Genomic DNA, 144179 nt, shown 5'->3' with positions numbered 1-144179 from the left:
CAAGGCATCCATCCTAAAGCACAGCGGGGAGCCATTTTGCACAGTGGATGGCCATTTTGAAACCTGATGATCAGCTGTTTTTGATTGTCATTAAGTGAAAAATCGGTTCCCGAAGCAAGGAGCTGATCGTCACAAAATGGAAAAACCCCATTGAATCATCGTTTAGCGATCACAATAGCGATTGCAAAAAACTAATTGTCAAGTGATTTCCTCGTCTAACGAGGTAATCATCAAGCGAGGCACCACTGTAATTTCTCCTAGTTTTTTCATGGCCCAAATAGGAGATCTCCCCCTTGACTTTTGATTAAATACAAAGACCACAGAGCTCCATGTGTTTTGTTGGTCTTGGTGAGAGTTTTTGCATTTGCAGGAATGATTTTTGTGTAAACAGCATAAAAGCATGATAGCACACATTTCACTGAAGTCCCCTATGAGTTGCTTTATTTCATGAACAGTTAAGGATTAGAAACATTGGATGGATTATCTGTCTTTTTAGCACCTCATTCTATTCCCTCCCCCGTGCTTGGTATGTATGCAGTTTGGTCTTAAATAGAAATCATATTAATTTGATGCTGAACTGTGTTACACAAATTTGGGGGGGGGAAGAAAGTTTCTTGTTGCTCTCATACAGGAAATCCCACAAGATTTACACATCTTGAGCTGTCTCATCATGTCAAAACAGCATAAATAGTGAAACCGAAGAAAGAGAATAATCCCAACTTTTTATCACACAGAGAAAGCTTGTGGATTTGTTCCAAATAATCTTCTTTTAATATTAATATTTAATATTATTTTATAAATATTATTGAAGAGAGACTGAAGCCAACGAGTTTTTCCCCCAGTTGTTAGAAATCATGTTTTAATGATCTGAGTACAAGAGGAATTGGTTGCTAATGATCTCAGTAGCTGCAGCTACCTTAGATAAGGCAGGTTCTCAGCCAGTTTCCAGCTAGGCCTGTACTTCAGTCAAAGCTTATTGCAATGTTACACTAAAGAAGTATAACAGAGAGTGGCCAATTGCTTTTCATAGAGCAGAGGCTCTCAATCCTGCAGGTTTTGACATTCTTGGACTGTGACTCACAGAATCCCTGAGAAACTCAATCCTTTAAAAAAACTTCTGCTTTACGAACATGGCATTGCCTTACAATATTGGGCCTGCATTGCAAGAAGGAAAAAAAGATGCCTGACTTTACATAGCAAAGGCTAATCCAAATGTTGATGACACCAATGTCAGCAGCCAAGAAGGTCTACAAAATCCCCTCTTGTGTTTCCTGCCATTCATAAAGAGACTTCAAGCAACAGAAAATGCAAAAAACTGATTGCCTTTTCTATCAGTTAATCACTACTCACCCAAACAGAAAGCAATTGTCATGGAACTGCAATCAGTATAAGCTATTGATTCTTTGTGGCAAATATTATGTGTCTATATGTAGCACGTGTCATTTAAATATAGATTAATTTGAAGCAGTTAGTCAAAACTTTATTGGTTATGACCACAGGCCTTTACAATATGCAATGTCTGATATAAAAAGAAAATCCAGGTTTTAAAAGCATACATTTTAGAACTACATGTTTTCAAATGTGCCGTTATTTGAGCATCTCCAACTAAACTAAGGACCATTAAATTAAATGGCATTATGGTCCTTGAGAAAACCAGACCTCAGCTTCTTAGCTGCCAATGCAAATAGTGCTACAGCATATGTAACGAACGGCTGATTGTCAATAAGCAGTCTTAATACTAATTCCTTGGGTGTGCAGTTAGGGAATGACTGGATAATAAGTTACTTATTATCCAGTCATTCCCTAACTGCACACTTTGGGGTCCTTATAGAGGGGGCAGAGCAATAAACAGTGGATTGTGTCTTCTATCTGGTTGCAGCCGAATACACATTTGCATTCCGTAACTGGAATTCTTTTGTATCTCCCTTCGGGATATGCAAAGGGCATCTGCTGAAATCGAAGTTCAGTGAAGGCTCCGAGAAGTTGTGGGAGAGACAGTGCCTCAAAATAATGTGCCCCTTTCTGATTGATCTAAAGTTAGTGATACCAGTTAAAAAAACTGGGACCCAGAAATTGTGGCTCTGTGCTGAGAAACATCAAAGTCAAAGATCCAGTTCCTCAACACATCAGCACTAAGGCACAGGAGCTTATCCATAGTAAAACAATAGACCTTTCGCTTATTGTGGCACTGATTCACCCATCTTTCATTCTGCAATTGCTCCAGCCAGCAGCACTTGGTCAATGATTGGTCCTCCAGACTATTCAATCTGAGCCAATAGCTAAGGTAGACCAAGTAAATTCTGGCAGTGATAAGACCCAGCTCTGCTCTAATTTGAAGCAACTTATGAAAACTACGGAGAAGCTTCATCTCATCACTTTTATTTGGGATTATATAGAGTTTAGTTTTATCTCTAGATAAATTTCTTTTCTGACATTCTTTGTTTTGTAAGCAGTTTCTCAAGTGAACTCATTTCATTTTGGGAGAGTTTATGCCTAGCAATTTCAGGCATGCATGTGAAAAAGAAAGCCGCATTCCCCTACTATTTACCAACATAAAACTAGAAATGAAAAAGAAGTGTATTATTTACCTATCCTTGCCGCCCTCCCCACAAAATACACACACAAGTCGTTTAAAAATATATGCTCTGACAGACAGACTTCCAAAGTTGGACCATTGCCTTCCAGGTGGAAGTGGGCCATCAGGCTGGAGGGGACACAATTGGGTTGGTTGTGGGTTGATCAGGATGGGGACAGAGTGAGGGGAAGAGCAAGAGTGTGACTAGGTGGGTGGGGGCAATCAGGTGGGCAGGTGGGTGATCGGGTTGGTGAGAAAGCAAGTTCAAGTTTTCCTGCTCCTGTGATAGGAGCAGGAATCAATTCCGCATCAGCCTCAAAATAAGCATATCTCTGGCAGAAGGGCAGAAACATCTGCTCCCCTGGCACATTACTCCACACATACATATCCTACATATACCTCATGCACATGTCTTAATGTGAGTTCATATGTGTGTTTGTGTGTGTTTTAAAGCAGAACCAGATACAAGAGAGGTTTTTATTGTCAGTGGGCTCAGGTTCTAAGATAAACATATTCTTTTAATGTGCTATTAATTTTACTGTAAATCCTGGCTATTTGGAGTGTGTGTCTAATCACCAGATCTAAAATAATGCATCCAAAATCAAGATACTTGCCATTAGGTAATATTTAAATTTCTTTTCTTTCTATGTGAATCTTATGCTTAAACATACCTTGCTTTAAATTTTGTTCAGTCACCAATATATTTCATCTAATCTTTGCTGATGTATACAATTGGCAGGAATAATTAGTTGCACTATCCAGTATGACTAACTAGGTATCTTTCCTCGGAACCCATTGTCTGAAGTATATGCTATCTTTTCCTGTGCTTAAATTAGCTAAAGTCAAATCTTGCTTGTCCTTAAGGTTAATCATAGTTAGAAAAATAAGAGTTGAAAATTACACTGAAAAGTTACAATTTGATTCATACAGAATGGCTCTATCTACTAAAATATTCATAATTAAGGGATATTATGAGTGGTACATATGTTCTAATTAATTTTTTTCAAATTTTCTTCATTTCTTTTATGAGATGTAAGGAACAATAATAGGGTAAAGATCACACAGTGAAGTTTCAGAGTGCAAGAACATCACAGTGTTAGAGAGGATACATGGTACTAGACTAGGAATTTTTAAAAAAGTACAAAGTTTCTGACAAAAATCTATGTAATAAGGAATAATAGCGGTGATCCTGCCAGTGGAATCTTACACATGTCTCCTCAGAAGTCTTATAATGTTCAACAGAATTTACTGTCAGGTAATTATGAAAAAAGTTGCAATGTGATACTGTGTTTTCTCTAAAGTTACAAGTTCAAAATCAGCATCCTCAAATTAGTGTGATTTGCAAGACAATGCTCATGAAATAATTCCAACAAAAAACTGATAAGCCCCATAAATGGAAGAATCTTGTCTAATACACAAATGCTGTGTATTTCAGGAAAGCCTTTGACGAATGAACAGATGGATGGACGGACGGACGGACGGATGAACAAAGAAACAAAGCCAAACTCTAAAAAGGCTCATGTACCCAAGGAAACCACTGCCACATATGTATGATGGCTGCCAATTCTCAGTCCCAAGGCAGAGGAACTTTCACTGCGTATCCATAATAGCAATAATGAACGTAGATGGCCCACTGCACTGGCTGTATTGGTTTACTTTTTGAAAGATATTATTGATAAATCCCTTGTGAACAGTAGATTTATCTTTCATGTGCCAACGAGATGTTATTATTATTCAAAATAACTGCAGCCTCTGAATTATATATGCAAATGTGTCATATATAAGGGCTGAATAACTTTTACTTTCTGTTTTATTTCTTGTTTTACACTTGTCAAAGCTGTTCTTAACTAGACATGGGAGTTTCATATTCATCTCCCAGGAAGGACAAATATGAAGCCCACCAACACAGGTGTTTTGGCAGTCCTTCACCACCCACACCCAGAACCAGAGACTCATCATCCTGCCTCCTCACTGGAGTGGTTAGCTGTGGGGAGAGGTGGGGCAGTGCCAATGGGACTACATCCACAATTGGTGCAATGTTTCTGCCTCTGGGTACACACGCACTGAGGAGCCCAGTAAGTGGGTTAGGCTTGCTCTGGGAGACAGGGAAGGTCCACCAGGACACCTGTATTGGTGGGCTTTATATTTGTCTCCACTGAAGCTGAATACAAAGCTCTCATGTCTAGAGATTACCATGCCAGCTGAAGACATTTTTGCTGCTTGAGACAGCATAACAAGACAGCACCCCCTCCTGGCTTGGCACTCTTCAGCATTCACTGTGGAGTAGCATCATCACCACAACTGGAAGCGTAAGCTCAATTTAGAAGATGCAAAACTTTCTTTTCCGCCACCTTACTGCTTTCACTCTGCTTAATGGCAGAATTGCTCCTGGAAATGACAGAAACACATTGACGCTGCTTGAGATTTTCAAAAATCACAGCATAATTTAGCCTGACATATATGCAGTAAGTTTCAACATTTTTTGTTTGACATGAAAAGACATGAAGCCCAATATTATTCTTGCACAACTAGCAATATTTGGTATGGACACTCAACTTCCTTTGGAAAATTGAAAGGATAATGAGAAAATAAATATCCATGTACAAAGAACATGATGTTTTGAATCTTGAGATCCATTTTAAAAGAGGATCTTCACCTTATAGCCCCTTCACAGTGATACTTTGAGTAATAGCACATCCCATTTGTATGTGAAGGATATATCTGCTATTCACAGGGGATTTATCAATTATATCTTTCAAAAAACCAAGTAGATGAGAAGTCCGATTCATAAAACAGTTCTGAAACCCTGCAAGTCTATGTAGAAATTGATTCTGCACTGCGGAGATATTCTGTCATGCAAAATGCTGGGTAATGTCACCTGATAGGAAATTCTCAGACAAGTAATTTTGAAACAATGTGCTTGATTGTTTGACTAGGCTAAAGGAAAATTCTCAGTTTAATCCATGTATTCTTCTTCTGTTTGGTAATGTTCTAACACACCAGTTTTCTCCACTAGAATGTAAGTAAACAGTATGTAACAACTTTCAATTCCTCTTCTGACCAAATCAGACATTTCTTCTTTTTAGCCACAAGCCGGTAATTTGCTACATATTTCAATAGTGCGTGATTTTTCACAAATTTCATTAGCACACCATTGATTGCTCATTTTTCAGCACTCAAAACAATTTAACATAGTCGCTTTCATGCAGAGAATAACATATTCATATTATTTGATTTTTGATGAAACCAAATGACCCTTTAAATTTGCAATAGGGTTCTTTAATTTTGCATGAGTTTCTTCACTGCTGTTCATTTAATTTTCTGTTTCCATTAACCATCTGCAAGCATTTGACTCTACGACAATTATTCAGCTGTGCTACATCATGACTGACATATTTTATAAACGTTTAAGAGAAAGAGAGAGCCAGGAAAGGGGGAGTGATGGGGAGGAATTATCAAAACAAAAAAAAAAAAATTCACAGTTCAGAATCATGTATTTTCCATACAGCTGAGATGTCTGAATAGCAATTTTGGGTTCCATTGAAATCTAGCTTAATTGCATTTTGTCTTCTTTCCTGACAAAGATTTCATGATGCTGATAATCACAAAAGCTAAAAGGTGTTCATTGGGGGGGGGGGGGAATGTTTTCCTCACATTGGTGACCAGGGCAGCATTCTTTAGGGAAAAAACAAGATTACCTTTAATTTTTGTTTTGTTAAGTCAAAGGGGATCCCATTGCAGTGCTCTGTTGCCTTTTCCTATCTTCTGTAAAAGCAAAGCACGGAGAGAGCACAGAAACTAATTTGATGGTTTACATTACAATGTGATTACTTGGCCTATCTTTTATTGGAAATTTCTGGAAACTTGCTTAATTCCCAGTAAAAATGCACAGCAGAAGGCCAGCTAGTTAGGCAGAATTAGCTAAAGAAGTCCCTTTTTTCTTTTCTTCTCTATCCACCCTTCACCAAAGCCTAGCACTTTAGGAAATAACACTGAGGAGGCAGTTTTTGTATTAAAGAAAGATTTCTATATTCTACTCGCATGGATAGGTATTCAGCAGGTCTCAGGTTGATACAGAAAGAGAAAAAAACAATAGAAAACATGGTTCCTTTCCTTAGCCCATGTGGCTAGGAGGATCTCCAGGCCTCAGAGCTTCTCCTAGATGTGTTACATCCTTGCAGGTCAAGAAGTAAGTGTGCAAACAACAATGGAGTCTCTCAAACCACATGGTGAGAAAAGGGGAGTGGACAGGGGTGGAGCTTATGTAGCCCAGGAACAACAAACCCCTCTGATTAGTTAGCATGCAAACAAACAAGTAAACAAGTTAGTGTGTGCTGAGGCCCTTCCCCTTTGAAATGTACATCTAGATTTCTTGACCATTCAACATCTTTAAATGGTTTCACCTTACCCACTGAAGCAAGTGACTGATGTGGTCTCTTTTGTGAATCACTTTGACCAAAAGACACAAATCTTTGCTTGTCTCCTTCATCACATACATGGGTGAGGAACTGAAGAATCCTCCCCCTCATTAACAAGGACAGCTATGTATTTTCCTAGTAATACTGAGTACCCTTAAAAAAATCTTCAGAATTGTACATTTGAGAAAAACTGTGATGGCTGCCTTGTTTAATGGATTTCCAAGGATTAAAAGTATTAGACTCATGTACTGTTTGAATATTTTTGAACAACTGCCCAGTCCTCCCATCTTTCATGTGTGTGTTGCTTCTAAATTGGAAGGGGCACTGTTTTCCTATAAAGTAAGCAGCTGGAATTAACTCTGGACCTGGATTGCATTTGGCAGAGTAGAATGGTGCAGGCAAATGGTGACATACAGTGTTAGGATCTGGTGATTTAAGGATATGTCTTTATGTGAATGATATCCATCTATTCAGATGAAAGATCCTCTGCACATAGTCATAGCAGATTCCGTTTAAACAAAAAGCTGGCCTCTAATTAAGGTCAAAGAACTGACCAAAATCAAGTATATCTGAGGTGAAATGCAAATTGCTCAAATGTTTTAGACTCAGAAAGTGTTGCAGCTATTCAAAGGGGTCTTCAAATTCTGTCCTATGACAGGAGTTCCAAGTCACTGCCAAAACTCACTCAGTACACAATTTGCAATGGAGAGAGTCTTGAGTTTCAAAGGATTCAGGTTGTGGATGAACATAAGTGGGGACAGAATTCCAGAATTATGACATCCAGTGCTCTGGCATCATGATCCCTTGCTAATATGGCTTAAGATCAGACAAGTACGTCTTTAGAGTACCTTGTTTTGAAAAAGCTGAGATGTATCTCAAATGCTATAGTAGTACTCTCACTACCAGTCCACCAGTTATGAAATTATTTCATGTTATTTAAGCCATTTTTCAAATGACTGTGTTATAGAGCCAGAAAATGCATATCATGTTTCAGAAGTTATTTGTGGCATATTTCATGTTCTGTCTTGCTTTTTAAAATTTCTGATATTTTAAATATTTAAAGATATATATGTTTGAAAACCAATATAGCCAAAAAGTATATATTCCAAAGCAAAGACATAAATAAAACTGAAATGTTGTAATTTATGCTACTAATTAGTGTGCACTCTATTTTAAGAAGCAAAACAGAAATGAAAAGATGAAAAAAAGAAAAATACAGTGGCACATGAAAGACTAACTTTTTTAAAAAGTGAGCTTTCATGGACAAGGCCACTTCATCAGACACAAAAGTTCACATTAAAAAAATATTAAAGGTAGTCTCTAAGGTGCCACCACATTTTGTCTTTTTTTTAACCTTCCCCCCTGTTTTCCTTTTATCTATAACATTTGCACAAACATGGCTACCCCTTCAACAACTCTATTTGAATAGACTTGTAATTATTGCAGTCTATTTTCAAAAGGACTTCGGAAAGTTTAAAGAAGATCAAAAGAATGTAAAAACAGGAAACAAGGCAGAACTAAATGTTGTTGGAAAATTTGGTCTTGGGAACAGAAACAAAGTGCAAGAATGACTCATACTGTTCTGCAAAGCCAACAATATGTTTCTTGCAGAAGGTGAATCTGTCAAAATCCTAACAAGAATATGCCAACAAATATAGAAAACAATGGCCCACAGATTGGCAATATTCAATATACATTTCAGTCCTCAAAAATGAGGTGCCAAGGAGTGCAGTAATTATAGGGCCATTGTTCTAATCTTCCATGCAAGCAAAACCATCATCATTATCATCTTCATCTCACAACTGCAGTGATGGAAGGGACCTATAGATAACTGAGTTCAGCCGCTGTCAAGAAGGCACCATAGGGAATTGAACTTCCATCCTCTGATTCCACTGCTGAGGGTGTTGCAACAAAAGTTTGTTTTGATGTTCATGCTGAATTATGAAAAGGAAGAGGCACTCAAATCATATGACAAATATACATTGGCTGCTGAAACACACAAAAGAATTTCAGAAGATGATCACTAGAGAGTACAGCAAAATCTTTGATTATGTGGATCATGAGGACACTATGGTTCTTCTGAAAGAAATGGATGTGCCATTGATTCTCCTGATGAATAAATTGTGGATAGGAAGCTACTTTTAGGATAGAATATGTAAAGATAGAATGGTTTCTTATAGGCAGAGGTGTCAAACAAGGGTGCATTTTATCATCTTTGCAATGTATGCCTATATATGGAAAACTCAACTTCAGATGGAGGAGGAGTGAAAATGGGTGGAAGAAACATCAATAATTTAACATTTGGAGATGAAACTGTCTTACTTGTGATCGCTGTGGCTCTCCTTCCCCAATGAGAGACCAGACTGGTGAAGATGGTTCACCCTTGGAGGCTTCTTCAACCTGAGGTTTTGGAAGGCCTTGGGAGGGTATCTGATTTACCCGGTTGGTGAGCCTGTTGAAGGTCAATAGGTGCTACACCAAAAATGGGCTGGGAAGTAGAAACACTTGCTCCAATTTTCTCCTTAATGCCTCCAGCACTGGATCATTCACCACCTCCTGGGGTACTGGTACCATTGACATACTGTTCTAACAGTTAAGAAGTTAATTGTTGAGAAGTTGACTGTTATCAGTTAAGAATCAAGACATGCCAGCAATGCAAAAACTAAAGAGTAAGATCTAATGGTTAGGATGTTGATATTAAAGCTCAGTTAACACCTCTAAAACTAGAGAGATACCGTTCATTCAAGCAACTATGTTTTACATGACAACAATCATACTTCTGCTACATTCCATTAAATTCAAGGTTTTATGGCTTTGCCATAATAGTTTGACATTCAATAGTGTAGAGATCACTTTGAGAACACTATTGAAGTAAGAGCAGTGCAGAACACTTAACAATTTTCCAATCATGTTTACTAGAAGACTTTATAAAAACAATGATCAACTTAGAAAATGCATCAAGATAGGTCAATATATGGGACACAGTCCTGTCAGTCGTTATTAAGGCAAGCCACCGCTGGAAAAAATGTTTTTACCTTTAGACATATAATGAAGTCAAAATAATGTTATGGCTCAAAGACAAAGTAAATCACTCTTAATCTTGAACACACAATTGTTCTCATCCAAATTCTAAACAGGAGTTTTAATGTAACAAGCAGAGCAGAATTAAGCATACCTGTCATTTCCAAATTGGCAGTAAATTTCACGTTGCTATTTACCGAATCAGTGAGGAAAATAAATAAGACAATCATTTCACCAAAACAAAACAAACAAACAAAAAAACTAAGAAGAATTCAGTACCATTCACACTTTCTGAAAAGCATCTCTGAAAACTGTCTTCTGTTTTGTTGAGAAGTGGTTAAGATGGCTATCTCTGTTGTTTTTTATGAAAAAAAGGAGTCAGTTTCTGGGATTTTCCCTTGCTTGGTGTCTCTTTGTGAATGACAGTGGGCACACAAGAGTATCCTGTAGACCAATCCCCGTCCGTGGCCCAGTGCCAGTCCATGGCCTGAGCCAGACCGGGTTGCCGAGACAGACCTCCCGCCCCACCCCCTGTATGCAGTCACCCACACACAGCCCGTTTGCACCTGCGCATGCACTCCAGCATGCCCATGCAAGCACTGCACTGCCGTTTTTGCATGTGCACGAGTGCAAGCATGCCCAGACAAGCGCTGTGCTGCCATTTGCATGGGCACGCACACACTCATGCGAGAGAGAGCACTTGTTTGTAGATGTGCATGAGCGCAGGGGTGCCCCGCCTTCCTGCGGACCAAAAAAGGTTGGGGACCGCTGCTGTAGACCATCTTGACTGCTGTTATGGGTGTTGTCAACATTCAGGCTGCTCTTCCTTTTGTAAAACATGGCATCCTTTTTTCTGCTGGCAATTCTGGCATGATATTGTGCAGCAATATTGGGCCCTTTCCTGGTGTTTTGATTGTGAGCACAGAAGCACAATAACTCACATTCGTAAATCAGAGTTTTTTAAAAAAATTGAATTTTCATTGTGTTGCAAGAAATGGAAAATATTAGATGTTACATGGGAAGATATTTAGAAACAGATATGTAGTAAGTTCAAGGTCCTCAATACAATAATACAAACAGGAAGCAGAACCTTTGAACATTACAGATCCAAATCACTCTGATTTTATTGGTTTGCTCTCCTGCATTATGGAGAAAATTCCCATGGAGTTCATATCATTTGCATAATATGAATCTGGTAGAATCTGAATCTCTGAGCTAAGGTTGAAAGTCAACTGTGTACTGTATTTTATGTGCTATGAATAAATGATAGGCTTTGTGGAGATAAAAGTTAATGCCTTCAGCTGTGTGCTTGGCTGTGCCTCCTTTAGGACAATGTCCATTTGTTATATATGTATAGGCTTTTCCATGGATCAGAAAAGATATGTGGAGGATTTTGTTTAAGACGTAGCTCTCAGTTTCCCCTAATTACCTGATTATATAATACTTTTCTCTGAAAGGTTAAGCTGCATGAACATTATTATTGTAGTTTGCTTCTCTCAATTCTTTCAAATCCAGAGGCTTTTCATCAAATTAAAGGACTTCCCAATTTGTGCTGTTTAGGTAAAATAATTGTGTGGCTTGCCACGGGCCTGGCATAAATACTGAGCTGGCTGATGCCCTGTCCCGCCAACTGATCGACCAAGTCAGGGCTCCAGGAGTTCAGGCTTGACCAGAGATATTGCCACAAGAGGTATGGAACATTGGAGGAGTGAAGCCACCAGGGCAATCAGTTTAGCAATCACAAAAGGACTAGGCGTAGCTATGCAGCTGCTTGTGAAGAATTTTTTTGCATTTTGCAGTGGGGAAGGCTTGGGTAGACCATGGCCTATAACAGTGGATCATTTACATCAGTACAGAGTCTACCTCCATAAGAAAGGTTTGGCTCCCCACATGATTCAGGGGATGATGTCAGTTCTGGCATTTTTACGTCAAGGTGCAGGGTTTATTATTATTATTATTATTTATTTGATTTATACCCCGCCTATCTGGACCGAAGGACCACTCTAGGCAGCTTCCATTTTAAAATTATTTCCAGATCAGAAAAATGATTGGGGTTTGGAACAAGGAAGGAGGTCACAGGAGAATAGGCACATCCTTATGTCCCCCAAAATTCAGTTTTAACTGGGTCAGGTTTGGGACAACATTTGCTATGACCATTACAAGGCCAAATAATTTAAAGCAACAACACCTTGTGCTTTCTATGGAGCATTTAAAATTAGTGAGTTGGCTAGGATGTCAAAAGCAGACATTTCAAAGACGGCATTACAGATGGATGACTTATTGGTCTCTGAAGACAGAGTTTTGTCCATCTTCACTGGTCTAAGATGGATCAATTAGGAAAAGGACAAGTTATAAGTTTAGGTGTGTGTGTCTTATGTTGAAGAACTAGGCCAGGCTAGAACCATTTCTATGTTGAGCTAAGAGGGACCTCAGCAGGGGATTTATTTTGCCACCAAAGTTGCTCACCTCACAAGATACCAGTTTTGGACAGTTACCTCCCATGGGCTTCAAGAAGCAGTAATAGTGGGGTAGAAATTTGGCATCCACTCTTTTTGCATAGGTGCAGCATACACAGCAGCAGCTTTAGGATATGCAGTGGAACAGATAAAGAAAGTGGGAAGGTGGTCTTCATACAGGATGAGAACCTACGTACGCTCTCTCCCACAGTAGATGCTTGTGTTTGTTTTTGTCTTTCAGGCTTCAAATGATTACGGCCCAGGTGCGAGTTCTTTTGTATGGCCACAGTTACATACATTGGGTGGCTAAGTATGCTTTGCAGACCAGTGTGGGCCGTAATTTAGGCCCTGACACACAGGCCACATTGGAATGGAAAGGATGGAGAGGTATGCTCTGGGGCGAGTTCTTTGAAGTACATCCCAGGGTACTCTGGATGCACCTCTTGATATTGGCTGTTCAGCCAGGAAAAAAAAATGACTTAGCTCAAAGAATGGGCAAGCCACTAATTTTACAGATGATTGATGATTTGCAGACCATAAAGGCCAGGTTTCCTGTGACAAAAATTAATATGGTCAAATGTAATAGCGAGTATGGTATGGAGGACTGATTGGGGCCCTAGATGCATTGACCATGAATGGTGAGGTGTAAATTGTGAAGTAGGTAGAGCCATGATGGCTGGACTGGGGTCAGCTGTAAGACATCTTGACATAAGAGTTCACCAGTCAGAGTTGTACGGGAGTGATGGAGTTCACTTGCCTGATGTGGGTATGGACCTTTTTCTGAGACTTACAAGGGGGCCTTAGGGCCTAAAGTTTTGGCTGTGATGGCGGGCTTGGGTCATATAAATAGCCCCTGCCATGGTGGGTAGTGTGAGGGGAAGAGTTTTGGTGAGTTCCTGAAGGACACTTGGTGCAAAAAACATTCCATCTCCCGGTTAGGTGGAGCCAATAGGGCCTCTGAGGGAATGTGGTGTTTTCTTAAGGGACCTCCCAGGAAGTGGTTCACCTAGGGTCACAAGGCTAGGTGGGCTGAGGCAGTGGGGGTACCCCTACAGAAGACAGCACCATTCAGAAATAAGAACCCACACTGCTATAGAATGGTCCGCAGAAAGGCTACACCGGATTTTGAGAAATATTGCACTATGTTAGGCCCCCTTGTAGATGGGGATTTAGTTTAAATAAAGTTGTGGCCCAAGTTTTAACCCAACAAGCTGTGTCTTGCCTCTTTATTCCGGGCCGGGTAGGCAAGCTTAACCTCTATAGGAGTGGACCATTGAAGGTGTATACAGTAGTGCCTCGCATTACGACATTAATTTGTTCCAGCGAAATCGCTGCAGAATGAAAACGTCGTTAAGAGAAATTAAAAAGCCCATAGAAATGCATTAAAACCCATTTAATGCGTTCTGATGGGCTGGAAACTCACTGTCCAGCAAAGATCCTCCATAGGGCGGCCATTTTCACTGCCTGTGCAGCGAGGAATCCGTCCCAGAAAACAGTGGGGGGCCATTTTGTTTACCTGGCAGCCATTTTGAAACCACCGATCAGCTGTTCGAAAATCATCGTTTTGAGAAGAATCGGTTTCCGAAGCAGGGAACAGATCATTGCAAAGCAGAATTCCCCCATAGGAATCATCGTAAAGCGATCGCAAAAGCAATCGCAAAAAGTTCATCGTAATGCGATTTCATCGTTAAACGGAGCAATTGTAAAGCGAGGCACCACTGTATTTGTGCAGAAGAGCTTACTTACTTCCCTATCAACCTTAGAGATTACTGCCCTTCACCGGATATTGGGAATGCACAGGACTTTAATATTCATCCTTAGAAAGCAATATATGTGTTTTTCAAAGTTACCCCCTCCCAAGTGTATTAAACTGCTCATTTAATTTTGCCACGTAGAATACTACATATAATATTCACTGTATTGGCCTGCTATGAAAAATGGATGAAATAGGAAATAAATGCCTAGGATCAGTTTTACTGGACACTTTATCACTACAATGGCCACTATTACAATTGACAGCATACGATTGTTATGACAGTACCGCTGACAAAAAGAGTGGTACCGTTACTGCATTATAATTTTGCATTGAGCCACTAGGCGGGTAAAGCAAATCTAGTTTTAAGGGAAATGAGATTTGTTTCTGCTGTTACTGAAAACAATAGCTTATTACAATGGCATGCATTAATTTTTAATGCTTGTTTGAAAAGATCTTTTTAGAAAATCCAAACAATACAGCCAAAAAGATCATTTTCATGTGTCTGGTTTTTGTTTTTTGTTTTTTTTTAAATTATCACAGTCCTCCAGTTTGGAAATACAGCCTTCTTTAGGAAAAAGAAAAAAGAAAAATATTTCAAGAATTTTCCTGAGCTGGCATGAAAGCTGTTATTCTAAACCAAGCGTTTCAGAGAAAACAAAGTACTTTCCATTATAAAGTAAATTTAACTACTCCACATCCTGAAAATAATCTCACATAAACATGCTGGAAAGAGCTTCTGAAAGGAATAGCTTTGTTTTTCTTGACTGAACACAAGAAAAAGCTTGTTGCTTGTAATGCTTTCATCTTCACTCATGAAAGAATCAAACACATACAAAAATAAAATTAAAGTTATAAAGCACAACATTTCTGTTTACTGAAATTGTCTAAAAGGGTTAAAACCTTGGTAGGAAAGGAAAGAAATTTCTGTAACCAAGATGTAACGCTCTGATCAAACAAAACATGCTGTTAGGAGAAATAAATATTTCAGCATGTTTTTCAGAAAATATTATGGATGGGGTTGGGGGGCTAGGGAACCATGTTGTAAAGTTTTCACAGCTAATTAAACACATACTAAAACGTATCAGAAAATACAATCCTGCCCATTAACTGGGATATATTATGATTAAATATGTGGTTTATAGAGATAATGTTTTAAAAATAAACTGTTTATAGATTTATATTAACTTACACATAACTTTTGTGTGTGTTCATTCATAACTGTGTGCCATCCCATTTCCACGTAAATGATTTATCCTTTAAAACACACACATTTAAAAATAGGAATTAGAAGACATACTTTGGAGCACCTTTCCTTAGGAAAGCATGCATATTTAAATATGTTTAGCCTCAATATATACAGTTTTATGCTATCTTAAAAATAAACATTTTCGGTGCTCTCTTATATAATAGTTTTGAGATGAAAACTGGATTGCAGATTTCAGGAAAGAGTGTAATTGGAAGGGTAATTGCTATCCCAGAAAACTAGGAATATAAATTCTTGCTTCTCTTGTTCTTGCAGATTGAGAGGAGAAATTGCAGATGGTTTCTTCCTGGCATGTGAGAGAGTGAAAAGTCTTCTGGTGACATCAGCTAAACAGTTTCCCCCATGCATTGCATACAGCAACTTGTACAATGTGCATCTCTCGCACAAATCAGGTAATTTCTGCAGTGTCTACTTGAAATGGCAGTTGTGACTGTTCATTCGTGCAGCTTTTTAGGAATTGGAAGCATTGCACTGGTTGCTTGAATTCTTCAAAAGGATCAGTCACCCCTGGCTATTGTTTCCTGTGTTTCAGTCTTGTTTAAGGCAAAGGACAAAGCAGTTTCTCAGACTGCTGTAGACACACCATGCCCATGGTGCACAATATTGCAGAAATCTTGGTAATAACCACCACCACCACCACCATCATCTTAGAACTGCACAGCTGGAAGGAATCCTGTCGCTCATTGAGTCCAGCCCCTGTCAAAGAGGCACTGTGGGGAATTGAACTCCCAACCCAGATACCTAAACCACAAAGCTATTTAGCAGTCAAGAGAAAGAAATAGATCTTTTCCTGTTCCTTCAAGATGAGGAATCTTGTGGGTCTTGGAAAGAGAGATATTTTGTAGCATCAAGATAGCCTAAAGCAGTGAAAATGAGGAATTAATTATTTTTCACGTATATGATATAGCTCACACATTAGAATGGGAAATGAAAAAGAAGGCAATCTGCTTCACAAAATGATGAAAAAGCGAAGTGGACATGGGAGAGGGCCTTTTCTGTCATTGCTCCTAGACTCTGAAACTCCTTCCCACGGGCTAGGCTGGTTCTATTTTTTTGCTGTCCTTCTGCAAGCAAGTAAAGATCTGTATCTTCAAGCAAAGCAAAGTGTGTTGCTTATATACCACCCCATCATGATCAAAGCACTCTCTAGACAGTTTGCACTGTGCAGGTTACACATTGCTCCCCCACTTGAGCAGGACAGTTTACCAACCTTGGAAGGATGGAAGGCTGAGTCATCATGGACTGAATTCAGGTTATGAGTATAGTCTTCTTGACTGCAGTACTACAGTTTAACCACTGCACCACAAAGCTCTTTTGAGAGAAACTGAGGAACAATGAAGTGGCTTTCTATTTCTCGGCAACAGATGAACAAGAAAAATCTTTAGCCCACCTCTCCAAGAAAAAATAATGATGGTGATTTTTTTTAAAACCCTAATTATTCAGCATTCACTAGCATCAGCAAACATAAAATTTTGGAAGACTGATTCATTGTGGATTCATCTTGTCACCAATGCAGGTACTTTGAGCACTGTTCCTTCTCTGCAAGCAATTTAATAGTGTGAGGGAGGGGCAGTGCACTCAATACAGGGGAAGAAGTGAAAGAGAGTGCAACTATATGTTGAGGGAAATGCAAATTCACTTGCTATTAACATGTATGGCACTCTGGAATGATCGAGAATAGATCCTGCCCCTCCTCTATATAATAATCTTCAAAAAGTATTATCATATCTCCACTCAGTCTTCTTTTCTCAAGGCTAAACATGTCCAGTTCTTTCAGTCTTTCCTCATAGGTCCCCCAATTGTCCTTGTTGCCCTTCTCTGAACTTGTTCTAGTTTGTTCACATCCTTCTTAAAGAACTGAACACAGTACTCAAGATGAGGCCAAGCCAGAGCCAAATAGAGGGGAACTAGTACTTCATGGCCACTGGCCCCATCATGTCCTGGCAAATAGAAGGGGAAGATTTGGAGGTAGTGACAGATTTTACTTTCTTGGGCTCCATGATCACTGCAGATGGAGACAGCAGCCACGAAATTAAAAGACGCCTGCTTCTGGGGAGGAAAGCGATGACAAACCTTGACATCATCTTAAAAAGCAGAGATATCACCTTGCCAACAAAAGTCGGGATAGTCAAAGCTATGGTTTTTCCTGTAGTGATGTATGGAAGTGAGAGCTGGACCATAAAGAAAGCTGACTGCCGAAGGATTGATGCTTTTGAATTGTGGTGCTGGAGGAGGCTCTTGAGAGTCCCCTGGACTGCAAGGAGAACAAACCGATCCATTCTGAAGGAAATCAACCCTGAGTGCTCACTGGAAGGACAGATCCTGAAGCTGAGGCTCCAATACTTTGGCCATCTCATGAGAAGAGAGGACTCCCTGGAAAAGACCCTGATGTTGGGAAAGTGTGAAGACAAGAGGAGAAGGGAACAACAGAGGATGAGATGGTTGGACAGTGTCACCGAAGCAACCAACATAAAATTGACCCAACTCCGGGAGGCAGTGGAAGATAGAAGGGCCTGGCGTGCTCTGGTCCATGGGGTCACGAAGAGTCGGACACGACAAAATGACTAAACAAACGAGTACTTCATGGGATTTGGAGAATATACCTCTGTTAATGCCACCTAAAATAGCATCTGCCTTTTTGCAGCCACATTGCACTGCTGGCTCATGTGCAGCTTACGATCTACAACAATTCCAAGATCCTTCTCACCTGTAGTATTCTTGATCCATGTATCCCCCATCTTGTAACTGTGCATTTGGTTTCTTTTTCCTAGGTGCAGAACTTTGCACTTATCCCTGCTAAATTTCATTATGTTGTTTGCAGCCCAGTGGTCAAGCCTATCAAGATATTTTTAAATTTCATTTCTGTTTTTCAGGGTATTAGTTATTACACCCAATTTTCTGTTGTCCACAAATCTGGTATTTCTTGGTCATTTGTTTATCTCATGCAAGCTGACATTCTATCCTTTCCATTTGTACTGCAAATTTACCTGGAGGATCAACTGAGTTTCACGATCATTTCAAGATGTCCACATCTTTCACTTACCCCACTCCCTTCTGCTATATTTTGTTCCATAGGAATGGCATTAGGCAATACTGCTTAGCATTGTTGCATACTCACCTTATGTCAACCCTTCCTTGCCACTTTATACCCTGGCTGCAGGCTTTGCAGTTTTTTTGGAGAGATCCTAAGGAAATGATAAATCAGCTCCAGGTTTGCCTACAAGTAGAAAGTTTATTGAGTAACTTACAATGCTCGTGTGTAGTCAGTAAGCTGGGATGGACAACAGTGTGGCCCGCTGGTCATCACAAGAAGTCAGAACAAATTTTTGATGTTTACATCTATAGCTTGCAGCTGGAAAATATATATTTGCTATGTTTTGTTCTGCCAAGTGTGTGAAATACTCCCTCCATGGTAGGGCCTAGTGCTCCTATTAGCGCAAGATAGCATTATTGTTAAGTGAAGAATAATTTAATATTATTCCCAATGTGACAAGCCAAGGTATGTATGATAGATAAGGCAAGTTCATTAACAGGCCCTGATAAGCCCAGGTGGTTGTCTCTGTGGCTATTAACTCATGTTCCTTGCAAAAAATTCATTAAGGCAGCTTGACCTGGATTCTTTGATCCATCTTCCTGACAGAAGTATCCTGAAGCAGCTTTGCCCAGCCAAAGAAAATGGAAGACATCAGCCCCAACAGCCACATCATCTTATACTGCTGCACTAAGCTGTTCATGCTCTCCACAGTCTTCAGCTATGCTGACCAAGGAGCACTCCAGATGAAGAACTTCATTTCTTCTTAATTTATTTCAGGAGCACTGGAGATGACTGCTTAGTCATATTCTTTTGTGTCTTGTTTACACTTTAAGGACTTTCTAAATACTACTTTTTATGCTATAACCCCTGGATGTTTGGGCACTTCCAGGTACAATTTGCAAATCAGAAGTGAAATGCTATATCAACTGTGGTTCAGCTGAGTAGGCACACTTGTTTTTCTGGACAGAGTTTTGACAGATGAAGTTATAACACGTCTGGAGCACAAACACCAATCTACTGCATTATCAGGATGTGTCTTTCTTAGTAAGATTCAGCATAAACAATGATGCTGATCCAATTTATTTTCCATTGCAACTTGATTTCTAGGGAAATACATTGTCCAAAAAAATCTAATTTTTTGCTTTCTGTCTCAGTGTAAAAATGAGTCAAAGTCCCTAGGAATCTGAAAGGAAAATAGTAGTTTGATTCAAGTGTCATTGGTAGGTTTGGTTTTTAAATGTCATTTTCCAGTCTTTCTCTTTGTCATCCTTTCTGCCTGACTAATGTCTCAGATGACAATAGTTTCAATGATCTCAGAAATTAAATGGCAAAGGCATCTGAGGAAAGATGAGTTGTAGAACTTATTCTCATTGGGCTTTTAAAAATGTTGCTGCTGCTGCTGCTGCTGTTTTGCAGGATAAGGTGTTGTGTTGGTGGTATAAGGGCTGCAGTTGGGTCCTAGGTACTGCCTCTGGCCCATAAGCCCCATTTTGCCTACCCCCCTTTTAAACCCTTTTTTGACAGATAGGAACTCTGGAGTGTCTTCGGGGGGGGCACTTGAGTCATGTGCTCTTGAACCACTGCACTTCATGTTTTATAGAGTATGACCTCGCTCTAAGTCCAATTAACATGTGAGTCCAATTTCTATAGAAATTGTTGCTATGTGCTGTCAAGTCAAATATAACTTATGGTGACTCTGACAGGGTTTCCAAGGTATCTGAGATGTTTAAGAAGTGATTTTATCATTGCCTCGCCCCAATGAGTTTCCTTGGGGAAACAGAGATTTAAACCTAGGTCTCTTGAGTTCTAGTCCATCAATCTATCCTCTATGTTACTTTCTCTGGAAATTGATCCAGGACCAAGGCTTTAAAAATGACATTTGTTTTCATTCAGTCATGTTCTTAGGATTGCTACCTCCCCCATCTCTCTCTCTCTCTCTCTCTCTCTCTCTCTCTCTCTCGTGTGTGTGTTGTGTGTGTGTATGTGCATCTGCTTGTGTACTGTTAGACATCAGCACTAATTTTTTAAAATATCATCAAATTCATTCAAAAATTGCTATTTCATCAATTAATAATCGTATGAATCAATGCCCCGGTGAATACAAATCAATGAAATGTTAGTGATTTTTATTGGTTTATTCATTTGGCTGTAAAATAGCCCCCAGGGCACCTAGACATACTGAAATTGCAGAGAAGCATCCTTTGAATCTCTTTTACAATCCTTCTAGATTTGGTAGCAATTGGATTCCAGTTATACACCCACAAAATGGTTTCCCCTAACCAGCCTTTGTGGGTGTATAACATGGATGTCTGAAACACAACCTTCACCAAACTTGGAAAGATTGTAGAGGATAGCCCAGGGGAAGCTTCCCTGTGATTTTGGTGTCTCTAGGTGCCTGATGGAAATGTTCGGGGGGGGCTACTTGCGAGTGTATACTTCAGACGTCTGCAATCCAAACGTCATAAAACTTGCAAGTTTTGTAGAGCAGGGTCAGTGGAAGCTTTCCTGTGGTGTCTCTAGGTGCTTTGGGGGTTGTTTTATAGCACTTTAAATTCAAATAAAATTGAATGAATTGACAAATTGATTCATCAATTCATCAGGAAAAAATCATAAATTTGTAATTCATGATTCGTTGACCTTGACAAATCATGAATCAAACCAAATCACAATTTGTATGATTTGTTTCCAATCTCTACTATCTGTATCTATAGGTGGGGAAATATAGTCTTTTCCTTCTTTGAATAGCACTTTAAAATCTGTTACAATTTACCAGGTCCCTAATACTGTACTCTTAGGCATGTTTATTCTATGCTAAGTCCTACCATGTTCACTGAGGCTTACTCTGAGGAGCATGGGCACAGGATTGTAGCTTTGATACTACCAAATAGTCATCAAATGCATTCATTGAATACAGGGCTAAGCAAAAACAGAGTTTCTACCAGTGAGAATTCTTTACGGATAAGAAAATGGTACTCTTTTTCTAGCAATATATAGCTTATGTCAGAGTAAATGGAACCCACAAATTTAAAGTAAATTGCATTCAAGAGACAGGCTGGACTGAGTGTCAAGCTGTTGGGTCTTGAGAACTGAAAATCTTTCCAAAAGTGCTCTGTAATCCAATGTGTGCTAAGTAACCTGACCTGCCTCTAATATTTTATATTTGTGAGCGAAATTCACCTGGAACTAAAAATTCCACTCAGTAATTCTCCTTGTCAAAAAACAGGGATGAAATATATTTGTCCTCAAAAGTCTGTTTTGGTCTATATATTTGGCAATGGCACAGATTTCAGCAACTCTAAGAAGCAATCTTCCATTGTCTGAACAAGCTGTCAAGCTAATCGGCATTGGATGAGCATGTTTACCTGTGATTTTACATGGGAAAAGGTATCATTTTAAAGCAAAATGAGGATTCATGAGTCATGAAAAGGATTATTACTGTTCAAATAGTGTATCCTGGGAACGTATCACCTCCCTGGCAAGTTATTTTCTGCTTTCCAGACAGAGGCAAGGAAGTGATTTTCTATTATGAACAACAAAGTCTACATCATATTTAAGGAAGTGTCATGGGCAAGAAATCAGTCAAGATATGAGCAACCTTACTATTTTGGAGTTGGTTCAGGTCCCATTTCCCTCAAGAAAAATAAAAGTAAGTTTCTTCTTTGTGTTCTATTATTCCAAAGTGGAATTAGCTTGTTTTTCTGAAAAGTTAAAGTCACACACTTTTGTAACTAGCACACATTATTAGAGCAGCACTAGTCAGATGCTTTAGATAAAGTTCACTCATTTCCCCCCCTGATATCTTTGAATGTTATGACTGATTAGAAGAACTTATAAATTATAATGAATCAACAATAACAAGAGAAGGAGTTTGAAACGGAGCACTTGAAGCTTTTAATTTTGCAGCACCCCGCTAAGATATAATTAACTTTGCTGGTATGAATTTTGTTTACCTAGAATGTGTTTTTTAAATAAAAAAGCATTAAAAAGTGAGTAATCAGTTATGGCATTAAAAGTCTCAGCCCTCCCCAAACCAAACAGATTTTGAGCTTTCTTTTTCTCTCCCAACATTCGAAAATGTTTTGGACCCAGAATATCAGGAATTCTCCCATACTGCTTCAGTGATATTGAGCTTGTGCACTACTCTTTGTTTGGGTAAATATATGGGTGACTACCTTTGGCAATAATCGCCATTTCCTGCCTGAGACCACTCATATCTGGCTCGTCTTGGATAATAATACTTTGTTCTCCCAAGCTTTGGATAGCAGGCCTGTGATCACCTATTGACCCAACCTGCAATAGGCCACACAATTTGCATACAGATACAGGAATGAGATTTCCTACACATTTAGATGCCAACTACATCCCCACATTTACTGCCATAGCATTATTATGGGTCATAACAATGTCCATCACAACATTGGTGGGTCATATATTTGTTCATCTCCTAACCTGATCTCTAACAGTGACTCTTTCCCTGAATTCTGCACTAGAGAAATGAGACAACCTTTAAGAAAAAAAAAATGGCCATGAGTCTGATACTAGAAATGGAAGCCTGTTTCAGAACACTTTAATCTCACAAGATATCAGAAAGTGACTACATTAACAAATAATGCAGGAATTGCTCTGGATTGAGATGGTCTGATCTGCATTATTTTCCATTGACTACATTACATACAGGTCCATGTGAATCAGTCTGGAATCTGCTACCCAAATCCATGCTTCCTCCCTCCACCACAGGAACTCCTATGTTTTAAAGAATTGAGTGCGTTCACATCAGTTCTGGCAGTGTGATTGCTTGAGCTCATGCAGTCGGTGACCAAAAGCTGGCTCTCCACCTTCTCATTTAAGGTGGGGTGAAAGGAAGCAAAGTGGCACTCGTGGGGGTGTCAGTTCCCCTCTTATGAGCACCCTTTGATCTCCAAATTGTTTATTTATTTCAAAGACCTGATGCCAGAACTAGACTGGTAGAGCAGCTGGAGATCAAAGAGGGGAAAAAACAAGTGAGGAAGAAATCAGCAGAAAGGAGGAAATTGGCAACCAGCCTTTGTTTGTAGCTTCTTGACATAGCTCTTCAGTAGCCACACCTGTAAATTTGGCAAGCTGCATTAGAACCACCTTAACAAGGTGCCAACAAGTTCAAATTGGCAATTCCCTCTGCTTTCTCTGCTGACTCCTGTGTGATCTACTAAATGAATTCACCCAGAGAAACGAGAATTCTTCGGTATGGCTCCACAGTATATCATTTTGCATGTTTCCTGCAGTGTAGTTGCACCTTCAGAATGGCTACTGTTGAGGGAAGAAATTACAAGGGCAAATCTGAGAGGGAGATGGCTGAAAGGAGTTAAATGTAGAGTTGTGCATCGGCTTTGGCTGAATTCTGAACAGAACTGAAGCAATTTGGTCTCCGGGCAGGCTAGATAGTTCAGTGAATTTGGATAGATCCAGGGATTCAGACATCAAAAATGAACAAAGAAAAGCCAAACAATGTTGTTTCTAGCAAGGCGGTGTGACCAGGTTGAGACCTGGTTTTGCTCACTGATAGTTCTAACAGGCGAGAACCTCAAGAATCATCTCCAGTTACAATGCAAGGAAGTTTTGAGGTCACTAAAATTATGTATTTAATTATCTCATACAGCTCTTTACACTTTTTTTGCCAGGTTTAGTTATGTTAGTAGGAGTTAGATCAAAAGATTGTTGAAGATGTAGTTGTGTTGATTGCCATCTGAACTTGAATTGAACCATCCTCCTGTCTTTTCTTTTATTAATATGAATTAGATAACCTTTGGTTAATCTTCCCTTGCCTTTCTGATTTGTTTATTTGACTGGTAAAATCTATTTTGTGTAATTATGTCAATAGTGAAACATATTCTATCCCAATTTTTGCCCCCTCATTGGCCCCAGTTATTGTTAGGTGCCTGATTTGCTTTCTCCCTACGGCTCATTTACCAAACAGAGCAAAATGACAACAATAAAACTGATTCTTTTCATGTATCTATACTACTATGTTTCACTGTGTATTCATCTGAATTTTGCCAGGTAGCATTACCTTTTACAAAGCACCTATAGTATTATTGTGTTGCATATTTAATGCAATTGTGGATGTGACAAGCACTGTTATCTTTAATTTTTATTGCCAATTTCATTCATATTTGTGTGAGCAAACAATTCCTTTAATTTTCCATTCCATTGCATTTCCTGTGAGTCTCCTTACTCAGGATTGAAGTAGAAAAGTCCCAGCTACTGGAAAGCAGGAACAAGACTCCATAGGACAAAAGGAAAGAGTAATAAATCCTTTGACAGCTGCACTCAGAGGCGGAGAAGACATTTGCAAGAGATTTAAGCAGGCTCTAATGAAGGTGATAGGATGGACAAAGCAGGGGCTTTGGAAGTTATCAGTATCATTCCATTTCACCAAATACCTTTCTTAGATGGTAGCATTGGATGACTTGATGTTCCATACTGTGTTTTTCTGTGCAAGACTTTAAATTTGAACCTTGAGGTACTCATAATGGATCTATCACTCTATCTACAAAATTGGGGGGACAGGATTGGTTATGCCCAGCAAAAAGGATGTTTAAAAGTTTGTCTGCAGCTTTCCACTTTTCTATGGGTAATTGTGTAGGATTTGAAGGATGCCTGAACTGGACAAAGAGCCCAAAATCCAATACAGTGGTGCCTTGCTTAGCGATCGCTCCATTGAGCAATGGAAAGCTTAGCAATGGGGTTTTGGCCATCGCCAGAGTGATCGCTTAGCGATGGCCCCTATGGGGAAAAATTGCTTTGCAATGATCACGGGGAAGCGATCATCGCAAAGCCCCCATTTTAGGCCAGCTGATCGGCAGTTTCAAAATGGCCGCCGGAAAAACAAAATGGCCACCCGCTGTGTTGCCTCGCTTTAGAGGCACCGAAAATGGCCACCCCTATAGAGGATCTTCGCATAAGGTCAGTTTTTAAGCCCATAGGAATGCATTAAACACGTTTTAATGTGTTTCTATGGGCTTTTAAAAATTGCTTGGCGATTAAATTGCTTAGCAACGTTTTTCCTGAAACGGATTAACGTCGCTAAGTGAGGCACCACTGTATAATGCTGGTGGGAAGAATCTTCATCAGCATTGTTGTGCTTGATTGCACCATTGTGTGAGTGGTTGTGCAAGCAGTTTTGCAAATCCACAACTTGTTATGCATTATCTTGTGCGAAAAATACATGCTTGTTCAAACTGTGAAAAGGTACATCCACTTAGTCTTTCTCTAATACAATGACACCTTTGTACTTGGGTAACAATATTTTAATGACTTTAAGCTTGTTCCATAATTTATGTTTGTAGGCTGGTGACATCATAATCAGGGGTGATTTTTCAGAAATTAAATATTTCTTGCTTCTGTCCAGAATTCCCACAGCTCTCGTATAATCCCTTTCATCCTCAAGAAGCCATGGGAGTTAGAGAACAAGAGGAGGAAGTCTTCATTTACTGAAAACTGTCACAGGCAAGAAGACTTTACTGGCACCCAAAACATTTGTAAGTATTGACTTCCTTCTCTCATCAGTACATGTCTAATCTTATAATTAGGATAATGGATGAAAATCTACTGGAAGTCTAGTTGTGTTCAAATGCATTACAAATGAAATGCAATTCCCATTTCAAGTTTTACTTGTAATGCAATTTAAGCATGCTTTTAAACTGTATTTTTAGCTAAAAGCACTTTTTGTTGTTTTTCATATCCTGGACACTAAATACAAATAATAGATTATAATTTTGGTGCTTTCAAGATTTGTTTAGGAATGCTCCAGGGGCACAGAAGAAGCTATGCAATCCCTGAGATGTTTAAATTACACTCTGAGAAATCTCAAACACTAGCAGCCTAAATTTTATGCAGATAACTTTTATGTATTCTTTCTTAATACTTCATAGGCACTTTATTTTCTTGAATTCTTATCATATGGTGAAGTCCCACACCTTCCTCTCGTAAGCCTCCATGTGAAATGCAGAATAGATAATTTTGAAAGGCTTTGTTTGTGTGTTCTCCAATGATGCTTGTAACTGCTGCCCAATTCCTGAGGAAAGTGTGTGGCAAAAGTATGCAAACCACTAATACTCTTCCCTCTGAATAACAGTATATCAGATTAGCATTATTATCCACAAATTCTAACCCTCATTCTGCTGTTCTGTTGCAGTTTTCCTTAACGATGTGTGAATACCATCTGTTCTAATTTGATCCAAACTATTTATCTTACAAATTGCAACCAATTTGCTTGAAGTCAATTTGCAGCCCACCCATTTTGATTTTTATTTGAATATTCTCAAGTAATTGTATGCATTAGGGACATGGTGGTGCTGCGGGCTAAACCGCAGAAGCCTGTGCTGCAGGGTCAGAAGACCAGCAGTCGTAAGATCGAATCCACACAACAGAGTGAGCTCCCGTCGCTTGTCCCAGATCCCGCCAACCTAGCGGTTCGAAAGCATGCAAATGCAAGTAGATCAATAGGGACCACCTTGGTGGGAAGGTAACAGCGTTCCGTGTCTAAGTCGCACTGGCCATGTGACCATGGAAGATTGTCTTTGGACAAACGCTGGCTGTATGGCTAGGAAACTGGAATGAGCACCGCCCCCTAGAGTCGAACACGACTGGACAAAAATTGTCAAGGGGAACCTTTACCTTTACCTAATTGTATGCATTATATATGTCCGAATAGTGCAATAGCATGAACATGGAGAAAATAAAGGGCTTTGACTTGGGATGAAATTTAGTCTTCAACTGGACATTCAGTATGCAACCAATGCTCACACCATTTGCCTTTTTCCTCCCCCACCTGCCCTCTGCCACTGGGAACTGTGCAATTTAAAGATATTAGACCCTATTCAGAATGCTACTGTGACTTACCTAATTCAAGTTCTGCACAATAATGCATATGTTATACAGACAGGTAATGAATTGTGATCTGAAGGTGCCTAAAAAAAGAAGAATATTCAAATTCTCTTATTTCCTGAAAATGAAAGGAAGGTAAATAACCGTCTCTCTATTCTCCAACATGCTGCCCTCACAGAATAGGCAATCAGCACAGGCAGAGGAATTCTGTCCCAGGAACTCCATGGTTAGTGTTTCCAGGAGAGCTTGGCCTTTTCACGGACAATGGAGTTAACAATCTCCCTCTGCTTTGGGCTTCCTGGTTCCCACAATACTACTTTAGCTTCTCAGTGAGCTTTTTCCCCCCCCCCCTTCAAGCACAGCAACACTATTTGCGATGTTGAGGAGTCCTGGTTCCATCTGAGCGCTCTTTCAGGTTCCCTAGTTTTGCTTCAGAGTGCTTCAGAAATCGACAAATGCCCATGATTTGCTTTGTAATCTGAAGAAATTCTGCACTTGAAGTACACACTTGTTTTCATTTCTTTTCACCCCATCCTGAACTTAGGATAGTTTCTGCTGCTCTTCGACCTCATAACACAAAGATGAAATAGTTTGGTACCTAGAGTCATGTTTTCTTGTAAATCCACAAAAAGCTAAACCTGCAGGTACAAATTCTATAGCATTTCCATCTGGTGAGTTGTAAGCAGCACCTCTAGCTTGTTTTTTGGCTGGAAAAACATCCGGGACAAAAGAAAGTCCTAACAAATCTCTTACTTTTTTTGCCATTGAGGTACTTTCCAGCCAATGTGATATAATGTACAGTGTGGAATCACCTTGGCATCATTGAGCTGAAGTACATACATTGGCTTTCACTGAATGTTTCAGGCAGTGTTGTGCCATGGCCACAGCGTGGAGACTTGGAAGAGGTGTAGCATCTAGTCTCAGGGTGTTTCTTCAGAGCCTAATTTTGTGCAATCACAAGGTCCCTGCTGTTTCACAGGAAGGAAATAAGAGTAATATAAAGAGTCATTGATCAACTGGCTGCCTTTGGGAACTTTTAACATACGCATCATTCAATACATCCTTTCCTACCTGCATTAGGGCAGTGTTTTAAAATATCAGTGGATGCTTGACCACACACACATTTGCAAGGACTACCACAGCATCAAAACAACATGCCCTGCTTGTTTGTACAAAGAATAGCCTTTCACTGGGTGATGTTTCTCTCACCCAAGACTATTATGTTATTAGGATACAAAGCAGTTCCACAAGATACAGATTATGCTGCTTTGAAATTAGTCATCCTTTCCTATTTTTCCAATCTCTGTTGTGCCATAACAACATATATTTAATAATTTTTTCTATCAGCATCTGTGGCAATGATATGCCTGATGTAAATAAAAACAGCTTTTGACCATTTCTCTAATTTAATTATGATTTACCGGGGAAAAAATAAATCCTACTCACTTTAGCTATGTGAGGATAACTTTTCTCCATTATATATTTTGTGTTAATGTCATACTTTGTGTTAATTATGAACATGTACAAGGAGGAGGGAGGGAATCAGAAAGCCAAAGGAGTGAACCATGGCTACCATGAGGAAATGAATCATAAATCTGTCTGACAAGTTCACTCACTAAAAACCTAAACCTTCAAAGAACTTTACCAGTCTCACAATTCTAGGTTGACATTTGACCCTCAGTCTAAATGCAGTCATTCCTCAGGTCAGGTTTTATTTCTCCATTTATGCCTCATGAGGATCACGAGGACTTCTCTGGGGACTTGATTCATAGTTGTCCACCCACAAACCCATTCTCTGTTTCTAATCACTTTGAAATAAAACCACCAATGTGTTCCTTTCAACACTTTCATTTCTTGTACATGAAATTTCCTTAATCAAGCTGAACAATCTCTCCCTTGGCTATCTCCTCTCATCTGCTTTCAAAAGTAACAATTTCTCTCATTTCTTGAAACTATTATTTTCAGAGTATTCCTCCCAATCCCCATTGCTTTTCATGATGAATTTAAGGGGATTCTTGGCCCTGTGAGGAAATATGAGAGTACCAAGGCAAGCAAAATCATCAGTGTATAGAGGTTTTAATTGTTCACCAGGTTCATTGACTCTGGCAAACTGTTCACTCCACGGCTGTCTGAAATGAAGGATGTACCATTGGCCAAAGGAAGGCAGTTTCCCATGAGACTTGAAGTGCATCACATTCATTTACTTGCTAATTGTAATCAGAAATACATGTATATTGATCAGGAAGAGCTGCTGACACACCACGCCCTTGACGACTGTCAGTGTTTTTTTTTTAAGCCAACTTGGTATGTCTGATTGTTTCTTTAAAATTCCAAGTATCTACTATGATAAATCATAATTTATTTTGTTTAAAGAAAATATTGCCAGATACCAAATGCCACTTAGGAAATTAAATTTAATTTCCCTTTGAGACTAATTAGGTGTTCGCATCTCAGTTCTCTTTATGCATGTAATTAATGTTTCTCATCAACTGTTTCTTTGCTGGATCTGAGTAAGATTTGGGAGACGCTACCGTCAAATGTTCTTAGCTCTCATGGAAAACTTCAGATGAAATAAATAGTTTGCAGAGTGATATGCCCAGGAGTTTCCAATGCAAGTGTAAGCAAATACAGAGGTGGGGGAAGGGGAGGGGAATCACTATACATCTGTATCACCAGAGCTTCCATCTCTGAGCCAACTCTGTCTCTTGAATTGTCAGCATCTGAACATCAGAATGTGATTGGGAAAACAGTTGCCAGCCATAAAAAGAAATAAAAGAACCTGAGCCGAAGAGATGCCAGTTTTTCAGTGTGCGCATAGGCCACACATCATGTCGCTTAGGAATGAAAAGGCCCATATCATGATGATTAAAGCTTAGGCACACTGAAATGGTGCATAAACCCCCCAGAGTGATCAGTGCTATAAAGATCAATTTGCTCCTAGACTCAGTTCCTGTTCTGCTTGTTCTTTCCAATCTTTTTTTTCTTAAATTCTTAGAGAAGGCATATTTTATTTTCAGTTAGCAAAATACAAATAGTCTTTCATTCTTCGTTCATATCAGAGTGGTGCACAATTTTAAATTATGGATGTATATGAAATATAGGTAAAATTAAAAACTAATTGGAATTTTAAGATAATTAGGCCAGATCTGAGCAGAAGTGGGCCACTTCAATAGTGCTATCTTGGCCATTTGCTAGATCTTCATGTTGGGGCATAAATTGCATGCACATAAGTGCTGCATTGAATGAATTTTTCCACAGTCAGAGAAAAGGTGTCCTGTATTCAAATAGCCCCATTTAATTTTGATTACTTTTTTTATCTTTCTACTTTGCTTCAAAGTCTATTAGGTGACTTCCAGATGATCCAGCTAGAGCAGTGGTTCCCAACTTTGTGTGATTCAGGTGTTTTCAGACCAACCCCCAGAAACTCCAGCTAGCACCACTGGTGGCAAAGGATTCTGGGAGTTGCAGTCTAAGAACATGTGTTACTCAAGGTTGGGAACCACTGAACTAGACTCTTGTCCTGGTGGGAGACGCTCTTCAGCATTTACACAGTGCAACCGCATTAATCAAGCTGATGTTAGAGTGAATGAAGGGCTGCTAATGATTCATAAATGTCCTTATAGGTTGATCGAAAGGCTGTCAGTTACTGGAGTTAGTGGAATGAAGGAAAATACTTGTTTTCAGTCTTGGTCAGGCCCTGAACAAAGCTATGCTTTATTAATATGTGATGTTACACATTTTGAAGATATGGGACAAAGTGGCAACATCACCATTCTAAAGGGTTTAATTTACTTGGATTTGTTGGCTTGCATTTGATATCTGAGATTAGCATCCTCCAGTAATTGCACATTCCACTGTTGCCTTACACTGGGTCACATCTAGACCCACCCAATACATCATTGCTTACCTCATGTTGTTGTTTAGTCTTTAAGTCATGTCCAACTCTTCATGATCCCATGGACTTGAGTGACTTGAGGTGTTGGGTGTTGTTAACGTCATTAACTCTGGAGTTGCTTGTACTTATCCTCCGCTCTTCCTCAGTAGCATGTTGGACGCCTTCCAACCTGAGGAGCTCATCTTCCAGCATCATATATTTTAGCCTTTTGTTTCTTTCCATGGATTTTTCTTGACAAAGATACTGGAGTGGCTTGCCAGTTCCTGCTCCAGGTGGATCACATTTAGTCAGAACTCTCCACTATGACCTGTCCATCTTGGGTGTCCCTGAATGGCATAGCCCATAGCTTCTCTAAATTACTCAAGGTCCTTTGGCATGACAAGGCAGCAATTTGTGAAGGGGTTCCCTCAGGTCAAAAGTAACAAACACACAGAGGAGAGTGTCCTGTTTGCATGGCAGACTCTCTGTGGAAGCAAGGGCCCTCATGGAATAGGTCTTGCTCACATGGAGATAGCATTTAATTTTGTTGTACAGAAGTACAATGACAATAAAGTAAATTCAGTTCAAGAAACTGACAATGAAAGGGTCAGAAAGATCTTTATGTACTGAAGCTGGTGCTCATATGTTGCCTACAACATGTTGAGTAGGACATGGATAGATCTTTATGCCCTGAAGAAAATACAATTATTCCCATTTTTGGTACATAGCATGTATCAAACAAGGGCTTAGTTCAGGAACTACCATGCATTGTGACTTCCTGGAATAACCTTATATATGTTAAACATCGAAATCAATCAGTCGGTCAGTCAAATAATCAATCAATCATCATAGTCACAGGCATCCTTCAGTTTCGAGAGACTAGGGTATCGTGCTCTGCATGGAGGACTTGGAAAAGCGTCTAGTGTGGCTGAGAAGGCCAATTCGAGAGTGAAAATCCTTTCCACACTGAGGACAAATACAATATGTACCCTGTCTAGCTCCCTGATTTTGCTGCTTTCGTCACTGCCTCTTTGCCTTGGCCTGCTGGGCAAGGGTCTCTTCAAATTGGGAGAGGCCATGATGCACCGCCTGCCTCCAGGCTGAATGCTCAAATGTCAGGGTTTCCCATCTGCTGAGATCCATTTCCAAGGCCTTCAGATCCCGCTTGCAGATATCCTTGTATCGCAGCTGTGGTCTCCCTCTGGGGCATTTTCTCTGCACTAAAATGGAGATACAGGAGATCCTTTGGAATCTGACCATCAGCCATTCTTACAACATGCCCGAGCCAACGTAGTCATCGCTGTTTCAGTAATGTATACATGCTAAAAATTCCAGCTCGTTCTAGGACTACTCAATTTGGAACTTTGTCCTGCCAGGTGATACCAAGAATCCGTTGGAGGCAACACATATGGATTGTGTTCAGCTTTCTCTCCTGCCGTGCACAAAGGGTCCAGGACTCGCTGCAGTACAGGAGTGTGCTCAGGACATAGGCTCTATAGACCTGGATCTTGGTGTATGCCATTAGTTTCTTATTGAGCCATACTCTCTTTGTGAGTCTTGAGAACATGGTAGCTGCTTTGCCAATGTGTTTATCCAGCTTGACATCTAGGGAGAGAGTGTCAGAGATCGTTGAGCCAAGGTACACAAATCCATGGACAACCTCCAATTTTTGTGTGGAGATGGTAATAGAGGGAGGTGAGTCCACGCCCTGGCCCATGACTTGTGTTTTCTTCAGGCTGATAGTTAGTCCAAAGTTTTGGCAGGCCTTGCTAAAACGATTCATGAGTTGTTGGAGTTCTTCAGCAGAGTGGGCAACAATGGCTGCATCATCAGCGAAGAGGAAGTCCCACATGCATTTCAGCTGAACTTTGGTCTTTGCTCTCAATCTAGAGAGATTAAAGAGCTTTCCATCTGATCTAGTCCGGAGATAGACACCTTCGGTTGCAGTTCCAAAGGCGTCCTTTAGCATGACAGCAAAAAAGATCCCAAACGGTCAGCGCGAGGACACAGCCCTGTTTCACTCCACTTTGGATGTCAAAGGGAACTAATGTTGAGCCATCAAAAACTACAGTGCCCTTTATTCCCTCATGAAGGGACCTGATGATGCTAAGGAGTCGAGCAGGCATCCAATCTTAGGAAGTATTTTAAAAAGGCCATCCCTGCTAACCAAGTAAAATGCTTTTGTAAGGCCTATGAAGGCCACTAAGAGTGGCTGTTGTTGTTCCCTGCATTTCTTCTGCAACTGTCTGAGGGAGAATACCATGTCAGTGGTGGATCTATTAGCTTGAAATCCGCACTGTGATTCTGGATAGATTCTGTCTGCAAGCACCTAGAGTCTCTTCAGCACAACACGGGCAAGCAGCTTCCCTACAACGCTAAGAAGAGAGATGCCACGGTAGTTATTGCAGTCGCCCCTGTCTCCTTTGTTCTTATACAATGTGACTATGTTTGCATCCTTCATGTCCTGTGGTACTCCACCTTCGCTCCATACAGTTCGGTGGTGATGGTCTCTTTACAGCACTTCAGCACTTCAACAAGGATGTTATCCTTTCCAGGTGCCTTGCTGGAGGCAAGGGAATCCAAGGCCGCTTTTATTTCGGCTAAGGTTGGTTCGCTATCCAACTCTTCCAGGACAGGCAGGCACTCAATGTTGTTTAATGCTTCCTCAGTTACTACCTTCTCTCTGGAATATAGCTCAGAGCAGTGCTGCACCCAGCGTTCCATCTGCTGTGCTCAGTCCTGGATGATCATGCCTGTAGTCGACGTCAAGGGAGCAGATTTCTTCTGTATTGGACCTAAAGCCTTCTTGATCCCATCATACATTCCCTTGATGTTACCTGTGTCTGCTGCTAACTGTATCTGAGAGCAGAGCTGAAGCCAATAATCGTTGGAACATCTCCTGGCAGCCTGTTGGACTTGGTTACGAGCAGCTTGAAGAGCTTGCAAGTTGTACTCACTAGGATAGGCTTTGTATGCTGCTAGAGCTCTCCTGTTTTCCTTGATGGTTGTCATCAACTTTTCTGACGACCAGCAGAAAATAGATGACATGCGCAAGACAGCTTTCATCGACATGGAACTGAGTAGACTGCAGATGGACATTGTTGCCCTGCAAGAGACGAGACTGCCAGACTCAGGATCTGTCAAAGAAAAAAACTTCTCATTCTTCTGGCAGGGAAAACCATCGAATGAGACCAGGGAATATGGTGTTGGCTTTGCAGTCAGAAATACTCTGCTGAGATCCATTGTTCCACTTACTACGGGGAGTAAAAGAATCCTGTCTCTGCAGCTCCACTCATCAGTGAGACAGGTCACCCTCATTAGTGTATATGCACCAACACTGTCATCCACAACAGAAGTGAAAGACAAATTTTACGATGATCTGTAAGCTACTATCAAAAAAGTCCCTGAGAGAGAGCCACTTTTCATTCTTGGAGACTTTAACGCTAGAGTCGGTGCTGACCACAATTCTTGGCCCACTTGTCTAGGCCATTTTGGCATTGGGGAGATGAATGAAAATGGCTAACACTTGCTGGAGTTTTGCTGTTATTATGGTCTTTGTGTCACCAACACGTTTTTCAATACGAAGCTTCAACACAGAGTTTCTTGGAGACATCCAAGATCCAAGCGTTGGCATCAGCTCGATTTGATCCTCACTAGACGTTCTGACCTTCCTAGCATTACGATCACACGCAGTTACCAGAGTGTGGATTGTGATACTGATCACTCCCTGGCGTGTAGTAGAGTAAAACTGCGAACAAAGAGACTGTATCACACGAAAAAGGAAGACATCAGCAAGACTCGCAATCAAAGAAAAGTGGAGAAACCCTTCCAGGCCCGGCTGAGGTAAATGCACCTGAACACTGGGAACATTTCAAGAATGCTGTCTATTGTCCACATTTGGCAAGAAGACCAAAAAGTCAATCAATCAATCAATCACACAATGGGAAATATTACATAGCCAAAATTTCATTCCGGGTTTGGATGTTATGCATGCATGTTTGACAGCTATGGAAACCTGCAAACCATGGCTTATAATGTGCTGTTTGGCACTTTCTGCCTAGTGGCACCAGTTGTACATCAGTCATTATATTTTTATTTGGTACAAAGCACTGTGAGATGAGTACATTTTCTGACAAGTGGCAAGCACTGTGTTGAATGCTGTGGGGACAGTTCTGGTGGGTTGCCGACAAGCTTTTAACTTAGGGAAAAAAATCTGTCTCTTTTGTTTGAAAACACTTGCAGACCCTTTATAATGTTAGTGATTAATTAAGTATAGTGAATGATTTGTCTGCTCTGAAAAGAGCCTAAATATAATTCATCCACCCCCATTTTTTTAATATATGAAATGAGCAGAACAAGTTCTGTGTAATGTGACAAGTAAGGAATACACTGAAACTGCACATTCACTGTTTGACTCTCTAGTGTGTCATGTGGATGCGCTTTCCAAATCCTTACCACTGGATGTCACACTCATACCTTTGGAGTACAAATATGCTCCAATTTCATAAGAGTAAAAATTGTTATTAATTAAAAGAAAGAGGAGGGTTCCTTGAAATGGCACATTACAATTTACATGGAGATTTAACGAGTCCAAGTTTTACTATGCTCATTTAGTGTGTTTTCCCTCAGCTAGCAGACAAGTTCGAAGTTGACCAGCTGGGACATGTTCCCTGTGATTCAGCAATCCTACTGCACACAAAGGCCATAATTCAGTTCAAAGTTTGGTACACTTTAAGTCCTACTGCTTTCAAAAGGATTGCAGTGGAGATAACTGTGCATTAGACAGATGGTGGCCAATGGACCATACTCCAGTGAGCAGGTCTGCGGGTCTGGAGCGTAGTCCCTTGAATGTTTCAGATGGTTGAACTCTGATAAATGAGTATAGCAGAACAAATGCATACAGTGTCCTTTGAAATTCATGAGCTTCTGAGTATAATTTCACTACATTCATTGATGCCTTACGAATGTTTGCCTCCAACTATGATTAGTTCTGTATGAGTGAAATCTAGGCAATACTAGAGGGCTTTTTCTTCATAAATTGAATAAGCCGTATTCATACATTATTATACTACATTTAGTGAGGAGTATATCGCCCCTCTTTTTACTGTTATTGTTTATTATTAAGCCGCTCTATAGTGGCCTCCATAGCACTTCTGATCTCATGGATGATGTAGAAGTTCTACCAAAGAAATATTTGGTGTGTATTTTTATTGCACTAAAGAATCTTAGTGCTTTGAGGATTATAGCTGAAATTACCCATTTTGCAACTCCCATGATGAAGTGAGGGAGAAAGTTCACTTTGCTTTAGATATTTGCTTCAAATACATAGTCACACATTTGTGAAGCAAAATAACATTTAAATTTGGATTTTAAAAATGAATGGCTAAAATGCATTGTGTGATTCTCCAGATCATCCATTAAGAAGGGAACATCAAACAGTTTCAGTGGTCCAGACACAGAGAGTGGAGATGGTGCAGTACAACAGGAACTTTTATTCCAACTCTAATGTGAATGGTAACATCACTCCTGATGGATCCACTCATCCTCTCTGTTTTTCACTATGCCATCCCAAAAAAGTCCAGAGTAGTAGTTCACCTCTCCCCCCATGAAGTCACTTGAGTGTGATATTTCCCACTGCTGTTGTTGACAGTTGTTCCTGTTGCAGGGTTTTGAATTCTGGTGAAATTACTCCTGCAGAGTAGAATTAACTTCGAGTTCTCCAGAGTCCATCTTTTCTTTTCATCAACTGGCACTTACAATCCAAATAACTCATTCTGAGACATTAATAAAAGAAAGAATAAAATTTCATTTATGTAAGGTGAACAGATAGCAGCAAGCTAAAAACATGACTGCTTTTGAGTAACATGCCTCAGCACACTCCCTGCTTCCAACAGACAACATTTTCTTTGAATCCAGAGTCAGGGAAGGAACAATTGGTTAGTGCTTTAGTGACTGACAATTATTTCAGTCCATAAGGGCCTCTCTCAGTCACACTTACTAAAGGCACCATGCAAGATTGCAAGAACATCAACAGTCCCAACCTTTTTGGCCAGAGGATTGTCTCTGGATGGCTCCAACCTCTGCCTCCTATCACCAAAAGCATGGTAGCTGTCATCACTACCTCCAACTTCTCCCTCTGGTGAGATTCAGGTGTTTAGAATGAACAGCAGCAGTAGAGTTCTCCCAGCAACATTGGGCAAGAATAATATCAGTTAGCAATCAACTACAAAGCATTTAGAGGTCAATGTAAGAAGAGGGTTTACCTGATCCACCTTTGAGAGAAGTTGGCTGAACTTGTTAGGCCAGAGATGAAATTCCAATTTGGAAGGGGTCTTAATGACTGCCTTTTACCAGTGGAATACTTGGGGGGGGGGGGAAGCTTGATCCATAGATTTGCAGCATGGGGTGAGATCAAAACAAACTGGGCAAGGTCAGATGCCATTTTTTGCCAGTTTGGGTATCTGCCTATCAAACACAGCTAAACACAGGTCAGTTTCAAGAAAAAGCTTCCCAGATTGCAGTTTGCAATGCTGTTCCATGCAAAAATTTGCTGTGCTACAAATCAGAACTACGTTCTATCCAGCAGTTTCTTAGGCTACAAACTAGTTTCAATTCTATGGGATTGTTTTTAAGGGTGAAGCCAAAGACTTTGTTCTGAGAAACGGGTACCTAAGCCAGTATTGCACTTTTCACACATGAAACACAGACAGACATGATTATTTGATGAAGTCTTAGTTGCTTATCTAGCTATACAAACAATTACGTGACCATATGGCCATAGGCATTTCTGCAGAGTTAATTCTGCTTATGAAAATCCTTCATGGATTGCTGCCTTGTTGTAGCAAAAGGGCTTGAGTAATTCTGAGAGAGCTATGGGCTATGCTGTGCAGGGCCACCCAAGACGGACAGGTCATAGTGGAGAATTCTGACTAAACACGATCCACCTGGAGCAGGAAATGGCAAGCCACTCCAGTATCTTTGCCAAGAAAAATCCATGGACAGAAACAGAAGGATAAAAGATATGATGCTGGAAGATGAGCCCATCAGTTTGGAAGGCATCCAGCATGCTATTGAGGAAGAGCGGAGGACAAGTACAAGTAGCTCCAGAGCTAATGAAGTGGTTGGGCCAAAGCCGAAAAAACGCTCAGCTGTGGACCTGCATGGAAGTGAAAGGAAAGTCTGATGCTGCAAAGAAAAACACTACATAGGAATCTGGAATGTAAGATCAATGAACCTTGGTAAGCTGGATGTGGTCAAAAAGAAGATGGAAAGAATAAACATTGACATCCTGGGCATCGGTTAACTAAAATGGACGAGAATTGGTGAATTCATATCTACTATTGGGGGCAAGAATCCCATAGAAGAAATGGAGTAGCCCTCATAGCCAAGAAAAGAGTAAAAAAAGTCATACCGGGATATAATCTCAAAAATGAGAGAATTATTTCAATACGAATCCAAGGCAGACCTTTCAACGTCACAGTAATCCAAGTTTATGCACCAAACACTGATGCTGAAAAAGCTGAAATTCACCAATTCCATGAAGACTTACAACATCTTCTAGAACTGACACCAAAGAAACATGTTCCTCTCATTATAGTGGACTGGAATGATAAAGTACAGAGTCAAGAGATAAAAGAAACAACAGGAAAGTTTGGCCTAGGAGTTCAAAATGAAGCAGGGCAAAGGCTAATAGAGTTTTGTGAAGAGAAAAAGCTGGTCATCACACTCTTTTCAAACAACACAGGAGGCGATTCTACACATGGACATCACCAGATGGGCAATACCGAAATCAGGTTGATTATAGTCTCTGCAGCCAAAGATGGAGAAGCTCTATACTGTCAGCAAAAACAAGACCAGGAGCTGATTGTGGCTCTGATCATCAGCTTCTTACAGCAAATCTCAAGGTAAAGGTAAAGGTAAAGGTTCCCCTTGACAAATTTTGTCCAGTCGTGTTTGACTCTAGGGGGCAGTGCTCATCCCCATTTCCAAGTCATAGAGCCAGCGTTTTTGTCCAAAGACAATCTTCCGTGGTCACATGGCCAGTGTGACTTAGACACGGAACGCTGTTACCTTCCCACCGAAGTGGTCCCTATTTATCTACTTGCATTTGCATGCTTTCGAACCGCTAGGTTGGTGGGAGCTGGGACAAGCGACGGGAGCTCACTCCATCGCGTGGATTCGATCTTACGACTGCTTGGTCTTCTGACCCTGCAGCACAGGCTTCTGCGGTTTAGCCCGCAGCGCCACCACGTCCCTGAAGAGAGTAGGAAAAACCACTGGGCTAGTCTGGTATAATTTAAAACAAATCCCTTTCACAGTGGAAGTGAAGAACAGGTTTAAGGACTAGATTTGGTGGACAGAGGAACTATGGATGCAGGCTCGTAACATTGTACAGGAGGGAGCAACAAAAACCATCCCAAAGAAAAGGAAATGCAAGGAAGCAAAGTGGGTGTCCAGCTAGGCCTTACAAATATCAGAGAAGAGAAGGGAAACAAAAGGCAAGGGAGATAGGGAAAGTTACAGAAAATACACTTCCAAAGAATAGCAAGGAGAGACAAGAGGGCCTTCTTAAATGAACAGTGCAAAGATATAGAGGAAAATAGTAGAAAGGGAAAAACCAGAGATCTGTTCAAGAAAACTGGAGATATTAAAGGAACATTTTGTGAAAAGATGGACATGATAAAGAACAAAAATGATAGGGACCACACAGAAGCAGAAGGCATCAAGAAGAGATGGCAAGAATACACAGAGGAATTATACCAGAAAGATCTGGATGTCTCAGACAGCCCAGATAGTGTGGTTGCTGACCTTAAGCTAGAAATCCTGGAGAGCGAAATCAAGTGGACCTTAGAAAGCATGATTAACAACAAGGCCAGTGGAGGTGATGGCATTCCAGTTGAACTATGTAAAATCTTAAAAGATGACACTGTTAAGGTGCTACACTCAATATGCCAGCAAGTTTGGAAAACTCAGCAGTGGCCAGAGGATTGGAAAAGATCAGTCTACATCCCAATCCCAAAGAAGGGCAGTGCCAAAGAATGCTCCAACTACTGTACAATTGCACTCATTTCACACGCTAGCAAGGTTATGCTCAAAATCCTACAAGAAAGGCTTCAGCAGTATGTGGACTGCGAATTCCCAGAAGTACAAGCTGGATTCTGAAGGGGCAGAGGAACTAGAGAACAAATTGCTAACATGGACTGGATTATGGAGAAAGCCAGAGAGTTCCAGAAAAACATCTACTTCTGCTTCATAGACTACGTAAAAGCCTTTGACTGTTTGGACCACAGCAAACTATGGCAAGTCCTTAAACAAATGGGAGTGCCTGACCAACTTATCTACCTCCTCAGAAATCTATATGTGGGACAGGAAGCAACAGTTAGAACTGGATATGGAACAAATGATTGGTTCAAAATTGGGAAAGAAGTACGACAAGGCTATATATTATCTCACTGCTTATTTAACTTATATGCAGAATACATCATGCGAAAGGTTGGACTGGATGAATCCCAAGTCGGAATTAAGATTGCCAGGAGAAGTATTAACAATCTCAGATAAGCAGATGATACCACTCTGATGTCAGAAAGTGATGAGGAATTAAAGAACCTCTTAATGAGGATGAAAGGGGAGAGTGCAAAAAATTGGTCTGAAGCTCAACATCAAAAAAACTAAGATCATGGCCACTGGTCCCATCACCTCCTGGCAAATAGAAAGGGAGGATATGGAGGCAGTGACAGATTTTACTTTCTTGGGCTCCATGATCACTGCAGATGGTGACAGCGGCCACACAATTAAAAGACGCCTGCTTCTTGGGAGGAAAGCGATGACAAACCTAGACAGCATCTTAAAAAGCAGAGACGTCACCTTACCGACAAAGGTCTGCATAGTCAAAGCTATGGTTTTTCCAGTAGCGATGTATGGAAGTGAGAACTGGACCATAAAGAAGGCTGACTGCCGAAGAATTGATACTTTTGAATTGTGGTGCTGGAGGAAGCTCTTGAGTGTCCCCTGGACTGAAAAGAGAAGAAACCTATCCATTCTGAATGAAATCAACCCTGAGTGCTCACTTGAAGAACAGATCCTGAAGCTGAGGCTCCAATATTTAGGTCATCTTATGAGAAGAGAAGACTCCCTGGAAAAGACCCTGATGTTGGGAAAGTGTGAGGGCAAGAGGAGAAGGAGTCAACAGAGGACGAGATGGTCAGACAGTGTCTTTGAAGCTATCAACATGAATTTGACCAAACTCTGGGAGGCAGTGGAAGACAGGAGGGCCTGACATGCTCTGATCCATGGGGTCAGGAAGAGTTGGACACAACTTAACGACTAAACAACAAATGAAAAACACAACAGGAAACTGGATTAATGCTTTAAACAGCCTCTGGTTACTGACAGTAGATAATGGTAAAACATACAGGCACAAATAAACCCAAACCCTTTGTGGCAGTGGTAGGGAGCTTCTTAAATTACATCCAACCTTTGCTCTAAAGAGCTAAACTAAAGCAATGAAATCTGTTTCGGAAGTTGTTGTTTTTTTCTATTAATCATATAATGTCTAGATTATGCTGGATCAGAGTAGCCCACACTAACCACTGAGCCACACAGCTTAGACTTTTCTGTAGACATGCTCCAGGATCGTAAAACATGCTGATGACTACAGGAAATCTCCTTGCCTGGTACCCTCCCAACACCTCAAGTCACTCAGAATAAACAGTGCTCCAGGGAGTTATCAAAAATCCAAAAGGTTAAACATTTTGGCTTTCCCACCAACCCTGCAAGTTTGGATACCAAAATTAACCACAAAATACAAAGGTTCCCAGTAGAGGCAAGACCTGGTTTTGAATACCAACAACCCTCTTATTCCAAAATAACCAAAGAGCTGTAAAATGTTATATTTTACAATAGGTGATTAAAAAAATTCAAAAAGAACATATTTTCCAAATGGTTTCAAAAGTTGCAGAAATAGTCTAAAAGCTGTAGAGCAAATAAACATTCAAAAACTCTTTGAAGACAGGAACAAGTCCAGCACAACCCCACAAGAAGACAGGAAAGCTAGCTATCCTAAGCAAATATATTCTGGCAGAACTTCAGCAGAGTTCCAGAGCATATGCAGAGTGCAAGCCAGGCAGCCGAGAAGCACAGCATTGTCCTAAAAGATAGCCAGGCTAAAGTAAATGAGTTATCTCCCCTTTTCTATACCCAACATTGTAGTATTGGGTACAAAATTTTGTTGGTTTCTTATAGGTTGAATCAGGCCTTGGTGTATAGACCTACAAATTATTCTGCTTAGGCAAGACTCTCTAGGCTGCTTGCACAAACAATGGTAGAAAAGAAAGAAACAGAGAATAGAGAGGGGGGAAATTTCATGTCAGTCTGTTTTTAACAAAAAAATTCCAAAGTTTACTACTAAAAAGAAAGGAAAGAGGAATGTCTAAGAAACTGAAATGGACAAATTCATGTATTCAAACCCAGGGCTTGAATGCTTAACTCTTAAAGGTCTAATTTTCAATACCCATGCATTTTGCGATGTTAACCATTTATTAGGTTGCTACCTCTGTTTTTGTGTTTTTTTAATTAGTTTGCTGCCTCATCAGAAAGGCTCCTCCTCTTCACAAAGAATATGGCGGGCAGATATAAAGTTGTCTTCCTCAGTCTGGAGAGGCTGGCCAGGGAATAAGAGTACAAACTTGGGGTTCTGTTCATTTTAGTTTATTTACCAACATTCACAGTCGTACATTTAAAATGTAAAGAGCTTGAATAGACAGACAGATGTAAATCTAATGCTGAAGAAACCAAAACTGAAAGGTTGGACCATCCCTAGCTGAGATGATGTTGAATTTTCACTCAATTCAGTCCCTTGGCTACCCACGTTTGAAAAACAGCACCTCAGGTCTTGTGTGCCTTTTTCCTGTCTAAGTGACAGAGGAAGGCAATCCATCTCCAGCAAACACTGGAGGACCAAGATTGTCCTCCTTTCTTTCTGAGCTATGTGTTTACAGGGATGAATGGGAAGCATTTACTATTTGTTCATGGGGCAAATAGTTTGCACTTCAAATTCTAGATGATCTGCAGTACTAAGAGGGAAAATGGAATGCTAATAAAGTATCTTTAGAACATCTTTTGTTTGTATTCTTAGTATTTCTAAGAGTGAAACACACCTGGAACTACTTCTTATGAGAAATGGATGAATGAGGCATCCAATTTTATCCGCTGTTTGATTTAGCAGAAAAGAAAGGTTGAAAAATGTATGAGCCTAGCAAATAGCCTTTTTTTCTTTTTCTTTTTTGGACAAGGGATCAAAAGATGTTGTACTTATTTCAGAAAGTGCCTAGAATAAAACTACATTAAATGAATTGTTCTGTAAGCTACTTGTTGCAGATAGCAGCATGTGAAGTATCTGAGCACTTCGCTAATTCTTCCTAGTTTAATCAATCATAGTCTTGGAGAAAATACTGTAGGCTGTTTGAACACAGAACAAATGCAAGTAGTATAAATTTTAATGCCAATTCTTGTCAAGATTTAGTGGATCTTTTTTCCGGAAGTTAGGATAAAAGTAAGTTAAGAAATATGTGATTTTTAAACGTTCAGTTTGTTTGTGGAAATATGAGCAGTCTTGGGTGCCATTTGAAGTCTAACAGAAATTCTTTAAAAGACTTTTTATTTGAAAGAAAATTTCTTAGAGCCTTTTCATCACTTTGTTCCTGGAAAGAAAGCCACTTTATAGGATTTTGTCCTCATATTTTCCATGATGTTTGGAATGACCCTGAAGGTTACTAGTTCCGGGATAATGGATGCAAAATAGTGGCCAGGGTGGTAACACAGGAAGGAAAGAACATTGTTGCTACCTCTGCTTCTAAGAAATTGTACAATTTCTCCTTTTTTAGGGAAATTAAAGGGTCCTCCCAGTAAATTCGCACACAAACAGAGTAGAAAGACAATTAGTTAGAGCAGACTGTAAAATCAATAGATAAAACCCTTCAAATAATAACAGCAAAGATACAATAATTAATATTACAGGAACAAAACTAAACCTGCAGTTTTATAGGAACTCTAAACATGAACAGCTGGCACTGTTCAGTGGGATGGAACACCTAGTAGTGAATTCAGGGTCAAGGACTTCAAATCCCTACTGGGCCTCCCAGGAGAGGCCCAGCTGAGATCAGCTGGAGTATACAGACATTTATGCCCTACTACCCATGCAGCTTTGGACAAACTATGTGGTCTCAGAATGCTACCAGGAGAGACCAGCAAGCCACATCCAATACAGTGGTACCTCGCAAAACGACGACCCTGCTAAACGACAAATCCGCATAATAATGACTTTTTGTGATCGCTATAGCGATTCACAAAACAGTCCTTCCTATGGGGGATTTTTGCTGGATGTCGATTAGGCCTGTGCTTCGCAAACCATTTGTTTGGAAGACAACAATTTTTCCGGTGATCGTCGGCTTCGCAAAATGGCTGCTCTGTGTTTTCCGGACCCATGCTTCACAGGGCAGCCATTTTAACAGCTGATCGGGGCTCGCAAAATGGCTTCCCTATGAGCAATCGTCACTGGACAATGAGATATTTTCCCCATTGGAATGCATTTAACCGGGTTTCAATGCATTCCAAAGGGGAAAGGGTTTTTGCATGACAACGATTTCGCTAAATAGTGATTTCGATGGGACGGATTATCGTCGTCATGCAGGGCACCACTGTACTTCTTATCTAATCAGGTGAAATCACAGGAGGATTGCCCTAAGTTGGAACTTACTTGATGGCACATAAATAATTATTAACTCAGAGATGGTACAAGTTGAGACTCTGTTACACATCTGTAATTTAGGCTTCTTTTCATTTTGGTGAGAAAGAACCCCCTCAAATCTGACTGTGAATTTTGCTTCTATTTTGCCATTTACCCTGTAGTGATAAAGTGAGTATTAGACCAATTATTGTGCTAGACTTCTCATTTCTTTTTTCAGCTTCCCTGCTCTCCTTTCTTCCAGTTAGTCACACTCTGTATTTGTTGCATCATCAATGTGGGTTATAGGAATTGTCAAGTAAGTGTCAATAATAATTACAAAAATTTGACACACATCCCCCAGCAGAATTAATTGGTGTCATCTAAAACACCAGGCCTGATCAAAAACATGGCAAATACAGGGAGTTAGGAACAATTCCAGTGACTATGCTCAGATAGAAACAATTACGTATTCCTTAGACAGACTGGGTTGGACATTTCTATTCCCATGTCCTTTCGATAGCCCTGCCACACCAGCTATCACCAGGTTGACCAGACAGGAAAGAAGCAGATCACTTCATTGAGCAGATGAGAGGCAAGCTGCACTAGCCTTCGGGGAAAGCTGGGCAAACTGCCAGAGAGAAAAGCTCTTTGCTCCACTCAACCTCATGTCCCCTGCAGGGAGAGAGACACGGAGCCAGCTAAGCTCGGATTATGCCACCTGCCAGCTTGATCCCAGCTTTGTATGTTATGAGCCACTTGCCGTCATGTCCTTTTTAATGGGCGTAGATCATCCACACACTTCTATGGGAAGTTTCAGTGTTTGGTGCGGTATGTCAGGCAGCATGCTCTCTGCTGAAAGCAAATGCCAGGTTTCCAGGGATTTGCAACAACATGCCATTCTTTGCCCAGAGACTCCCTTACTCATCCAGGAGGTCATTATTCCATGCTTTTAAGATAACAAATCTTTGGGAAAGAAAATCTGAAAAGAAGAAAATACACCTTTGTAAATCACCTGAGCAGTAAAAGCCACAATCCAATATATCTGACCTTTACAGGCTTTTAAAATGGACAGAGGCCAGTTTCTGCTCATGGTAAGGAGAGACTAGTTTTTAAAAAGGCAGGAAAGCTGGCATATTTATTTTAGATTTTCCAATGATAAAAGGTATAGATATTTCATCATATATATTAAGCCTTCCTTCTTTTAACATAGCTCAATATGACAATAATTTGAGACTGTGGTTCTTTACTGGGATGCCTTGCAGGAAATGAATATATTATATAGCTTTATTTTCATTTTCTATACTCATTTGCTGACAGAAATCATATTCTTCTAAATCCAGTTCCGGGAATGAACCATTGCTTGGCTGCAAGCTATGATCTACTTTTATAAATCTTGTCATGATGATGTTTCCCCACACATACACAGTAAGCTGCATGAAGATTGGAGAAAAAGACTGGGTCAATATTTCATTGCTTAGTCATTTTCTTCTTCTTCAGCAGAATAGCCTAATCCCATTTGTGCACATTACTTGGCCCCTTGTCTTAGCCTGACCTCAAACTGACACTGAAGTTCAGAACTAAAGAGAATACTTTGTATGTATGGCTCAGAGCAATTTAACTTACAATGGACAGAGGCAAGCCACATATCAGTGGTCACTTCTGAGCTGATTTTATCTGGCAGGTGAAGAAAATGATAAAAGGCATTAATTTGTCAGTTCCTCTGTTTGTGGATTAGTATCTTCAAACCTGTGCATGCCTTGGCTTTTTAAAATATACCTAAAATAGGATGAATACAAAATCAAAAGCCGCAAACATAGAGAGACAGACACATTTGGAACATCTATCTATCTATCTATCTATCTATCTATCTATCTATCTATCTATCTATCTATCTATCTATCTATCTATCTATCTATCTATCTATCTATCTATCTATCTATCTATCTATCTATCTATTTATTTATTTTAAAAAAACAAGTATTACCAAAACTATGTTGCTCAGGTCCATGCAATTCAAGGGAGAATTACTACAATTACTGGGTGATAACTAATAGGAAGAGTACTAAGTGTGGTGTAATGGATAGAGTGACAGACTAAAACTCTAACGACCAGCATTTGAATCCCTGCATGGCCATGGAAACTGACTTGGGGAAATGGAACAGGTAAAAGAATTCCTTAAATATCTCAGCTACCTTGAAAACCTTATTAGGATCACTACAAGTCAGTTCAGACTTGATGGCACATAACTAGCACTAATAGAAACAACCATCTGACCAAGAAATATAATGTAAGTGCTTACTGAAGATCACATCAGTTATAGTTCATGGGAAACTGACATCATCATAACCACCCATCTTCAGCTTTCTTAACTGAACAGATCATAATTTATGGCCTATGTAACTAGAGAAGGGCATCTTGTTTCATTTGAGTCACTGGTTGTCTGTCCTTTCTGGAAGATGTACCAATCATTCCTCTTCTGGTTTTCCTGTTCCATTTGAAATGTTTCTTCAGGTGCTGGAGCCTTTTTGTGAATTTGGGAACAGCTGCCACCAATTGAACCTTTCTGCTGGTAAATTACCACCTGTCTGAAGCTGAGTATTTGTAAGAAGATGCTCTAATTCTATCAGCTCATTTTCCTTCTAAGCAAAAGTGACAAATGAGTCTTGCTTTTGAACAAATGAGGCAATCATTGGCTATATTCATCCCATCATAATCCTGTTTTTTCAAAAACTAAGTTTTGGCTTCCAAAATAATTTTGCCAGTTTTAGAAATACCATGCAGACTTCTAAGACCTCAGCTGGTCCACCATTGACAAAGCAGGTGCACCTCTGAGTGCATAGGCAATGAAGGTGCACAGGATTTGTGTATGATACAAAATTTCATGAATTTATCCTGCTAGTATTAGTGTATGAAGTTCCAAACTGCTTAGAATCCAGGAACTTAGAGGACCATCTTTTCTTGTAATGATTTTCCTGAGATCTAAAAACCATCTGGAGAAGCTGCTTATACTGTTTGTTACACTCTTGTCTTTCAACACAATTAAAATATATATCTTTATTTGCTTGCACTTTCAATGAAAACGCAGTGTTTTGCATTGACAGAATAAGAGAACTGCTGAGCCAGTAGGGAGAGGCCATTGAGTTAAAATTTCTGCCATAACAGGTAATCCACAGCCAAAGCATACCTAGTATCCAACTTCTGTTTAAAATACTACCTTCCCAGGTAATCCATTCCTCTGTTGAACCACACTTCCTGTCAACATTTTCCTAATATTTAGTCAAAATCTCTGTTCCTGTAATTTGAACCCATCAGCCTGAGTCCACCCTGTGGAACTGCATAAACAATCTTGGTCCACCTTCCACATGACAGTCTTTCAAATATTGGAAGATGACTGTCATGTTACCTCTCAATCTTCCTTTCTCTGTACTAAATATACCTCCCTCCCTCAACCATTCCACATTAGTCATCCAGCCCCCCTTTACTATTATGAACACATTCCTCTGAACACATTTTTACTTGTCAAAATCCTCCTTCAGCTGGGATCCCCAGAACTGGACTATGATGCCTGATCAAAGCACAGTAGATTGATGCTATTCTGTCCCCTTATGTGGAAACTATTCATAGGTTGATGCAATCTATAATTGTGTAAGATTTTTATTCTACCACATAATATTGTGACTTATGTTTCATTCATTGTCTACTAAGGCCCCTACTACTGTACTTTTCCTTGAGCAGGGAAGAGTGATGAAACAAACAACTGTGCCCCAAGGTCCTTCATTTTCCTAACCAGAACCTCATAGTTATTAGCAATTTTTTGAACACTGTGGTCTGACAAAATCATTTCTTCCCGCATGGATCAAATGGAAATAGCCAGTGGGCCATTTGATGAGTTTGGGTAATGTCTATCATTTCCTGGATTTTCGCACCAGACGGGTAAGACTACGTCCTGAGACATCCTGCCAGGCTTCATAAGTTTCTACTGCTATCCTCCTCAGCAGACAGTCGATTCTGCATCACACATGTCCTCTTCGGAGAGGGCTATCCATACACAGGATCTTCCAGTGCTATCTCTGTGCTCACTGAAGCTTGCAATTATTGTTCCTGTTCTACGTTCCTAGAACCCTGTGCCTTCTACTCTGTACCAGTTGGCCAGAACCACTGTTCAAAAAGAAGGTACAGTATTCTACGATGATGTACCTCTAAAGACATTTCACACTTCTTGATTGCCCTGATTCTCTGCTTTGCCTTCTTCCAAGGGCTTGCCTCCTGCATTTGGCTTTCTTCTTCCACCCTAGAGACATCCCACCATTGTTCTTCAAGGAGACTTTGCTCTGTTCAACTTGCTCAATGGTGAAGCACTTCACCTTGTGTGATGAACTGAAGCACAGCAAGGCTCACACTGCTGTAACTTCTCTTCTAGCAGAGCAACTACGTGCCTGCTTGAAATCCGTTTGCATGCAAAGCAGCTTTTGTCGTTGCAGAAGTAAAATAAAATGAAATAAAAATGGCACAGAGGTCAGCACTGCAACTCTTTCACTGCCCATGCCTCTTTGTCTTATTTGGTCAGGGACACAGCACTCCTGCCCTTAGCCAAGCAAAACATTCCTGTTTAATCACCATGTTTACAGGTTTTGTGCCTAACCTTGCAAAACTCGGGGGGGGGGGGCAGTTTTTCATCCAGAAATTGCTAGCTCTGTTCCTCAGCAACTCAGTAGTAACTCACTTCCTTTCAGTAACAGCCATTCCCCCAACCAACATCATGAGGAGGAGCAAATCACATAGCTGCAGTCCCACAAAAAGCCCCAAAGCATGGAAACAAAACAAAACAAAAAATCCTTAAAAGTTGGAGCAAATAATCAGGCTCCATTCAGTAGACACTGCCTTGCCTTTTTTTGGTCTCTTCCAGCAATGCAAAACATTCACATTTACTCACCCAATCTACAGTCTCTTCCTCACAAGCTCACAGCAACCTTTAATGCAGCAACCTTTAATGGAGTCATAGATGTTGCAGCTCTTCGAGAGATACAGCTGTACATGGCATTTTATCACACATTTGCAATCTAATTTTTTAGAGCCAAGGTGTACATATTTGTAGTTTTAGACTATAACTTCAAGAACAGCAGCCTCATGAATATTGGGAGCTGTAGTCCAGAAACACTCATTAGCACACCTCAGTTTTAGTCATTTGCACCTTGCCCTTCTCATATATATGTGATTTGTGGTTTTAATGGTGTATTTTTATGTGGACTGTTAGCTGCTCTGACTTCTTATGAGGAAAGCCAGGTGTAAACCAAATACATCAAACGTGGTCTAATCTAACCTTGACATCCAGTTTAATACACATTAAACAAACTGCAAATTACTGCAGAATTTGGCTATTATGGGGACAAGAGTAAAGAAATGCAGAGGGACTCATACAGGTGTGCCCTTTTTTGCTTTCTTGTTTATGGGCTGGGAAATACAAATGATGGCAGAAACAAGGAAAAACCAAGGACATGCTCTTCTAATTTCATTTGAACTGTGTCATTCTTTTGAGAAGCCTCCCGTGCTTTCAATGAAATGAGCAAAAATCTGGTTCACTCTTTGTTTTTCAAGTGTGCATTCACAGCCCTACTTATTTTCCTGACCACAATGCACATCTAGAAGTATAATAGCTTTTTGCAACCTTGGGCCATTTGGCAAGGCCTGAGCCACCTACACTCAACAATAAAGGGACAAAATTGAAGAAGCTTTTTAGCTGTTATAGCTTATTGATTTTTATATTTTCTGATGTATTAGAGCAATTTTTCAAACGTATCCGCCTTACCTTGATATCTTCAGTGTACGGAGAGGATTTCACATTTATTAGCTTTGCTTTGGGGCAGGAGGGGGGGTGCATGTGCACCGCATGCATGTGTGCGTGTGCGTGTAGAAGTTCTTCAGCTTTATCAGAGGATATAAAATGGTTTTGGTTAAAAAAAATCAATCGTCAGAGCAAAATGCAGAGCTTGTGTGCAAGTGTTACATAAAAAGCGGGCAACAAGGAACACACATTCCCTACTAGAGAGCAAAAATGTTTTTTTGAAAGTAGACTCTTGAATTGCAGCTGGACTCAGCGATGCTCAATTCTTTTCAAATAGAAAAGTTCTATCTTAATAGAGAGCATATAATGCAGTAAATACTTTTTTATTATCTCTGATCAACTGTGACAGTATTAAAAAAGAAGAAAAGAAAGAAAAAAGAAGTGTAGCAGAAGAACCTTTGCCTCCACAGAGCAGGGTTGTCTCAAAGCATGGGCAATGAGGGAAAAAAGTGTGAAACATTGCATGGTGAGTGATTTGTTTATTTATTTAGGTTGTCCGAGTCTTGCATTGTTAGATGCTGCAATCCAAAGGACCAGGCCACCAGCTACAATAACCCATTCCCTTTCGCCTTTTAAATAGAGTGCAATTTGTCTTTCCCAGATGCTGTTCCCCATTAACAATGTTCTCTGTCTAATGTGCTCCCTGTTAATTATCTTTAACATCTTTGTCCGTATCACAGCTCCAGTCCAGAGATACACATTTCCACAGATCTGCATCATTATCATGAAACCAAACTAAAACCCTGGCATCTTTATTCAGCATTTCCTTTTGTTTCGGGCCCACTTTATTTCTTCTCCCATATTTGGGGTCTTATATACCAGGTTGCTTTCAGGAATTCATTCTTTTGTGCATACTCTCTTCTGCCAAATACATCATTCAATCTGAAACTGATAAAGCTTCTTTTGTTTGCAGAGAATGTCAACATTTCCAAACCCATTTGTAAATTCTTTAATTCAGCAATGGTAAGAATGTAATGGCTTTTTCAGTCTTTGGTTCAGCTTTAATTACATCTCAGTAAGCACCAATAAAATGACTATTTAAGGTAGTCATTCCACTGTAAGTGCATGATTTGTTCTGAGGTATTACCAAGTACATCTGCATGCAAACTTTCAGTGCAGTCCTATGTCAAACACTGTATTGACTGTGGAGAGCTAATATCAGATACAAGCCCCTTTTCTTGGCAGAACCCACTGCTGGCATTTCATTAAACCTTCTGCCAGAGTGATCTGCCAGCAGAACTGGTCTACCATCTAAGACCTGCCAGCAGAAGAACAGATAAGATGGTGTTAAAGGGGGCAGGGCAAGGGAGAAGCCAAGTTTCTCTAAAGCGTCAGCCTTTCTAGGGAGAGGATTGGAAAGGAGAGAGATGAAAAGGCCAGTTCATCTCGGAGACAGACAAGTGGAGAGGGGTTTTCAGGGCACAAATTTTTCAGCCTTGCATTCTCTCTTACTCTTCAAAAATCCAAATTAATAGCTTGATGACCAATCTAAGGCATCTGTTAAGGCAAAGGGAGATTATTTAGACATGCCTGTTTCACAGCTGTAAACATGCAGGTGCAGGAACAGTACTCCCCTTTTGAGACTTGTCAGATTCACCCCCACAGCACTCAAAGAGTTGAGGGGATGAACTGAGTATATTTTGTGGTTGTTCTGGGTTTTTCGGGCTCTTTGGCCGTGTTCTGAAGGTTGTTCTTCCTGACGTTTCGCCAGTCTCTGTGGCTGGCATCTTCAGAGGACAGCAACCTGCTCAGAGTACAGGTTGCTGTCCTCTGAAGATGCCGGCCACAGAGACTGGTGAAACGTCAGGAAGAACAACCTTCAGAACACGGCCAAAGATCCCAAAAAACCTAGAACAACCATTAGATCCCAGCCGTGAAAGCCTTCGCGAATATATTGAGTATATTTCCTTTGCCTTTGGGGTTTGTGTATTGTATAGATGAAAGGTGAGCCATTTGCTCTTAGCCTGTTATAGGGACAGAAGAACCTTCATTTGCTCCATTTCTTCTTTCGAAATCTTTGTTTCTTTTCAATTCCATAAAAAGAAATAAGTGAATTTTCCTAAATTCACATTGAAATTAAAATGAAAGGAAATTCTTACCCATGTTCTATAGGGATAACTCTTTCCACGGGAAGATAGGCACATTGTATTTAGCTGCCATACAGCCATGGCAGATGAAAAGTTTATTAGAAAAAAAAAATTACCAAAATAACTGAGTACATTTTTAAGCACTCAAAGAATTCAAAGAACTAGGCTTTCCAAACAGAATGGATGGATTTGACAATTTCAATTTGTTCCACATCACACTCACAGTATTTCAATCCTGGACATGTAGAATGCTGCTGTGGCAATTTCCTCTGAAGCCCCTTTTCCCCCTGGCCTTCACGAGGTTCTTGCCCTTCTTCTTTCTTTGCTGCCACCAGTTATTACTGCCGTAATACCATTTAATCAAGGAGACAGGTGTGCTTTCAAAACTTAAATATTTATTATATCAGGGAAGTTAACATCTGATTAATATTCATTGCTAATCACTTGTATTTGAATCAATTCTACTTTAACTTTAAAACTCTATTAACTCTCTGTTCCATTCAGTGTTCTTACAGATCTCTAACTCTCTACCAGTTTACTTTTTAAGTTTCACTGTGTCTTTCACTCCCAGAATCTCTCTCACAGTCGCCATACAACAGGCTTTATATCCAGCATCCTCCCCCCTTAGCTCCACCTTCCGTCCACTCATAGGCTCCTTCTCCACTGTTCAGCTGTGACGGACAGGTGTGGGCGGAGCTGTTTGCTACAGCTGCAAATTTAGTAAAGTGAGATCCAGACTTACTTGGGAACCCCAGATTATGAATGGTCTGGAGGCCCGGTAAAGCAGCTCCTGTGTGTTTGGTCTCCCTCATGGTAGGCACCAGGGGAGCTGGGAGGCTGGCCATTGACTTAAAACCTGCACCAGCACAAGGTCACTGGCTGGTGTGATTGGGGGGCAGGCAGCCTGCAGGCCAGTAGACCTAAGTGGAGGAGGCTTCACTCCAATCAGCTAGCCCAGAATATAACAGGACAAGCACAGCTGCTTAGCCCATTCATTGTCTCAGCAGTCTTTCCCTCCCTCCTGCCCTCTTTTTCATAATATTGTGTGATGTGATTGGAAACTGAAACAATTTGCAAGTTGGCTCTTTTTGTTGTTGTTGTAATTAATTTTGTAGTCACAACTTTGTTCTCAGTTTGGAGCATTGGGGTGGATCCAGGTGGTTGTGGGGCAGCAATCAGCTACTTGTGCATCCTGGGTGAAAGAGAGAGAGAGGCAAAACCATGCCCTGGCTTAGTTCAGGGGCCAGGAACCCATCTATGAACCTGGGTGGAAGGGAGCCACAGAGTGGTGTGTGCCCGTGTGGTCACAAAGGAACCGCCATTTGTTCCCCAACTGGTGTCTGGGGAGATGGTGGTTTGCATTGGGGGAAATTCACATCTCCCAATGAACTGGACCCATTCACAATGCTGGACCAGGGAAGCTGCTGCTGTAATCAATAAAGCTATGGACTTCTTCCTTTCATTCAGTGTGTTGTATGGGTCCTTTCTGATAGACCAGGTCTGCTCAGCCATATGCCAACAAATACATATAAAAAATTCATACCAGAAATAAATTGAAACAAAACTCTCACCCATACCTTATCTGGTGAACTTACCCAAAAAGATGGAGTATAGAAAGAGGGAAGCTTTTCTACCATGGTCTGATACTTCCACCAAAGAAGCAACAATTATTTCCATTAGACTGTTTGCCCACTGAAGATCCCAGGAGTTTAAATGAAGTTGTTGCTTTTTAAAAACCCAAGGACCTTGCTTCCTGTCTTTCAACTACAGAGGAACATAGATATAATGATTCATGTGTGAAAGTAATTGAAATGGCCTTTTGAACTCACTGAATCTGTAATGTGAAATATTTACATTGATAATCAAAATCGAGAGAAATACCTAACCTTTGTTTGTTTGAGGCAAGACGGAATGAAGAATATCTTGTAACATGCCTGCCTTTGATATTATAAGCACAATTAGAGCAAGGTTTAAATATGATTCCTGTAACTGAAATAAGAATGCATGGCATGCAGTACAAGTCTCCAAAATTAACTCATTTGTAATTTTTAAAAAGTCTTTGCCTGTTAAAGTATATTTGCATAGGGGCTTCTGTGAAGAATTGAAAAGAACTTAAACAAACAACAGGGTGTTTCCTCAGATCAAGACATGTACACATGTATGCACATAAGCTTTCTTTAAAATGTCACCCAGACAAAACAGATTTTATATGTGGGGGAAAGTCTATCTGACGGAAGCTTTCTGAACTCCCAGAGATCTTGGCCAGGAGGCATGTCTGGATGGAAAACATGAGATTCTGTCAAAACTCCAAAAACTCCATTTTTCATCTACTGCTGCTGAATCTTCTTGGAATTTTGCTCTCACAGATTGCTAGCTATCTTATCTGTATTTCTTTTATTAGTTCCAACGTACCCATGGCTTTTATTCTTTCCACTTCCACCGACTCAACTTGCAAAAGGTCCCAAGATTCTTTCACTGTCATAGTTAATAACTTCCTATCTATTTTCATTCTTCTGAATTCTCTGTTAGCTCTAACAGCATTGATCAATGTATACTCAACTTTCTTTCAACCTCCTGTGGCACTGATGGCTCCTAGATGCCTCATCCTTTTTTCTTCTTCTCATTTTTGGGATGTTCTGTGGGTTTGGTTGTTATTTTTGTTGTTAAAACCTCTACTCTTTGGGGATGGTAAATGGAGGCTCATCTTATGGGCCAAATCTGGTCTATAGATGAATGCTAGGCAGTAGATTGCTTAGCTACTGTTTGCTGTCTGACATCACAGGGGTGAAATGTATATCCTGCAATAAGCTTATGTCTCATACAGTCTCCTTTCTCCTGCCGTTACCGGCTGTGTACTCAGCTAGATCTTTCGTATATGTTATGTAGGAATGTTTGTTCAAACAGATGAACTTTGATTCATAGTTTTCAAGGTGATGAGCAATATGAGGGATATAGTGATCTACAGCTGAAAATGGCACCAATTCATGCAGGTTTTGCTGATGGAAGTGATTGTTAAGACATGGTACCAATTTTCTAATAATTTAAGTAATGCCCAATAAACTGATTAGACCTCTGATTAAAATGTAATGTGGTTGTACCATGTATTTATTTCCTAGGCTACCAAACTACTCTTTGACAATGAGCTTCTTTTTGTTGTTTATGACTTGTAAAATGAAAAAAGCAGTAGAATAAAGCAAAGTAATGATTCAGGGTTCTGCATCAAACCTGTGATACACACCAGTCTGGTCAGGACACGAAATTTATTAACTCAATTGGTGTCACATATATTAATAACTTACTTTTTCACATGTTAGTGAAAATGAGAACTTCAAAAAGTTACTCTTTTGGGCCATGCTGGCTTGGGGGATTAAGGACTTGTAGACCAGAAAGGCAACTTTTTGAAGATCTGTTGAAAACAATTGATCCCCATCTGGCTTAATTGTCGGTTTTGTTGTTCCCATTCAATAGGATGTACAACTGGATAGTTTGATTTTGGATTTTGCTTATTCTATAGTTCCTGACTTGGATTTTCAATACTGTCACCTGGCTGACTGTTCTTTGTTAATGTGATTGTGTGTTAATAGCTGCCGATTCCTGAACAAGTGCTAAGGAACATCGATTTTTCCCCTTCCTCTTTAATGAGGGTGAATTGCCATACACATATCAGAAACTGATTGCTCTTGCTTCTGAAAGACTGAGCATAATACTTTATTGGAAAATAAACTGATCTATGCAAGAAGGGTTTGTTTGTTTTTCGCTGCGGGGGAGGGGAGGTTTGGATCAGAACTCAAGAAAAGTTTTGGTTTTTTTTGGACTTCTACTCTCAGGTCCCATGCAGATTGTGATCATCCAAAATTCTACTTTCCCAGCCTCCTTTTAGGATGCAGTAGAGATGGCCTCCTGCAAGTCTTTGCTTATAGAAAGATGCCCCAATAGTCTGAAACAGTATACAGGGCAGATGTACCCCGGTGGAAAGATACTGCTATCAAGGATCTAGCCTATGCCAGCAAGCACACAAGTATGGACAGTCTAAAGTAGAATGCAGAAGTTATGGATTGCCTGGATGCAAAGTCCTGGAGATTTTCTGAAGGGTTTCAGTTCCTCAACTAGGTTAGCTATACCTGAAACAAGAACAGGGAAGAAAAGAGAAACAACCTCATGTTTTCACACACCATATCTAGGCAAGCCAGCAGAGTTTGAAATATAGGAATGGGTTCACTCCTCCATGGCTCCTTTAGACAGCTCTGCCCCTTATTTAAGGTGTTTAATGGAACTGTGCAAAAGAGGAACCAGTTTTTTAACACAAAATCCTACAAATTTCTTCCTTCTTCCACCACCGTACATATTAACCATTTCAGAGTGTCTGTCAAAATTAAAGCTTTTCTGTGAAGAGGAAAGATTCTTATAGAAGTAGATTTGTAGCCACATTTAAGTAGTGGATACTGTGTTATTGTGACAATTCCAAGGCTATCTTCATGCAAAACCTCCAGGTCAGTAACAAATAAAACATTACAGCCAATATGTTCTTGAGTTACTGCTGAGTGGAAAGTCTAACCAGCGTAGCAACACAGGATTGCTCTGTTTGCACACAGGCGCTGCTGTTGTTGTCAGGTGGAGGGCAAGTTTTGTTATACAAAACACCTGATCAAAAGTGGGAGGTCTTCCCCAAGCATGACAACAATATCAAAATTGACACTGAGCATTGTGCACTTGGGGCACCATTACTGAAGCAGCTTTTTGTCTTGTCACCAGCCATACAACTTCAGATGAGCATCAGATGGAAAGGACTGAGAAGCTGACTTTCCTTTTGCAAAACAAGTCCCATAGGACTATTTCCATTCTTGGTATCAGATAAGCAAGCAACTATTAGGCCCCGATATTCCAGTTCATTCATCTCTTCCATTCTGTCCTTTTCAGTATTCATAAGCAAACCATCATAATCTTTGATATACAGGAAGATCCCACAGATGGAACAGTTTTAATCTGATTCATCTCCCTTTTGAATTTTCTGAAAACTCAGTGTCCACAGGATGAAGACTCTGAACATAATGTATTATAGATATTTAAATACATTTCCAAGGCAACCAAGGACTCATCAACTCTCTTTTCTTTGCATAAATATGTCTGCTAGGAGCAATTAGAAAACTCAGCTTGCATTGTGCACATTCCAGTGAGGCAGCAAATACCTTTGGGGAACATGACACATTATGATGTACCATCCCTCCCAGGGATATAGCATGGAAAAAGACATGACTGCTGTGCTAAGCCTATGGCAGAAGATCTTTTTCCTGTACAATGTCTCTGGAAGTCTCAGACCATTTTGTTCTAGAAAACATTGACAGACTGGATTCTGACCCAACCCATCTGACCCAACCCACCATCTGGTATACACATTCACACAAGACTTGCAAGTCAGGTGCATCCATTTTGGAAACAAGTCCTACCAAATTTCTCCTGTCTCTAATGAATTCAAATCTCTCATTTTAAAAAAGAGTTCTGCAAGTCACCATATAGATGTTTTTCCTCAAGTTTTGATTCATTCACTGTGTGCTAAAGGGGAATGGATGGTTTAAAATCTCTTTTGGAGTAAAGTTTTTACATTAAAATATTTGGTTTTAAGTCTGGTTTGGAGTTCCAGAGAAAAGACCACTTTGGTCCATTTTTCAAATTTTGCCAGTCTTACAATTGTCTATAATGAGAGGAATGAATAAATGAGAGTAGCATTTTTATATGTTGTCAGATGTGGATGACAACATCTTTTCAGAGAATGAAGTCTGTTGTGGGTCCCTTGCACTGCTGTTGTTGCTGTTGCTATTATATTATAATCCCATCCCACCTTTCTACTACAGAGTGTTGTTCAAGGTGGGGGCTTTCTGCTTATATTTTTATTGTACGTGTTGTGGATTGTGGGAGAGGAAACTGTATCAGCCAGTGCCCATGTCTGTGGCTTCCTTTACTGAGTCAATCCATCTTATTTTGGTTTGTTTCTTTTCTTGCTGTCACAGGGTCCTGTGTAGCCCCCCCATCCTGATAATATTGTTTGTGTTTCCCTTATTTGGGGAGATGTGTTTTTCTTTTTGACAGATTGCCACACATGTACATAGAGCATAATGGAATAGGAACAGAGTGAATCAGAATACCCCCAAAGTGTGCAGGGCAGGGCAGCCTCAATCTGTATGCCATTTATTCAGGCACGGATAGGATTGGGGGCTACCTCCCACCCCTAGTTATAGGTGAAATAACTAGTTGTTTTTAAATTGTTGTTAGCCTCCAAGAGTAGGGCCTGAACACTGGATTGGTGGGATAGAAAATCAATCAATCAGTCAGTCAAAAACCTCCCCTCCATCTCCTACCCACAGATCACTTTCCCTTTATGGAGAGCTTGCCTATGGGAGGTGCAAAACGGTATCTAGCTATGCTAGCAGAAGGAAACTAAGGGTTGAAATTAGATTAGGCATCCATCACTCTTGAGAGACTATGGTAACATGCTCTGAATAGAAGACTTGGAACAGCATCTAGTGTGGCTGAGAAGGCCAATTTGAGAGTGACAATTCCTTCCACACTGAAGACAAATACAGTCTGTCCCCTGTCCAGCTCTCTGATTTTGCTGGTTTTGGGACTTCCTCTTTGCCTCGGCCTGCTGAACAACTGTCTCTTCAAATTGGGAGAGGCCATGCTGCACCACCTGCCTCCAGGCTGAACGCTCAGATGTCAAGGTTTCCCATCTGTTGAGGTCCATTCCTAAGGCCTTCAGATCCCAGTTGCAGATATCCTTGTATAGCAGCTGTGGTCTCCCTCTGGGGCATTTTCTCTGCACTAGAATGGAGATACAGGGGATCTTTTGGAATCAGCCATTCTCACGACAGGCCAGAGCCAATATAGATGTTGCTGTTTCAGTAATGTATACATGCTAAAAATACAGCTCGTTCTATGAGTAGTTTATTTGGAACTTTGTCCTGCCAGGTGATACCAAGAATCCATCGGAGGCAACACATATGGAACGTGTTCAGCTTCCTCTCCTGCTGTGCACAAAGGGTCCAGGACTCACTGAAGGAAATGTATTCAGGACACAGGCTCTATAGACCTGGATCCTGGTATATGCCGTCAGCTTCTTATTAAGTCATACTCTCTTTGTGAGTCTAGAGAACATGTAGCTGCTTTGCTAATGCATTTATCCAGCTTGACATCTAGGGAGAGAGTGTCAGAGATCTTTGAGCCAAGGTACACAAAATCATGAACAACCTCTAATTCTTGTGTGGAGATGGTAATAGAGGGAGATGAGTCCATGCCCTGGCCCATGACTTGTTTTTTCCTCAGACTGATTGTTAATCCAAAGTCATGGCAGGCCGTGCTAAAATGATTCATGAGTTTTTGGTGGTCTTCAGCAGAATGGGCATCATTCAGCTGCATCATCAGCAAAGAAGAAGTCACACATGCCTTTCAGCTGGACTTTGGTCTTCCCTCTCAATCTAGAGCGATTAAAGAGCTTTCCATCTGATCTAGTCCCGAGAGTGACACCTTCTGTTGCAGTTCCAAAGGTGTGCTTCAGCGTGACACCAAAAAAGATCCCAAATAGGGTTGGGGTGAGGACACAGCCCTATTTCACTCCACTTCGGATGTCAAAGGGATCTGATGTTGAGCCATCAAAAACTACAGTGCCCTTCATTTCCTCATGAATGGACCTGCTGATGTTAAGAAGTTGAGATGGACAAATAAATGATGCAGTTAACACAACATCAGCAACAAAGATCCCTTAAGAATTTTTTTATGAAAAAAACCCCTTTTTATCTTAACACAAGCCCCCAGACTAGCTTGTTTTTATTTTGTAACTTATTATTGTGAAAAAAGCATGGCTTTGTTTGCTTGTATGATTTCTCAGGTGTTAGTGGTGAAAGATTTGCCAACCCCGAGCAAAAACATCATAAGAGGATGAAATATGCATTCCTCTTTAACATATGATCTAACCTGTAAAAACACCCTCTGAGCCACATTCAATGATCTGTGAAGAGTTTGCTTTAGTTCAGAATATATATATTTAAAAAGAATTGCTTCACTTTGCAGAAGGTCCAAACCTTTGTGCAATGGGAAGCTTGATGACAGGGTTTGGAGCTCATTTGAAAGAGACACATGCTCCCACTTAAATCAGTTTGGTCTAATAGCATGTATTATATCAAGTGGAAGAAGGCATTGTTGGAGATCAAAGGCAAGATCATTGATAATAAAGTATTCCCAGCTTCTACATATAAAGAAGGTGAAAGCTGAGCAATGAAGAAAGTGGAGAAGAAAAAATATATAAATTCATACAAAATTTGTTGGTGGAGGAGAGCTTTATGGATCAGCTGCCAGAAAGACAAATAAGTGGGTTTTAATCAAATTAAACCTGAATTCTCATTAGAAGCTAAAATGGTTAAACTAAGGCTATTGAATTTGCTCATATTGAAAGAACACAAGGCTCACTAGAAAAGACAATAATGATAGAGGAAGTGGAAAGAGAGGAAAATGCAAAATGAGATGAATTGACTCAATTAAGGAACCCACAACCTTGAGCTTACAAAGCTTGAGTAGGATAATTAATGATAGGACATTTTGGACATCACCTTAGTTCATAGGGTTGCAATAAATAAGTTATTTGATGGCATGTAACATACCAATAATATTGAGCAACAGTATGAATTAGAAGACCATTCTTACTTTATTTTATTACTAAGCATAGCACTGTATTCTGTAATATTTATTTATACTTTTATATATCTGAGAGCATCATCCTAAATATTTTCAGCTGGAAGTAAGTTATTGCAACAATGTTGGACTGTTAAATGTGCTTATAGGCAACATGGGGTGTCAATACCATTCCAGACCGATCCATAACTCAGTGAATATCAGATTGTTTTGATTTAAGCAGATTTAGACTTCAGTTTTAAACTCTAACCAGGAAGTAAGTGTCATTGGAATCAATTGGACTTATTTCCACATAAATGAGTTTAGGATCAGGGGCCAGTTCCCAATTGAAATCTGGCTGCTAAATGCTTTTATTGAGAGTTAAAAGTCTCAGAGTATAATAGTCAATCTTAGCCAAGTCAAAGAAATAAAATGAAGCCTATTTTAGAGCATACCCAGTAACATGTTTCATGCTTCTGAACACTCAAATGCTGCAGGGACTTTAAATTTGATGTGCTTTCTTCATCATTTCTTACTGAAGTGTTTCATGCATCTGTTGTGTATCTAGTTCTGAGTATAATTATAGTGCAAAAATAGTAGTCTGTCCTAAATGTTGCATCTGGTTTTTCAGCAAATCTCCTAGTGTGTCAAATGGGGTGTATGATTTCCCCCTCAGAAAAAAGTGTTTTGAAACATATTTGTTTGTTTGCTGTCATTTTGAAAAGAGATTAAATGTTACATTCCCATTAGGTTTCCTTTGATTCTGAGCAATAGCTCAAGGCAGCTGTGATGTTTTAAGTAGCAGAGTATTTTGTGTGTGTGTGTGTGTGTGTGTTTTGTTTTCCAGATCGTGATTTTTGACTTCTAATTGCCCTATGCAGGAATGCAAAAATCCAGATGTTTATTCAGTACCAACAGTTTGCATAGTTCACACACCCATACACACCTGTCTTTTCCTCAACACCTAGATAACTGGCATGCATTCTAAGGAGACATTAGGGATAGATCTCAGAATGATTTGTGATTTTTTTAGAGTCTTTTAATTTTTGTAAGTTAAAATTTGTCTGTAGCTTGCAATACCATCTTCAATTAACAGGTGGAAGATCTACTTAACCTGTCCTGATCAGGAGAGAATATCTGCAGACATCCCTGAAATATTTATTTCTTCAGTGGCCCTCAGGCAATTCCACATGATGCTTCCCATTGCAATCCTAAAACTTTTAAAATGGTCAGGGAGAGGGGACAAGAAAGAAAAGCGGGGGAGAAGAAGGAAGGGCTAAATGAGTACCAAGTGGTACAAGAAGAATAATACAGGGAAAGAAAAAGGACCACCAAGTCAAAGACCAAGCTATTACTTAGCACCAGCAAAGCTGGGTACTTCTACTCATATGCGTGTCTGTGTGTATAGTCCAAAATAATAACAAGAACATGTGACATTTGTTAGCAGTGGCTTCCGAAAGAAGGCTTGGCAAAACAGAACCTCTGCTCTTGCTATTACGATATTCTCACTAGCCTTGATATATTGTAACCTAAGAAAGATTTTTGAGGAGAAGGTAACTGTGAAATTCATGCCAAGGGTATCCACAGTTGGTTTTATTTTTTTGAAGGAACTTGATGAATAGCAATTAGGCTGGTTTCTAGCCAGAATGAAATCTTGGGAGAAAGCAAGAATGCTAAAAGGTAGACTTACTAACTCATTCATTCTCAGCTGCCCTTTAAAAGACTGAAAATTGTGCCGCTTCAAATAACAATAATTTATAATAGGAACAACACAAAAAGTCAACAATGTCTCTGGAAAAATGGAATTCCATCTCAGATTATTTCTCCTCTGTCAGATGCCCCTTATTGTTTCTTCCCATTATATCTGGCTTTCCTTATTTCTCTCTCCACCTGCCTACTTCAAGTGGTAGAAAATATGTTGCATGAACCAACCCACAACCTCCTTATTATTGTCAAGTTCATTGCTTTTAACACATTGCTTCCTCTTGTCACATTTTGTTGCCAGTAGACACTCATGTTCTCCTACTGAAAACCCAGTATTGAATAATATCTTTTAATTCACCTCAGTCACACTTTGCTGTTATAAGAGAATACAAAAGCACTTGTCACAATTGGCCTTTAATAATGAGCAGAGTCACCTTTGACTTATGACCACCCTATGGATTAGTGATCTCCAAAATGTCGTCAATGGCCCTACTCCTTTTGCAAACTCAAGCTTGTTGCTTCATTTAGGGAGTCACTCCATCTCATATTTGGCCTTCCTCTTTTACTGCTGCCTTCAACCTTTCCCAGCATTATTGTCTTTTCCAGATGAGCTTATCTTCTCCTAATGTGCCCAAAGTAGGACTGCCTCCATTTCATCATTTTTGCCTCCAGACGTAGTTCAGACTTGATTTGATCCTGGATCCACTTGTTTGTCTTTCTGGCAATCCAGGGTATCTGCAAAGATCTCTTCCAGCACCACATTCCAGATGAATCCTTTTTATCCCCCTCTGCTTTCTTCACTATCCAACGTTTACACCCATACTTAGTAATAAGAAATAAAAGAGTGTGGATAATCATGGTCTTGGTCTCAAGCGACACATCCTTACACTTGATCATTTTTTCTAGTTCCTTCATTGCTGCCCTTCTGAATCTCAGTCTTCTGTTTTGATTGATTGATTGATTGATTGATTGATTGATTGATTGATTGATTGATTGATTGATTGATTGATTGATTGTATTTATACCCCACCTATCTAGTCATTTCGACCACTCTAGGCGGCTTTTTCTGCCTGGACTCTCCATTTGGATTGACAATTGAACCAAGGTATACAAAATTCCTAACTACTGTATTTCAATTTCTTCATTGTCAACATTAAAGTTATGTAGTTGTTCAGTAGTCATGATTTTGGTTTTCTTAATGTTCACCTGCAGTTCTGCTTTGGCACTTTCTTCTATCGCTTCCATTAAAAGTCATTCCAGGTCATGGCTGCTTTCTACCCATAAGATGGTGTCATCTGCATATCTTAAATTATGTTTCTTCCACCAGTTTTCACTCCTCCTTGTCCATGAACGCTCACATTAACAAAAATAAAAAATTAAAGTTAGTCTTTAAGGTGCCACCATGTTTTTATCTTTTGTTGTTTTTTATTTTTATTTTGCTTTTACCTTCAACATTCATTACAGCCAAACAATAATAAAAACAAGATAATGTATACAATACTCAAGAAGATATGAATTGCATTTCCCAAAGTCTAATTCAAAGTATTTTGTCAATTAATTAAAATAACCACACAATTGTCTTATTAACACATAAGACTGATAGAAGGAGACAAAGATCAATTATGAACAAAAATTCACAGTTGCATGATTTGATAGTAACCAACATTTGGTTCCTTCCTGCCTCTGTAAATGAGCCACCGACAACATTATTTGCTCAAAAGGAAAAGGAAAGCTTAATAATGTCTCCTTATTACTTAGACTTAATCCTCTTAACAAGAACACTGGCATGATCAGCTCTAATGGGCTTCAAATTATAGAGAGAGAGCTGAGAGGGCTCAAACTATTCTTATAAAATGGAGGAAAGGCTCATGTAAACAATAATCCCTGTGCCTTACCTAGACAGGAGGGGAAAAAAATCTTTTCATGAAGTTTTGTATGTGAGTGGCAACTGCTATAGTCATGCTAAATTATGGCGAATTTCTTGATTAGACATGGGGATGAATATAAAAATGAATCAGGATATTAGTTAAATATTCCTGATTCATCAGATATCAATTGCTTCCTATTCTTGGGGTCCCGAGACCCCAATGAATACGAAGCAATGAATACTTCAAGATGACTATCACATCTCCTCTCAGCCTTCTCTTTTCTAGGCTAAACATGGCATGTTTAATCAATCTTCCCTTGTAGGGCTTGATTTCCAAACTTCTTACCAGTCTGGTTGCCCTCCTCTGGATACATTCCATCATTTTCATATCTTTATTAAATGGTGGTGCCCAGAACTGTACACAGTATGATAGGTTAGGTCTGACCAAAACTACCCATCTTCTATTCCCATTTGAGTTCTTGAACCCTCAAAAGAGCTCTAGAGACTCCTTCAGTTATCTCCAAAAGATGTGGGAGACATACAGGGAGCTGATAGGGGAAGGGGGAAAGTATTCCTTCAGTGGTATCCATCCAGCTGGTGTACAGACACAGATGGACACACACTGTTAATAAACTCTTCAGAAACCATTTTTTCCATTTCTTCAGTAAATGAATATATAAGCCAATAAATAAAAAGAATACCGAGTGGAATAGCAATGCAGTAATAGCAGTCATTTCAAGCATATTTTCCACTCCAGGAACTTCCAACGTACAACATCCCAGAAATATTCTGTGACAAACATGTTACACTAGGGATGTGCAGGTACCATCTATTTCAATTCAGTGCAAATTATTTGTCTTACGAACAGCAACCAATTTGCCTCAAGTCAATTTGTAGCCCGTCTATTTTAACTTGGATCTGGATATTCAAAAGGATTTCTACATATTTGTATGAATCTGAAGAAAGAAAGAAAGAAAGAAAGAAAGAAAGAAAGAAAGAAAGAAAGAAAGAAAGAAAGAAAGAAAGAAAGAAAGAAAGAGAATATGAGGGAAATAAAGGGCCCTGACTTGAGATGCAGGTGAAGCTCAGAGCCATCAAGTACTACTCAACCTTCCTTCCTTCCCCAGACCAATAGGGAGTTATGCAATTTACTCAAATTTACTTAATAAAAACATTTATTGAAGAATGGAGTATTCTGGGTAATTAGCTTTCCTGCCTCAGTGGGCAGAGTACTTCACCACAGTCTTTTGGTTCACATTTAGCACCCATCCCATCCAGAAGACAGCCAAGCACAGTGGAGGTGCAGAAGTAATTACAGGGACGTGGTGGCGCTGCGGGCTAAACCGCAGAAGCCTGTGCTGCAGGGTCAGAAGACCAAGCAGTCGTAAGATCGAATCCATGCGACGGAGTGAGCTCCCGTCGCTTGTCCCAGCTCCCGCCAACCTAGTGGTTCGAAAGCTTGCAAATGCAAGTAGATAAATAGGGACCACCTTGGTGGGAAGGTAACAGCGTTCCGTGTCTAAGTCACACTGGCCACGTGACCACGGAAAGATTGTCTTCGGACAAACGCTGGCTCTATGACTTGGAAACGGGGATGAGCACCGCCCCCTAGAGTCGAACACGACTGGACAAAAAAATTGTCAAGGGGAACCTTTACAATTACTGAAAATCATCACTGTTGGTAAAGTCATTCTATTAGTGGCAATTTTGGTAATTACAGATTTCTTCCTCCTATCCCACAGCTCCCAAGCTTCCTGATGTAAGCAATTATACAGGAGTATTGGGACAGGAGCAGGAAGTGTTTAATTTCCAAAAAAAACCACACTTCTCCTCCTAATGATGAAATCAACAGAGTAAGTAAAGGAGAATATTTAGTTACTGAAACAGGAACAATGCCAATATTTGAAATTTTGTGTCTATAAGGGGTTAAAAATGATTAGGGGGGATGCAAAAAAAGTTGTCCTGAAAAAATGGAAGTGTGTTTAAAATATGGCTTGGATACTATTTTACCTTAGTCGTTTCAAAACAATCAGTATGCAAGAGAACAAGGTAATTATATGACAACACTGCTTTGGGAAATTTCAGTCACGTCTGCCAGCTTAACATGGAAACAAACTAAGGGTTGAATTTAAAATATGTTTAATAAGTATAATTGTTTGTGTTGCAATATGAAAATACGAAAACGCCACATCCTGCAGGTGATTGTAACAGTCTAATGTTGCAATGGTCTTATTTTCTAAACCCTTAATGTAATAAGGTCCTGGTATTATAACGGCTTATTCCTGCAGAGTCTTGTTGTTCCACGTTCTGTGAATTTTTAGTCATAACAATGACGTAAATGTAAATAATGGCAGTTAGCCACATCTTAAGTTGCAGACCCTTGGAGCCACGAAGAAAAAGGGAAGAATAGAATTTTTATAGAAAAAAGATTTTTGGCACCTCCATGATACTAGAACTTGCAGATCCTTGAGATAAATTTGTTTACAGATGGGGGGGACGTGAGAACAACTTAAAGAGTTATAACTATGGGGAGATATCACCCCCCCCCAGCAAGGCATTCAGTTCATCATGACAAGATATCACCACACTGTGCTATAAACACTGAATAGCAACAACAATCATGTAGCAGAACAGCTGGACATATAGTCAACTCAAAAACATCATGGATTTTCTTCCATATATTTTAACTGACAGATGATTGGGTGAGCATTTAGAAAATGAATTATTTCTCTCTGTGTGTGCTTAAAAGATAAGAAAGTAATTTTCTTTAATATATTTTTACTTTTTACTTTTAACAAGTTTAATATTTTCTCATGGTTTTCAGTAAGTCCAAAGCTTAGGTAAAGCAATAATGCTTTTTACTTAGAGTTGTATTGTCTGTCTTTTATTTTTAAGAGTGCCTTGTTAGGCTACAAGCTCTCGCATTTTTAGAATGTAACTTTAAAAAAACCTTTTGATACGTTCTTGTACTTTGGTCCTGTATTTGAGACTGAATTCTGATTTAGGAATTTACTCTTATTTATTCCTACAGTTTTCTTCCTAGATATAAGACTTTTGTATTTTTAAAACAGCTCTGAGGTATTGTATGCATATGAAACCTAGAAGCAATAAAGGTTGTAAAATTACTGATATTCCCTGGAATTATTGCAACAGTGAAAATAGCTGTGCCTTGATACTCAGATGAATTTTGATATAATCATCGGTGATTGTTTGGCTTCATTCTGGAATTAACCCTTAACTGGAATAAATGCCAGCTGTGATGAACACTGGTTTCTGATTTTTACCTAGAAGTCTATAAAGTTTTATAGAACTCTTAGGGGAGGTTAGATATTGATTTGTCTCATCTGACGACAAAACCTTCAGTAAACAAATAATTATGTAGTTTATGCTCATGCATTCAATTTTATCAAATTTTAATCAAGCCTCATAAAAATAATCTTGCTGGGTGCTGAGGCCACTCTAGCTGTTCTAGAGTAGATGAGCCGCCCTGAGAAGACGTTGTCTGGGGGTGGGGTGGGGTAGAAATCTAATAAATAAATAAATAAATAAAAATAAAATAAAAAAATAAAATGAAATTACCCCCCCCACACACACACACACACTTTTCTGGTTGTTGTTTTTTTTAATCACCAAAGTGCACAGGTTGCAGTTAGATATTGTATTCTGATTCTCTTGGTGAGAGATAAAGACATGATTCTGACCAGCTTGACAAACAATTTTGGGGGGCTGGTATACTAAGTTACAGAAAATGCAACAACCCTCCCCCCAAAAATATAAATAGATCTTTGGAGCAATGAAGTATATTTTTGAACAGTTCTTACTCACTACAACCATCCCTTTGGTAGCCCTTGTGTCTGCTCCAAGTATCAGTGGTGGTTCCTCTTCTGCATGGGGCAAGAGGGTGACATTTTCCCTCCTGCAGGCCGCACAGGAGGGCACCACTGGCTGGTTAAGCTCCCACAACTGCACCCAGAATGCTTCTCTGGAAGCAGAGGGAGTCAAGAAGGGTCTCCATCTCCCAAAACCATGGAAAACATGTACCACCATTGCTGAGGTGATGTTTGAGGGGTACTTAGAGTAGATACAAGGGCAACTGAAGGGATGTTTGTCCAATATCTAGTACACAGGAAACATTTGCAAGTATAAATCTATCATTTTTTTAAAAAAAACTGTTGATTTCCTTGTTTTTATCACAATAACTGAAATCCTGTTAGTGAAGCTCTGTGTGAGCAAGGCAGATCATACCATCATCCCTAGCCTTTTATCATTAATGAAAAGTTTCTTATCTCCACCTCCTAAGTTCTGAGGCTTCATAGGAATCTCTCTGTCTTGGGTAAGTCTTTGAGGGAGCAGTGGGCTAGTCTTTAATGTCTGATCTCATGGCTGAGGCCAGGACAAGCTGCAGTAATTTTCAAAATGTTTCCCCTTTCCCAAGGGCTCAAAGGCTTCTATGGGATGAAAGAGACATGTACAGAACCATCAAACCTGGGGGCATGGGTGGGAATCAGAAAGTTTCTATTAATGATAAAAGGTCACATCTGATGACATAATCAGCCTTGGGAACATAGAGCTTTACCAACAGGATTTCAGCCAATTAGAGCTACAGTAGCTGAAATGGAATGGTGGCAGCATGAAAGCTTTTTGGCCCTGCTAAATAATGTTGCTATTTAGTATGGCTCTGTTGAATCATGTGTGTGTTCGTGTATGAGTTGCCGGGGCGGGGGGGGGGAGAGAAATTGCCAAATTCAAATGTATGTAAATCCTGGCCAGAATTTTACTAGCTATTTACTAAGTATAGTGGTGTAAATTGCAGCTGTGAACTGCCACTAGTTCGTGAATCTGCATTTGTATTCCTTATTGTGTGCCAATAATGAGACTTAGGTAGTGGCCACTCCTATTCTAAGTCTTAATGACATTCATTTCAGTTTTCATTGATATCCCTAATGCAAGTATTAAAATATTGCATTTCTCAGACTAGGAAGTATGTACATTTTCTCATTATTTATCAAACTCCCTCATGGATATGACAGTCATTTTAAGTGTCGTGTTCAACTCTTATGATGGAATTACTTATGGTTTTTCAAGTGGAATTGTCTGTTATTCATAATATTCTGTTTCTTTTCTTTCTCACATAATTTCTACCTCAAAATATGCCTACACACTTTAGATGCCTTCCCACCCACTGTATTTTTGAGGGCTTGAGGTCAACCACAGTGAGGATGGAGAGGTGTGAATGTCTTCTTCCACAAGTGGAGGCAGTTATACATTATTATGTGGTCACAAGCCCAAATTAAAACAGTACGGTAAGAACAAAATAATAAAATTACATCTATCTCCTCTTCTAGTCCTACCCCCAACCAGATGGTATCAGGTGCCCATACCAGCAAACCCTCAAGCCACACGGTGCTGCTGATGAATGCCAGGTTGGTACAAAATAAGACTGCCCTCATCCATGATGTAATTCTGGATGAGGGTGCTGACCTGGCATGCATTACTGGCATGCATCCTCTCCTGGGTGGGAGAGGAGGGTGGTGTTCCCCTCCCCCAGCTGTGTCCACCTGGGTACTCGGTCCAGCACCAATGTCGCTCGGACGGTTGGGGAGGGGAGTTGCTATAGTCTATAGGAGTTCTATCTCCTTGACCAGATTTCCTATCCCTTTGAGAGGCGGTCTTGAGGGCCTGTATTGTGTGTTAGGCTTACGAGACAGATTGGGGGTTCTGTTGGTGTACCACTGCATACCAACAGTCTCCCTGCCTGAGCTGACGGAGGTAGTCTCGGACCTGGTGTTGAGGACTCCCAGGCTGTTGGTGCTGGGGGACCTCAACATCCATGCCGAGGCTGCCTTGACTGGGGCAGTTCAGGATTTCATGGCTGCCATGACAACCATGGGGCTGTCTCAAAATGTCATCGGCCTGATGCATGAGAAGGGCCATACCTTGGACCTGGTTTTCTCAATGGGAATGGAAGACTTTGGTTTGGATGTGGAAGGGCTGGTTGTGACCCCATTGTCATGGTCAGACCACTTCCTGGTCAAATTTAGTCTATTAGCTTCTTCTCCCCTCTGCAAGGGTGGGGGATCTATTAAGATGATCCGCCCTTGGAGACGGCATCAGGCCATATACCATGGCAGCCAGATTTTGACTGTGCCACAGCGGGCTTTGGTAGACAGGAGTAAGAGGTACCTTCCAACAATGCTAGTACTAGCGCTGCCAGTTGCAAGTGAGGTAGCAACCATATTCACACACACATTAGAAGGGATGTGGCCTTGGGGGAATTTAGCCTAGAATGGCTGTCGGTTACATACCTCGCAGTGCATAATGCATGTAAAGCCACATAGGTGGCATTGGGCAGGCTGCACGATCCCTGGAAGTAGGCGCCTTCCGTCTTTTCCTGGCTATTGGTGGGCCGGTTGGTCAACCCGCCTGGGATTAGGGTTAGGGGGGCTGAAGCCAAAACTGTGCAGGTTCCGTCACCAATGCTGGATATGTGGAGCATCTCATGGTCCAGCCACATGTCTTAGGGATTGCCCTGGACCAGGGGGCCACAGCAATGGTGGCGGTCCCAAGTGGTAGTCATCCAACTTGGCTGCTGCTTCACAAGGGCCCCAGTCCAATTACCCTGCCAACACTAGTAATGGGTTGCTTTTATATCCAGATAATCATCTTGATATTCTGAAGGATCGAGTTAATTTTGGTTTTAGGATCATGTACTACGGCAATAACTGATAATCAGTGAAAGGTATGGTAGACGTTGTTTGAGGACTATACTATATGTCTGGGCAAGGCCAATAGTGTGCTCCATCCCTGGTGATGTGTTTGAGTTTCTCAGCTCATTGTTGGAATGGTTGCCAAATCACAGGGCAGAGCATTCACACAGACTTTTCAAGTAGTGCCAATGGACCTTAGGGTTCCTTTCGCTTCTGTTGAGGAAACTGCAAGATGTAGCAGGTCACCGCATTTTTTTGTGTAAAGTGATTGCTCCAGGCAGGGTTTCTTGTGGAAGGCTGTGCAAAACCAGGACGGGTTAATGGGCCTGCACCACAGATGGCTACTTTCTGTGGAAACAAAGAGGACCTGCACATTTGGTTACAGTTGTTAGTTAGTTTTGATTGATTTTGTTTTTAGAAAGACGAAGGCGCTTAGGTTTTTTTCTAATCTGATTCCACTGGGTCAATGGGATACTGAATTTTAGGGCCAATGGAATGGTGTGACTTCTAAGTCTTCTATGAAAGATACAGTTTATCCCATAATTTATTCCTTGGAACTGAGTCAAAAGCTGATTTCAAGTCTATAAAGGTTACAAACAACCCATTCCCATAGGAGCTCATATACTTCTCAGCTAGGTGACTAGGTAAACAGTGGTCAAGGGTGGCTAGGTAAACAGTGGTCAAGGGCTGAGTGGCCCTTCCTGAACCTTGCCTGTTCAATCCCCAAAATATTCTCTTACTTGGTCCAGCTGGCAAGTTGATTATAATTGGCACATAATTTCCTCTTTTCCAAAGACTGGTATCACGGAAGCCTCTAGTCATGTCAGGGGAAGCTGGCCAATGTTGTTGACATGTGTAAACAGGTGTGTTAAGAAAGGGACGGCACCAGTCTACATTAGCCTTCAAAACTTTGGATGGAATTTTATCTGATCCTGGGGGGCTTTCCGATTTTCTGACAAGAGATTAGGGTCTTAATTTCAGTCAGGGTGACTGGTTTCCATTATGTCCAAAACAACTGAATTTTCCATTAGCTGTGCTCCTGATTCAGCAAATATTTTAGAGAGTTTTTCTACGACCACATGCAAGGAGGTGTCCAATACTACAGATGTAAACAAGCAAAATGTCATTCCCCCCTCCCCTCCATTCAACTAGAAGCAAACCATCCCTTTCTGAGTGTTTGCAGTGTGGAATAACAAAGAGAAGTATGCCAACATGGGGCAAAGGCAGGCCCTGCCTCTTGTGAGAATTATATCTCTGCCCGGACAGAGGAGTGCAGAAGAGAAAAAAGTAGGTGAGGGAATGTCAGCTTTTGAAATGAACTACTATTTTACACACACCAGGGGGATAAGAAGGCAGGGAGGAGGTTCTTGGAAGTAACTGCAGACAGAACTCTGTTCCGTCCTCCACCTGGCAAGAGCTCATGGATGCGCTCTTGTGCGCCTGCCCTTCCTGTCGAGATCTCATTTCTCTGCACCGGCATCTCTGCCTCTGCCTGTGCCTCTTGCTCTCTTCCTTACCAGCTTAGTTGGTCAAACACTCATTTGTTTTTCCCTGTAAAAGTCAAGTAAATACATTTTTTTTTAAAAAAAGTCCTCACCTTGCAGGCACCCTTCCATTTATGCCACAAGCAGCTACCATAGTGCCCTCACTGCCTTCTTCTTCTTTGCTAAAGGCAATGTAGGATTTCAGCCAGACAGTTGCAGCCCATGGGTGCAAAGAGAGCATGGGACAACCACATTTAGGAGCACAACACAGTTGTGCACTTCCACAGTCCAGTTATTTGCAACATTGGTAGTAATTTTCACTCAGACAGCATCCTGTTGGGCTTAGCTCTCTGAAAATATATACGGAGGGATAAGTAGTAGTCACAGCAGACCAATATGGATAGATAATCTCCTTAAAGAATTTGCAGTGAAGTGCTAATTTAATTTCTGGATCCATGGCTTCATGCTTGAGCAGTCTTTGTCCTATAGACATCTTCAATCATTTTCCTAGTGACCCTTTACTTTAAATAGTCAATTGTTAAAGACAGCATTTCTCTAGCAGCTTATTGAAATGTCTGTAAGCATTGTGACTTGTAAACACTCCCTTGGAACAAATTGGTTTTCAGCCCAAGGCTGTGATTTAAAAGACATATGCAATACTTTTTTATCCTATTATTATATCATTAAAATGTTATACATTCATACATCAACTAAAAACAATACTTGCCACTGATATATAGCGTAAGAGTGAGTCTCTCCAAATAGGACTGTCCATGCCAGAAATTCCATAGATACAAATTACTGTGATTTGGGGGAAGTATGGGTAACCATCTACAACGTATCAACTAACATAAGCTATATCATTTATCAAAAGCTTAACACCACATGCAGAAGCCAGTCCTATTAACACTGAAACTTGGGATCTATTAGCCATCATAGCAATGCACCAGCACACATCTTTGTGTGTACGTGTGAGTGTGTCCACATACGCGTGTGCATGCCAAGAGCAATAAGGTGTGTGAATACCATCTCATCCGATTTGCATTCAAATATTTGGTGTACAAGTCAGGACCAAGCTGACTTGGAGGTAGCTTGAACTGATTTTTTTCCCCCTTGGGTTACTGTGGACATTTGTATGTTTCAGGATTAAGAAAATGAGGAGGACTGATGAAAACAAAGGGGCCTGGCTTGGGTTTGGGGAACTACACAGTCCCATCAACTTAGGGAATATGGTGGACATTCCGTGTGCAAGCAAAGCTCTTAATAGCTTGGTTGCCTGCTCCCTTCCTTCCTCCCACCAGGATGATGTGCTCAGGAAAGTCATGTGTTCGGGGTATGAATGATATCCCCTTAGCATCCCTCAGGTCAGTTGGCTCTCTTGACTAAGCATGCCTGCTCACTCCTTGCCCAGATCAGTGTGCTGTACATTTTGTACCCCCCCCCCATTCTGAAACATGCACATCCATCCACAGGAAGGAACAAATATTGTTCCGTTAAAAAAAGTCATCAGCAGGCATTTTTAAAAAATTACAGGAAGTAGAAAACTGCAGAGGAGGGAAACATAGTCCCTCATCCTGCTTCGACCTATCCATTTATAGTCTGCACAAGAGAATCTGTCATCCATTCCACATTCACACCTAGGCATACACAGAATCCTAGTGCAATGAAGATCATATTGTGGTCCAGTAAAAGGTATCACCCACCCTTGCACTTGATTACACAAAATTTTGGTGTGCATTAAGTTAGCCCTGTTGCTGCAACAGCCATGTTCCTGCCACTTAACACCTGCAATGGAAATGTTTTCCTGCCATCAGATAGTGTTGTAAAGGGATCTAAGTACATACTGATAGACAAGCATACTGTTCCTTCTTCTGATGTGGAATCCAATTTGGACACAGTTCCTCCTCAAATCTGTGTTTAAGCACACGTAGAAAATCCTTTCCATATTTTCTGAACATGTGAATAATAAGGAGATGGTTAACAGCATGTGGAGGAAACTGTGTCATCAATACAGGGGTAGAGACAGCCTGCAACTCCCCCATACATGCCTCAAACATTGTGTGTGAGGTGGAGGGTATTGTGAATTTATCTTAGAAAACCGAAAGCTGAGAAAGGGAAGCTAGAAATCACCCATTATCTCAAGGTAAACACAGAGGCTTCAAAGGAAAGCATCAAAGTGTAAGGTCAATCCCAGAAGGAAAATGGAAAATCAATATTTATGGTTGGTGGAGTTTTCAAACATAAAAAAACTTGTTTAATTGCACTTCTCAAAGAGTTCTTCATGAAATAGAGTACATGTCAAAAGGGTTATTTTGGGATGCTCAAGACCAGGATTATAGAACATATGAACTGCATAAAGAATCAGGGAGTGCAAAATAAAATAAAATACTGTAATGGAGTTAAATTTCTTGAAAAAAAAATAGCCCAGCATTAGCAGGATATACTCTTCTGCCCAGAAGGGGTTAAGCACAGAGGACTAATACTTAAATTATTAATAATAAAAAGAAACTTTCTGTGGATCCATCAGTTCACTATTCATTACCCAGTGATTATTAAAAAGTTGGTAGACTTGACAATTTTGCTATGGTTACATGTTCTCTGCATGTGATATTCTGTTTTGGATAGCCCTTCTCCTTGAGTTTTCAAACGAGTCTGTCATTTCTCCTCAGATTCAAACAGTCCTTCTGCTCAAGATCAATTTGAAGCCAGGTATAATGGCCAAGAATCTCCTTATTGTTGCCCTTTAAGGTGAAGTACACATTGAAAGCACTATTTATGGCATTGATTTTCTGCACTTACCACATTTCTGGAGAATATAGAAAATAATTCAAGCACATTCTGCAAAATAACCAGGAATGGGAACTATTACTCACTAGAAATATGCCCTATTGTTTAATAAAAAACCCAGGGATTTTAATAAATGATCCAGGAATAGTATTTACTTCATTCAAGATACAGTTCTTTAGTTTTACATACTATGCAAGTTTGAAATTACTATTTTGTTAGACATTGGGTTTCCCTTCCTCCTTTCTTTTACCACCTTTCTTCTTTCTTTTTCTCTCTGCTGTCCTGCTTATTTTCCTAGATTAGAGACTCATTCACAATGGATTTTTACAAGACTGGTTTGAGAAACAACTTCAAATAACATATCTCTGGAACACATGCAACTGTTTAATACAGTGAGTGCCATCTCCTGGCACAGAAGAATACACTGCATTGTCTATAAAGCTCTCACTCCAATGAATTTTTCACAGTGGTTGATAGGCCTCAAGTTTGGTAGCTATTGTGTGTGGGCTGCTCCACACACTTGAAGGTATGCAGTGTGTCCACACCCATGTTTTCATCACCTCATATGTTTTCCAAAGCATTTCTGAAACTCACCCCTAAACCACTGTTCTGGGGTCTCATTGAAGCAGTCAAGAAATCCTGCTCCAACCTCCGGGTTTTGATTTTTTTAATAGTTTATTTCCATAAATTAAGGAATGTTGTGACTCAATCCACTGAAGCACTCAGACTGTCTCCGTGAATAACTGGAACTCATCCTGGAACTACAGATCGACAGGCTGCTGTGGGAAGTGTGCGATAAATCTTCCCCTCATTGTCTTATCCAAGTTAGAGATAGGAATGGAGTTGTAACAGTACTCACATCTCTGGTGGAGAGATAAGCAGGAAATATGAGAATGAACAACTATGCAAAAAAAGGGAGAATTTCTAGCAGTTTTTTAAAAATACTTAGTTTCAATAAATAATGCTTCTCTCTTCTTGAGATTATTCTGTAAGACCTACCAGGATTTTTTGATCTCTTTATTCCTATTGTTGCTCTGTCTTGCTTACACACATCTCTTTAGTGATAACTGCAGAAGGTGTATTTTATAGCTCCATCTCTACCTGCTGTTCCCATATAAAATAAATGGAAAATGGAAAAGCAAGTTATTGCTTTTACTTCTTACTTACATGAGTCCATTTGAATGCAGCAAAAACAGGTGTGTGCTTTGGTGTGCTAGTCTTTATTATGGTTACTTAATAACTTTGAGATTGTGTCCGTGCTTATCAATTTCCTTTAAATGGTTAATTTTTCACTGTTATCTTGGGGTGGCTTCATACCGCAACTATTGTGATCCAGGTATACATCGTTCATCATATAACACAGTGCAATAGCTTAGCACAAAACTGCCTTGGGGACACTTTTGTGGGCCAAAAGACAATATATAAAAGTTTTTCAAAATAAATGGGAAAAAAGAATATGGGTCCATGAGACCATATTGGCTTACCTGGTAAATAGGAGGATGGTTCATAGCTTCTGAAAGTCACTTTATGTACTCCACAGTCCAGAATCCTCCAGTCAGCTCTTCCAAACTCTGGGATGATTATATCTACATAAAAAGAATCAGACTGCCTACGAACTGACCAGACCCTGACCAGGTTTTCTGCCACAGCATACTTCTTCATGGGCATAAGGAGGTTAATTTATTTGAAGCATATGAAATTTCAACTATAGAAATAGTTTTGCTTCTGCCCATTTCTCTCAGGGTGTTTAATGGGTGGTGGTATTGACAAACAAAATTGTTTAGTGACTGTTATTTATTCCACTCTGTGTGTGAACACAGGCTGGAGGGTGGGTTACAGAACACTTTGCTTTGCAGAGAAATAATAGGATGGGTCCCTGGGGATGGAGATTGCCATGGCACCAATAGGCACTGGCTTTTCTCACATTAGTCTTTAGACCATGAACTTTTAAACTTGTATATTTTTGGCCACAGCAGCAATATTCTCAGAGACTAATATTACCCTCTCCCTTAAATATTTTAATGGAGTGGCACTTAGGAAATGGAATGACAACCACTGTTTCTCTTATCATTATCTCCTTATCTCCTCCTCCTATAGAGTGAGAAGGAGCAACTGTTTACTACAACACATTGAATTCTGGTTGTCATTTCAACTTGTCCCTCAGAAACTAACCACTGGTGTTATTAGCAGAAGATGTGGACCATTAATTGGCAATTAAATTTCTGTTGGCAGCATTGATTTGTTGACTATTACTGCATTGCAATAGGAAGGTTCTAAATTAATTATTCACAAAGTACTTCTAACTGAGGCATCTCAAGGAATGAAGTATATGGGCAGAGTGACCTAAATATAGTCTCATAAAGCGACACTATTACCAGTCTTTTACACCTTTGGGGCTTGGGACAAGCTATTAGCACTAATAACTGGAGTTGGTCCATGTTGTCACAGTGTTAATGCAAAGCCCTAGACTATCATGAAAAAGTACTGTATACAATGCAGTAGATCCTTGCATATTGGTTCAGGCAACTGGTCTGAAAGGATAAGATCTGCAGATCATTTTCCTGGTAATAAAAGTATAACTGTGGTATTTTATAGTTTGGTAAGGTGTAATTTCACTTCTTTAGCAGTATGGCTGTAACTTCTAGTTGTTGTTATGGCTATAGGGCTGTGGCCTCACTAAACGGTGGAGGATTGTCATGTGGTTCCAGAACCACCTCATGCAGTGCCATATGCTGCTGGCTTGATCTTCTTGTGGGTGTTAGGATGACAGTGAAGTGAACAGGAAGAAAGTATGTGCAGTATCACAGGCCATTGGCTTGTAACATTCAGATGGTTTTCAGAAGTAATTTTACACACAGAGAGAGAGAGAGTCTTGAAACCTGAGATAAGGAGGAAATGTAGGAAGATCCAAGAGATTCAAGAAACTCGACAAAGGCAAAATACAGATACAGGTATTTACCTCTGTAATTTTAGATGATCACAGATTCAAGGATTTACACTCTGGTGGAATTCAGATAGAAAATTAATCAAAGTAGGAAATGAAGAAAATGTTTAACAATAAAATAGTTAAGTCTGTACCTCAGGAAATAAAAGAAGAGGAAAGGAGGAAAGGAAGGGAATCTTATATTTATTTAAAAGTACTCCAAATTACTTGTAGCTAATGTGTAAAAAATACAATGTTTGATAAGGGACTTTCTTTCATGATGAATTATATCAGAAACAAGGCATCAGGTAAAGACAATGAGAAAATCCATGGAAGAGGGAGCTGAAGAAATGAAACACTTTTCTGTTCAGAACTGCTAAATTCTTTCTGCTTTCTGCTTGGTTCCTTGTCTTTCTCCAAGATGTTTCTTGTTGGAAATGAAGATGCAGAGAACTTTAACTTTCTTGTCATCAGTTGTGACTCTGCCAAACAACACTCTCCAGATCTCAATATCCTATTGTCTTGAAATTAGATCAGCTGAGATGGTGGTGAGAGCTTTATATCTGTAGCTCCCTCCTTCACTCTTTATGGGCCTATTCTTTCTCTTTGTGCAGTGTAGCTCCTCTCTCTCTTTTTTTTCTGTGTCCCTCTCCCTTCTTTCTGTATCTCCCTTCTCCTGTTGCTCCCCTCTCATTTTCTTTCTCTCCACACCCCTTTGACATCTTTCAGCCTCTCCATGGCTCCCCCCCCTCTCTCTCTCTCTCTGCTTCGTTTCTCTCCCTATTGCTGGCTGTACTCTGTGTGTACAGTAGGATCTTCATATCCATGGGATCAGTACCCTCAATTTTACTTATTCACTGTTTGAATTTAAAAACAAACAAACAAACCCAGAAATACACATTCCCAAGTTGTATTAGCAGAACTGGCCACTAGGTGGAACCAGAGGCTATGCTATTTACAGGCGGCTTGAGGGAAATGCACCCATGGTCTGACTTCTCCAAGAAAAGCAGCTTTTGGTGAAATGGAGAAACCACAGTTGTGGAGGGAGTGACAAGGGAGAGGTAGCAGTTGCTGGTTTCAGGAAAGTCCCACTTGTGAACAGGAGGGTAGGAAACACGGTCCTTTAGCAAGACTGGACCAGGGTTCTGTCTCTCAACCATGGATGGACACCAAAGAAACTGGAAGAAAGTTCTGCATTTATCCACTATTTCCAACATTCATGGGATGGCTTGGAACCGATCCCCTGCAGATACCATGGTCCTACTGTATTTGTCTTAAGATCCTTATACCTGTGGTAACACTGAAGCCCTAAACTACCATCTTGCCCATAAACTCATCGACTGGAATGAAGCTCATTAGTTTCCAGAACTATTGGCAAGAAGTGTGGGTATTGACTCTAAAAAATTTTCTGAGTGTGTGCAGACACAGTTTGCAAAATATCTCCTAGTTAAATAAACATCTTTATATTTCATAGCTTCTAAATTATAAGACAAAACAACTTCAAAAGTAAAGTATATAGTAGTAATCATTTCCTTCAGAGGAAGAAGAGGTAGACATTTAAAAATAACTACTGAATTTGTTAGAAGCCATATAAAAGTGGTAGCAAAACACAATTACAGGGAAGTACAAGTGATTTTTAAAATCAGTTAGTAAGTCTTTACACGTATTTATCCAACCCACATTTCTAATATAAAAAGACATAGTGCCATAGATTGTACAGTTCCTTCATAAAGAGCAGGATGTCTTCTGGCACCTTACAAATTAACAAAATGTATTATAACTTTGAAGCGTCATTGTTCCTCCTGCAAATATTAACAGGGCTATCCATCTGTAAGTTCCTATATACATTATGTTGATTTTTAAAATATGTCCTATAGACCACATTTATTCTGAGTATTTATTCTGCAGTTATTTGCTAAAAGAAATGGCAGAAAAATGATACAAGGGAGGAAGAAGATGTTATACCGCAACACAAAATGGGTTTCAGGAAGCCATTATAAGTTGACAGAAGTAAGCAAGAACTACTGTTTTTAAAACAACATGTATCTACAAACAAATAAATACAGGAAGATGCACTTGCATTTATTATAGCGTAAAGTAGCAAATCTCCATTCCATTATAACAGGGCATTCTCCAAAGATCAGTGAGGTGGAACACTTGCAATATGTGTTTACATCATGATAAGGCACATTTTAAACAGGGGATTCAGTTTTGCACTTTCTGGGTATAGAAACACTCAATCAAGGGTAGAGATCTTGCTTATTAAATGATAAAACAAACATGATTTTAGCAGGTTATCCCACCATGAGGCTAGAACTCATTGTATATGCTGTGCATTATTTCAGCTACAAACATGATTTGTCATACAGCAGAATATTACCTCTGGATATATTTCAATATGATGCCCACCCAACCCTTGGCATAAAATGAATTGCATGACAGAAATGTTTAGGAACACAGTATTGCTGTCCATTTATACTTGGACAACCAGTCTTATATAATGCATGGCTTTGTCAACATATTACCATTTACACTACCCCTTTCCTCCTCCAATTTCTCTAGTCCAAGTGCTGCTGCAGAATTTGCCTATTCTGCTAGATGAGAAAAACTCATTCATGCAATTCTCTTGGCAAGTGAACCACATTAGATAGATATGTCGGTAACCATTAAGCCCTTGGAAGTCTCCCTACGAATCTGCCTGCTCCTCAGTAGTCAAGGAAGAATTGCTTTGTTACGTAACAACTGAATAGAAGTAGGCTCCATTTTAATGGCAACCCAGAGGAGTATCTAACCATCTTAATGGAGTATCTCACCCTCCATTATTCCTTTCTCTGCATAGAAAGTAAAGCATCCTCAAAGAGGTTCTTCATGCAGGCAAGAACCATCCATGTTCTTCCTTGTGCATAGAAGAACTTCTTGTGAGCAAGGACATCTTAAGCAGTCCTCTCTAAGTCTATTGCTGAGAGATATTTATATAGCTAGGGATGCACACAGTGAAATTTTTTCATATTTCTTTTATTTTGGTTATTTCGAGGTATGTGTATTTTTCACATACCTGTCCTTTGCTTTTACACAAAAGGAAAAGTCTCTTTTGGGATATTTATTTCATGTTTCCACATTTATGGCACTCCATAAGCCCTGAAAAATAATTAAAAGCTACTCCAGAAAAGCAGAGGCAAGGCAACAGAAAATCAATCTACTTCCAAAACAGGCAAGCGTACAAAGGAGAAATAAAAATAATCATCTGGCCCATGCACTGTTCCTCTAGCGAAGATACTCCCCCACCAGTCCTATACTCAGAGCAAAAAATACCTCACTTACTCACCAACCAGTTTAAAAACAACAACAGTAAAGCATAATTCAAGAAGCAGAAAAGAAAACAAGAATAACAGGAGAGACATATCCCATGCTGTGCCCAACCAATGAGAACTTTCACCCACATAAACCAGGTGGACAGCCTACAGCAAAAACAATCCAAGGAATGACCAAAGGACCGAGGGGGGGGGCTGTTGTGGCCAGGTCCTCCTGCAGTGCCTCCCAGGTCACCAAGATGGCAGCACTATGTGGCCCCTGGGAGCTCACCATGCAGCTAGATTGTGCTGGCACATTTGGATTGTGCTGACACAATAGAGGGAGGGCAGGGCTGCAGGCTGGCAGACCTGAGAGGTGGAGTTTCCACTCCAGTCCACTGGCATGCTATAAGAAGGGGAGCTGAAGGCACAGCTCAAAGGAACTAACTTATGTAAGAAGGCTTTTCCTCCCTCAATGACTCCATTTCTTCATCTTGCCATTGGAGACAGCTTGTTATATTGTAGAAAGAAAGAAAGAAAGAAAGAAAGAAAGAAAGAAAGAGACAAACAAACAAACAAACAAACAAACTAGAAAACCAGTGGTTCTTGATGGTTTGTGGTTCATGTCCACCCACAAACCACAACCGCTCAAGAACCCTCCAAAAATGGACTGGTTTACAGTTTTTTTGGTTCATCCTCGGTGGCTGCCTACCTGATCTTGGTGCCTCTGTCTCCTCTGACTCTGCCACAAGACACCAGAGCAATCTTCAGAGGCAGTGACAAACTCCTGGCAGGGAAGCCAGGCCCATTGTCTCTGCACATATGCCTGCCTATCAGCTGAGCAATGGGTGCACACACCCATTGCAGGCTGAGTTTCTCAGAGCCAGTCGTGGCCTCTGTGCATGCACCCACCTATCAGCTGGACAGCAGGCACATACACCTATTGAGCAGGCCTGGTTTTGCTGGCAAGAGCCTGCTGCTGCCTTCGATGATGGCCTTGGCAGCCTGCTGTGGTGGCAGAGGAGGCAGGACCAGGTAGGCAGAGGTGATGGGGGCATCTCTTCCCATCTTTACCTGGGATAAACTATTTTTTAAAAAGTGCCTTGGGAGAGAGGCTTTGCAGAAACAAATATGTACTGGCACTGCTTTTGTGTGTACAAATGTGTTTTTGTGTGCATGCTGTTCTTGTTTTCCCTAGTTAGGCAGGAGTCAAGTGGGAATGCGCTTTGTGTGTTTGGCTGGTCTTTCCTTTCTCCATTGGTTCAAAGTAATCACACACCTTGACCTCAAGCAAAAGAATCTATTTTTTTTAAGTAGACAGTCACTATCATGAAGGAAAAATTATGTCTTGGGACTGTGGGACTCCCATCTGATTAGCATTTCCTGTTGCATCTTGTGATCAATGAGAAAAAAGTGCAAACAAGCCCACTCCAAACCTATAGCATTCCTGACATTTTATTCCTATGTATTCAGGCTCTGATTTGACATTAAAAAGGTGGATTAAAAGGGCACCAAAATATCACAGATACACAGACACACACACATAGAGGGAACACAAAAGAAACACAGAACACATGTACTCCCTTTCATAAATATGATTCAATTGTGTTTTCAGCAACTCTCTTTCAACGGTCAGTGAAATAACACAATCTATATTAGAGATGGATGCTTCCTGCTTCGTTGTCATGAGTTCAGCCAAAGAAGACCTGGAATCAGACGGGTTAATTACAGCTGAGGAAAATGCTGGGCAATTAGTATCACAGACAGCTGAATCACCACTAGGTTCTCCTCCCCCACTAGCCAGAGTAAGAGATAAGCTTTGGCAGAGACAACATGGAGATCTGGGGCTCACATTAATGCTTCTCATAGGAACAACAGGTCGACCAGTCCAGAGTTTTAACAGGATGGAATGTTTCTAGGAATTAGATTATTATTGCTGCTATATAACTTTACTCAAAGGTTTGAAAGCTTGTGGAAGCAACAAGTCAATTCCCTAGCTCATGACCACATTCCTGCTTATCTTGAACCTTGCTCTCTTGACCCTTGGCTTTCGGACTCTGACTTCTGACTACAGTTTGTGTTTTGGCTTTGACAAATTGGCATCTGTTTTGTATCTCCAGGACTTCTGACCTTGGATTGACTTATTGGACATTTGCCTGCTGAGTCCCCTGGGAACATGACATTTGTACAGTTTCATATTAGTCACGAGGCATGACACCACAGATGGTGCTGAGTTCCATCTGCCTCACCCCAGGCCAGGTCCTGTGAGGAGGTGGGACAGGGAGTCTCCCTGCACAGTTGATGAGTGGTTGGCTGCCTGGGGAGGCAGGAAAAAGCTGGCTGGACTTCTGCCTGGATTGGAGCACCATTGCCAAAGGACCCCAGCAGTGTGTGGAGCTTGGCAAGTGGACCAGTCAGCTTGGGAGGGAGATGGAACTCAGCACCACCTGTGGTGCCATGCTTCATGCTTTGTATGAAGCTGTATGAAGCATGAAGCACCCATCTCTAGCCTATATTAAAGAGAAGCTGTTCCATGATGTATGTCTTTCATTAAAGCATAGACGGCCACCCCCATGTGACTTCTGAATAGAGCTCCTGTCTTCTTGACATCTTCAGTCTACTTACAAATGCAAGTCACTCAGTGCAACCCGACATTTTTCCACAAGCTGAACTGATGGCTTTTTGTCTGTCTTTCCCAAAGCATATTATTACATTCAACATATGAAAATAAGCTTTTAGATGTTAATTTTTTGTTGTAGTACAATATTCTTGCCAAGAATGTGAAACTAAAATAGCTTGCTTCTTAGAAAAGCAGAGCAATTAGTGCTTCCATCCTCCCTGCAACTTCATCATACAAAACAGGCAGTAACATTTCTAAAATATGTTGCTTGTTAACTCGATATTTTCATTATTCATCGTTGGCCTTCTGAGATTTTAAAGTAAGTGACCCTGCAAAATAATTATTGTTAATGAGCTCATAACCATTTCATCTCTTCTCCTTCTGTATATCCTTTCTCCATTTCTTGATATTTTATTTGTCAGATTTGTGCCACTGCCAATACAGTTTTTCCCCCTCCTCACGTATGCAATGGAGAGTATCTGAATATGAAGGCCCATGGTTTTGTTTGTGGGATATAGCTTTTTTTCATATACACTTCCCTATGGTGCTATGCAATTTGCCGACTGTCTGAATTTAAAGTGGCCAATGCATCTTAGAAAGTTATTATATACAGTGTCGCAGACAAAAAAGTAGTTTAGATCAACAAAGCACACTGCATCTTGGCTTTAGAGCTAAATAGTTTAGGACATGTGTTATGAGGAAAACAGAGAGGGAGCTATAGATTCCAGCCACTTCCCGTTTTCCACCTTGTTAAGGAGGCTATTATGAAGTTTGACCTTTCTGCCACAATTATTGTTATTATGACTAAATGCATCTTTAATGTGGGGGCTATGAAGGCTTAAACCTGTTCTTTGCCTCCGCTTTTGATTTGTAAATGTCATCTGTCATAATTAGAACCCTTAGCGATATGTATATGTTTTGAGACATGAAAGATATAATGGTCTTTGAAGGTTCTCTGAGCATATACTTCAGGTCTTTTCATGAAGTTAGTAAAAAAAAAGTTTAGTTTTCTGTTCCTATGCATTAAGAAAAAGGAATATTTTGGTTCTATAACAGTCTTACAGATGGACATATACCATTGACCGCTGAGCCGGGAGTGATGAGGCTGAACACAGGAGATGGGTTAAACATGGAAAACACTTTGTTGAATGTTAACACATCAACACAAAAGCCCCCTTTCAAAAGGAGGCCTAATGTAGGGTGGAGTCATGCTGTGTGCCTGGGGCCAGCCTTGCCCCAGACACAGACCTTAACTGTTGAGTTCCAGTAAAATCTGGAAGCGCCCCAAGGATACAGCCCGAATGACCCTCAGGACTCAAGATGATCTGTGCTCCAGGGGACCCCCTGCCTCTTCCCCATTCCAGTGCCGAAACCAGCAGGCATTCAATGCTGTGTGGTAGGATGGTGCACACCCCTACTGGGTCCCCTGCTTGAAGTCACCTTCAATCTGAGTTCCATCTCCCTCACCCCAGGCCAGCTCCTGTGGGTAGTGCACCTCTGCCACCACTGCATAGGGCCTACATAATATGATCCATGCCCCCACCATTGGTGAAATTGCAGACTTAAGACCCCCTTGAATATCACACAAAAATAACTCCAGGCCCATTTCTTCATTTAATATGTTGTCATCTAAATCAAGGTGATGAGTAGTGATATTTGTGTGTTCTGGAAAAAAGGAAGAATCTTTCCATTCCATATGTTGCCTCCCCTGTCTCTCAGCCATTACTGTAAAAGCCCACACTCTTCCTTTTGGAATTTTCATTCACTGGAATAAATCAATTAGTCTACAGAGTTTACATCATATAACCCCTGAACATCATAATTTATTTTTCTGTGCAGATATCAGTCTGTCAGAGTTAGGATTTCAGGTCATATACAGTGGACCCTCTACTTACAGAATTAATCCATATTGGAATGGTGGCTGCAGGTCGAAAAGTCTGTAGGTTGACTCTCCATTGACCTACAATGCATTGAAAACAGATTAATCCTGTAACTGGCTGTTTTTGTTCCATTTTTGTTCCATTTTGGGTTTTTTTTGGTCTGTAGGTCGATTCCCCAGCTGCAAGTCGAACCTAAATTTTGCGGCCAGAGAAGTCTGTAACTCGAAAGCCTGTAAGTCGAGCCATCTGTAAGTCGAGGGTCCACTGTAATACAGATGTGCCCTTCCTTAAACAGGATCATTTCCCAGTGTTTGTGCATGTGTTTGACTCAATATGAGACTCATTATAAATGGGACAACCACCTCCTCCACACAATAACAACTGCTGTAAAATTTTGGTTTCTGTAAGATGATATATATGTATATGATCTAGATCTAGTTTTGGGCATAGATCACATTGTGGATGTATATATATTATATATATCTGAGCTGTCAAGCTGGAGCTGATTTATAGTGACTCTATTAGGGATTTCAAGGTGCGATATTTAAGGAGTGGTTTCACCAGATCCATACCCCTAGTGAGTTTCTATGTCTGAGTGTAGATTCGATCCAAGTCACTTGATTCCTAGTCCATCACTCTATCCACTATACCACACTGTATATCTATATCTGTTAGAAAGAGATGAAATATGAATTTCCTCATCTTTCTTGGACTTCATTTGTGGCTTTTTGTGAACCTGTTCAGTCTTACTGCATGGTGGAAGGGCAGAAAACCAGTAATTCATTGCCTATTCAGAGGTTATTAAATTAGAATGCCAGTGCTAGTGAGGCTACAGACATTAAATTGGAAAGTTTTATTAGCACAAATTACAATATACTCAAAGTCCATTATATAAAGGCTGATTTAAAAGATTATTATTAATTATTAGGATAACAAGGAAATTAGGACACTAACTTGGTATTCAGCTCAAAAATAATTTGCTGGGTATCCTTAATGCAAAATATAGGCATGTTTTCACATGTTTTCAGAGAATGGAGAGCTCAAGCTATAGAAGAATGTGTTGAGAACTACCCTCTAAATTCTGTGTTCTCATTGACATAGGCTGCCTTGACTTGACATCTTGCGTCAACGTTTCCAACACTCACACTACACCTCACCTCCAGCTGATAGCAAAATAAGGAATATTGTATCCCTTTCATCAGAGTCTTTGTATTGTGTGAAAATCAGGAAAAGGCTGTATGGTCATGGAAACAATACAAATGCAGGAGCAGGTGAAACATTTAATCAGCCATTGAACATCAGCATCCTTTTTTTAAAAAAAGTAACACACACAGAGAGAGAGAGAGAGAGAGAGAGAGAGAGAGAGAGAGATCTCAAGCACAACACAACTGGTTGATTGCTCAGAAATATGAAAACAATCTTTAATTGTCTATAACAAAAAGCAGTAATTGTCAGTTTACACAATTTTCATTATTTTCTGTGAAACATTTTTGTGCTGTTATTTGCTGAGTTTTACTTAATTCGCATGTGGGACGTGGTGGCGCTGCAGGCTAAACCACAGAAGCCTTTGTGTGCTGCAGGGTCAGATGACCAGCAGACATAAGATTGAATCCACGCGATGGAGTGAGCTCCCGTCGCTTTGTCCCAGCTCCTCGCCAACCTAGCAGTTTGAAAGCATGTAAATGCGAGTAGATAAATAGGTACCATCTCGATGGGAAGGTAACAGCGTTCCGTGTCTAAGTCGCGCTGGCCACGTGACAACGGAAACTGTCTTCGGACAAATGCTGGCTCTACGGCTTGGAAACGGGGATGAGCATCACCCCCTAGAGTCGAACATGACTGACTAAAATGTCAAAGGAAACCTTTACCTTTACCTTACTTAATTTGCACACATATAGACAAAGCACCTCATCATCTGGTAAGATAAGGAAACTAATTTTGTGTTGGACTAATTTTGTACTTGGTCATCCTTGGGTGTGAGGACCAGGAAAGTGAAGATTTACATCTGTCATCACTAAGGTGTCAGATTATTGCATTTAGAAGTTACTAGTAAACCTGAATTTTAGAGTTCTTTGTTTTTAATGGCAACTAGTGATTGCTGTTGTTAACGTTAGTTCCTAAATAAGGAAGCATGGCCTGATTTCTTTTAGAAAAACTTCATCTTAAATAAAAGTTTGCAGATTATTCAGGCTACAACTTCTGTGTCTTTTTCAGAAGACTGAAATCTGCTCTATTTTGTAAAAGCTTGAACTTAGAAATAAGGCTTAAAATTCCTCAGAACAAGTCTCTAACCCCTGTGCAGGCAGAAGTGGGCAAAATTGCTATTTACATAGTAATTTTGCCCAAAGAACATCTCTCAACAGGTACTGCTTCTACAACTTTGTCAAACCAAGGACATTTGCTTCCATTTCTAGATCCCTTGCAATGGTGTTTGCATGGTGATGTTTCATAAATGTTAAAATACTTCCCAGGATGAAACAACTGTGATAAAAATCCCTTGGTAAATATTAGATGACAGCATGCCACCCAAGCTTTTAATAGTGAAGAGGACATCTAAAGAATAAAATCACACTGTGATGCCAGAACAGATGCCGAGCGATCAAATGTTAGTCTTCTTTATGAGACTGTATTGAAAGTATCATTTTTTCCAGTTTCTATATAGCTAAAATAAAAACAAAGGCATTGTAGCGCCTTAAATACTGGCAGGTTTACTGTGTTGCAATATGGGCTTTGGTGAATTACAATCTAATTCCTGCACCCGGGGTCAACACCTGAATTCATCCCAAACCTGGATGATCAGATCCCCACACTGACCTGGAGTACATTTATACAGTTAAAGCCAGTGCACCAGTTGCACTATGCGCAAATACCTGGTTCCACTGTGCTAACAGATATTTTAGTTCTATCCTAACTGACTACTGTCATATGCTTTATATGAGGCTGCATTTGAAAAAAAAAGTCCAGAAACTTTAGCTGCTCAAACATAGTTCAGCCTCACTGCTAAATCAAGAGCTGGTCATAGTGAACATGCAATTCCCTTCCTACAACAGCTCCCCTGACTATTTGTGTTGGACATTTTGGTAAAAAGATTTCTAGGAATTTGATTGTTTAGTTAGTAGAGCATAAGGCAAAAACAACAATGCAATGTGGAGAGATTAGCCCCAGTCTCATCACTCTCTCCCCCAAACACACAAAACCCATTTTTTTCTGTAGTAAAAGTCACTATAGAAGCATCTTTAAGTGGAAAAATGTATCTTTACTCACAGTTGCCATCAGTAGTTACAGTCAGAAGGGGAGAAAAGGGGTAAAATTGAGTCTCTGATATATAAGAGCCTCTGCTTGGTTACTACTTCAGTAATGGAGATCCGAGGAAGAAAATAAAGGACAGAAGGAGGGCCATTAATGAAACATTAGGATTTCAGGAAACCGGGAAGAAGGGACTTGCCTCCAAAATACAATAGGTGGGAAGAACTTTACCCCAGTCACCAATACCCAGTGTTAGTGCATGCAAGATTGCTGTTTTTCCACAAAAAATATGTCCATAACTAGGCACAATTCAAACTGCTGCTTATAACCTATAGTGTTTCACACAACTGTATATTTCCCATCCAAGCCTGCCTGGGTTTAGATCTGCTGGAAAGGCTCTTCTCATGGTTATACCATCTTCAGAATCCCTTTTGGTAGGGACTCAAGAGAGAGCCTTCTCTGTGGCCATTCCAAGCTGTGGAATCTTTGGCCAAGAGAGGCTAGGATTGAACTCCACCTGCTGTTCTTCTACAGGCAAACAAAGATCATTCTATTTAGGCAGGTCTTCAATGTTTAATGGACATCTTACAAAGGGGTCTTTGCTGGATATGCTGGTTCTCTCTTTTTAGGATGAAGTATTACAAGTAGATATGTGGACAAATAAAAATGAATCACAATATTCATGAAATATTGCTGATTTGTGAGATATTCATCCCTTCATATTAGTCAGGTCCAGAGACCCCAATGAATACAAAGAGATGAATATTTACCCATTTTAATTCATCCCTTTGTGCCGGCTGGCTGTGAGAAGGGAAACCCCAGTTTCCTTTCCCACAGCCTGCTTGCTAATGTCCTGTTAATCAAATGATGGTCAGAACACTGACAAGCAGGTTGACTGAGGGAAGGGAACCCCCAGGTTGCATTCCACAGCCAGCCTGCTTGTCCATGATACAAGCAAGCTGTGGAAAGGGAAGCCCTGGTTTCTGTTCCTGCAGCGAGCCTGCTTGCCAGTTTCCTGACAATCAGCTGATTGGTGGGACACTGACGCACAGGCTGGATGGGAGAAGGGAAACCTCTGCCTACTTGTCAATGTCCTGACCATCAGCTGATGGTTGGGTCTCAGGACATTGACACACAGGCAGGCTGTGGGAAAGGAAGCCTTGGTTTCCCTTCCTGTAGCCAGCCTGCTTGTTAATGCCCCGCCGATGAGCTGTTCGGCGGGCCACTGTCTTTTAACGATGAATAAAAATGATGAATCAACAAATATTTGTTGATTCATCTCTAAAATGTAGTGCTCCATCAATCCATTTGTCAACCTTGACAAATGATTAATTGTGATGAATCACCATTTTTTTCCAATTCCTCCCCATCTCTAATTACAAAACATTTTAAACAATATGTTTTGAAGTGTTGTAATTTTAACTGTATTTTGATACTGTAATATGTTGGGTTCTGTTTTAATATTAGCAATCTGTTGTGTTTTAATGTTTTTTAAATTAAATCATAAGCCTCCTTAGGTCTCAATTTGGGGAGACCACTAACATAATAAATAAGCAAGCAAGCAAAGGGAGCTGCAAAGATGTGGGGTTTTGGATTACAACACCCAGAATTTTCCAGGAATCATGCCCAGAATTGTTTTCCTCCGATTCATTCATAATTTAAGAATACTTTTTGTCCTCCCTGGATTACTTTGTACCTCCCAAGGCTGGAGTCACAAACTCTGTATTGCTTCATGTTTTTCTCATCTTCTCGAGGCTGTACACTTGATTTGACAGGAAAAAAGAAGCAGGCCTGTATTGATATATAATAGTTCTTTTTGTATAAGAAATCCTTTGGAGGGTGACAACAGCAACAGATACAGACAAATCAATACAGGCCAGGTGGGGGAGTTGAACTGCATGAGCTCTCAGGGAACAGGGACATTTTCTACTCGACAAAAAGTATACATTTCTGAGTTAAGAAAACAGTGAGCAGAAAATTGGGAAAAGATGCAAAAACGATCAGATCTGGATTCCGGCATGCATCACAGAATGGCTTACATGTAAACGGCTGTATTTCAGTGCATCTTAGGCAGACATTCTGTTTTTAAAGATAAATTACTCCATACTGTAATAATGAAGATTCCTCCCCTGCTGATTGATCAAAGGATTTTATGGGATATAATTTCCACAGTTTGAAATTCTGGTTTATTTCATCCATCACCAATGGGATTTTAAACATGCTAACTTTTAACAGTCACTTTATAAATACATGATAACACCTGCTATTGGTGGAAATAAAACTTCCTCCCATTCTAAGATACGTTTACCAAAAATTATAATGCCATATCTGAGAGCCTGAAAGTCCCAAAGTCTATTTAAAAAAAAAAAAAGACTGAGGTAACTGAGAGTTTTAGTTCCTTTAAAATAATCCATCATTTGCCACTCAGTAATGTCCGAGGAGAAAAAAAAAAAGCAACTGCTGAAATGCTAAGAGATGCCTGTCTTCTATTGTAGTGGCTGGTCTTGTTAAATAACAGAGTTTGTTCACATTCCAACTCACTAGCAGTACCTAACAAAACATACATTTGAGCAACTCTCACCAAAGTCTAGCAAAGCAGAGGACTACAGTCTTCATGCTGCAGATCCCACACTCAATCCCTGGTGTTGCCCACTAGGCAAAGGTAATATGAAACCTCTGTTCTTGAGAACCTAGATAACCTTTGCAAGGAAAAGCAGATGGGCTAGGAGAAAGTGCAAGATCTAGTATGAGGCATTTTCTGATTTTCCAACTGAGTAGTAGTTAGATATGGCGATGAAGGTTTTTTTTTAAAAAAAAGAATCACGACATTTGTTAAAAATCACTGATTTGTTTAATATTCATCCCTTCATATTTGTCAATTCCAGACACATCAACGAATGTGAAGTGATTAATATTTCTTCATTTTTATTCATCCCCTATAGGCAAAGAGGGAAGGTTAGTCATGAACCACAAAATTCACGGTTCATGGTTTGTCAGCCTTGTCGATGACTGCCATTTTGAGTAGTCATCAAAACAACATGTTTTCCCCACAATAATGGCAAAGTTACTGTCAATTCTTTGTACTGTGGGGTGAGGGAGTGATTTGAAAGCACAGCAGGTATGAGGTGTTAGTGAAATTCACAGGCTCCTAATCCTGACCTCTATTACTTTTAACCAAAATATTGGCAGGGTCTAACATAGTAGCCATGACAGGAGAAGCCACAGTATGAGCCATTTAGATGGAGAGGCAAAACGACAACACAATTCACCCATTCCTGCTTTTTGTCTAATGCAGACCTCTATCTTGCTTTCTGTTCTTTAGATTTCAGATATTTATGCAATAAGGTAAAGGTAAAGGTAAAGGTTCCCCTTGACAATTTTTGTCCAGTCGTGTTCGACTCTAGGGGGCGGTGCTCATCCCCGTTTCCAAGCCATAGAGCCAGCGTTTTGTCAGAAGACAATCTTCCGTGGTCGCATGGCCAGTGCGACTTAGACACGGAACAGTGTTACCTTCCCACCGAGGTGGTCCCTATTTATCTACTTGCATCTGCATGCTTTCGAACCGCTAGGTTGGCGGGAGCTGGGACAAGCGATGGGCGCTCACTCCGTCGCGTGGATTCGATCTTACGACTGCTGGTCTTCTGACCCTGCAGCACAGGCTTCTGCGGTTTAGCCCACAGCGCCACCACGTCCCTATGCAATAAATCTAATTTCAAATCTTTCTGCGCTTCTCATAAAACCTCTTTTTCCATGTTTACTTATGTGTGTTCACTCATCCACTGAGGCTCCTCAGATACTTTTAATGTTCCTCCTCTGGGAAAGAGAACTAGTAAGTAGCACAGGATATGAGGGCCCTCTGATTTATTCAACATCAGTGAGATTGGGGAGTTTGAAAAAAAAACATCTACTATGACTCTTAGCAAGAACTTCCAGTCACCAAATTTGTGTCTCTCCTTACTTATATCTCTACGCCACCATTTTATTTATATGGAGACTTTGAAGAGAGACGTGTCTGTTTATGCAGACATAGCAGCCAAAATCCTATTGTAGATTTATGCCATTGTTAAATGTAAAGGCATGAATCAAAATGGCAAATTGCCGTAATTAACTACAAGATCCCTGGCTGCATGCCAGTTGCAGTTTGGCACATGACAAGAAATCCAGTTGGCAGCTCCTTAATTAGTGGTAATTTGCTTTGATTCATGCCATTACACTTATGTCAGTGTACGTCCACAACAGGATTTTGGTCATTGTTTAGGTCTCTGCTAGCATTCAAATTGAAGTTGCATGAATCTTAGATTTGGATGATTCTTCTTCACAACCTGGCTCCAACTCAAGCACCTGTGTGATCTTTCCAAATCAGCCCAATTCAGTGTTGGATTTAGCTGAAATATTAACACTTTTCTGCTTTTCCCCCTTACATGCTCTTAAAACTAGATATTGCTCAGTAGTATGCAAAAAATGCTGCGTTAGAAGCGGGAGGGCTCCAGGTACATTTCAAGTGGCAGCATTTTTATGGGTAAGTATAAACATAAGGATTTCTTCTCCGCTCCGAGCAAGGATGCAATAAATCAATATATGGTGATACAATGATGTCACGTATCAATTTGTGCTAATTGTTCAGGTAGCCTTTTTAATGAGACCGTAATACTTTATTAGTGTGCTGCCATAGACATCTTCAACTCTGCTCCTTTTATGGGAAGATATTTTAAAAAATCCTACTGAAAGCCTTCTCATTGCTTTGGCAACAGAAATAAGCCACGGAAAGGTGAATCTGTCATTCCTAGCCTGTCTTCTATTCTGTCTGACTTCTGTCTTAAACTTTTGTTATTATCAGATATTCTAAAGGTACAGTATTTTCTTTCCACCTATACATTTCTCAATCCATTTGCTTTTGAACTATAGATTCAAATGTATTTAGATCGGTTGTTGATTTTTTTTAAAAATCCAAGAATAGGGTTGCATCATTTAGAAAAGTGGAAGGCCATGGATCTCCAAGTTCCACTCTCCACTTACTCTGCCAAACAAGGACTATATTAGTTCATTCATACTGATATTAGCAAAGACTGAGGCATACTTCGTGGTGGAAATCAAGGAAGTACAGGTTTCTTATTTGGGAGGGGGAATCCTCTATACACATCTGCAGGAGCAAGTTTAGGACTACTACAAAACGAGGTACATATCCCACATTTTGGACCTACAGACCGAGGGAGCACAACTGTGGGTCTCCAGACATATGGGGACTGCCATTCCCATGATCCCGCATCATTGGCTAGGACTGATGGGGGTTCAGGTTAAAAAATATTTGTAAGACCCTAGTTTCCCCACCCCTGCTATATACCTTGGGCATTATGCTTCTGGGTAACTTATTCAAATATAGTTCCCAATGCATTAACACCAGGCACATGGGGAGCCAAAGATAGCTGATGTCATTTGGATTCACTATTGAATATAGGAAAGCAATCCTATATAGGACATACAGTGGTGCCTCAACTTATGAATTTAATTGATTCTGGAAGATGGTTGTAACTCAAAAAGGTTGTAAATTGAACACCATTTCCCATTGGAATGCATTTAAATGCAATTAATCCATTCCAACCGAAGAAAAAAAATAACTAAAACAAAACAAAACAAAAAAACACTGCAAGGCCTATTGAAACGTGATTAATCCCTTCTGGCTGAAGGGGGGGAAGCAATCAAGTGTGCAAGACCCATTGGAAATGCAAAGAGAACAAAGGGAGCAGGTTGGAAATGCAAAGATAACAAAGGGAGCAGGTTAGAAATGCAAAGAAAACAAAGGGAGCAGGTCAGAAATGCAAAGAAAAGAATGGGAGTAGGTCAGAAATGCAAAAAGAAGAAAGGGAGCAGGTTGGAAATGCAAAGAGAAGAAAGGGAGTAGGTCAGAAATGCAAAAAGAAGAAAGGGAGCAGGTTGGAAATGCTAAGAGAACAAAGGGAGCAGGTTGGAAATGCAAAGAAAACAAAGCAAAAAACAAGATGCAAGACCCATCGGAAATGGGGGAAAAAACCCCAAATAGCTACCAAACCCCCCAAAACCCATCAGAAATGGGGGGAAAACCCAACAAACAAACAAACCCCCCAAGACCCATCGGAAATGGGGGGGAACAAAAAAATAAACAAACCCCCAAGACCCATCACAGCACAGAAATATAACACCTCAGCCCAAAACCATGCTGCAAAAATACCCCAAAAAGGTTTTAAAAAGCAGAAAACAACACCTTACCTTACCAGGCAGCCTCCTCCAATCGTGCACTCTCTAACAGGTGGGACAAAAGAGCTACAAAGAAGCAGCCTCATCACCACCTACAGTTAGCAAATTGAATTTCCCGCCTTTTTCTCCCTGCCTTTTTCTGTTCATAACTCGAAGCTCCGGTCGTAAGTAGAAGCAAAATTTTGTTGCTGGAGCTGGTCGTAACTTGAAATGGTCATAAATAGGGACGTTCGTAAGTTGAGGCACCAGTGCAGATGGTACTATGTCACTGTGTAAAATGAAATTTAATACTTTTGAATTTGTAGTATCTCTGTTAACTTTGACAGGATTATTTTTGATATATAATTATCTAGCCTCTGAGGTAGGGAAATAGCAACCGGATGCTAATTATAAATATTTTCCCTCCCAGTTCTTCCTTCTCAGGATTTGATCCACAAAGCTGCTTCGCATTACCAGTGAACTCATTACACTAAACTACAGTTTGAATTTAAAATGGGTTTTAGACTGCATTCAGATTTCAGGGGCATCACCCAGATAACATTCCATGGACTTGACAGCTTTATTTAAAAGCAACAACACAAACCCTTATTATGTTCCCCAAAGATTAGCTCTGTACTGTTTCTGACCACTTTTACATATAATGCCAGTTTTAAACAACAAAAGGAATATAGACCCTAATTCTTACAAAACTGTTTCAAATGTTCCTACCTTATAAACAGATATGCCATTATCCCGGGGGGGGGGGAAACAATATGCACTCTTCAGCAGAGAACAATGAATGCTGATATGACTGCAAGAAATGCCCCTTCTCCATTAAAAATACAAAAGAGAAAAAGTACTTTGGCTGCCAAGGATGTTATTGTGCAGCCATCAGACATGATCAGGGGGAAAAATGACTAAATGCATTCAAAGAATGGTAGCTGCATTAAAAAAAATCACAAAAATCATTCTACTACTCTTCCTATTCACCAAAATTTAAGTCTTGAACCAAGTTCAAGTTTCATGATTGTTTTCACACAGTGCCAGAACGACCGTCTTTATGCATCTTTTAATGAGTTTATGTCAATACACTGAATCCTTATACTTATGGAGCAGCTATGCATAGCTTGTATTTCTTTCTTCCATGTGTTTTACCTCAGAAGAAGTGGAGAATAATGAGATGTACCACTATAACCAGCTGGGTATATGTAGTAGCATGCTGTAATCTACCTCTCCCTTTGTTTTGCTGTGTCTTTTTCCCCTAGTGCTGATTCCAGAGTTTACAGAGATGCTGGAAGGCAAAATGAAAGAATTTCATTTCTAGTGTTAAAAGAACAGTAAGATAGATGAGGTTTTCCCCCCACTTCCAAATAAACGGATCTTTTTGTTTATTTTTTTAAATCTAATTTCTACCCCACCTTTCTCTGTACAGAGGGACTCAGGGTGGCCTACAAAAGATTTAAAAACACAAATATTAAAACAATTAAAAATGTAAAAACACCTTCTCAAAAAAAACAATTAAATATATTAATTAGCCAATTAACACATTTAAAATGATTTTTAAAAATCTCAGAATTCCTTCCTCAGCAGCAGTTTACAAATTACAAATTACTACCTCAAAAGGAAGGTATTTGCCTGTTGGACAGAAGGGAGGAGGCCTGCCAGAACTCCAATGGGTAAGAATTCTAGAATTCAGGAACAGCAATAGCGAGGGCCTCAACAAATGTAACAGTGAGGGTGGCAGATGGGAAAGAAAGGGTCCTCCTTATCATTTTAAACCTGAGCAAGGTCATAAAAGGAGATGCAGTCTTTTAGGTAGTATGAACCCAATACATTTACAGGCTTTGTATGTCAAAACTAGCCCTTGTAGGGCTTTACAGGTCAAAACCAGAAACTTTGAATTGTGTGCCAAAGCAAATCGGTAGCCAGTGGAGCTGTTGAAACAAAAAATTTTCTGTTTTCCCTGAACCAGCTCAGTTAGGAGTCTAGCAGCAGCATCTGGGACCCATTAAAGTTTCCAAACACTTTCCAAAGACAGCCCATGTAGAACACACATTACGGTAATCCAAACAGGAGGTAACCATAGCCAGATTGGACTTCTTAAGGAACAGGCACAGATGATGCACTAATTCCAAATCAAGAGGGAAAAGCAAGTCCTATTATGCCAACGAAAACATTGAGGACATCTGGAATGTGTGTTTGTGCCATAGGTAAATCTTTATATAATATTAAACTAGTCAGAGGAAAACAGGGCGTACAGTTGCTGAAGAGATGAGATAAAAGATTTTTAAAGAACATTTGTCTGAATATACCTTTCCTTGTATCTCATTAAGAACAATGTCCCATTAACCTAAATGGATTTGCTCACATCTACATGTGTATATGATAGCAGTCTAAAGGTAACCTGCAAATGTTTTTTAAAATACAGTTCATACAAGATGTGGAGGATGGAATGCTGACTAGGAGTAGCAAAAGAAAACTTGTAACACCTGTCATCAAACAATATTCAGTGCATCTCCAGACCCAATTCAAAATTTTCATTTCGACATGTCTCTATAAATATCTGAAGGGGAACCTTCTGTCATGCATTCCCTCTTACACCTACAGAGAGAAAGGAGAGCTACAGGAGAATGCATGAAGGCAAGCACCCTGCCTTCTGAGGGTCAGAGTGGTGGTAGCCTGCCAGAGGCCCTTTTGCATGGTGGTACCTACACTTTTGAAAATGTTTTTGGGGAACATTTAGTTGCCTACTTCTCTTATTTTATTTGGAGTGCTGATTAAGGACACACTTTCAGCAAACCAAATGCTTTGTTAGAGCTATTGTTATCTTCACTTTATTGTGCTTGTTGTTGACTCATTTCCTTCCATTTTATTTTTATGGAATGCTTTCTCCTCCTCCTCCTCAGTACACTTCTCCCTTGAATTGCATGGGTTCAGGCAGCAGTTTTGATCATACACAGATTTTGATAGATAGATAGATAGACAGACAAACAGGGATGGGCTATTGAAAGACGTTCCCTAACACAAGAAGGAGAACAAGACAGGTAACCCTTACTTGTTAATTTATTGAACAACATGTCTCTGGTTCTGAGAGGCAAGAGAAGGAGGACCAGCCCCTCCAAAGACCATAAAAAAGGGAAAGTTATTAAGAAGCCAAAAAAACAGCGGCAGGAGCCGGCTGTGCAATCTCACATTGACTCGTTTCTGCAGCCGCCTCAAGAGCCTCAAGAGCCGTCCTCATCTGCCCAAGCTCCCACGCCGTCAAGCCTTTTGCTTCCTCGTGAGGCAAGCAATTCTCCCCCGGACCTAATGGGCTTATCGGCTGCTAAAGACACTCCTCTAAACACCTCCCTTGCCTCTGAGGAGAGTGGTTCTGGCTCTGGCCAATTTCCAAAAGACAAGGAAGGACTGAATGACCATTTTCTATCCTTTCTGCGCGAATACCTGGCTGTATCTAACACCCCATCACGGCCGCAGGGCACCCTTGCGGACACTTCCCCGTCTCTGGAGCAAAAGCTGGGGGACTCATGCTTGATTGCAGCCCGTGCCTTTTTAGTATTACTGGAAAAGCTGTGCTCAATTGAAAAGCAAATCGCCTCAATTCAAACACATGCGGCGAAAATGGCCGGAGACCAGAGCTCACACCCCTCTGGTGGCGATTTCCGGAAGAGCACTCACTCGGCTGCTAACCTATGCTTCCAAGCCAACACTGCCAGCCTCCTGGAACCTCTAAATGCCAGACTGCCAGCTGTCTCGAAGGAGGATGTTAATGAAGCCAACAACAAAAAAACTCAGCTGATTTGGTCCCCCCGAGACGTGCTCCTGACGCTCCCGGGCAGTGAAGCCCGACAATGGTCCAACAAGCCCAGAATTGCTAAAACATTATCTCTACTACTGGGTCTTAACACAGACGTACTGGATTTAGAGTGTTTTTACTACCTACCAACAGTCAGAGGATACAAGCGGCTCTTTCTTACAATGAAAACTCAGGACCTATGCAACAGAATTTTCAGAAAGAAAAATGATCTGCTTGCCTATAACATCGGGGTCCAGAGAGTCTTCAAGCAGGTGAGTGGGCACCTACGTTTTAAGATGAAGTCCAATTCTTTACATCTGTTAGAACCACCTGACAAAGAGCTGCTGGGCCTGGAGTGCCAGAATATTAAACCCAACTCAGCACACCATCCAAGGTCAACCTCCATCCACCAGCCCCTTCCCATCGGACAGGCGTCCCATTCTCTCCAAGCTGTTAGTTTGCTGGACAATGTGGAGGCGACCTTCAAGAACAATCCATCCCCTCGATCAACCCTACTCTCCTCTGCCTCAGAAAAGAAAGGTGCTGCCCGTGATGAATTGGTGCCCCAGGCCAAAGCCCTTCCCACCCTTGGCCTCCAAGACAACCCCACTCCTTCGGTTCTGTGTCCTAAGAAGTCGACACCTATGAAGCAATTACATGATACCGGGAATGAACCTTCAACAAACATTCCATCCACGGACCCGCCTGACCTTAATTCAATAGTCCCTGCGTTCTCTGCGTCCCAACCTTGACTAGGCTGTCGGTCGCCGTCCCCAGTTGATGCCCCCCCTGTCAAGGGTATCCTGAAACTTTTGTCTTGGAACGTCGCGGGCTGGTCTAAGAAACAGCACAATGCGGAATTTCTCGATTATTTAAGGCAACACGACATCCTTTGTCTCCAAGAGACTTGGACAGACAAGGCAATAACACTTCCCGGTTATCAAAGCTTTACTTTGCCAGCCTTTCGTAGGGAAAAGCATGGCCGTATGATTGCTGGCCTTGCGATCCTGACCAAAAGTTCTATGAAAACCGAGCTAATATTGTCTTCTCAAAACAACAGCAGCTCCCTGGTGGTCCGCATATTAGATAAAAACCTCCCAACGTTGATTATGAATATTTACTTTCCTCCTAATTCTCATAAGCATATTGTTTCCCAGATGTGGGAGCATCTCGAACAGACCGTAGCTGATTTGTCTATCAAACATCCCCAGGCCAACTTTATCATAGGCGCTGACTTTAATGCCAGGGTTGGCGACGGCCTTGAGATCTTCCAAATGACTCCGAATGGTGGGCTATTGCCTGAGCTGCCATCCTACTATAGCTGGCCTAGAACCTCTAAAGATAAAAAGCATAACCCCACAGGCATCTCCCTTGCCAACTTTAGCATCCAACAAAATTTTCTTTGGCTAAACGGACTTGCTTCATTTGAGCAGGCTAAGGAATTTACTTTTATCTCCGAGGCAGGCTGCAGCGTAATCGATTATATCCTAGTGTCCCCACCGCTGCTTGCTAGAGTATCTGACTTCGCTGTAGATGCGTTTAAACTGAGCGGCCATCTTCCTCTCCAACTTAGTCTGAGAGGCATCCCTACGAGCAAGGGCCCAACGGCTGAGGTTGTCAAGGCTCAGTCTTGCTCCTCTAAAATTCGGTGGGACAAGCTAACCCAGTCTAAACTGGCCCTTCTGTTAGCGAAGCCCAACTTTTTGGCACTCAGCTCGGCCATGCTTTCGGCAAACTCCCCATCGGAAGTGGTAAATCTGTATAACCAACTAATAGAGCTTATCACCTCTAACTTAGCGCTACCTGCAAAGACCTCATGCTCAGCCTCACGTCAGGGTAGCCCGTCTTGGTTTGACTACGAATGCCAACAATACAAAAGGGCGGCCAGAAACTGTTTCAAAAAGTTCAGGCAGCTAAACTCTCAGCAGGCACTTAAAGAATACTTCTCTTTAAATTTCCACCTGAACAGGCTAGTTAAAATCAAGAAGAACAATTATGAGGCAGCGTTATGGGAAAAACTTTATCAGGCTACGATTCACTTCAATCCTCGCTCTTTTTGGGTGACGGTGAACGGCTCTTTTAAAGCAAATGGCCACGACCCCAAAGCAGTCCCGGCTTCTGTCTGGAGGCGGCACTTCTCAAACCTCTTTTTCGACAACACCGCCCCTCCGTTAGACGTGGTGTCTGAACCATCTGCAACCCCAAACTGGCCGCCGGTGTTAACATCAGAAATTAAAACCCTAATTGCCTCACTCAAGCCTGGCAAGGCGCCCAGACCCGACATGATAATGGGAGAATGGATGAAATCCAACCCCGATGTCTGGGCTCCTATCCTGGCAGGTCTCTTCTCAACGGCTATTGCCAGTGGGTCCCTCCCGGAGCCCTGGAAGCAGGCCATTGTTGCCCCTATATTCAAAAAAGGGGACCCCTGTCTCCCTGAGAATTACAGGCCAATCAGCCTTCTTTCAATAGCAGGCAAGTTGTACGCCAACTATCTTTTGGTCCATCTTAACACTTGGATCACTGAGAATAACATCCTAGGTATTGAACAGATTGGGTTTAGACCAGGCCACTCCACCTTGGACCACTGTGCAGTCCTGTCTCATCTCGCTTACAAGTACTCCATAAAAGCTAATTCAAAATTATTTGTAGCTTTCCTAGACTTAAAAGCGGCCTTTGACAGCATTGACAGGCAGCTACTCTGGGCCAAGCTGGAGAAAACCGGAATCCCTTCCAATCTGATTAACCCCATCAGGCAACTGTATTCTAACACCTCCTGTAGAATAAGATGCTCTTGGGACGGCCTCCTTACGGAAGCGATCCCTACAAATAAGGGAGTCAAGCAAGGTTGCCCATTGGCCCCGACTTTATTCAACCTGTTCCTAAATGATCTGGCTCCAGAACTGTTAACCGTCGATGGTCATTTTCCAACTCTTGGAGATCGCAAGATCCCAGTCCTTTTATATGCCGATGACGCTGTACTCATTTCGCGCTCTCGGCTGGGCCTTAAAAGATTAATAAACAAAGGTCTGGACTATTTATCCATGAACAAACTTCATTTAAATTATCTGAAATCAAAAATTTTAGTTTTCTCCAAGTCCCGCAAAATATACAAATGGACCTTTAATCGTCACTCAATTGAACAGGTGAGGACCTTCAAATATCTGGGATTACTATTCTCAGCCGACTGTTCCTGGGTGGGCCATCGTAATATGGCACATGCAACTGCCAAAACATCTTCAACAGCTATCTCCAGATTCTTCTATAACAAAGGGGGCCGCCTAATCCCGGCAGCCCTCAAAATATTCAATGCCAAATCCATTTCCCAAGCTTTGTACGGCATCCCTATTTGGATCAACGCCTATCACAAATCATTAGAAAATTTTCAATCAGTTTTCTTGAGAAGAATCATGGCTATGCCAAACTGCGTGCCGTATGAGGCGTTATGCCTCGAAACGGGACAACTCCCAGTAAAGGACGTTGCCTGGCACAGAACTTGCAAATATTGGCTAAGAATATACTTTGACCCCTCCCAAACAACCCTACTTTATCATCTAAAAAAAGATAGTTGCCCTCCTGCTGATGGCTGGCTAAGGAAGATTGAACAGATTGGTCTAGATCCGGAGACCTTGGGTTCTCTCACGTTCCAGGCCGCTTTAAAAACCGTCAAACAAAGACTGGCCGACATTGATTCGCAAAACCTATTAAGTGCCGCAAACAGATCTTGCTTACCTCTGTTCTGGAACCTTCCCCTGGTAGTTGGCAGCCCACCGGCCTACATCTCCATATTGCATAATCCCGAAATCAGAAGGGCGATCTCTTTAGCCCGCTGTAATTCAATTCCCTCGGCGGTGCTAACAGGCCGATTTAATAATATCCCCTTCAATAACAGATTATGCCCCTGCATGATGAATGTTGTAGAGACGTTACCCCACATCTTATTTCATTGCCCACTTCATTTGACCGCGAGGGACAAATTCCTCGCCTCCTTTCCACAACGAAAGCCTTGGCTTACTGACGAAGCATATTTTAGCTTTATTTTACAGCGGTCCGACGAGCACTTTTTGACTATCCTCGGCAAATTTTTGCTAGACATAATTCAAACTAATACAGAACGAGAATCCAATCCTAAGTTTTAGTGTTTTAGGGGTTGTCCCCACAAGTTGTACTTTGTAACCTTTGTATGTCTGTATGCGCTTTTTATGCCAATAAAGGTAAAGTAAAGTAAAGACAGACAGACAGACAGACAGACAGACAGACAGACAGACAGACAGACAGACAGACAGACAGACAGATAGATAGATAGATAGATAGATAGATAGATAGATAGATAGATAGATAGATAGATAGATAGATAGATAGATAGATAGATAGATAGATAGATAGATAGATAGATAGATAGATATTGTATTGATTACAATTATGATTGCTATTTACACCTGAGTCCCTGTGGAAAAATTGTTGCAATGTACTGCATTGCAATCAGGGTCTCCACTACTCCATATTGTTCCCTTCCGCACAGTTTTTTTTCTCTTTCCAGCTCTCAGTGTTCTTTTCAACAGCCATGAAATTTGCTTAGTCTCCCTTGCTTAGCTTTTGAGGGGCTCTGCCCTGTTGTTTCCTAGTTTGTCATATTTGGGAAAGGCAGCAGGCATGCTTATGTCCTAGCTATAATAAACTATAAACTATGAGAACTATGAACCACAAAGTGATCTTTCCGATATTTTTATACTCCTAAATAGGTATATTTTTCAACTTTCCAGCCACACTATTACAATTTACTATCCCAAAGAACACTAACTGAGCGTTGGTGAGAGAAAAGAAACTGTGGGGAAGTGGACAATCTGGAGTATGCTAAAGTAAATCCTAGTTAGAGTAAACCCATTTCCATCAGTGGAACCTATGAAGGGCTCATGCTCCAGGTGTGATTAAAACCAAAGTACTACAACAAATCCTGCAAGATTTCTCGAAAGAAAGAAAGAAAGAAAGAAAGAAAGAAAGAAAGAAAGAAAGAAAGAAAGAAAGAAAGAAAGAAAGAAAGAAAACCCCTCACAGTAAGACATCTCCTCCAAGAAGAGAAGAGGGACTTGGCTGGTTTCTCACGGAGAGTGAAAGGTTGCAGGATCTACATCTCCAATCTCTTTCACCAAGCTCACCACCCATTAGGGAATGGTCACATGCTATAACTGAGGCACTGTCTTTTCTATAACACCCTGTCACCCTTTGTACCCTTTGCAGGAAACCATGGATATGACTGACAGTGGAAACAGGTGAGAAAATCATTCAGGCTTTGGGCTCTCTTAATCACTCCTATTTCAATAAGTAATGGTTTTTATACAAGCTTGTGATGTACTAGAAAGGAGTGTGATTTATTTCTTTATGCATGTAACTTACAGTTACCATTGTCCTTGATTGTGTTGTCATCTATAGGGAACTTGAATTATTCCCAGAAGGGGGGAAATACATTAACCTGTTAATGAATAATACATAACAAATATAACTTCATTATTTTGTACACGCCTTAGCATACTTTTAATCTTTAATAAGTAATAGATAGCAGTAGCAAATATTCCTTTGCTGCCGTTTCAGCATGCTCCACCACTGCTTTAATTTGGACATGCCTAAATAACAAAAAGTAAATCTGCAGACATTATTTTAAAACATTTCCACAAAGCTCTTAGGATGCAGAGGAATGTCTGAGTTTTACTTTGCTGGCCAGTATCCTGTTGGTAGGATAAAACCATAGTGTGGGATTGTGCCACCAGCACACCAATGTGGGCATGTGCTTCTTATGGGATGTGCGCCGTTGCGCAAGTGCAGAGTGGGCTTGTTCATGGAGCCCACTGCTTGTGCAGTGGCAACATTTGTACAGGCAGCACAATTCCTCCTTATTCTACTGGTGGAACTTTCCACTCAGCAGCACCTCACTAGGATATTGGATATAGGTGTGGGGGAGAGACAGTTTGCAGATGCTGAGGCAGAGTAGAGGATGCAAGCTTTGCAGCCATAACACATGGTTTGCTTCACTTCACTGGATCATCTGTATAGATACACCTTCATGCCTGGAAAAAGCATTGCACATTCTTCATAGGAATGTGCGTCAGACATTATCTCCCAGCTGACAAGTTACTTTTGTTGACATAGATGTGTGCCTGAGGAAATCCAGGGTTGCTTCCATTTGTAATGTAGTCATACACTAAAGCATATTATATCACTACCAGAGTCCCTCTTACGCTGTACGTAATCTAGATATGAAGTCAAAATGATGTAGCTTCTTGCTATGCTCTCTCTTATCTGAGATATTAGTTTGCTGTCTGAGGGTTATATATTGCTCTTGTCAGCTGCAGAGTTAGCTGGAATCATACACTCCATCATGTCTGTACAGGCAAAGCAGGAAGCGAGGAAAAGTAGTTTTCAGGCCCTTCATTAAATCCACTGCCAATGGTTTAATTTAATCTTCTGCCAGGACAACACTACCCTGTTCCAGAGCTATAGACTAGTTTGGGAGAATGTGACTGTGACAGTCAAATCACATTTTAAGGGGAATGTTCATTTCAGACTTGTCATTCATTTCAGACATGCTATCAGACATGCGAATGAGGTCTATGTTTAATTTCATAGAACTATTCACAGAACAAACTGAATGGAAGTTAATTTGTACCATTGGTCAAGAAAAACCCGTGTTATATAAACAGACTTTCACTTGTGAAGGAAACTCTGTCTCTAATTATGTGATACCTGTACCACCTACTATGATAGGTGATCAGATTCATACAGTTGCTTCTCTGCCTTACCTTTGAGGAGGGCCACTGTTGGCCCTTAAATTAAATTGGGTAGACAACTGCAAACTACTGAACTTAGGATTCCCTTTGGAAATCATGCAGGTTCCAGAGTTTTAACTGCTCTGACTTGTTTGATTCCAATCTTCCAGTTTCAGTGAAACTGCACTAGCTGCCTATTCATTCCTGAGTCAACTCGATGCTTACCTTCAAAATCAAGATGATGTCTTAATGACTTTCTCTGAGAGCTGCCTCCATCTGAGGCCAGGCAGATGTCAACCAGGGAGAGGAATCTTCCTAATACTGCACATCGGTTACAGAAAGCCTGTGCCAGGGATGTTGGATTGGCACCATAACTATTTATTACATTTGCCAGGCAAATTCTTTGTTGTTGTTGTTCACTCAGGTGTGTCAAAGTACAACATGTATGTATGTGTTTATCTGCTGCTTCAGTTGCCGTTATTTCACTGATACTGCATTTTCAATTGTTTTACTTGTCTTACAATTATTTTTTTAATGAGGAGCAGTGTATACTAGGGATGTGGACTAATCTCCCAATATGTGGACTAATCCCCAAACAGGCTGTGCCTGAAGACGGGCAGACAGATTGATGCCTGCCTTTCCCACTGTCCTTTCAGATATACTCTGAATTGATTCTTGTCCATGTTTGTGATGCAATGTCTGCATTATCAGATTTCTGAGAAAAAGCCAGCCCTGATATACCTCCTTCCCCCACCCCCAAGTCACTAGAAGAAATCCCTGATCTCACCAGTGAACACAGCAGATTCATAAAGTAGTCTCAGTAGATCAAGCAAAGAACTTTGAGAGGGTAATAGGCACATTGTCTCATTCCTATTTTGATTATCTCTGAAAAGAGCAGTGCAGGAACCCTGCTTGCCTTTCATATGTCCTGAAATTTCACCTCATCCTCTGCCTTTTTACGTTTTATGTACTGTTGACAATCAGCATAGTAAATAGGTTTATTCAAGGGGAAAAAGTGCATTTCTGTTGCAAAAGAAAGGTGGAAAAACTTCCCAGTCTTCTCTCTTTCCTTTTCCCTTGCTCTGTGGCAGCAAAACTGCAGGGTGGTGGATGGCAACAGGAAGAAGTCTCATGAACACTAAGAATATTTAAGTAGGCACTAATGATTTAATCAATGGCCTGGTATCAGGAATGAGAAGGCATGTTAATTTCTAAGTTAAAGAACATGTTACAAATGCACTCCTTTTCTGGCATCACCTCAGCTTCTCCCAGGTAAGGGACTAATAATCTCTCTGCTTTCGGCAGTGTCCTATCTTTTATAAAGGCTTACTTTTCTCACCCAATGGGTGTTGTGTTTAATACAGAGGATCCATGGGTCTGCTATTTCATCTTGTGTCTGGCATTGACTCTTTGGTCAACACTGTGGTTGCCCCCAAGTAAGTAAATAAGCCAATTTCAGTTAGTCTTTGGGCATTCAGCTAAATATTATGTAGGAACTTGAAATATACATATTGAAATCAATACATATAATGCTGGTATAATCATGGTGTTCTGTCAGCATGGGTAATAGATGGCAGCATTTCCTGGTCCTTGGTCAGTTTGAAGTACTTATTTAACATCTTGTACTTATTTAACATTCTATCTTTGCCCAGCTAGTAGAAATTGTGTGTTAAATGGCACTGTAAGTGGTAGTCCTTTAGTCTGAAGGTTACTGCAGTATGCATACTTAGTTGGGTTTTCTCTCTTTGTGTTTTTTTTAAACCTTAAAATGGCCTCACAGTCAAAGCAAGAATTATATTGAACTTATATTTGCAATCTTCACTTTACTTGGGGAGCAAAGAAGTGAAATAGCCTTCCTCTACCCCATTATAAAGGTTTACATTTAAATTAGGGATGGAAAACAACTCCATGAGTAGTTGGCAATGATTACAGTGATTCAATCTAAATGGAATCACAGCTGGCATTGATGTAAGGCTGCTGGGAGGAATCGCTTTTTGTAAGGTTGTGCCTGTCCCTTGTTGAGAGTTGTTTAAGTAAAGCCTTTTAAATAAAAGAGCCGTCAAAGTGATGAAAAATGAATAAAGTTGCAACAAATTTTGCTCTGAAAGTGTGACAGATATAGTCTCTCTTAAAACCACACAAAAGCTTTGAGGGTGAGCACGATCAAAAAAAAGGCAAATAACACTTTCCTTGTGTTTCTTTAGCCAGTTGCGCCATTTCCCAAATTTTGTCACTTCATTTATTTTCACATTTTGAGTTGGGGTCTTGACACAACTAATTCCATGTGTTAATAGAGATGTTGGATTTTTGTTGCTTAAAGTAGTCCTCTCTGCTAGCGCATGGTGAGACCTTTACAATGAGGAAACTGTGGCGATCCCCTCTGAAGCCCCTATCCCCTCAGGTCTTCACGAGGTTCTCACTTTTCTTCTTTCTTCGCTGCCACCAGGTATTTATTTATTTATTTATTTTATTTATTTATTTTATTTATATGCCGCCCACTCTACCCAGAGGTCTCTGGGCGGCTTACAATAATTAAAATTCAATACAATAAGATGATTAAAATACAATTATAATACAATTAAAATACAATTAAAATTGCCATCATCAGGACCCACAGTTGTTATTTCAATTAAAAGCCTTCTGGAACAGGAAGGTTTTGACCTGGCGCCGAAATGTCATCAACGTCGGCGCCAGACGGATTTCAGTTGGGAGGGCGTTCCATAGTCTGGGGGCAGCTGCCGAAAAGGCCCTTTGTCTACAAGCCATCCCTCTTACCTCTTTGAGGGATGGCTCTTTCAAAAGGGCCCCCTGGCTAGATCTTAACTGCCGGGTAGGCTCATATGGAAGGAGGCGGTCCTTCAAGTATCCAGGGCCCAAGCCGTTTAGGGCTTTATATGTCAAAACAAGCACTTTGAATTGGGCTCGGGCAGCAACTGGTAACCAATGTAAATTGAACAGAATTGGCTTGATGTGATCTCTAGCGGCTCCACCACTCACCAGCCGCGCAGCTCGATTCTGGACCAGTTGCAGTCGCCGGACCGTCTTCAAAGGCAGCCCCACATAGAGCGCATTGCAATAATCTATACGAGATGTTACCAGTGCGTGTGTAACTGTCATGAGACTCCGCTCGTCCAGGTAGGGCCGCAGCTGGTATAATTTCCGCAGCTGAAGGAAGGCGCCTCTGGCCACCGAGTCCACCTGGGCTTCCAAAGTTAGACTGGGGTCCAGGAGCACCCCCAGGCTGCGGACCCTGTCCCTTAGGGGGAGTGTAACCCCATTCAGGGCAGGGAAATGGCCCTCCAACCTGTCCGGCGAAGCACCCACTAACAGCACCTCCGTCTTGTCTGGATTGAGTTTCAATTTATTAACCCTCATCCAGTCCATTATCAGGTCCAGACACGAGTTCAGCACAGAAACCGCCTCACCTGGATTGGTGGAAAATGAGAGGTAGAGCTGAGTGTCGTCAGCATATTGCTGACTCCTCAGTCCAAACCTCCTGATGACCTCTCCCAGCGGTTTCATGTAGATGTTAAACAGCATGGGGGACAGTATTGCTGCTTCAATACCATTCACTCAAGGAGACAAGTGTACTTTTGAAACTTAACTCATTTATTAGATTAGGGAAATTCATATAGTATTATTAATCAATAAGTAAATCACAGGTTGCTAATCACTCGTATTTAAGTCAATTCCACTTTAACTTTAAAACTCTATTAACTCTCTGTTCCATTCAGCGTTCGTACAGATCTGTAACTCACTCTAAGTTCACTTTTAAGTTTCACACTGTCTCTCACTCACAGAATCTCTCTCTCATCATACTCCATACACCAGCCTTTATATCCAGCCCCCTCCCCCCCTTAGCTCCACCTTCCATCCACTCATTGGCTCCTTCTTCACTGTTCCACTGTGACAGACAGGTGAGGGCAGGGCTGTTCGCTACAGAAACTATCCTGGCACAAAGCAACTGCAGTGATTTTCTGTCTTTCTGCACTGCATGGAGCATCAGAAAGCAGAAAAAGTATCTTTTCACTTAATGTATACCCTTCAGTTTGCCACAATACACATTGAATTAAATTATCAGTAAACATGCAGCACTATCATCACTCATATTAGTAGGCTGTGCTAGCTTCATTGGCAGTAACAGAGATTGTAATACTTGGTACCATGTATTTGTGATCCAGTTGAAAAGTTAGGGTGCTGCAACAGGAAATGGTATTCTGCTGAGGCAGATCATGTCACTCATGACACACACTGACTAGCAACCAGTTGTGTCATGGATTTTTTTTTTCAGTTCAAGGGCTTGCCATGACAGCCTCCATATCCAGCTGCCTCACAAATGGAGTCCAAAAATGTAGACACCTTGATCATGTCAAGAAATGAGTTCTGCCATGTTTTGATTCCACCAAAAGCAGGTCTTTCATCATCTGCACAGAAATGCAGAGCTTAGAACTGGAAGGGACCTCATGGATCATTGAGTCCAACCCCTGTCAAGGAGGCACAGTGGGGAATCAAACTCCCAACATCTGGTTCCACAGCCAGATACCCAAACCACTGAGCTGTCCAGCAGTTCCTTTTGTAAAGCTAATATCTCTTAATTGCCTATCCAAGACTTAACTTCCCCCAAGTACTTTGCTTTACAACACAGAGAGCTTTTGCAATTATATACTATTCCTGGGAACAGCCATTTCTTCCCCAGCTACTGTGAGGACTACAGGGATGGCAAGTGATGTAATAGATCCTGCTCCTCAGTGAGTCCCAGGTTTTTGACTCTACAAGCCTTGATTCCACTACAAGACAGTATCAATTAGCTATACCATATTGTGCAAATATTACAAAAACACAAGTAAGCTCTGGCCATCATCCAGTTCAAGCTTTAGCCCTGAAATTTCAGGGAATAGGATGCTCAGCCTCTCACTGAGTGTATTCTCATGGCTTCAGGATGTACCACCTGGAAAAAAGCGCCATCATCTTTTTCTTCCTTTGCATGCTCTAGAGCTGCTTCTAGTAGACTTCACACATTGGCATTCATATTCAGTATCAAGACTCTACTTTGTCTGTCTTTCACACATGGTGACTGACTGATGTGCTCATCGTTGATTTCAAAAGCAAAGCAAAGTGTGCTGCTTATTTAATGCCCATACTGCTTAAAGCACTCTCTGGGTTGTTAACAATTTAATTATGCAGGCTACACATTGCCACCCCTCTCCCAGAAAGCTGGGTACTCAATTTACCAACCTCAGAAGGATGGAAGGCTGAGTCAGTCTTGAGCCTGCTATCTAGACCTGTCAGGATTGAACTCAGGTTGTCAGCAGTGTCTTGACTACAGTGTTTTGACTGAAATAGTGGCCCCCATCATGGGCCGCTGTTTCACTGAGACAAAATATATGCATAGTTATATACATAACTGGGAAAGCATGTACAAATTTTCTTTAATTAGTAGGAGAAAGTTGCACAAATTAGGTAACGTGTTAATTGGATAAACTATTAAATTGGAGTAAGACTATATGAACTTGGAAAAATAGAAGGCTAGGTGAACCTCGAGATGGCTACCTCAGACTGATCCTAGTCATAAGGAGAGTTTTGGCTACACTACCAAGGCCAAGGTATTGGCCTTTAGCATGATATCTCAGGGAAAAAGATGCTGATGACCTGATCATGCTCTATGTAAATAGAATGTTGGCCCTATGAGGTTTTTCAGTTTACAGCCTATAGAACATGTGTTCAAATTGTGGGTAATTTGATTTCATACCTATTAGGCCATGTCCTGACACCTTTTCTCATGAGAATATTTTGGTGCAAAATGTGGCTCACCAGGTGCCATTAAACTATAGCTCCTGGCATTCCTCACCATGCTAGCTGGGGCTGATGGGAGTTGTGATCCATCATCTGAGGAATTATCCTATGCCTGCTCTCATGCTAGAATCTTGCTGCTAGGGAAGATGGAGGGCAACAGATTTAGAAAGGCTGCTCCAAAGCCTTCATACAGGTATGGTTTACATGCAATAGGGATATTTAATCTGGAACTTCATGTGTCTGTTAACACATTGGCTTGTATTTGTGCACCCCAGAACTTAGTCTTCTTAAACTGGCAGCTTAAATTTCCCCTCAAGATTTAATTCTTTTTTAATCCCCTGGAGACATAAAGGTTTGTTGATATGTGATCGGTAAAAGTAACACCAATAAACATTAAAGGTCTTGTTGAAAAACCTATGAATCCAACAATGGTCAAAGCAAGTCAGTTTGTCTGATAAATACTGTGGCAAACACTGTGCAAGTACATCTGATCCTCAAATGTTTGCCTGGAAATGCTTTTGCAAATGATTTAGCCTTACTTTTAAATTCATTTTGATACTCATTGTTTTTGACGTAGTCCTGTTAGTGAAACAGCAAGTCAGAGAAAACATGCCAAATATAATTTTCTGGCTCATAGTGTGCTTTGCATTGCTAGCCTATCCCATAACGAAGCTACAAGAGGGGAAAAAAACGAGGAAAGAACAAGGGAAATGAGTACAGAATATTCATCTAAGTGATTCTAAAGTGTTCAGAATTCAGAGCACCAATCATAGCATATATTATTTCCTATTTAAATCCCATTTACATGTAATTTTGAAATAATTTTCAATCTCTGTATGTTTTGTGCTATCACTACACAGTCAAACCATAGTGCATCAGCTGACTGTTCATGAACTCATGACAGGCTCCCAAAGAGAATGATTCCAAGTTGATTAGCATAAATGGGCTTTCAGGTGTAACCAAATTATGATGGATAGATACTTTTTCAATATTGTTTGGCAATTTAAAAATCTTACATTACCATAACGTTTATGTGTGTGTCATAAAAACAAACAATGCAGCTCTTCCCAAATCACAAATTCTTGTTGCTTTCTAAGGAAAAAAAATATATGTATCTAAACCTGAACACAAACATAACCATTGTTTCCTTTTTAAAAAGAAACAATGGATAGTTGTTAAATGCCACCCATTTGCAATTTTAGACTAAACCAGTGGGCAGGCAGCCCAGGTTGTCCACAGCCTAGGCAGGTCTAGACACATATTTGAGAATCAAATGCACGATGTTCACGATGTAACATTTAAAATGCAAGCAAACAAGGAAACAAAACACAAAGCAGGATGGGAGGGGGACTCAATTGCCTTGTAAAGTTAAGCAAGGATTTAAAAGACAGGTTTCTGCCACTACTCTTCCTGTTTATTTTATTTATTTATGTATTGCATTTCTAAGTCACAATTCTTACAGCCGTGGGACTCAAGGTAGCTTACAAATCATTAAAAATGAACAATATTTAAAAAGATAGCAAATGGAATCATTCACATCATCTTTTTTAAATCAAAGGTGGAGGCCATCTTACCCCCTATTTGAAAACAGTGGATCAAGCAGAGACGTCCATCACTCCATCTTGCCCAATGAGACTTAACCACTTTCAGCCTGTGACGTCAGACATGGTGGACAGAGTGCTTGACCACTGTTGTGCCACCACCTCCTCCCTTGACCTTTGCCCGGCCTGGCTAATAAAAGCAGCCAGGCCTATAACATCTGAATGGGCTACCACAATAATTAATGGGTCTCCCCAGGAGACACTCATTAGGCCCATTAGGAAGAAACCGAGCTTGGTGGCAGACGATACTGGTAATTATAGGCCCATCACCAATGTTTCTTGCCTCAGCAAGGTAGTTGAAAGGTTGGTGGCCAATCAGCTGCAGGCTCCTCTGGATGAAACCAATGCCCTGGATCCATTCCAGTCAGGCTTCAAGCTGTGCCACGGCACAGAAACAGCATTGGTCACCCTGTTTCATGACCTCCTGAGGGAGGCCGACAGGGACAAAAGGTCTCTGCTGGCCCTCCTTCATATCTCAGCTGCCTTTGATACTGTAAACCATGGTATTCTCCTGGGGAGACTCTCTGAGTTGGGAATTGGTAGCCTGGCTCTTGCCTGGCTCTGTTCCTTCTTGGAAGACCATCCCCAGACAGTGCAGATTGGAGAGAGTTTCTCAGCCCCATGGAGCCTCAATTGTGGGGTTCCGCAGGGCTCAATTATCTCTCCAATGCTATTTGACATCTATATGAGGCCTCTGGAAGGGATCATCAGGGGATTTGGGGCTTTGTATCATCAGTACACTGACGATATTCAGCTCTACATCTCCTTTTTTCAACAACAGTGGATGCTGTCTCATCCCTTGAGCGTTGCCTGGGGGCTGTTCATCAATGGATGCAGGTGAATGGATTGAGGCTGAATCCAGGCAAGACAGAGGTCCTGAGGGTGTGTGTCGCACACATCAGTGGTCTGGGAAAATCCCTCTCTTTTGGGAGGGTGACTTTTATGACTAAGAGTGAGGTTCACAGTTTGGGTGTACATCTAGATCCGGTGCTGACCATGGAGACCCAGGTGTCATCAGTGGTCCATTCCGCATATATCCACCTTTGGCGGATTGCCCAGCTGCGTCCCTTAAGCCTATAATTTGACGATGCAGACTCTCTAACTGCTGGGGTGAAAGAGCTACAAAGAAGCAGCCTCGTCGGCGCCTACAGTTAGAAATTTGAATTTCCCACCTTTTTCCCCTGCCTTTTTCTGTTTGTAAGTGGAAGCTCCGGTTGCAAGTAGAAGCAAAATTTTGTGGCCGGAGCTGGTTGTAACTTGAAATGGTCATAAGTAGGGATGTTTGTAAGTTGAAGCCCTACTGTACTGGAATGGACCACTTCCGGGCTGGATTACAAAAGACATCAGGCCATGAAACTCCGAGTAAACTCAACTGTCACTTTACATCTGAGACTGGATTAAAATTTAACCCTAAAGATGATCAATCTATAAAATGGACTTATTGAAGCAATTATTGATGGTACTGGACACATAACTTTAAGCAACTGGACATCTTTCACTTGAAATACAAGTATTTGACATCTTGGGACATAATGCCACAACAAGGAAAATTTGGCGATGAAACCAAATCTACCCTTCAAGCAATTTTAGAAATCCCACAACGAACAGGTGAAATTATTCAATAAAAAGTTAAGGAAGGACTATATTCAACAGTAGACAGGGAATAATGAATAAGGAAATGTGAGGGTGGTGGATGATGCATGCCAACCAAAGGAGGAGCTGGAGAAAATCAGAGGAGAAATTTTAGGAGATCTGATTCTAACCCTGGAGACCAGGAGAGTTCAGCAGATTTAATTAAAAATGCCCTGGAAGATCTATTGGAGATAGATCAAGTGCATAAAATGATCTCAGACGATACAAGGAGCAGCAGAATTTTTAGAGAGATAGGAATAAGAATTGGGAAAAGACAAACAAGAAAGTGAGTTACTTCGAGATATATAAAGGAAAAAAAATATTAAGGTGGTCCTCAATGTTGAAAACATGTATACACCTAACTTCTGGAACTGTAAAGGGACATATATATTAGAAAAGGGAATTAAATTGAAATAAGGGATCACTAAGCAGGGTAAAGGCATAACATGGTGGTTCTTAAGGTAAGGTAAAACAAATAGTACTTAATTAACATATATTAGATATAATATAGACATGACAGAAAATGTGGAGGTAGAAATGGCTAAACAGTTATATAAAGAAAATCTATATAAAATGCTTTAGATAACATTTACTATGTTGTAATAGCTAAACAGATATAAAAAGAATGGCTAAACAGTTATATAAAGAAAATCTATATAAAATGGTTTAGATAACATTTACTACAAGGTACATTAAACTGCAGAAGCCTCTGTGCTGCAAGGTCAGAAAACTTGCAGTTGTAAGATCAAATTCGTGTGACGGAGTGAGCTCCAGTCGCTTGTCCCAGCTCCTGCCAACCTAGCAGTTCGAAAGCATGCAAATGGAAGTAGATAAATAGGTACCACCTCGGTGAGAAGGTAGCAATATTCCATGTCTAGTCATGCTGGACACGTGACCATGTGACCACGGAAGATTGTCTTTGGACAAATGTTGGCTCTACAGCTTGGAAACGGGGATGAGCACTGTGCCCTAGAGTTGGACACAACTGGACAAATTGTCAAGGGAAACCTTTACCTACTATGTGTTAGGAATCTAGTTATTATTGGCATAAAATACAAAGATGGTTAAATTGCCTCAAAATTATATAGATTTGAAACTAGAATTGCTTTTATTAGGTATTTTACTAGAGGATTTTGAGAATATTGTATATTAGGAAATCAATATTATGATAGTAGCCAATAGCGTACACTAAGCTACATATATGATTGGTTCAATGCCTAAAAATGTATAGATTTTGAAGAGACAACTAAGGAGACACTAAGAAGCAAAAACAAATAATTAAAAGCAACCCATGTAACACGATGTTTAACAAGCACGAAGTGAATGTAGATATATTGAAAAACTAATAAAATGTTAATTTACAAAAAAATAGCTGAAAATGCCACCCTTCCAATTTCACCAGTAATTTATGTCCAAAATTAAAATCAAAATATTCTATCTTCCACATCATCCCCAAGGTTTTGCCCCAAGATTATATGGATGGGAGGGGGATTTGGACCAGAGTCACTCCTGAAGAGGAGTTTTAACTTGAAACTTATTTTTGAAAAATGATCTTCTATATGTTTTTGAGACTTTCTTCTCATTCACACCACAAATGGGTGGAACACAATACAGTGGTGCCTCACAAGACGAGGCACCACTGCTTCGGGAACCGATTCTCACAAAACAACGATTTTTGGCCAGCTGATCGGTGGTTTCAAAATGGCCACTGGGTTAAAAAAATGGCTCCTCGCTCTTTTCTGGGACGGCTTCCTCGCTGTACAGGCAGCGAAAAAGGCCGCCCTATGGAGGATCTTCACTGGACGGTGAGTTTCAAGCCCATAGGAACACATTAATTGGGTTTTAATGTTTTTCTATGGGCTTTTTAATTTTACATTACGACATTTTCGTTCTACAGCGATTTCGCTGGAACAAATTAACGTCGTAATGCGAGGCACCACTGTATCTGAAAGATTCGAAATATGAAGAAAGCTGAATTGGTGAACTTGACTCTGAACATATTGCTAGTCCATAGTGTAAAAAATCTGCTTGGTCTTAATTAATCTTAATATTAATGATTTCATTTGAGAAGTTTAACCTTACATTACTTGAACATGTGATCTGTCTGGCAGCAAGTGGCAGGCGTCATCTTAGGCTGGTTCGTATTCACAAGCAAGAGTTTTGTACTGAACGTGGGGTTAACCATTAATTTAATCCAAATAGATGTGTTATCTTCACAGCAGGGAGCAGACAAATGCAAGACTGGTGGCAGCCCTTTCACCAAAGATTCCAGGCATCTGGACAGGCAGTACAGCATAGCAGGATCTGCTGCAGGAGCACTGAATTTACCTGTACCCTCTTTATTTTCTAACATTTCCCCTGTTGCTTGTGTTGGTCCCAGAACAAAACTGCCTGTTTGTCTCGTTCCCAGGGGGGTTCAACAGGCAAAAGTCCAATAAGCCAGTCCAATATCGGAAGTCCAGAAGATGCAAATCAGATACCAAAATGCCAAAGCCAAAACACAAACCGTAGTCAGAGGTCAGAGTCCAAAGCCAAGGGTCCAGAGAACAAGGTCCAAGATAATCAGGGGCGTGGATGCGAGCCAGAGTGTTGACTTGTTGCTTCCACAAACTTCCAAGCCTCTGGGTGCAGATTTTATAGCAGCAGCAGTCATCTAAACACTTCATCCTGCTAAAACTCAGGGCTGGTCAACCTGATGTTCCTATTGGAAAGCATTCATACGAGCCTCTGACCTTAGTGTCATGAGTCATTGCCAAAGCTTATCCCTCACTCTGGCTACTGGGGGACAAGAATCTGGTGGTGATTCAGCTGTCTGCGATTCTGATTGCCCAGCATTTTCCTCAGCTGTAATTAACCCCTCAGATTCCAGATCTTCTTCAGTTGAACTCATGACAGTGTTGGAACACTTAATTTCCCTTTCACACTAGCATTCTCCAGCTGCATAATGTCTTTCTCCTCTTCTGAAGCTGACTCAGCAAGGTGAGGCATGACAAAAAATCAGAATCAGTTCATGCCTGTCTTGTACTGTAATTTTATCTTCCCATTGTTTCTGATCATCCTTCCTTTGCTACACATTTTTTCCTTGCTTTCTTTCCTTTCCCCAGCTTATTCGTTGGTCATAGCAAAGAAACAGGAGGAGCAACAGGACTCCAGCAACAGCAAGGTATCACTGGAGGTATCCCTCTAGAAGACACACTCAGTAGTTTGAAGGAACAATATTTCACAAGGTTCTGGTGCAAGAAGACATGAGAGGCTAACATAAATGCCTAGGAAGATAGCAGAGATGCCTGCAACGAAGCCTTCTGAGATGCTTTAGTGCTTCACTGCTACTGCTGTGACTTGGTTTTTACTCTCAGAACAGTTTGAACAAAAGAAAGAGGGACAGGCCAAGATTCAATGCTTGATAAGGAGGGTGGGCATTAATGTTCAGACTCTACCATCCTCCTGATGGTGTCATTGGGAGCACAATGGTGTTTCTATGCTCAGAATTCATATTGGGTGAACTTTCAACCTAGGCTTCTACCTTTTTAAAAGATAGAATTCTAGTTCAAAGTTGAGACAAAGGGAAATTTGCTCAAAATAATTATGATATAAAGCTCTGATATCTGTATGCTTGGGGAATGGGAAGAATTGCCTTTTTACAAAATTTATACATTCCAATGTTTAATTATTTTACAATTTACCTTCATTTTGTTTCGGATTCTCTTCCTTCTTAGCAGATATCTGTAATCATTCTTTATACAGTATGTTCTTCTACAAGAAGATTTAGATTGTTTTAATAATACTCACATCTTCAGCTAATGAACTGTCAGTGACTCTCCTGCCATGCTGGGCACCTCCTCTTGGCTTTATATCTTGGAAGCAAAACACCTTCAACATGACTCAGTCAGCAGAAAAGCATTCTTGCTTCCTTAACTAGATTATTCTTCAGTTATAGACACAGAGGAAAATATCTACTCCCAAACATAAATAATTTGCCATGATTTAAATGCTGTCATTGATGTATACTTGAACCAATACATTTCTCCAGCTGGAGTAAGTTTAACATAAACAAAATCTTAGAACACATTAATCTTCTCTTTTCACTCACCATTTGTGAAATGTAATGTTTCCTCTGGTCCCAGGTGCATAAATACTCTGATCTGAAAGACATAATATTATGTCCAATGATTTTTAGGGGACAATATATCATAAGCATACACAGAGACCTGCACAGAATTCTCATATATTTTCCAATAGTGATGTTTGCATACCAATGGGAAATTACAATGTTCTTTGATAGGTAACAATGTAATTTCAAACTACTTTGACATCCTTTTATATGGATAAATAAGGGCCCATATCCAGACTTTGGAAAAGTTGCTTGTTGGACTGTCTTCTATGGTGACTGGCTGTGCTGGCTGGGGGATTTTGGTCATTGAAGTCTTTCAAAGTAACTTTTACAAATATTGCTCACATCAAGAAAATGTGAGACCAGCCAGCTTACGTTTCACCACACAGCGTATATCTCTGCAATGGGCAATTTTGTTATACAACAGCCAGAATCCTGTTGGGTTTGTGCAATATAGACTGAAAATAGCATAACTAGTGTACCAGGTCAGAAAGTCTGACATCTGAACAACTCCCTAATAGCCCCATAGCTTATTATAGTCTCTAGGAGGAGAAGCCTTCGTTCATCACTGCTGGCATTTATCCTTGAAAAAGAGCCAAGGTCAGTGTGAACCAGACAATCTTTCCAATCACATCAAAATTAATCTGGGTATCAAGGTAAAATAAGTTGCTCCATTGTTGAAATGATTCCAGGCGCCATCAGATTATCCATTTCTACAAGCCTTATTCTTCTAAATACTAAATAATCTCCACCTGGTGTTAGAAGTTTGAACTGGAGATTCTTCTTTAGTTATATTCCCTCTGACTGGTGTCAGTGCTGATGGTTGCTTCTCCAACTCCTCTTAAGATTAGTCTTAACATGGGACCAGATGTCCATTAACATGAGACCAGATGTCAGATTTTTGGCATGAGACAGTTCAGTAGCTAGATGAATAGAGTCAAACTCTTCTTTGTAACAGTTTAGCTTTTCTTTAAGGTCTAAAGACCAATCAAGGTAGGAAATAATAGGATGTAACTCCCTGTTTTCCTATCCCACTTCATTCTTACCATCAGGGGAAGAATTTAATTATTTTTGTTTGTATTGTATTCCTCACCATTTTGTTTGTATTCCCCACCATCTTAAAGGGGAACTCACAAGTTGGCGTGAAAGACCAAGGAATTTATAACCCTTTCTAGCTAAAACCATTCTCTTACCAGCACAGAATTTCCCCCGTCTACCTCCCATTTACCAGCTCTCCATCCAAGAATGCTGTTCTCATAGGGCTCTATGCTAATATTGTTGTCTTTCCCTTTTTCTTCTCAGTAATTAAGCATGGAGAGTGCAAGGCAGATCTTGGTATTTCTTGATATCTTGCAGCAGCTCCTTGGCCTTGAGGTCTTCTTGGGAGGCCCTTCTCTTGTTCCTATTGTCTTCTTGCAGATCGACATATTTGTCTCCCAGCTGTTGCTGAACTCCCCTTTGCTATGTTTTAGAAACTTTTCTGTTCAAGCTGGGAGTTCAATCCAGGGGTAAACTATTCAGCTGTTGTTTCTTTCCCTTATTGGGTTAGTAAAAATATTTCTTGATTAAAAGGCTGGAGTCTTCAGAATTCTTACAGCAACTCCCAGGTAATAAATTCAGAACCCATGGACTCAAAAAACCCAGCTGGAGATGTAAATATAAAAAAAAATAAGCCTGGCTAAAAGACTCTATATAAAAATGATATAAAACTATGTGGAAAGGATTTAAATAAAACTGTTGCACTATAGACACTATATAAAAAAGGAATTAGATAAAAGCAAGTAGCGAATGAGCAGCAAAGAGAGATGCTGCTACCACACCCTACCAGGAGCTTTTAGTCCTCTGCACTGCTTCTATGCTCCATAAGCATAACATGAAATCCAGATACTGAAAACATGTAACTTGGATATCAGAGAGTGGGCAGGGTTGGGAGAAAAGGCCAGAAGCCAGAGGGAATGCTAATGGTAGGTAGCCATATTCAGCCTGTAGGTTGCTAGTCTCCCACCCATGAATGGAGACTCATTTAAACATCTACCATATCTGCAGTAACATCAGCTAAACTTCTCAGGGTAGAAAGTCACCCAGACTTTTTCAGGTTAAGGTTCGTGCCTGCAAGGGGAAACAACCACAAGAAGTACTAAAAATACTACTTGAGACAAGTATGTTTAATGCATTTTTAATATGAAAAGAGGAGGGATGTTCCCTCGGTGCTTTGTGAAGGTGATAGGCAGATCCAACAATATTACATTATGTTTTCTACAATATCTATCGACACAAAATATCCTTCACTCTCACAAGTTTTAATGAAAATTTCAGATAGTGTTTGTAGCCATTTCCCCTTCTAAGAGAATTCTTTTTCTCTTTTTAAATTTTGCATTAACTGTTTCAGTCTCTACCCTTTTATTAATTCTAGTAAATCTCAGAGATGAGACTATTTCAAGCCTATTGTTTGCTCACGCTATTTTCCAGGTGACTGGTTGCCTCTGTTGCATTAAATCTATCCAAATTCATTTGCAGACAGCTTGCTTGGTAGGTATCTGCTCCTGAAAATATTAATAAAGTCCATTGACTATGTGGACATAAAATAACCTTGTGCTGACAGCCTAATACTACCATAGAAAGCTTTTAAATAATATCAATTTTCCACAATATATCATGCACAATTTAGAATAATTGGACACCTTGCGAAACAATTTTTGAAATATTGCAATTCCTTTTTGTCTGCCTGCTTTCAAAAGTTAAATCATCTCTAATTTGCATCCAGACTGTCTTGTCTCTTTGCTATCTGTAAAAAAATTAAATAAACAAGTTGGTGACCTTTGCTGGAGTTGACTATAACTTTCCTACCTTCTCCTCAGGTCTCCATCAATTGAAAGTCATTTTAGCTATCTGAACCATATGCATTTCTGTCAGTTACAGGCTTTTATCATGTTGTTATCACAACAGGCTTTTCTTTTCTTCAAATGGTCTATTAAAGTTCAGAAAATAAGTGGTGAGGTGTTAACAGGGTGTTGTTGCGCTGGGCTGCTATGTTTTGTTTTGACCATACTGTCAGGTCTTACATTTCAATTGCGGACCAACGTATCAGAGTGTTTCTTAATGAACAGAAATGGCTCCCATTAAGCTAGATAATGTTTGCTGTGTTTCCTCTCCTCTTTTCTTCCCTCAGACATCATTTGGATTTACAGCGATTTTGTGACTGAACGCTCTTGAAAGACCCACACTGCACTGAAAGAACAACTGTGCTTCCAATTAACTACTCCATTTGTTTCAGTTTGCATAAAGCCCGTTACAAAATCAATGGAGGCAGTTGCCATCAGTTCAGAAGCAGTGAAGTAAAGTTTATGGATATATAGGTGAAAATATAGATACAGTTACAGGTGTAGGTAGATCAGTATGCAATACTATCCATATAAACAAATGCAATAAATGAGGAAGGATCGACAAAAGCAAGATTGTGACCTAGAACAGTAAGAAGAATACTGGGTCCATTCTTCAGGACAACTTCCTCTATTAGGTAAAAATAATGTGTGTTCATTGATCTAAGTTCGAACTTGCCAATACACATAACTGAAAATGGGTGGGTTCTAAAAGTGGCACCCAGGGTGGAACTGAGGTCAAGCAATGGAAGAGCTCCCCTCCCACCACTGATTATGAAGCAGTTGAGAAAATGTTGTACTTAACCTTTTAAAGGATGCCCCACTCTCCTCTAGTTTTGCTCAGACATGTAATACGGAGCATAGAAGCACCTTCAGCCCTGCTTCTTGCAAAATTTCAGAAAAATAGCTTATCAGAACAGAGCCAGGAAATGTGCAAAAAAATAAAAGTGCAAAAAGATGATCAAGAGTTATGGAGTAACTCCCCTGCAAGAAAGGAAATATGCTTAAGATTGTTTAATTTAATGGGGAAAATATGAGTACCATGCGGGGACAAGAACAGAGGTATATATAAAAAAAAATCAGGACTTGTAAGGTAGCTGTCCGAGTTCTGACAAAAAATTCTCTTCTTTTCTCATAGTAGTACAACTCAAGATCATCCACTCAAGTGGAAATGTGAGAGACTCAGAGCAGACAAAAAGAAGTACTACTTCACAAATCACTTAGTTGAACCTTAATGGCTGAAATCCTGTTTGCGCAGATGCACCACATCAAACCTGTGATGTCATCAGTTGTTATCATGTTCCTTATTCAGAGAACTGGGAGGAAGTTCTTTTGAAAAGCATTCAATAGAGCTTAAAAGCATGCTCCAAAGTTACCAAACAAAACAAAACAAAAATCCACCCCTCCTTAGGGCTTCTGTCACTAAAGATCAGCATCATCTGAGCTGAGGATATATGCAAATTTCTCCAAATCAGGTTGCTTTATTCAAAGTGGATAACCGGTCCATCCTACTCATATTTGAGTAAAAAAAATGTGGCAAAACTGATTATGGAGAAGAAGGGTTCTCTTTTACAATGCACAAAGACATTTACAAACAGGAGAGATTCAGTGTGTAAATTGTATTGATTATGACAGTCCAAACTACCATATCAATCAAACACATAAAGATTTTGGCAATCTTCACCAGTCTTTATATCTGAAAGGAAAAACCTCACATCCATCACTCTGCTATCACTAACATGTCCATTTTATAGCATGTCTTTTCACATCTTGAGTAGAATCCTTGGCAATATTCCCCAAAAGAAAATGTGGTTCATTGACACTGTGAACTTTGTAAATTCTAAAAATAAAGATCAAAGCCCTAAAGATATAGCAAGAGTGCAATCTTAGACACATCTTCTAAGTAGTAAGTTGTCTTGCACTAAAGAGGACTTACTCCCAAATAAATGCATATAGGACTGCAGTCTAAATGGCTCTTAATGAAGGAAAATTGGCTGTTGGTATTGACCTCAGACTAGATCTCTTTTTAAAGAGATACTTAATGGTGCAATCTCATTTTATTTATTCTCGAGTGCAGGTAGATATAGCTAAATTCTCTTGATACAGTTGTTCCATGAAATGCTGGCATACCCAGAATCAGCTGAATTAGTCTTTAACTATCAGGAGACCATAGTATTAAACTATAACATAATAATAATAATGTAATGCTCCTAAGAGTGTAGGTGGAAAACAGTTTTAAATAATTGGGCTATGAAGCTTTGTAGTTCTAGTCTTAGGTGTCTGGGAAGGGTCTCATATTTCTTAGATCAAATGGCTTATATACTTCATGTATTTATGTTTAGTTGCATTTTTGTTGTTTTTTAGATAAGTTTTGTTGTTCAGTATCACTAGCATAAAAAAATGCAGGAGCCTGTTTTCACATGATTTGTGTCTAATGGATCAAATTAGAAGTTTATGTATGAGGTAGCATGGCATTCCAAATATGAAAGTTTGCTGGGTGTCTAGTTATAAAGATAATATTATTCAGTCACTTACACTTATTGATTCCTTAGCATCAAGAAAGTATTTGAAATTAGGCACAGACAACATCTCTCTCTCTCTCTCTCTCTCTCTCTCTCTCTGTGTTTTTAAGGAAACCTAAATTCCTTTCCATCCTAGCCATGAAAAAGGTTGTAGATTTTGAAAATCTCTTCTTGAAAATGAATCAAAAGAAAATTATCATACAGGTATTGTGTCCAAATTCATTAAATACAGCTATTCCCAGCATTGAGAGGACCATGTTGCACCTTCATGCCACATGGGTCTTGAAGTTGAAGACCCAATCCAAAAAAAGCAATCTCAGAATTCAGAAAGACACTTGAACTTTGCAATTTCTGCAAGCAACTTCTGTATTTTGATGCTGTTGCCGGATACTTGGTGCAGGAAACTGTAGCATTTTGTTGTTGTTTTAAATGCTCCTGCTGTCTGTTATATGACTCATTTTGTGAAATTGCATCTGCAAGGTTCATCAAAAGATATCTGAATAAACAAATAGCCCCATAGAACTTAACACTGTTACAAAATTGGCATCTCTCATGACGCCCACATAAAGTTCAGTAAACAAAGCAGGGGAATGAAATGGCAAAAACCTCATCTCAAAGTATATTCTACTGCATGTCTTTTACCTCCCACAGAATAATCAAGAAGCATGAAGAATCCCAAGGACACTTATTCTTTTTGAGTCTTCTCACTGGGGCCCAGAGTACTTTTCAGTGGCAAACCACTTTGTCACTTTTGTTACAGTGTCATCCTGAATTAATCCAATTGCCTTGTTTGGGGGGGGGGATTGAGTAGACTTTTGGGGAGGTTTAAGTTGTCTAAAAAAAACCTACCTCATACCATGGGATTGGGCGCTCTTCTGACTCAAAATGGGCTTTAATTAAATTCAATCAGGCTGATTGAGTTGGATCTGTCTGGTTGGCTCTTAATTCTTATAACTGGCTTTACCTTTGTTCTGTTACTTTGGCTTGGCTGTTTCATACTGGTTGGACTGCATTTGGCTCATTGGCTGTGTTTTATGGCACTTCTGGTGGCAAAATGCAGGTGGGGAGGCTTAAGGCTCTTGGCTGACACCTCAAGGCTTCATGCTTCCTGAATTTGCTTACCAGTTCCCCCAGCAGCAGAGAGGCAAGGATGTTTGATAGAGCAAATTCCCACCGCTGTGGCCTCACCGTCCAGCGAAGATCCTCCATGGGGTGGCCATTTTTAATGCCTGTGGAGCGAGGAATCTGTCCAAAAACACAGTGGGCAGCCATTTTGAGCACCTTGTGGCCATTTTGAAAACCCAATGATCAGTTGTTTTGATCATCGTAATGTGAAGAATCGGTTCCTGAAGCAGGGAACTGATCTTCGCAAAGTGAAAAAAAACCATTTAAAACATCATTTTGCGATTCGTCGTTACACGGGGTAATCGTTAAGTGGGGCACGACTGTATAGGCATATCCAACTATAACAGATACATGTGTGGGGGTATGAATATATGTATACATTTGTGCACACATGTTGCACAAAGATCTAATTAAATTTGGTGTTGCCAGGCTCATCATTAACAGTGTATCCTATTGAGTTATCTTTCTTGTACCAGACATTTTGGGAATGCTTAGGGTCTAAAATGGGCAATTTTAGACCCTAAACCTAACTGGCTTTATTATATTATATATAATAAATAATAAAATAAAATAAAATAAAATAAAATAAAATGAAATAAAATAAAATAAAATAAAATATAATATAATATAATATAATATAATATAATATAATATAATATAATATAATATAATATAATATAATATAATATAATATAATATAATATGAAAGTTTTTCTATTAAGTCATCAATCTCCATATATATATGGAGATCCTTATATATAAGAAGATCCTCTTCTTCAAAGTTTCTTTCTCCATGTGTGAGGAGTCTCTGAAAAAGAGGAAGGACTACCTGGCTATGCCATTATGTTGTCATTTTGAACTATATGAGTTCCATTAAGAAACACAAGAAATGTCTACTCAGATGCTTGAGACTGCATGTGAAATGTTTATATATTACAAAGAAAGGTACAGTATATTGGTTCCATGTCCGTGATGCATTTAAAGATGAAAAAGATATAGAACAATAGTAGATATATAGATGACTTATATCTTCTGTAAACTCTTCTGCTGTGTTTAGTAACAGCCACCAACATGGTGGTTACCTTAGTGACTGCACTTCAAGTGGGCGTTATGATTTTATCCAACTGAGAGAGAAAGTGCATTTTTGAACATCAATATGGTATAAGAGCTTTCTTACCACTTTCACAAAATAGAGATTGTGAGATGTTAGCTTTTGTGGGAAATTCTAAAAGATGCCTCTGAATAAACTAACCTGACCTTTATTAACTATTTTTTATTGTTGTTCTTATTTTCCTTCCATGTTGACATTTCACTTTTATTGGCTAAAAGAAAATGGAAGGGTGAGGGATGAGATGGCTACCACTGTGGAGGAAGAAAGAGAGTTTTGTATCTGATGAGGAACAGCAACATGATTTTCTCGGAACATACCAGCAGTGAGATCAAAATGACAATGAACCATGACAATTACTGGTTTCAAATCTAATGCTTTATCTCAATCAGTCAGTGGGGCACTAATATTTTAGCACACAGGCTGTATTCGTCCTGCACAACACACACATGTGGAAAGGTTCTGACACCACCATCAGGGGGCAGTTTTTGATAGTTAAAAACTTACTCCTTCCATAGTGTGGGTCTTCTGACTCCCATGTAATGTCTTTCATTATGTGGGATCTGTAGGAGCTGCAGGATGGAAGAAGGAAGTCTTTGATTACTAATAGTTGCCCCCTGCCACTGATGTCATCACTCTTCCAACGAGTAATTTACACAGCTGGGCTTAAGCCACAGATAAACAAAAAAATAAATAAAATTTGTCACTAGTAAATACACTCTGTTGGGCTACGTGCATTTGACATCTGCATGTAGTTTAGGGTGGAATCCCATAATAAATTTGTACCAGCAAAAAAGGGATAAGATATGTTAGACCCCTTACCCCAGCAAACAGAACATGAGGAGCGTATTCTGTAACAACCTGTCCATGCTTTAAGATCTACAGGCTCCTCTCCAACTACCCACAATCTACAGGTAACAACAAAAGAGAGGAACATCCTTCTCACAGTGGTGAATCTGATGCCCACATCAAAATGTATTTGCATCTCTCTGTGTTTTAAATTCCTTTATGAAGCTGAATGGTACAGCTACTCATTATCACCATCATTGTTTTAGAACTACAAAGCTGGAAGGGACTCTATGGATCATCTAATCCAGGCCATGTCGAGGAGGCACAATGAGGAATTGCACTCCCAATCCCTGGCTCCACAGCCAGACACTAAGTTATCCATCCAGCAGTTCATTATAAGCCTCTACTGTTCATTATAAGCCTTTTCTGTTGCTATTGTTTGTTGTGGTTGTGGGGACGTTACATTTTGCAGACTGCTTTGTCACAATTAAATGAATGGCCATGTGTGAACGTGTATGTATTTCATATACCATGCTATCTGAGATACACCTGCAGAAAGATGCAGACGTAGTTGGAGAACAAATTCTGAGCTCACCCAAACAACAGCAGAACTTAGAACAGCCCACTTAGCTGCCGTTCCTTCAAGGCAGTAGAGGAGGAACAAAACAGAAAAAAATGAACTGTGCTGCCATGTTTCCACATTCAAATAGAATGTGATAGCAGACCATCCGCTGATTACTGCATGCCACCCCCAGTATGTACATTTCATAAAGATATATATGGGGTCTCAGGTTGTGCATTTGAAACATACATGGATTAACTGTGAAGGAAAGAGTGAGAGTGTGTGCTTTGCACACATAAAACCAATCATTTTGATGTCAGAGAATGAATGAGTGAGCAGTGTAAAGGGACAGCCAAAATGTAACTGCAACAAATGTCCTTCATGTCTTTCTCCCCTTCCCATATATTAATATTCTGTATTGCCCAAATTCTGTTGCTCTGATAGTACTTCCCACACCAACAGTGAGGAATAGTCACCCCTCAAGTTACACAGGAACCACTCATCTCCACATTAGGTTGGTCTCTCTGTAGGCAAATGAGGCCTACAAATTCATACCATCTATTGTCACTAAAATGCATGACTTGAATGACACCAACTTGGACCCAGAAAAACAGATACTGTAAATCTGTTCTTCATTTGAATAGTTCACATTTTCTAGGCAGAAGTATATCCATAATCACTGCAATTTTAAATTGTTTATTTTATATGTTGTTAGCTGCCCAGAGTAGTCAGTTGACTAAATGGGCGGGGTATAAATTCAGTCAATCAATCAATCAAATCAATCTCATAAGAACGTAAGAATGTAAGAAGAGCCCTGCTGGATCAGGCCAAGGGCCCATCTAGTCCAGCTTCCTGTATCTCACAGTGGCCTCACTAGATGCCTCTGGGAGCACAGGAGACAACAAGATCCCTGTCTCCTGATACCCTTCCCCTGCATCTGGTATTTTGAAGTACCTTCCTTCTAAGCCTAAAGATTGTACATCCCCATCATGGCTTGTAACCTGTGATGGACTTTTCTTCCAGAAATCTGTCCAGTCCCCTTTTAAAGGCATCTAGGGCAGATGCCATCACCACATTCTGTGGCAAGGAGTTCCACAGACTAACAACATGCTGAGTCAATAAATATTTTCTTTTGCCTGTTCTCACTCTCCCAACACTCAATTGGAGTGGATGTCCCCTGGTTCTGGTATTGTGTGAGAGGGGAAAGATCTTCTTTCTCACTGAGGATAGCTGAGACATGAACACTGGAAAAGCACCCAAGTGACACAACTTATTCTGGTCTTGTACCTCATCACAATCATATATGTGCCCTGTTCTGGTGTTGTACTTTTGATGTGAGCCGATAGAGCTGAACAGCTAGATCAGTGAGGTGGGTATCTGGTTGTGGGGATAGAGGTTGAGAATTCAGTTCCCCATTGTCCCCTTACCCTGGAACAAGACACGAGACAACTGTTATGGAATAAACATGGGCCGCAGTTTATTGAATATTCAGATTTATCCTTTATGGGAAAAAGGAGGGGACCTTCTGTAGTGCGGAATCAGTTTCTGCAGAGGGGTCTTAACGGACCCCTACCAAATTATGGGTGAGTCCCAAGCCCCAAGCTCTTGCAGTTGTGAAGACAGCGAAAACCTGGCTGGCCCCAATTTGACCACCCCCAGACCTCAAGCCCCCTCCTTCTTGTTGACTGTTGGTCCAGGAGCGGCCTCAACAGATCCTCTCCTCCGAGCACTGTAATCGCACAATCTGCAGCACTAGGAGATCAGATGAGCTCTACCTTAGCTGTGGTTGTGAGGGGAACTCACCGAAACCTGTTTTATCTGCACTACCCACCTGTGTGACCAAATCTGACCACCTCTAAATATGCCAACCCACTTTGACCAGTGTGGGGTAGGCAAAAAAATCTCCACCTCCCAGGCCAATCAGGATGTGGGTCAAAAATTCCTATCTGACCCCAAAAGGCGACCAGTAAAACTCACACTAGTATTCAGGGCGGGCCGGTGGGTCGTCCGAAAAGAAGAGTTCAGTTCGCCATTCTGCATCTCAGAAGGGCCAGTCTGTGTGGTCTTAGGCAAGGTGCACAGTCTCAGAATGCCCCTAGAGAAGAAGGGAATTATTACCTCTGTGAGTTCTCTACCCAGAAAACCCTGGAAAGTCAGAATGGAGAAACATAATTATATTAGACAGAGGTAAGAATGCAAATCCCAGCTCTGCCCCTTCTGCTGTAAGACCTAGCAGGTTAACAGGGGTGGTGGTCAAGTGAATGTAGTTGCAAAGTGCCTCATGATGGAAAACCCAGACTAAGTGCCATGTGACAGAAAACCCAAGTTTATTTTCAGTTCCATGGAGTTCTGCAAATATGTCCAGCTACATTTGTTTACAGATCATTTGCAAATCTTTCACATCAACAATGTCTGAGCTGACGAGGGCTGTGGAGGATCTAACTTTTGTTCATTACTAGGTTTCTATCTCTCCTTATTCTCCCCCCCCCCCAAAAAAAATCAATCTCCCATACAAGGCATTCTCCCATATCATGCTCCGTGAAAGCCATTAGAAATTATCATCCTGTAACTTGCATTAGAATGATTCTGGCTTTTTCTCTCTGTGTTATGTTGACATGAGACTGTGGTGGCGTGGGTCATCGTGAAAAAAGGAGGATCCTAAATGCTCATTTGGCTATGGCATCTTAAATGACTAGTAGACCTGATAGCAGTTGAAATATTGCACAAAACAGTTTAAGAATGGCAAGGTGCCTGGGGTGCAGTGCTTTATGTCTTAACTTTCTCTGGATCTAAACTGATGAAACTGAGGCTGCCATACATTGAGCAAATCATGAGAAGGTAAAACTCATTGGAAGATACAAGGATTCTAGGAAAAGTTGAAAGCAGTAGGAAAAGAGGAAAACCAAGTATGAGGTGGATTGAATCCATAAAGGAAGCCACAATCTGCAGTTTACAAGAACTGAGCAGGGCTGTTGAGGATAGGACATTTTGAAGGTTACTCATTCATAAGGTGGCCATAAATTGGAGGAGACTTGACTGTATGTAAGAACAACGAAGTATAATAGGCACAATAGCAAGGATGCTGACGGAGCTCATTAACTGCTTTGGATGTATGCAGACATCCTTCAATGTACACAGAATAGAGAGGATTTCTGTATAACAGCCTGGTGGAAGTAAAGAAGTTTTCTCTTCAGTCAGAATCAATATGTATCAAAGGCCAGTTTTTCTTTTCATGTCTTCCATAGCTCAAGAAAACTTGTTTCCCCAAGTCTTTGCCTTGTGGATATAGCTTTTGGGTCAACATCCTGTGTTCTGTGGATCTCCAGGTACTTGTGGCAGGAAAAGGAAAGGTTGAGAGCTGGGCAAGATGAAGAAGAAGGTGTATGTAGCTCAAGATCAGAGCAAACTGCGAGGGTTTGGCTCTATTCTGTGCTTGTCTGCACTTTTTGTCACATTAGCAAAAGTGCCACTAATTTTACAGAGCACTTTAATTGCTCAGATCTGCACTTCAGTTATGATCTGCTGTCAAAAAAATATCTTAAGTGCTGGATGTGATTTCTGGAAGATCAATTGCCTCAAGGAACATGAATCAATGCAGTACCCAAATGCACTTTTGATGATTACAATAACTAATTGGACTGAATGTGCTATCAAAGAATGCAGAGGACATTTCTGTACTAACTTAACACTTTACTTTTCAAAAATGCTTCAGATGAATACAAATTAATCAATATCTATATCTCCATGTCCCTAGGCAGTTAAACAGATATGATATATCATTTTCCCCTAACTCATTCCATTCAAGAATCCAGTCAGCACATCTAGCTTATTTTTTTAACAATTACAAATGTGCACATCCACACCAACACATGTACTTTAACCATGCCCACACATATATTCACATTCTTTCTTTCACAGCAGTGTCCCAGCTTGTAATTCCCCTGCCACACATGATTGGCTAAACTGGCAAAACTCCATCATCAGGTCATTTGCCTCATTTAAACCAATTCTGTGGGAGGTTTTGTAATCTTGGCAAAAACAGACATTATAGATAGCCTGTAATTAGAGCTGAAAGCATGTTACTGTGGAAAAGATGTGATTAAGACAGTTTTGCCTGGTTCAGAAAGCAGATTTTAAAGGAATCCCTTAGTTCCTAGGTAGCTATCATCAGGGTAGCACTACTATCAGGCAGAGTGGGACAGTCACCTTATGTGCCAGGGAGTTAGAAGCAGAACAACCTCCAGTCCACTCCAGCCCAGGGAGAAGCCCCCCCCCGCCTGCTGTGGTCATCCCATCCCACATACATCTATGCACACATGACTATTGCTATCACCATCCCTCCTTAGCTGCCCTGCCCTTTCCTGCCCTGCCTTCCTCCTCAACCATCCCCTTCCCTCTCCTGGGAAAAGCAAGCTCCAGTTTATTGACCCAACTGATCCTGGTCCTCTCAGAAAGAGTGGTAGGCTAGCTGGGCTGCAGTGCAATGTCTCAAAATTAGGTAAGGGCTACTAAGAATTTGAACAAGAAGGGGCTCACACATCAGTGAGAATATCAGTGCCTTGAGCCTTTGCCTCTGCCTAGACATGAAGGCTGGCACCTTGACTTGGTCTAGGAAATAATCTATGCCCTGGAAAAGCCAAATCTTTGTTCATTCATCTATCTTCCAGTGATGGTGGTGTTGCTCCCTTCTCTCTCTCTATCTCTATCTCTCTATCTCTTTCTCTCTGTGTGTGTGTGTGTGTGTATTTTTGTGGGGAGTGGCATAGCAGTGTGATGTCTGGGAGGAACAGCCATGCAATATCTGTAAGGTGGTGCAAGTTATATGGAAGGCTACCTCACTTCCCACCCTTAATAGCAGAAGAGCTTAGGTCACCCTACCAACCCCAAATCTAAGCAAACTAATGCGTATATTCTGGGAGATGAGGGAAGTTTCTACTGTGATTCTGAGCTGCTTCTATACTGAGATGGAGGGATGCTCAACTCAAAGTTTTGGGAGGTCTCAAATTAACAGCCCTTAAAGATATGCCCCTGACAATTCTTACAAAAATCCTTTAATGTAGGCAAAATGTTTACTTCATCGTATTGCAGATAGGGGTAGAAGCAAGCATGATGGAATAATGGTTTTGCCCAAGGCCTTTTAGTGAGTTCATGACCAAGGTGAGTTTTGAAAAGACAACATCTTAACTCACATCCTTGGTCGCTAGTCTATAACAAGTGCTTGGTTAATCGATGATGACCATTTACAACATCTATTGATTCTTCGTCTCAAAGATCTTCACTAATGTAAAGAGCCATGGCCCCAAGGAAATCAATATCTATGATCCTCGAGCCACCTAAACTATAATATTTGTATTTCATCTGGCTTATTTCCATTCAAGCATAGCAGCATAAGCAGGCTTATGGATCTCACAGAATAAAACAACATAGCTCAATTATTATTGCTCTGGATCGTGTGGCTCACCACAGGTACTTAGCAGGGCCTTCAACTCAAAGACTACTCCAGGGATTTTATCTGTTAAAACCTGCTAAAGCATTAGCACTACTGGGCAATTTATTAGTATTAAGTTAGGCTACTTTTTAAAAAACTTTATATATGAAAAAGGATTTTATATATTCTACAAATATGTGAAGGGTGCCCAGGGGAAGATGAGACAGACCTATTTTCTGTTGGTTTGAAAAGGAGGATCAGAATTACTGGGTGAAAACTGAAGCAATTGGATGTCTGGTAAACATCAGCAGAAACTTTTCAAGAGAAATCTCTATTTTGTTATGCTGTACTTCCATCGTGCCTTACAGAACCCACATGGGGCAGGAGGTTGGACTAGATATTCTCAAAATAACCTTCCAATTTTGTGTAGCATGCTCCTTGACTGACTGCATTTTTCTGTGGTGCCCCCATTTGATGTACATATTCCTCCAACTCCAGCTGGATGTTTAGAGCAGACTACACAGGACCTACATGCTATACTTCTAAAAATTAATAGATAGCTTCGCACACAGAGACAGACACAGTACCCAGTAGCAGATAGCAACACAAGCAACTAATCTTCCTGTCTTCCTCCTGTCTTATACAGCCCCTGAAAGGCCCTTCAGGAGGGCTAGGAAATGCTCCTCCATAACAAACCCACATTGCAAAGCAGGTAGATCACCCAAAATTTAGTGGAGGGACCTTATGTTACCAAGAACTCTTATTGGTACAAGTGTCCTATATCGAATTTTAGGTGATTCCTCTCCTACACAGTAATTTGTTATATAAAGTACACATTAGACTGACAGCTTTGATGTACTACTCAATAGCGTGCTTGTGAAATATTCATCTTTCAAATCTGGAGGGATCTCAGTCAGCTCAATATGTTAGATTTCCAGCATCCATTACAAAATTGTTAACCAGGAATGTGTACAGGGAAAAATACTTGCCACCATAATTCCGGAAAAGCAAAGTTTAAAAGAAAAAAGGAAAGAGAGAGAGAGAGAGAAAAGGAAAGGAAAGGGGAAAAGAAGAATGAATAAATACGGCCCCAGAATACAAACAACTTGCCAGTATTCTGTGTTTGACTGCCAAGGACACAATTTTGAAACCAGACAGTACTGTAGTTAATAATATATTTATGGGATTCTGTACTTTAATAAAAGTCTCAGGACATCAAATCCTTTAAGCAAGCCAGCAGTAACTCAAGGACAGGGTTCGTAGGCAGCTCAGATCCCTTCTGATACAAATATGACATCTTTTGTAGATTATTCTTTCTCCTTTGCCGTGTCCTTAGGACCACACATACTAGTGCTCAGGAAGGTGCTGAACTCATCCAGGGAAGAAAATCCTAGCTCAAAAACTCACTAGAACAGTTTGTTTGAAGTTAAACGAAGTGTTAAAAATTAGCCAAGGGGTTCATAAATGAATTTGATATTGTATAGCAAAATAGATAGGGAGTCGAAGCTATTTTTAAAGAATCTATTTCACTTGGAATTATCGACCACTTATTCACTTGGAATTATCGACCACTTATCGATACTTCACTTGGAAGTATCATCGTTTTTGAAGGCCTAATCTTTTCAAAATGAGTTTGTCATGGGGAATATTGGTGCTGTCGGGGAATATTTGAAAACCTTAAGTCCTATTCTTTTTTGCATTCATGGAGTTAAATTCTATTCTGTCATATTTATTCTCCATCCTGTTTTTATCATCTGTAGTAGTACAATATTTTTAGTGTTGTTGTTTTCTATGTAATTGTTCCTGTACTACATCTTGAGGCAAATAGGTGGGATATAAATAATTTTAATTAATAAGTAAATGAGTATCACAACGATATACATTTATTTATACCAGGCATGTTGTGAGAACAGGTCTATTATGCTGTTTTTAAGAAACCAGATTTTTTTTTACACTACTACAGTGGTTGTAATTGTGTGCTGTCACATTCTGACTCACAACAAGCTTTCCAAGGTTTGCTAGATACAGAGTTTTCAGAAGTAGTTTTCTACTACTATTTTTCTGAGAGCACTCTGGGACAGTATAGTTTGTCTAAGATCGCACAGGCTGACTTTTCTCCTATAAGGGACAGTGGGGACTTAAACCCCTGACTTCATTGCTCCACACTACTACACAGTTAAATTGATATTCCTTGCATTTACTGTTGCTTGACCTTGGGAAAGGTAACATAGCGGGCTGCTGTGATCAACAGCTTTTAAATCAGGATTCCTGGATCAAAGCAAGAGCAGAAGGTTGTGATCCACACTACCATAAATGGACTCTGTTAAGTTCTGTTCTCTGCATCTTGTGGCACAGTGGTTAAACTGCAGTACTGCAGCCAAAACTCTCCTCATGACCCAGGTTCAATCCGAGGTAGATGGCTCAAGGTTTATTTTCCCAGCAAGACAGCCAAAGGAGTTCAGGTTCTTCTTTCGATGGTCATTGTTCCCCCATTTCCATACATATCCCATATCCAGTCAACATTTCTTCTGTCTCTCTGGGGAACAGTGTTTCAGAGAGACAAGATGCTGATCAGAAAGATGGTGGGCAAGCAAATTAAGGAAAGTTGGTAATGGAGAGCCGGCTGGCCTGCCATCCTCCTGCTTACTGGTTATTGAATTGTTTGCCTGCCTCCAGTTTCTCTCTTGTTCTCCCTGTTGACACTCTCCGCAGAACTTGATATAGTAGGAAGCTTGGAAAGCAGGGTTAGGAAGGAAGGAAATTAGAGTTTCTCCCACCCTCTATTCACTTCCACATCAGAGCTTCTCTCTCTCTGAATAATGCTGCTGGAATGGCTGGAACAGAAGGGGTATAAATCCTTGATTCTCTTGTCATCATGTGTGAAAAGGATGAACTACACAATTATTCTCTTCACCCAACAAGAGGAGGTGATATTCTATGGTGCTCTTGAGAAGGAAAGAGAAGAAAAATGTGGGGGGAGGGGAAAGGCACAAACTAAGCAGAACTGCGTAAATAATGCTTCAATACAAATAATGGAAAATGACAATGGTCACTGCTTTTCTGCATGAGTTTTGAAGGAGTAGAAACACTAATGCATATTTATATGCTTTTGATCGTGCACAGTCCTTCTGTGCTTAGTGTCAAGTGTGCTTTGCTTCTCAAGGAGTACGTACACCAGTTTTACACAGAGAGAGTTTGCATGAATAAAGGGGAACTTGATGAAGGTAAAAAAATAGTACTCATTCTTGCCTGGAGGCATGGAAATTCACCAGGCTTGGAAATTTCTTGCTGAAGTGTTTTATTGAGATGAACTATCTTAAATGCACAAGAAGAACTAATTTGGTACATATTGTTCTCACCCCTAGGACAATGGAGAGAGAATGGATAGAATATGGTGTCCTGAATATGCATAGAATATGATTCAAAGCTGCTTCACTCCTGATCAAAGTATGATAGCCAGTATTTCTTATGGGAAGCATTTCACTGAGATCAGTAAAACCTATTCAAAATCTTTTACCTGTTCACATTCAGTGGCTTGCTAGCCATGCCCCCTCCATCATGTCCCCAGGGCTCAACATGGCCACCCTTCACATGGAAGGAAAAGTTTTGCTACAGTTAGCTGCCTGTTTGACTTAGAACCCTATGCAATTCTCAAGATTTTAGATGTATGAAGGCTCAGCATCCACAGAGTCCTTCCAGTGTTGAAAAATGAGATATTATTATTATTATTATTATTATTATTATTATTATTATTATTATTATTATTATTATTATTATTATTATTATTATTATTATTATTATTAGCTAACTGTCTAGATGTCGCGAATAGATTGTCTAGAAAGAGTTACATCAAATGACAGCTGCTGGAAGTCCAGACCTCCCAGTACTTTTGTGCTTGTTTGTAATGGTATTAATAAGCAATAACCAGCTAAGGCGTCTGCTGTTTTCTAATTGCTAATTTACAGACAGAGCCAACCTATCAGTCTGTGATTTAACAACAGCAATATATAAGCTGATGGCACTTTAAATGTACAGCTTTGAAAGATTAGTGCTAAATTATGACACAGCTTGCACATTAAATACCAGGTTGTGCAGCAAATGTTACAGACAATCTGCAACTTGAAATATTAATATCTTAATGCTTTGGGGAATACATTAATTACAATCACTTGAAGAATGCAATAATTAGACTGTTTTACAGTAACCACGAAGGTCAGTTTATACAAGAGATCATTCACCTGCTGCAAAGCTTCAGCAGCACATTAAAGTATCGTCAAGCAATGTTCTTTGGGCAATCGTTGTGAATTGACAAAAGCAATAGGGACTTTAGTGCTGTGACGGAATGATGCACCGCTGCTAAACAGTCAGGATTACCTGGCATAACGCTTTATCAGGTGTTCCTTGTGAAAGCATGAATACAAATTGAGTTGCCCTATGGCGATGAAGTCAGCCCTGTATGCCCAAGGGCTGTGTGCTAACAGCATTACTGGAAGGCATCCAGAGATGGATGGAATGCTGTTAGTGAGCTGCAAGGCATCTCCCTGCAAACTATTAAAAGGTTGGTTGTGCATCCAAAAAGCAGAAAGAGATGGGGTTAACCAGCCAGCGGAATTGACATTCTTGTTAATGGCCAGAGACAAACAAGGAAGTAAAAGAGCACAAGGGCTAGGCATGAGGGAAAGGGCCAATCAATGAAGACAAGAACCGAAAAAGAACTGAGACATATTTAGCTTTTTTTCATGTCGGACTACAGACTCCAAAACTTTTAAGTGGACATTTATATGTACAACACTATATATCATTTATATCTGTACACATAATGTTAAGTTTCCCATATTTAAGACCAAGCCTGCTTACAGAGAAAGTGTAGCTATACCGCAGCATAGTTACATTCAAGCAAGGACCCAAGGAACAGCAATAGATAATCCACGTGCCTCCTGGAGGTAACAAGTATGGGAACAAAGCTTTGGCCTGTACACATACCTGCGAAGCACATGTCACAATGCAAGGTACATATAACCATTTTTATGCTTCTTATAAAAATGATGGTTATGTAAATATGATATTTATACAGAGTTTTTGAATCTGTTGTTTTATCTGCTGGGGGCCGCCTTGGGTTCCCTATGGAGAGAAAGGCAGCAAATAAATAAATAAATAAATAAATAAATAAATAAATAAATAAATAAATAAATAAATAAATAAATAAATAAATATTTTTTAAAAATGGAGATAATACGTTAGAAAAGCCAAATTTTATACAAACAGGCAAGGGAAATTAATATTTTGTTCTATGTTTCCTTTTCATTTATTCATTCATTCTATTTTAACGGCAAAAGATCATAACATGTGAGGACATCATGGCTCTCTGGGGTTCTGCAGACCACATATTAAGAACCTATGTGTTACATTGTTGACATATTTCATTGTTCACTTTTACAAATGCTGGAACCATCATTTTCTAATTCCAGGGCCTGTATCATGGGAGAAGATATTACCTGCGTTTGACTTCATTGAATAGGGTCCTTTTCAACCAATGAGAAGTCAAATCTACATAGAACAAAGCTGTTAGAGCAGCCTATCAGCACCTTCTAAGGAAGCTCAGACAAGAATGACACAAAGGGTTACTTTCAATTTTGCCCTTTGTAACTTTTTCAACATAACGTTTGCTCTCTTCTTTCAAAGAAGTACACAATATAGTAGAGTCATGGCAGAACAGCGAGTAGCCATAGTACTTAGAAAAGTATACGATTCAGCGACCACAAGCCAACTCTGTATTATCTTCATTGGGTCATAAGCACACATGTTTCTATTGGATTGTGGTCAACACATTTTGCTAAAGCATATAAGGTAAAAATAAAGTCAAAAAAGAGTTGTGGCTATTAAAGACTAACAGATTTATTTCAGTGTGCACTCCTATGGATTCTAATTTACTTCCTCCGATGCCTATTGAGTTTAAGTGACCTTAGTCAATGGAACAAGTTGTCTTATAAGTGGTTCCATTTGCTTAAGCAGAAATTATATAGGAATTGGAATGAAATGTGTTCCCAGGTAACCTAGTGGAGGGCTGGTATACATGATCCTGCATTCATACTGGTTACTTAAATTCAGAGTACAATTCTATTAGTCAGTATGGCAGGGTCTGAGATCAACCAGCAGCTGTTTCTCCCCATACAAACCACCCACAGCAGAAGTCTCTTTACTGAGGTATTGGCCTCTGGTTACACTTGGGGACAAGTCTGAAAAGGAAGAGGACTGACAGATTCTTAAGTCTAAATCCTGTTACCCTGGAAGCCCTCTATAGAAAAAAAGGGGGTGGCCCATAGCTATGCCCTGCACACCAACTTCACCACCAGCAGCTTCCAAGCAAACAAGGCATCACCCTACCCTGATGCAGAAACACTACTGGAGACTTAAGAGAGAACTAGAGCGACTTTGACAATAAGCAGGTGTCATCCTGGATCTCTGGGCCCAACCCTGAATACTCTGGGAAGCTGGGTGAAAATATATGGCCTGACCCCGATTGAATAGAACATGGGGCACTGTGGAGAACTTGAGGGAGGAGAGACAAACCATTTTCCAGAACTCCATAATCCAGTAGTATATAGTGAAGGAAGGATTTGTCTGAAGGGTAAGACACACACCTTGCTTAAAGTCTGGGAAGAATGCGAACAAAGGACTGTTGTGTGACCAATCCTTCAGGTGCATGTGAACTTCATATTAATTTTGTAAATGCCCTTGGCCTGGGCACATGGACAGGCAGTGCTGCTTCCCCTGTCTCAGCACTCATCTAACAAAGTCTGAGAACTAGATAATTCTACAATGTATTTCAGGACTGAATTCTTAAATATGCTGTATAATCCATGGCTCCTCCTGAGGTTTTTAACTTATTTGTAGATTTCATTGTTTTCTGAGGATTTTTTTTGCTGGTATTTGTTCAGATGTTGACATCTGTTGCCATTTACCAATAAAAATCCAATCCCCTAAGCCTATTGGTGTTGCATCTTTTCTTTAATAAAGGACAGTGTGACACTTGATCAATAGGACAATTGAGTAACTGCCCATCACAATGAGTAAAGGCTTTATAATTTGGCCTTAGGCACCTATTCCCTATTATTGTTATTTTTTAAAAAATGCACAATTCTTCTTTAATTGCTCTATGTGGGTCAAGCCTCCTATTAAGCCTTTCTTGCTGGTCTATAAAAATAATTGCGTAACAATGAATACTTGTTTTCAAACTGTAACACCGGCATTGTGGGCATTATTTTCATCTTCTTCAGCTGCTATTTTTCTTCTGAAATTACAATTATATGATACAAGTGGAGCTACAACTGAAGACCTAGAAGACCATACCTTAAATTGCAATCAATTTAACACAGCTGTGGGGTTTTCAATTGAGAATTCGAAACAACCATTAAACCTATTTCAGGTATTAACTGAAGTAGCATTTCTGTACCTGTTTGCTGTATAAAGTTTATAAGTACAAAATAAATATCTTATATATATAAAAACAATAACTTTGAGTCATTATGTCTCCTGTTTTTGTCAGGAGTATACTCCACTGCTTTCCTATTCTATCTATTCCAAAATCATAATTTGCTAATGTTCTTCACTGAATTCCTCTGTTAAATATGAACTGAGATGATGATGATGATGATTGAACTGCAGGATAGCTCAGTGAAGCCAGAGGTTGGGAATTAAATTCCCCACTGGGCCTCCTTGAAAGGGGTAGGATTGAATGATCCATAGGGTCCCTTCCAGCTCTGCAGCTCTAAGATTATTACATTATTATTATAATCAGTCTATGGATTATTGAATCCAGCCCCCACAAATAAAGTATTTCTGTCATACATCAAAGGGGCCATGGACCACATGGGGAAACTTTTGAAAAAACACAACCTACAAACAGTATTCAAGCCCACCACAAAAATACAACAAATGTTATGGTCAGCAAAGGACAGAAGGGACCCCCTCACCACTGCAGGAGTATACCAGATACCTTGCAGTTGTGGCCAGGTATATATTGGAACCACAAAACGAAGCATCCACACCAGAATCAAAGAACATGAGAGACACTGCAGACTAAAACAACCAGAAAAATCTGCAGTAGCTGAACATGCCCTGAAACAAACTGGACATGAAATTCTGTTCCAAAATACTGAAATACTGGACAACACCAGCAATCATTATGTCAAACTGCAAAGGGAAGCCAGTGAAATCCACAACCACCAGCAAAACTTCAACAAAAAAGAGGAAAGTGTGAAGCTCAACAAAACTCTCAAAAATACAGTGTGCAAAAGGTCAACGAACTCCACCCGGCCACAAGGACAGGGGATCACTACACACAAAAGACCAGCTAATGACACCCATCAATCACACTGACAGATAATCTCTTCTCTTTAGCACAACAATACACCCACAACAATACACACTAATCACCCATCTACAGAAAAAGACAAAAGCCTATCCCACAGCCATAAATACTGCACTCCCAAAGCCAACTACACCAGAGCACAGAGTGCTGTCCTCTGAAGATGCCGGCCACAGAGACTGGTGAAACGTTAGGACGAACAACCTTCAGAACACGGCCAAAGAGCCCGAAAAACCCACAACAACCATTAGATCCCGGCCATGAAAGCCTTCGCGAATATAAAGAACAAGCTGATTGATCACAAAAATGCAAACTACTCATCAAATGGTACTACTTTTCAACAAGAGTTATCAAAACTCAAAGCTTTGCAGTTACATGGACATGCAAAAAAATGATCTCAAAAATGCACACTATCTCTACAAGTTGGACAAAAAATTATTCTGAGTGACTTCATGTAATGTTCAGAATACACAAGTCAGACTAACATATTGACACTGTTTATATTCCTAGATAATGCTCTAAAAAAAGGTTGTCTCTTGGTCATGAAAAAATAACATTGTGCCATGTATACTGTTAGAAAATTGCCTGATAAGAAAGCAAACAAGGATTGAATTACACAGATCATTACCGGCAATCATTGAGAAGGCCCAAGATGTCAATATGATTTGACTGGATCCAAATTATACCTAATCTGCTTGGTCCTATAAAATGTAATGGGACCTATTAAGAATCCAGTTCACCTCTACCTCCAAAGCCCTGTCCTTCTTTTGCATATTAGCACTCTGAATTTTGTTTCTTCATCAATGTAGAATCTGAAAATGCCTGAATCCTGCAACAATCTATCTTCCTTGAAAATATAGCTGACATTCTTCAAACATAGATACCATCCTGAGTGTCATTCAAAATGTCTTTCCTGCAGTCTGTGAAGGCATGAAAAGGAAGAACTCGCCTACTGTTCCATATGTGTGCATTTCCTCATAGGCAGAAATCTTTCTGGAAACCACCAAATTTGGGGTAAAACCAACACAATCTCTTTTGTGGTACAACATTTATGGAAGATGCTATGTTGATTAAAGTGTGCCTATGCCATGATGCATATTTTAGTCTTTATGATGTCACAAAACATGTTTATGCTGCTACTGATGGTGATGATCATAATCATATTGTTGTTGCTTTCTGACAAACTGATACTTCTGCCCTTTTGAAAATGGTTAAGGACCATTACAAATACATATGAAAAAACTGCAGACTTGCGCCTGTTCAGAAAGTATCAAATAATTCTGATACCGCCATCATTCCCGGAGAAATTCCTGGAAGTAACATTCCCATAATTCAGTGGAACTTATATATGTATTATTGGAGTTTTTACAGCCTCACATGCTGCATGGAGAAAGTGTGGCTGGGAGAGAAATT

This window comes from Pogona vitticeps, chromosome 2 (assembly GCF_051106095.1).
Source record: "Pogona vitticeps strain Pit_001003342236 chromosome 2, PviZW2.1, whole genome shotgun sequence".
NCBI lineage: Eukaryota > Metazoa > Chordata > Lepidosauria > Squamata > Agamidae > Pogona > Pogona vitticeps.
The sequence above is the reverse complement of the archived record's forward strand: the minus strand, read 5'-3'. Positions refer to the sequence as shown.